At 45.2% G+C, this 119,395-nt stretch overlaps 6 protein-coding genes across 22 annotated transcripts; 2 read left to right on the top strand and 4 right to left on the bottom strand.

The window, feature by feature from the left end:
- Positions 1 to 1,867: 1,867 nt before the first annotated feature.
- On the top strand, positions 1,868 to 15,144 carry PARP2 (poly(ADP-ribose) polymerase 2). The gene is made up of 16 exons (XM_064374814.1): positions 1,868 to 1,974; positions 3,238 to 3,393; positions 3,700 to 3,770; positions 5,476 to 5,526; positions 8,047 to 8,143; positions 8,598 to 8,673; positions 9,819 to 9,921; positions 11,349 to 11,511; positions 12,069 to 12,207; positions 12,997 to 13,060; positions 13,142 to 13,276; positions 13,553 to 13,680; positions 13,833 to 13,932; positions 14,293 to 14,391; positions 14,636 to 14,760; positions 14,878 to 15,144. The coding sequence occupies exons 1-16, from the start codon at positions 1,929 to 1,931 to the stop codon at positions 15,035 to 15,037; spliced, it is 1,713 nt and encodes a 570-aa protein (XP_064230884.1). The 5' UTR covers positions 1,868 to 1,928; the 3' UTR covers positions 15,038 to 15,144.
- A 3,811-nt stretch (positions 15,145 to 18,955) lies between these two features.
- TEP1 (telomerase associated protein 1) lies at positions 18,956 to 79,684 on the bottom strand. 7 transcript variants are annotated; one of them, XM_012465679.3, is made up of 55 exons: positions 79,602 to 79,684; positions 58,648 to 59,232; positions 56,931 to 57,110; positions 56,206 to 56,340; positions 55,372 to 55,533; positions 54,499 to 54,660; positions 54,172 to 54,243; positions 51,806 to 51,930; positions 51,348 to 51,505; positions 47,042 to 47,151; positions 46,248 to 46,338; positions 45,839 to 46,016; positions 41,702 to 41,870; positions 41,048 to 41,206; positions 40,807 to 40,884; positions 39,752 to 39,882; positions 39,380 to 39,439; positions 38,351 to 38,509; positions 37,514 to 37,690; positions 37,146 to 37,266; positions 36,103 to 36,227; positions 35,720 to 35,833; positions 35,511 to 35,628; positions 35,158 to 35,352; positions 34,871 to 35,046; positions 34,616 to 34,772; positions 34,303 to 34,482; positions 33,755 to 33,847; positions 33,357 to 33,489; positions 33,048 to 33,198; positions 32,687 to 32,820; positions 32,451 to 32,539; positions 32,071 to 32,185; positions 31,321 to 31,561; positions 31,012 to 31,135; positions 30,067 to 30,191; positions 29,840 to 29,939; positions 29,466 to 29,621; positions 29,110 to 29,322; positions 28,690 to 28,843; positions 28,368 to 28,580; positions 27,196 to 27,356; positions 26,864 to 26,977; positions 25,209 to 25,316; positions 24,165 to 24,297; positions 23,995 to 24,071; positions 23,759 to 23,891; positions 23,500 to 23,636; positions 23,226 to 23,350; positions 22,019 to 22,162; positions 21,780 to 21,876; positions 20,020 to 20,125; positions 19,700 to 19,914; positions 19,466 to 19,570; positions 18,956 to 19,212 (listed from the first exon to the last, which is right to left on the bottom strand). In XM_012465679.3, exons 2-55 carry the CDS (start codon positions 59,206 to 59,208, stop codon positions 19,090 to 19,092), a joined length of 7,872 nt encoding a protein of 2,623 aa, XP_012321102.2. In that variant the 5' UTR covers positions 59,209 to 59,232; positions 79,602 to 79,684; the 3' UTR covers positions 18,956 to 19,089. The 7 variants fall into 7 exon arrangements, 6 of the variants coding, with proteins under 6 accessions (XP_012321102.2, XP_012321092.2, XP_012321091.2 ...); XM_012465669.3 differs by lacking the exon at positions 79,602 to 79,684 and adding an exon at positions 76,623 to 76,710; XM_012465668.3 differs by lacking the exon at positions 79,602 to 79,684 and adding an exon at positions 64,014 to 64,097.
- KLHL33 (kelch like family member 33) lies at positions 74,231 to 95,932 on the bottom strand. 9 transcript variants are annotated; one of them, XR_010342034.1, is made up of 6 exons: positions 90,011 to 95,833; positions 85,408 to 86,150; positions 79,878 to 80,802; positions 79,602 to 79,769; positions 78,740 to 79,513; positions 74,231 to 76,792 (listed from the first exon to the last, which is right to left on the bottom strand). XR_010342034.1 is itself a non-coding variant. In XM_012465688.2 (6 exons), exons 2-6 carry the CDS (start codon positions 90,097 to 90,099, stop codon positions 78,961 to 78,963), a joined length of 2,478 nt encoding a protein of 825 aa, XP_012321111.1. In that variant the 5' UTR covers positions 90,100 to 90,273; positions 95,846 to 95,932; the 3' UTR covers positions 76,967 to 78,960. The 9 variants fall into 9 exon arrangements, 8 of the variants coding, with proteins under 8 accessions (XP_012321111.1, XP_012321114.1, XP_064230882.1 ...); XM_012465688.2 differs by lacking the exon at positions 74,231 to 76,792 and adding an exon at positions 95,846 to 95,932 and having other exon boundaries at positions 76,967 to 79,513; positions 90,011 to 90,273; XM_012465691.2 differs by lacking the exon at positions 74,231 to 76,792 and having other exon boundaries at positions 76,967 to 79,513; positions 90,011 to 90,273; positions 90,952 to 95,833.
- An 8-nt stretch (positions 95,933 to 95,940) lies between these two features.
- OSGEP (O-sialoglycoprotein endopeptidase) lies at positions 95,941 to 103,803 on the bottom strand. The gene is made up of 11 exons (XM_012465729.2): positions 103,337 to 103,803; positions 100,904 to 101,023; positions 100,548 to 100,723; positions 98,108 to 98,203; positions 97,901 to 97,950; positions 97,670 to 97,748; positions 96,997 to 97,062; positions 96,792 to 96,882; positions 96,502 to 96,577; positions 96,307 to 96,405; positions 95,941 to 96,161 (listed from the first exon to the last, which is right to left on the bottom strand). The coding sequence occupies exons 1-11, from the start codon at positions 103,449 to 103,451 to the stop codon at positions 96,122 to 96,124; spliced, it is 1,008 nt and encodes a 335-aa protein (XP_012321152.1). The 5' UTR covers positions 103,452 to 103,803; the 3' UTR covers positions 95,941 to 96,121.
- A 169-nt stretch (positions 103,804 to 103,972) lies between these two features.
- APEX1 (apurinic/apyrimidinic endodeoxyribonuclease 1) lies at positions 103,973 to 106,850 on the top strand. 2 transcript variants are annotated; one of them, XM_012465742.3, is made up of 5 exons: positions 103,973 to 104,058; positions 104,660 to 104,788; positions 104,988 to 105,175; positions 105,749 to 105,941; positions 106,075 to 106,850. In XM_012465742.3, exons 2-5 carry the CDS (start codon positions 104,731 to 104,733, stop codon positions 106,590 to 106,592), a joined length of 957 nt encoding a protein of 318 aa, XP_012321165.1. In that variant the 5' UTR covers positions 103,973 to 104,058; positions 104,660 to 104,730; the 3' UTR covers positions 106,593 to 106,850. The 2 variants fall into 2 exon arrangements, with proteins under 2 accessions (XP_012321165.1, XP_012321174.1); XM_012465751.2 differs by having other exon boundaries at positions 103,986 to 104,154.
- Positions 106,851 to 106,940: 90 nt separating this feature from the next.
- On the bottom strand, positions 106,941 to 110,540 carry PIP4P1 (phosphatidylinositol-4,5-bisphosphate 4-phosphatase 1). Of its 2 annotated transcripts, none has more exons than XM_012465763.3 (7): positions 110,263 to 110,540; positions 109,746 to 109,936; positions 109,302 to 109,408; positions 108,711 to 108,816; positions 108,472 to 108,524; positions 108,286 to 108,376; positions 106,941 to 107,789 (listed from the first exon to the last, which is right to left on the bottom strand). In XM_012465763.3, exons 1-7 carry the CDS (start codon positions 110,423 to 110,425, stop codon positions 107,646 to 107,648), a joined length of 855 nt encoding a protein of 284 aa, XP_012321186.1. In that variant the 5' UTR covers positions 110,426 to 110,540; the 3' UTR covers positions 106,941 to 107,645. The 2 variants fall into 2 exon arrangements, with proteins under 2 accessions (XP_012321186.1, XP_012321194.1); XM_012465771.3 differs by having other exon boundaries at positions 110,284 to 110,540.
- Positions 110,541 to 119,395: the final 8,855 nt, after the last annotated feature.

Genomic DNA, 119,395 nt, shown 5'->3' with positions numbered 1-119,395 from the left:
TGATGTATGTAAAGCTCACAGCACAGTAAGAACTAAATAAATTCTGGCTATTTTATCCTTACGAAGATTAAATGAGGTTATGCATGTAAAGCATTTAGCTCAGCCTCTAGTACACAAGAAAGCTCTAAGTATTACCTTTTTTTTTTTTTTTTTTTTTTAGAGATGGGCTTTCACCATGTTGGCCAGGCTGATCTCAAACTCCTGACCTCAAGTGATTCACCCACCTCGGCCTCCCAAAGTGCTGGTATTACAGGTGTGAGCCACCACGCCCAGCCTTAAGTATTACTTACTCTTAACAAATTTTCATTTCATAAAGCCTTACATTATATTTTTCCTATCTCCCAAGTATTGCCTTTTAGACCTTGTCTAATTTATTTGTGCCATAATTAAGTCAGATGTAACACGCTTTGTACCACTGAAATAGGTTAAGCACTCCTATCCAACAAACATTTATGGAGCACCTATATTTTGTTAGATTTATTTCCAACTACTTGGTATGCTTTGGTGTTATTGTAAAGGCTACCTTATCCAAAAATTTCCTTTATAGTTGTTTGAAGCTCTTTTATAAATATGCAATTTATTTTCATATACTATTTTCTATCAGTCTTGCTAGGCTTTGTATTAAGGTAAAAATTTTATCCTGTAGTTTCTTCTGGCTTTTAAAATATTCATAATCAAATTACATACAAATAATGAGATTTGGGGTTTTTTCTTAATAAATTTTACATCTTTTGATGAACAAAAATTAAAATTTATCTTTTTTTCCTCTTTTTTTTTTTTGAGACGCAGTCTCACTCTGTTGCCCAGGCTGGAGTTTAGTAGTGCGATGTCAGCTCACTGCAATCTCCGTCTCCCGAGTTCAAGCGACTCTCCTGCCTCAGCCTCCTGAGTAGCTGGGACTACAGTACAGGCCCGCGCCACCACGCCCGGCTAATTTTTAAATTTTTTTTATAGAGACGGAGCTATTTTGCTCTGGTTGGTCTATAACGGGGACTATTTTATCCTAACAATATGTTTCTAAACGATATTGGTGTCAAAATCAGGATTACTCAATGATATAATTAATACAGGCTTATTGAATCAGAGGATCTGGGGTGGGGAATCTGCCTAAATTTACAGTCCCCATACTCGGTGATTCTCATGCAGCCAAATATTTGGGCGCCCCTGACCTCGCGTCACCAAGAACCAGACCATTAGCAATCTCGTGGACTTCCTGCCCGCGGGTTCCCTCTGTTCCCAGAGGGGTTTTTGCAGTTTCATGGAACTTTTCCACATTCCACTCCCCACCCCGCATTCTGCCCGGCGTTGATACGCTCCGAAACTCTCGATTTACCGCCGCCACTCGGTTTTTCTTCAAAAAAAGGCGGGGGAGAGTAGTCTGAATTGGGTTATGAGGCCCCCGTTCGGAGTACCTCACCTCAGCCATTGAACTCGCTTCGCTGGCCGTGAGTCTGTTCCAAGCTCCGGCAAAGGAGGCATCCGCCGGGTCCCTCCCCGAAGGGCGGGGCCCACGGCATCTCCTGCCCAGTCTGACCCTCGCGCGGAGACCCGTTCTCTGGGAACTCACCTCCCCGAAGCTCAGGGAGAGCCCTGTTAGGGCCGCCTCTGGCCCTAGTCTCAGACCTTCCCAAGGGACATAGGAATTGAGTGACAGGACGCACTCAGCTCGTGGCCCCACTGATGAGCTTCCCTCCGCCCTACGGGGAAAGGTGATCCTATACAGAACTTATAAGATTCCCATACCCAAAGACATTTCACGGTTATGGTGACTTCCCAGAAGACACAGCGACATGCAAATATTGTAGGTCGTGCCTCGCTTGTCCCTCAGTAGTCTTCCTTTCAGAGCGCACGCGCGCTGGGTGTCCCGCCAACTGACACTGGGCTCGCGATTCCTTGGAGCGGGTTGATGACGTCAGCGTTCGAATTCCATGGCTGCGCGGCGGCAACGGAGAGCAGGCGGCAGCAGGGCGAGAGGTTTGGAGCGTATTCACGCCGGGCGGAATGCGGGGCGGGGAGTCAGAAAAGGAATGATGCCACCTACGGCGTCACCCTTTCCCTTACAGCTCCCCATAACGTGGCTACTAAACCAGTTTGGGTGCTAAATTTTGTAGATTTCGGTTTTTGTACCTTTGGGGATTACATAATTGTGCATAAAGCTTTGCGGACCTGGAACAACTAATGTGCTAATAGTGTTGTTAATACCTAATGTTATCCAATTTACAAAAAGTAATTGTAAGGTACACCATTATTTTATACTCCACAAGAAAGGATAAGCACTGAAAATGGTGTACTATGATTCACTACTTATGTCGTCCATTGTAAGATGCATCCCAGTTCAAGGGAGTAAAATGCAAGTCTTAGACCTATTGAGATAGAGTATTATGTGTATAATGTTCTTAAATGCATAGATCCACCCTATAAATTAGGTACTACTGTGCTTCTCTAGAAATATAATATTGTTGTACAGTATTCTAATATTGAAGCAAGTGAAGTAGGAAGAGATCAAATACTTTTCCAAGTCTCTACAGATAGAAGCAGCAGAGCTAGGCTCTAAGTTAGGCACAAACCCTTGAGCACTTTACTAACCTTTATCCCATACCGCCTCATGTTTGAGGTGGATATTTGGGGGACACTGGAACACAAGTAAACAAAACAGATAGGCAGGCCTCAGTCTATGAATTTACAAGACTCCTGGGGCTCCCTTTTATTTTGTTTTATTTCATTTGGCTAAAATAGCAATTTAGGAAGAATTCCACAGACTGTTATACAAGACTAGTGTTGCGATAGTTATTGCCTCTTTGTAAGCTTAGAAAATCATCTTAACCCGGCGGGGTGTGGTGGCTCATGTCTGTAATCCCAGCACTTGGGGAGGCCAAGGCGGGCAGATCACTTGAGGTCATGAGTTTGAGACCACCAGCCTGGCCAACATGGTGAAACCCTGTCTCTACTAAAAATACAAAAATTAGCCGGGCATGGTGGTGCACACCTGTAATCCCAGCTACATGGGAGGCTGAGGCACAAGAATCACTTGAACCCAGGAGGTGGAGGTTGCAGTGAGCCAAAATCGCAGCACTGCACTCCAGCCTGGATGACAGAGTGAGATTCTGCCTAAAAAAGAAAAAGAAAAAGAAAAGAAAATTATCTTAAACCATTTCTTTAAAATATTTTTTTCAGTCTATTAAATCTACACATATTCAGGTGTACTCGTTCTTCTTTGCCCATTTCCAAATTCTGTAGCATTAAATGGAAGCAAAAGAGTTAATGATGGCAACACAGCTCCAGAAGACTCTTCCCCTGCCAAGAAAACTCACAGATGCCAGAGACAGGGGTCGAAAAAGATGCCTGTGGCTGGAGGAAAAGCTAATAAGGACAGGACAGAAGACAAGCAAGATGGTAGGCCAGGGAGGTCATGGGCCAGCAAGAGGGTCTCTGATAGGGGTGGATGAGGGGATGATACCTTGTTATGTCAGCTCTTATTTCTTCCTTCTTTCAGGATATAATTAATTTATCTATCCCTTGGGCATACCACAAAACTAATCTACTGCCTTGAATCTTCGTTTTCATGTATTTGAGATGGATTGAGGCCTAAGGAAAGACCAGGATTGCTTGGGAGGGCAAAGTTAATCCTGACAAGTTTCTGTTTAACCACAACAGCTGTTTTTGATTCCCATAAAGTAGTACCTATATGTTTTTCCTCAGAATCTGTGAAGGCCTTGCTGTTAAAGGGCAAAGCTCCTGTGGACCCAGAGTGTACAGCCAAAGTGGGTAAGGTAAGAGACTCTAGAACCGATCTTCAGTCCATGGGTGTCTCAGAGAGCATCCTTTGTTACAAGGACTCTTGTCTGGGATATTGTTAGTATTCATTTTAGGAATCCTCTCCAGAATATGATGAGTGATTAGTTTTCTCCAATGGCAAGGGATAGGAGTGGTAGGACTTGGGGTTAATAATCAGGGTGTTTTTTAACATGGTGTGTTAGACCATTTTTGCATTGCTATAAAGAATTACCTGAACAAAAAAAAAAAAGAATTACCTGAGACTGGGTACTTTATAAGAAAACAGATTTAATTGGCTAATGGTTCTGGAGGCTGTACAGGAAGCACAGCAGTATCTGCTCCTCAGGAGGCCTTAGGAAGCTTTTACTCATGGCAGAAGGTGAAGCAGGAATAGGCACTTCACATGGCAAAAGCAGAGGAGAGGGAGACTGGAGGAGGGTCACAGAGAAAGAGAGAGAGTGGAGGAAGTGTCACATGCTTTTAAACTACCAGATCTGGGGTGAACGCACTCATTATCGGGAGGACAGCAGTAAGAGAGTGGTGCTAAACCATTCATGAAAAATCCACTTCCAGATCCAATCACCTCCCACCAGGCCCCACCTCCAATACTGAGGATTACAAGTCATCGTGAGATTTGGAAGGAGACAAATACACAAATTATATCACATGCTTACCTTTTGTGGTTGCCATCAGCCTTCTACACCTATTCTCTTTTTCAACCAGAAAATATCATTGTTAAGGGAAAACTGTTTTCCTGTTCTAATGAGAAACTGTACCCAATGGCATAAGTTACTGATGAATGGGGAAAGAATTCGAAATACAGAAAGGCTACCTCTACAGTAAGTTTTCTTTTTTTTTTTTTTTTTGAGACAGAATCTTACTCTGTTGCCCAGGCTGGAGTGCAGTGGCTCAATTTCAGCTCAGTGCAACCTCCATCTCCTGGGATCAAGTGATTCTCCTGCCTCAGCCTCCCAAGTAGCTCTGACTACAGGCACGTGCCACCATGCCCAGCTAATTTTTTATTTTTAGTAGAGATGGGGTTTTACCATGTTGGCCAGGCTGATCTCAAACTCCTGATCTCAGCTGATCCACCTGCCTCGGCCTCCCAAAGTGCTGTGATTACAGGGGTAAGCCACTGCACCCAGCCAAGTTTTCTTTAACTCAGAATTTTTTTTTTTTTTTTTTTTTTTTTGAGATGGAGTGTCACCCACACTAGAGTGCAGTGGTGTGATCTCAGCTCACTGCAACCTCCACTTCCTGGGTTCAAGCGATTTTCCTGCCTCAGCCTCCTGAGTAGCTGGGATAACAGGCACCCACTACCATGCCCGGCCTGGGCTAATTTTTATATTTTTAGTAGAAACAGGTTTCACTGTGTTGGCCAACCTGGTCTCAAACTCCTGACCTCAAGTGATCCACCCACCTCAGCCTCCCAAAATGCTGGAATTACAGGCATGAGCCACCATGCCCAGCCTAACTCAGTTAGATTCTTTTGTATAGTTAAAAAAAAAGGAAGCATGTTTTCATAATGGTAAGGTTATACCCAGGTTATGGGTAGAACATAGGTTTGCAATTCTTTCCCTGGGAGATGGATGTTAATGTTGCTGTAGAATGACAACTTAAGCCGTAAGAAAATTTAGAGCCTCATTTAGGATCTCAGGGCTGAAACTAATGTTGATTTTTTTTTTCTTTCTCTCTTTCTAGGCTCATGTGTATTGTGAAGGAAATGATGTCTATGATGTCATGCTAAATCAGGTAAGAGGCAGAAGAGGCGGAACCATTGTATTTATGAGACCTTCTTCTTGATAATTATTGATGATAGCATCCCAGCATTCAGATCTTTAAAGTTGTTTGTTTTCTAATTTTTATTTATTTATTTTCTTTTTGAGACCGAGTCCCACTCCATCTCCCAGGCTGGAGTACAGTGGAATAATCTTGGCTCACTGCAACCTCTGCCTCCCAGGTTCAAGCAATTCTCCTGCCTCAGCCTCCCAAGTAGCTGGGATTACAGACGTGCACCACCATGCCTGGCTAAGTTTTTGTATTTTTAGTAGAGACAGGGTTTTGCCATTTTGGCCAGGCTGGTCTCGAATTCATGACCTCAAGTGATCCACCTGCCTCAGCCTCCCAAAGTGCTGGGATTACAGGCGTGAGCCACCACGCCTTGCCTAAAGTCCTATATTAATATTAGCCACTAGTGGTTACATACCTGGGTACTCAGCCCTGGCACACTCTTACCTGATAGCAAAGTCCTCTGTGAGAAATTTTTTTTCTTTTTTTTTTTGCAGATTTCATATCATTTACTGAAACTGTTAACTCTCTGTTCATATTCTTTTGTACTTTTTTTTTTTTTAAGAGGCAGGATCTTGTTCTGTTACCCAGGTTGGAGTGCAGCTGGTGCAGTCAGCCCGCTGTAACCTTGGGCTTCTGGGCTCCAGCAGTCTTCCCACCTCAACCTCCCGAGTAGCTAGGACTATACGTGCATGCCACCAAGCCTGACTAATTTTTAAATTTTTTGATTTTTTGTGGAGATGGGAATCTCACTATATTAGATAGGTGGTCTTGAATCTTTGGCCTCAAATGATCCTCCTGCCTTGGACTTGTGAGGCACTGGGATTACAGGGATGAGCCTCTGGGTCAAAGCTGTTTAGCTGTTTTGCACATTTTCTTTTTTTTTTTTGAGACGGAGTTTCGCTCTTGTTACCCAGGCTGGAGTGCAATGGCACGATCTCGGCTCACCGCAACCTCTGCCTCCTGGGTTCAGGCAATTCTCCTGCCTCAGCCTCCTGAGTAGCTGGGATTACAGGCACGCGCCACCATGCCCAGCTAATTTTTTGTATTTTTAGTAGAGACGGGGCTTCACCATGTTGACCAGGATGGTCTCAATCTCTTGACCTCGTGATCCACCTCCCTCGGCCTCCCAAAGTGCTGGGATTACAGGCGTGAGCCACCGCGCCCGGCCCCTGTTTTGCACATTTTCTAACAGGTTGTTGGTCATTTTCTTACTGGTTTCAAGGAACTTTATGTAATATGGAGAGTAGCCTTTTGTCTGTAACATAAATTGCTTATATTTTCCAGATTTGTCATTTACCTTTTGATTTTCCTTATGGTACACTTTTTGCCAAGGCCCCTTTTTGTTCTAACATTTAATAACCTTTTTTTTTTTCACCAGGGGACTAAGGTCATACAGTGGCTTTAAAATGTGACCAAGTACAGGAGATAGAGGTAGGAAGGGGCAGCATGCTTAACAAAGAAGAATGCCTCCATATCCAGGGCTTGGCCATATAATACCAGCTGCTATGCCTTATCATGGACTTCTCTCTCTCTTCACTCTGAGTGATTTACTTACAAATACCTCTTTTTAGATACTGGCCATATTCTCAGTCAGGTTAGTCAGAGGACAGATGTGGCCATGGTTTTGCGTATCCCTTGTCCCCTCCCAGTATTGCCCTGCTCTCAGCTCATTGTCAAATTTCTGCAGCTGACAAACCGAAGTTGTGAGTAGAATTGTCAAAAAATAAGTCATGTAACAGTTGAACATAACAGTTTTAGACCTTTGGAGCATCAAAATTGTTTTCATTTGGGAAATAACTGTTGGGAGTGAATTGGGAACTGGAAAACACAGATAGCTTAGAAAATATCTCAATAGTGGCCAGGCAGGGGGCTCATGCCTGTAATCCCAGGACTTTGGGAAGCCGAGGTGGGTGGATCATGAGGTCAAGAGATCGAGACCATCCTGGCCAACATGGTGAAACCCTGTCTCTAAAACAAAAATAGAAAAATTAGCTGGGTGTGGTGGCACATGCCTGTAGTACCAGCTACTCGGGAGGCTGAGGCTGAGGCAGGAGAATTGCTTGAACCTAGGAGGCGGAGGTTGCAGTGAGCCGAGATCGTGCCACTGCACTCCAGCCTGGCAACAGAGCAAGACTCCATCTCAAAAAAAAGAAGAAAAGAAAATATCTAAATAGGGAGCTGAGGCAGGAAAAAACAGGAGGAGCCATTCAATGTAGGATATTTGAGGTTGGACAGAGAGTTTTAGGAAGCTTCTAGGCTCCCACTTTAATTCCTAAGAATCCAAAGTTTAATGTATAAGCCCTATTTCTTCTTTATATTTTTAATTTTACAGGAATATAATTTTCTTGCCTGATACAGGAATATAATTTTCTTTCCTTTTCCTTATGGAAATTACTGGCACCTGTCATGAAAGATAAATCATTGGTTTACGTGATTTCCATTTCCAAAACTCTTTTTTTTTTTTTTTTTCACTGCACATAGACCAATCTCCAGTTCAACAACAACAAGTACTATCTGATTCAGCTATTAGAAGATGATGCCAAGAGGAACTTCAGTGTTTGGATGAGATGGGGCCGAGGTAATGATTTTTATTGTGATTTTATGAGTTGGCATTCAGAAAGCCAGAAGCAGCTTAGTGAGTGGCCAAAGGATTCTCTGGGTTTAAATTGGGTCAGTAGAGGCTCTGAAGTCTACAAGAGGCTTAGAATCAAGTTGGGCATCTTGAAATTGGGGAATGGCAGGCATCCTCCATAGGAAGTTCCCACTGGGAAAACTAAGGGCAGCCCATTGAGGCTGAAAATTCTTCCGTAGTAGTGCTCATAGACTATGGCAGTTAGCAAGTAACTTGTATTAACATGATTAGTTCGTCCTTTCCTTTCCCTTCTCCCTTTCCTGCCTGTTAGTCAGATGTTAAGCAGAGAGATCTTGGAGAGCTGGCTTGTTGCTATTAGGGAATATCTTTTTTTTCCCTAGTATAGAAATACTTTTGTTCTTTGTAAAGAAATATCTTATGTGTGGCATTTACTTTGCAGTTGGAAAAATGGGACAGCACAGCCTGGTGGCTTGTTCAGGCAATCTCAACAAGGCCAAGGAAATCTTTCAGAAGAAGTAAGTGTTAAAAAGTGACTACAGAAAAAAATAACCTCCTCTTCTTAAATGTATCTTCTTCAAGAATTTTTTTTTTTTTTTTAGATGGAGTTTTGCTCTTGTTGCCCAGGCTGGAGTGCAATGGCGTGATCTCAGCTCACTGCAATCTCTGCCTTCTGGGTTCAAGCAATTCTCCTGCCTCAGCCTCCCAAGTAGCTGGGATTACAGGCACCAGCCACCATGCCCAGCTAATTTTTGTGTTTTTAGTAGCGATGGGGTTTGGCCATTTTGGCCAGGCTGGTCTCAAACTCCTGACTTCAGGTGATCCACCTGCCCTGGCCTCCCAAAATGCTGGGATTACAGGTGTGAGCCACTGCACCCTGCCTTCTCTAAGAATTTTATAAATGTTTGGCTTATAAAAAAATTTTCATTTTATAGGTGTGATTTGGCCTCAATATTAATGTCTTTTCACCCTGACACTCTGTGGTTGAAACACCAAACTGCATCCTTAGTGATTAAATCAAACTAGAACCTTGAAAGTCACTGAAAACAGAAGAATCTAATATATTTAACACATGACCAACAAACTGAGGAAATTTGGGATAAGTGAAGACTGTCATGGGGTAGAGAATATTCAGCTAGATGCTGGGTGCAGTGGCTCACACCTATAATCCCAGCACTTTGGGAGGCTGAGGTGGGATGATTGCTTGAAGCTAGGAGTTTGAGACCAGTCTGGGCAACAAAGTGACACCCCTGACTCTACAAAAAAAAAAAAAGAGAGAGAGAGAGAGAATGAATATTCAGCTAGAGTTCTTAAAACCTTATGATATAGATGAAGAACTTTTTGGCGAATTTGGGAACATGTTTCTTTCAGGGAAAGGGATTAGATGAATACGTAAAATCTCAACGGCTTTTGTGGTGTTTGGGAAGGACAAGCATTGTTTTTCCCTAATTTTAAAATTCCATTTGTCTCCAGAGCTTTTTTGTCCATTTAATGTCCTCATTTAGAATTAGACTGATTTTGATTTATGGAAAGTTGATGGGTAGAGGAGATTGGTGGTGGAAAATAAATTGTTGGGAGATTTTCTGTCTAAGGAAACAGTTGTAAATGCATTTTCATAGTAGACCTTTATTTGTAAAGTTTTCTTACACATTGGACTCTACAGATTCCTTGACAAAACGAAAAACAATTGGGAAGATCGAGAAAAGTTTGAGAAGGTGCCTGGAAAATATGATATGCTACAGATGGACTATGCCACCAATACTCAGGTAACTCTCACTATACTTTTGGGGGGAAACCTGTTTCTTCTTTATTTTATTTATTCTTTAGAGACAAGATTGTGCTCTCTTGCCCAGGCTGGAGTGCAGTGGCACAATCATGGCCCATTGCAGCCTCAAGATCTCTAGGCTGAAGTGATCCTCCCACCTCAGCCTCCCCAGTATCAGGGACTACAGGCACCTGCCCCTCTGCCCAGATGATTTTTCTTTCTTTTTTTTGGAAAGATGAGGTTTCACTATGTTGCCCAGGCTGGTCTGAAATTCCTGGGCTAAGGCAGTCCTCCTGTCTTGGCCTCCCAAAGTCCTGAGATTACAGGCATGAGCCACCACACCTACTCCTGTTTCTTCTTAATCAGGGCAAAGCAGAATAGCTTAGATCATTCCTAGACTGGAACAGGCCACAGTATCTTAAGTCCTTTCTACTTCATACCTAGGGGTAGGGTGCTCTCAGTGATCTTTGTAGTCCCTAAGGGACAATAAGAATGAGGATAGAATGTGCCTTTCTAGTCTCTGCTATTTACCACAGTGGTGGGTTTTTTTGTTGTTGTTATTGTTTTTTGAGACAGTTTTGTTCTTTTGCCCAGGTTGGAGTGCAATGGTGCAGTCTCGGCTCACTGCAACATCCAGGTTCAAGTGATTCTCCTGTCTCAGCGTCCCAAGTAGCTGGGACTATAGGTGCCCGCCACTATGTCCAGCTAAATTTTTTTTTTTTTTTAAGTAGGGACGGGATTTCACCATGTTGGCCAGGATGGTCTTGAACTCCTGAGCTTGGGTGTTCGCCTGCCTCAGCCTCCCAAAGTGCTGGGATTACAGGCATGAGCCACCTCGCCCAGCCTTCTAAGGTTGTTATAAAATATTAGGCCCTATTTACAGAAGTTTATTGTTATGGACCAAGAGAGGAGCAATAAAAAAACCAAAGTGATTAAACAATTACATTTAAATTTGTTTTCAATTCTGGATATATACCAGCATTAAAAAAAATTTAATTTAGATAAACTGAGGTATACCAGGATGCTGAAACTGTTCTGAAGCAGTCACATATCCAAAAAAAATGGAGAAGTTTTAGTCTTTTTAAGATGGGAAGATCTGAGACATAATAACTATTTTTACACACTGACATAATGAGGAAGGCCTTTTTTTTTTTAGATTTATTCTGAGTTGTACAGTGTAGGAGGCAGAACTAGCATGGTCAACCCTCCATATCCATGGATTCAGTTAACTGAGGATCAAAAATATTCTAAAAAAGAAATTGCTTCTGTACTGAACCTGGACAGCCTTTTTTCCTTGCTTGTCGTTATTCCCTAGACAGTGCAGTATAAAAATTTTACAAAGCAATTACATTGTATGATATTGGGTGTTATAAGTAATCTAGAGATGATTTCCTAGATTTTCTTTTGTTTGTTTGTTTTTTGCTATAGGATGAAGAGGAAACAAAAAAAGAGGAATCTCTTAAATCTCCCTTGAAGCCAGAGTCACAGCTAGATCTTCGGGTACAGGAGTTAATAAAGTTGATCTGTAATGTTCAAGCCATGGAAGAGATGATGATAGAAATGAAGTATAATACCAAGAAAGCCCCACTTGGTAGGACTTCACATTTTGTTCTGCATTCTCTCCTCATAATTCCTAGTTCCTTTAATGGATATTTTATTACCATTATGATTTAAAGCTTGCTGATAGTACTGAATGAAGAAAATGGGATTTGGTGCGACAGGTTGTATGGAGGGAGAAGGAACTATTTTGAAAGTTGAGGCTGGGTGTGGTGGCTCATGCCTATAATCCCAACACTTTGGGAGGCCAAGGCAGGTGGATTGCTTGAACCCAGAAGTTTGAAACCAGCCTGGGCAACGTGGCAAGATCCCATCTCTACTAAAAATTGAAAAATTAGCCAGGCGTGGTGGTGTGTGCCTGTGGTCCAGCTATTTGGGAGGCTGAGGTGGGAGGATCACCTGAGCCCAGGAAGTTGAGGCTACATTTAGCTGTGTTTGTGCCACTGCACTCAGACTGGGCAACAGGAGTGAGACCCCATCTCAAAAAAAAAACAAAATTTAAAAGGTGAAAGTCCTTTTTAGGCAAGGACGTAAGTACAGTTTACAAGATGGGACCCTGGTTTGGAGTCTGATCTCTGGCTGGGCCTGCAGGGAAGCTGACAGTGGCGCAAATCAAGGCAGGTTACCAGTCTCTTAAGAAGATTGAGGATTGTATTTGGGCTGGCCAGCATGGACGAGCTCTCGTGGAAGCATGCAATGAATTCTACACCAGGATTCCACATGACTTTGGGTAAGGCCTGTGCTGTTACTTCACTTTGATCTTCTACGTATACATATCCCCTATATCAATCAGCAGCAACTATAATCTTTTAAATATTTTATTCCTAAGGAAATGATCGTCTTGAATAGGTACAGAAACAAAATGATACGTGGGCAGCCTATTTAATCAGCTTACAAATATGGGATGCAGTCTCCTGACTTGACCACAGCTATATTCTCTGACAAAGTAGAAGTTACCAACTCAAGAGGGAATGGTTCTAGCTATCCAACCACCAAGTAAAACACCTTCAGGCATATCACCCCCTTTTCCTATTTGAGGTGACAAACCACACAAACACCATTTCTGTGAACTCAAGTGATATTAGATAGACAAAGTAACATTTTACATTGGTTGATTCTGGTTTCTGGTTTTCATCCTATTTCTATTCCTTTTACTGCTTTCTAGAGCCCTGTGACCTAGAAATAACCCTGAGTGGTCAACAGGTCTGCCTATGCTTCTAGATAGAACTATATCCAAACTATTTCTTATTGATATCCATGTAACTTATTTTTAAAATGATTTTATAAAAAAGAATTTCAACTCTAGTCTCAAAAGTCAAAATCCACATAGTTCATCTTTACTGAGTATGTATTTAATATTATTTTATATATTTGGAAGTTAAGATCTTTTTACAGATCTCTTTCTCTCTCAAATGGAAAACCTGTTGAGAGAGGACCTATCTGTCATCTTCTATGTTTAGTCATGAGCCTTTTAGCCATACATCAGAGAGCTCATTATGGGTTATATCTCTGTTCTTAGACTCCGTACTCCTCCACTAATCCGGACACAAAAGGAGCTGTCAGAAAAAATACAATTACTAGAGGTGAGATATGTATGAATTGAGAAGTATTATATCCCTTATCCCAGGTTCCTCCCATGTTGATTCTGTATCTCATCTTCTCAGGCTTTGGGAGACATTGAAATTGCTATTAAGCTGGTAAAAACAGAGCTACAAAGCCCAGAACACCCATTGGACCAACACTATAGAAACCTACATTGTGCCTTGCACCCTCTGGACCATGAAAGTTATGAGTTCAAAGTAAGAAAAATGATCATTTATTTTCAGACTTCTTTTGCCTTAAGACCACCTCCCCTATCCCACTGTTCTCTAACTACTTCTGGTTAAGAGGAAATTGTCAGTTAGGGGAGACTTTTTTATGTACTAGGAATTTGAGAAGGCCAGGTTCTTCCTAGCTGCCTTGTAAGACTTTGGGAGCAGAAAGTTCTGCAAAGTTATATCAGAATCCCCAAATTTTTCAGTTCAGCTCAGTCTCTTGTAGCGTACACATCGGCCTTTTTGTCTTATTTTTCACAGGTGATTTCCCAGTACTTACAATCTACCCATGCTCCCACACACAGTGACTATACCATGACCTTGCTGGATTTGTTTGAAGTGGAGAAGAAGGGTGAGAAAGAAGCCTTCAGAGAGGACCTTCATAACAGGTCTGAGTCTAGCTTTGGCTTTGGAAAGACACTCCTTGCCCAAAAAGTGCCGCTATAAAACTTAAAAGGAGGCAGAGGAAGGTGTTGGCTTTTTATGCTTATGGCCTCTCTGTGCAAAACAACAGAGTACAGTAATATTGACTTTTCCATAGGATGCTTCTATGGCATGGTTCCAGGCTGAGTAACTGGGTGGGAATCTTGAGCCATGGGCTTCGAATTGCCCCACCTGAAGCTCCCATCACAGGTTACATGGTGAGTGAAATTGAACTCTGGGAGGAGCACAGGGGAAAGGGATACAGTAATGTTCTCAGTGGTTTTTTTTCGAGATTAGGATTAGGTGGTTCTCCTCCCCAACAGTTAAGCCAACTCACTGATAACCTTGTCATGTTTTACTGTGTCCTTCTTTCTTTAAATTCCTAAAGATACCTCGCCTTTCCCTCAGAAGGCAGAAATTCACAGGTGCTTCTACCCTCTCTAGGACAGAATTGTGAGGGAAATGGAGAAGGGTCTATATTGTGTTTAAGGGAATGGAAAAACAGGGTTGGTGCTATACACCTTCTCTCTAACACAGTGGCTTAGAAGTTGACCTTGGTATTCATTTATATATTTCAGTTTGGAAAAGGAATCTATTTTGCTGACATGTCTTCCAAGAGTGCCAATTACTGCTTTGCGTCTCGCCTAAATAATACAGGACTGCTGCTCTTATCAGAGGTGAGGCGGGAGTATGTCTGAGCTCTAGTTTATTAATTCCCACTTTTTTCCAGTGAGAAAAGTTTGAACCCAGAACCAAGAGATTTACCTGGGATAACTTGAGAGAGAACCAAGTGCAATTTTTAGTACATTGGATTCCTCTGCTGGAGTAGGGGAAAAAAGTACTGATGGGATTTTCTGTTTGGCTCTGGAGCCATCTAATTCTTAGTAGGATATGGGCATGCAAAGATTTTTTGCTTTGCAGGTAGCTCTAGGTCAGTGTAATGAACTACTAGAGGCCAATCCTAAGGCCGAAGGATTGCTTCAAGGTAAACACAGCACCAAGGGGCTGGGCAAGATGGCTCCCAGTCCTGCCCACTTCGTCACCCTGTAAGTACTCAGAACCAGGAGGGCTAGAAGACTCCTTTTGGCCACATAAGACTACTTTCTCTATTCCAGCTTCTGAACCAGAGACTGATGTTGACATACTTTTCTTCCATTTGGCAGGAATGGAAGTACAGTACCCTTAGGACCAGCAAGTGACACAGGAATTTTGAATCCAGATGGTTATACCCTCAACTACAATGAATATATTGTCTATAACCCCAACCAGGTCCGTATGCGGTACCTTTTAAAGGTTCAGTTTAATTTCCTGCAGCTATGCTGAATGTTGATATTAAATAAACCAGAAATCTGATCTTCAAGCAAGAAAATAAGCAGTGTTGTACTTTTGAATTTTGTGATACTTTATATAATAAAAACTGTACAACTCTACCACTGGCTTCTTTGGGCTTTATTTCTCCAAGTACATATTTCTTCTGATATTAGTAGATCTTCATTTCCAGGACAGAAAGTACTCACTGCTCTGCAAGTTATTCAGTATCTTGTTGTTAGTGGCATCTGTGCATTGAAGGATACTAATGGGTGGAGCTAATGCTTTTACCTGTTTTCAATTCAATTTTTCTGCAAACTGGAATTTGTTGAGTATTATTGCAGGAAGGGTAGAGGCAACAAAGGCTAAGCTGTCTGTCTTTTTCTTTCCCATCCATACACAGTCACTTGCCTTTTTCAGATGTATCAACTGCAGCCTGGGTCTCCAACTACTTAACATCTTAGGATTTACCACATGTCCAAAAATTTGGGAAGCCTTTGGAAGAGTGTCACAAAGCCTCAATACATGTAACTTTTTAGAAACCAGATTTTGATTGTCTATCGAAATTTGAAATGTACATGCCCTTTGACCTAAAACTTCTATGTGTTTGTATAGATATCACTGAGGCACTGGTGTACACAAAATGATCCACAGATAAGGAACTAGTCAAATATATCTACTCATTGAAGTAACATGCTATTAACACTGAAGCAGACGACATAATTTTCCAAAGAATAGGAGGAAATACTTTGCAACGAATTGCATAAGGCAGTATGAAATCAAAACCAGATAAAGATATCACAAAAAAGTAAAACTATAGACCAATATCTTTCTATCTTCTTCCTCAGCCTCCTGAGTAGTTGGGATTACAGGTGTGCACCACCACACCCAGCTAATTTTTTGTATCTTTAGTAGAGATGGGGTTTCACCATGTTGGCCAGTTTGGTCTGGAACTCCTGACCTTGTGATCCAACCACCTTGGCCTCCCAAAGTGTTGGGATTACAGGCGTGAGCCACCATGTCTGGCTATAAAAAGGTATTGAAATATAAGTACAATGAAGTTTCGGTATTAAAATTCAAGAGGCTCCTAAAGAAAAAAATACTCATGCATTTATGCTGATACAAGTAAATAACTGAATACATAAATTGGTAGGAAGGGATAAAATTCCCTTCAGAATTTCAGACTAGGTGTGGTGGCTCACACCTGTCATCCCAACACTGAAAGGCCAAGGTGGGAGGATCGCTTGAGGCCAGAAGTTCAAGATCAGCCTGGACAACATAGTGAGACCTCATCTCTACAAATAAAAAAGCCAGGCATGTGGTGAGGCATGCCTGTAGTCCCAGCTACTTGGAAGCCTGGGGCAGGAGGATCACTTGAACCCAGGAGTATGAGTGCAATAAGCTATGATCAATGTCACTGCACTTCGGCCTGGGTCACAGAACAAGACCCAGTCTCAAAAAAATAAAAAGAATTTCAATAAATGTCAGTCAAAGGGAAATAGAAAATATTAGGGAAAATGGAGGGGAATAGACACTCATGATTAGAAAACAATAATACTATTGCAGCCAAGATCCATGGATGAATGCTAAGATTAGTCAGGAAAATGATACTTGCATAGCCTCAAAAAACCTACCTTAAGATATATAAATTTCTTTCATACCTCTCTTCTAGAGGTTTTCTTTCCTTTCCCTTGAGTATGGGCTGGACTTAGTGACTTGCTTCTAACAGAATATGAAAAAGGTACAGCAAAAATACCTGACAAATATCACTTTAAAAGTGATCAGGGTTAACACCAGTTATAAGTTTTGTCAATACCATATGTACCCAATAAAGACGCAATAAAGTACATCATCTCTTGAATTCTTCCATTAAATCCATAATCTCAGCCTATTCATGAAAAAAAAAAACTGAAGAACACTCTACAATATTCTTCACTCTTGTTGCCCAGGCTAGAGTGCAGTGGTGCGATACTCGGGAGTCTGAGGCAGGAGGATTACTGAGCCCTAGAGGCAGAGGTTTCGGTGAGCTGTTATTGTACCACCACATACCAGCTTGGGCAACAGACTGAGACCCTGCCTCAAAAATAAATAAATAAATAAATTTTTCAGTGTCAAGACTGGCTGGGTGCAGTGGCTCATGCCTGTAATCTCAGCACTTTGGGAGGCCAAGGAGGGCAGATCACGAGGTCAGGAGATCGAGACCATCCTGGCCAACATTGTGAAACTCCATCTCTACTAAGAATACAAAAATTAGCCAGGCATGGTGGTGTGCACCTGTAGTCCCAGCTACTCAGGAGGCTGAGGCAGGAGAATTGCTTGAGATAACGCCACTGCACTCCAGTCTGAGAGACAGAGTGAGACTCCGTCTCAAGAAATATTTTGCCTTTTGCTCTCCTAAAAGCATGGGCCAAGGGCAGGAGGAAGCTCTAGTTGTCTGTCTTCCATGCTCTGAAAATTCTACAAAACCACCCCAGCTAAGGCTGGAATAATAGGGAGGAAGAAAGTTAAGCAAAGACTAAGTTGCTCAATAGATTCTTCCATGTGATCGAATTTTAGGAATATAAGGAGGTTCTTTCATGGCCCAGGCATGGTGGCTCACACCTATAATCCCAGCACTTTGAGAGGCTGAGGTGAGCGGATCACTTGAGGTCAGGAGTTCGAGACCCACCTAGCCAACGTGGTGAAACCCATCTCTACTAAAATACAAAGATTAGGTGGGCATGGTAACAGGTGCCTGTAATCCCAGCTACTCCGGAGGCTGAGGCAGGAGAACTACCTAAACCCAGGAGGCAGAGGTTGCACTGAGCCAAGATCACAACACTGGACTCCAGCCTGGGAGACAGAGCCAGACTTCATCTCAAAAAACAAATAATAAGTTTTTTAATTAAGAAAATCAGACCGGGCGCGGTGGCTCACGCCTGTAATCCCAGCACTTTGGGAGGCCGAGGAGGGTGGATCACGAGGTCAAGAGATCGAGACCATCCTGGTCAACATGGTGAAACCCCATCTCTACTAAAAATACAAAAAATTAGCTGGGCATAGTGGCGCATGCCTGTAATCCCAGCTACTCAGGAGGCTGAGGCAGGAGAATTGCCTGAATCTAGGAGGCGGAGGTTGCGGTGAGCCGAGATTGTGCCATTGCACTCCAGCCTGGGTAACGAGCGAAACTCCGTCTCAAAAAAAAAGAAAATCAGGCCAGGCACAGTGGCTCACACCTGTAATCCCAGCACTTTGGGAGGCTGAGGCAGGCGGATCACCTGAGGTTAGGAGTTTGAGTTTGAGACTAGCCTGACCAACATGGAGAAACCCCATCTCTAAAGAAAAAAAAAAGAAAATCAGAGTTCATGGCTATGACTGTGCCACCTCTCAATTAGTTTTAGTTTTAATCTTTGTGTATTTCAATTTGAGAGAGAAAGACACTTTTGTGATCTCTTCTGAGAATGCCAATTACCATACTGACTAAAGTTTGAAAGTCAAGTCTCAAAAGTTGGGAAAACCAGAAGGTTTGTTCCACTTTCAGTGGCTTGACTCCTCACCTCTCATCTGGGTAGTTCTGAGAAAAGGGCTGTCTCTGAGAGGAATGTAGTGTAATGTTATCCTAACTCTATTACAGTTCTTTCTAAATGCCCTGATGCATGACTGACTTATTCTCCCTCCCTCATTCTTTCCTGATGAACCACTCTGTTCAAACTGAAAGTTGGCCGACATTGCTCTCATTCTTCCTCCTGGCAAGAATGGCATCCTAGGGTCCTAGGGCCCACAAGTAACACAAGAATTCTAAAACCTAGTTTCAAAGAGTACCTACTAAAGATTTCATTCACTTTCTTGTGGTTCTAGTAAGAATTAAAGTTAAATTAGAAGAGACACACATTAGAATATCCATATACTTCCCTCCTGTTCTGAATCCACATGAGAATACAGGCAGGCCTACACTTGAGATGTTTTGACACTTTATTTTTATAATTATTAAGAAATTATTAATTTTATAATAATTAAAAGCTATCGGTGTCTTCGGGCTTTGCATCTCTAGCACAAGGGGTATCATCTTTCCCCTGAGTAGCACATCTTCATTCCCAGGACAGAAAGTACACATTGCCCTGCACGTCTCCCACGGCAAGCTGCAGGGTGGAGTTAGCGCCCAGCCAAGGTTCCAGGCAGCTCACTGATCCTTCGCATTGGAACAGGCCCAGCTACAATGGGAACAAAAATGGGGGAGATGAGGGCTAAAGCCTAGGGCCTCCTTACTAACTTATTTTTTTCTCACATTAATTCTGTTTATTTAGAAATAGGTTGGTCACACATTGCAAGTGACTGAAGAAAACAGAATTTTGATCTTTGACCCTTTCTTACCCTAAGGTTGCTGTCTTGTGACATCCCTTTGGGATAGGTGTGCACACACACAGACACAGACACAGACACACAGACACACATACACACACTTACCAGCTGCATACTGGGTCTCTCCCATATCTTAACATCTCTGTCCTTTGAAGCTGTCACCAGCAACTCAGGTAGCACATGGAGGGCTGTGACAGAGCCCGAGTGAATCTCAAAGAGGAAGGAGGAGAGCAGGATAGTGAGTTTTCAGGGGACCCTCCTCAGGGAACCATCAAAGTGTGCTGTGTCAGACCTACAGCCCTCCTCCCCTAATATTTCTGACTCTTCCTTCAAACTCACCTTTCTACGCTGCCGTGTATTTAAATGTGGTATTGGCTCGCTGTCCATGTTGGCATCAAATTCCCTTCGTGTAGATTGGTCTGTCTCTGGAGTTTGGGTTTCAGGAGTGTTTACTTCTTTCTGCCAGATGTTACCTGTGGTCCATTCTCCTTCTGGGTTGCATTTGGCCAGGTTCCATAGCATCCCATCAGAGCTGGCACACAAAAATGAGGACTCTGCCATTTTAAGGACAGAATTAGAGCCAAGTCTCAGGCCTTGAGGGATCTGCCATCCACCCTGGGCCATCCCCAGGTTCCTCAGGTCCTTCTGTTACCACTCACCAGATTCAGGTTTGGCTTGAGTTATCGATATTAGCATCCTACTAGGATTCTCTAAGTTTATATTAAAATTCAGGCTCTCTTCAAACTCTCCTGATTCTTTTTGCCTCTGTGAAAGGATAGGTAATTTTGTTTAGCCTACCCATACCAGTCAACTTGTACCAGACAAAGCACAGTTTTCTGCTCTGAGCTGGTCAGGATTTTTTTTATTATTTTTTATTTTTATGTAACTATAACTTAGATACAATCAAGTGCACAAATATATATATATACTTGGGCCGGGCATGGTGGCTCACACCTGTAATCCAAGCACTCTGGAGGCCAAGGCGGGTGGATCACCTGAGGTCATGAGTTCAAGAACAGCCTGACCAACACGGTGAAACCCCGTCTTAAAATATATATATATATATAGATAGATAGATAGAGAGAGAGAGAGAGAGAGAGAGAGAGAGAGAGACAGACAGACAGACAGACAGACAGACAGACGGAGTCACACTCTGTTGCCCAGGCTGGAATGCAGTGGCACCATCTCGGCTCACTGCAACCTCCACTTCCTGGGTTCAAGAGATTCTCCTACCTCAGTCTCCCATGTAGCTGGGATTATAGGCTCGTGCCACCACACCCAGCTGATTTTTGTATTTTTGGTAGAGAGGGGATTTCACCATGTTAGACAGTCTGGTCTTGAACTCCTGGCCTCAGGTGATCCACCCACCTCAGCCTCCCAAAGTACTGGGATTACAGGCGTGAGCCACTGCGCCTGGCCGAGTGCACAGATCTTAAACATACAACGTGATGAATTTTTACATTTGCATCTACCCATGCAGTCACCCCCCAGATCAAGATGTAGAGCATTTCCATCACCCCAGAAAACTGCCCTTATGTCCCTGCCCCATCAATGCCAGACCATCACCCCAAAAGCTAACAATATTCTGATGTCTGTCAACCGAAATTAGTCTTACTTGTTCTTGAACTTCATTTGGGTGAAATTATATAGCATGTCCTCCTTTGTAACAGGCTTCCTTTGCCCAGAATAATGTCTATCAGGTATTTCTGTATTATTCCATTAATCAGCATGCAGTATCACATTAATTTTTTTGCCATGTAGCATTCCATTGTATAAATATACCACAAATTATTTATCCCCTTTCTATTTATTAATATTTAGCTATGATGAATAAAGTTGCTATGAAGATTCTTGTACCTGGCTTCGGCGAATATATGTACTCCTTTCTCTTGGGTATATATTTAGGAGTGGAATCATGGGTCATGAATAAGCTTTAGTAGGTAACTTTAGTAGGCAGCAGGTCAGGATTTAATAACCTTCCCAGAAAGAAAAGGCTCCCAGGAACCTGCATGTGAAGTGAACAGCTAGCTTTGGCTCACTCAATTCAAAAAGTGATGAACATCTATTAGGTAACTGCTAATTCTGATGACAAAAACAAGGTGTAGTCCTTGCCCTCAAGATGCTAATATTCACAGGGGCAAGACAAGAGAGACATGGGGGAAAATGCAATCGAGAAAACTTCTAGGTTTATGGTTTTCCATGGCTTTTTAAAACAGTAGAGTCCTTTCTTGTACCAATGACATCTTACATGGGCATCCAATATATAATGTCCTAAATTAGAACTGCTCCAGTTGAAGGAGGATAGGAGGATTTGCAGCCAACTGCCTTTCCCTTCCCCTATCCTCCATGATGGGCCCCAAGGTGTAAAAACACTGGTCCTAGACAAATGTTTGCTTTAGCACACTCAAATAGGACTTACTAAGAAAGAAAGAACTCCAGGGTCCTTGGGCTGCAGGACAAATATGCCATACTCCTTGTGGGTGGACAGTATCATAGGATTTTCTGTATAGCTGCTCCTGGTTTACAAGAGAGGAATAGGCTAAGCTCAGGATTTAAAGAGAGGTAAAGAGAGAAACGCCTCTCTTTAAGACTCCAGTGTTTTCTTTTAAGTTGGACTCAACCTGAGGATAATCACTAACTCAGCATTTTGGATCTTACCAGATTTCAGACGGAGCATCCCCTGGCTTCATGCAAAGTAACTTCAAATCCGCTTTGGCCAAGATTAGAAAGTGACCATCAGGAGCCCAGCCCAGACTTGTCAGCACCCCTAAGTCCTCCTGTAGAATTCGGTTCAGGTGAAGACTAGCTCAAAAAAGTACACGGACAGAGAAAGATCCTACTTTAGTTAACCTCTATCAGGCTCCTCAATCCTACATGAATTCCTCAAGACTGAAGTATAAAGCAAAATGTATCACCTTCCCTGAAAATCCTGTTCCATTTTCTGTTTTTTTCAAAGTTAGTATTCATCAGCGCCAACCTGTTACTTGCTCAAACTAGGAATCGCTAACATTCTTGGCTTTGCCTTCCCTCTCTACCTCCAACTCATCAATAAGGCCTGTGGATGCAACACATGCCTAAATCTGTATGTTCCTTTCTCATCTCCACAGCCCCAGTCAGGCCCACATTATGTCTTTTCTAGGCTATAGCTACAGGTGTAAATATGGTCTCCTTAACTTTAGTATCTCTCTACTACCATCCATCTTCCATACTGCCACCAGAGTTTTCTTTATAAAATCCAGATAATTATTCCACTCAAAATTCTTAGCACTGTGTCCTCTACAGCCTGAGCCCAGTTTATCTTTTCAATCCAATTTCCCTTACTCCCACCAGGATTCCAAGGACCTGGCTATACCCAGAATATACTACACACTATCAATAGCTCCATATCTTCTGTACATGTTCGTTCCTTTTCCTGAAACACTGTTCCCTTTTCTTGCTGGTCCAGAAAACTCCTACTCATTCTGTAAGTGTCCAACGTTAAATACCAACTCCTTTCCACAATTCTCAAATTTTGAAGCCCCAGGAGTGTGTGTGTGTGTGTGTGTGTGCATGCGTGCACTTATCTTCATTATAGCACTAGTCAGTTTGAATAGTGCTGGTGGTTTAATTATATGCCCATTCTTCTACAGTGAGCTTCCTTAGTTAAATAATGAATTTAATCTGTAACTGGTTCATATTGCCTGGCCCAGTGCTTGACATCAAGTAGGCACTGAGAATTATTCATTTACATTGCCAGAAGCAGAAAATAATGTCCTGCTCAGTAACTAACATCCGATTGACCTAGTTCAGAAGTAGTAATTTGGGTAAAATGTCAGGAGTGAGGAGACTACTGTTTCTATCATATTAACCCATCAGCTTGTTTCACCTGAAATTTCCGGATGCCGAACCCTGCTGCAGTTTCACTTGCCACTCGCTGATTTTCTCATCAGCGCTGAGGACAAAAAAGGTGCGTGTCGAGGACCAGATCAGAGCACCAATGTGGCCTGGAGCCTGGTACACATAACGAGTTCAATTTAGTGCTCCTGACGAGCCAGGATGAACCATCTTTTCCCTCCCAGCCAGATATGCAACCTCTAACCCCCAGTAAATACACAGCCAGGGAAGAATTTACACAAAGAACTGAGGGTACACCGACTCACCTGTGCTGTGGCCACAGCCTTAGCTTCCTGCCACAAGATTAGTTTCCCAGCTTGATTTCCAGATACTGCCATGGAACCGTCTGGTGCCCAAGCCACAGCAGTGATGGCTGCAGAACTCCTTGGTATACATGTGTCATCTGGAGAAGAAAGGAAGTGTTTCATTAGAAGCTCAGATATTGCTGGGATAAGAGATATCAGGCTACCCTCGACCTTTTTTTGTACCAGTAACATACCCTGTCTCTTTCCATGTCTCACTCACCTGCTTCCTTAGGAACCTGCCAGAGTCGTACAGAACCATCCTCAGAGGCAGTCAGCAGGAGGCCTGAGGTTTCTGAAACAGCAGCTGCACGGACTGGGCCACTGTGTCCCAGGAGGGTGTGGGTTTGGCACACCTAGGAGGAAGGGATGAGATGGGTTCATGGGAGTGGGCACAACAGAAAGTTATCCCACATATCTTCCCCACCTCCACTGACCCTGGTCCTTGCAGGAACTCACCAAGAGTGGATGCCATAACCGTGCAGCCCCATCCAGCCCAATGGTCACCACCAGAAGCTCTGATCCAGGCTGTCCAGCTGATAATACACAGAGACTCAGTAACAAGAAGGGATGGAGCGGGGAGAAAAGAAGAGGCAGCAGGGAACGGGAGGTGGCTGATGTTTTGTTACCTGCGCGGGGCTCCAGAGCAGCTGCACAGTGGCTAATGGGTCCTGAGTGGGCAGGGATGCTGGTCAGCTCCACGCCTTGATGGTCCCACACTTTCAAGGTGCCATCCCGGCCCACAGACACCACGTGCTCCTCCTGCCCCCAGAACACAAGATCAGAGCAGAGTCATATTGAGCAGGACATGGGAAACAGAACTTCCTCCACAGAGGTGGGTTGAGCATCGGGGCATGGAAAATGTCAATGAGGGAGGAGAACTCAGGAACAGTGAGGTTGGGTGGCTCAGGACTGCCTCAAGGTCATGATACTAAGATGCTGTGTTTTCATGCTCCCCTCTCTCCCTTTACACCAACCCTTAGCTTCAACACCATAATCCAGTCCCGAGTATCTCCTTTTCTTTTTCTACTTTTTTTTTAGCAATAGGGTCTCACTCTTTCACCCTGGAGGCTGAAGTGCAGTAGTTGGATCATAGCTCACTGTAGCCTTGAACTACTAAACTCAAGTGATCTCTCACCTCTGCCTCCTGAATAGCTAGAACTACAGGCATGCACCATGGTGTCCAGCTAATTTTTATCTTATTTTTTATATAAATGGGGTCTCACTGTGCTGCCTAATTTCCAGGCATCTCATTCCTTTTTCCTTTCTTGTTTTTTTTTTTCCTTTTTTTTTTTTTTTTGAAATGAAGTCTTGCTCTGTTGCCTAGGCTGGAGTGTAGTGGCACAATCTTGGCTCACTGCAACCTCTGCCTCCCGGATTCAAGTGATTCTCCTGCCTCAGCCTCCTGAGTAGCTGGGATTACAGGCATGTGCCACCACACCTGGCTTTTTTTTTTTTCTTTTTTTTGTATTTTTAGTAGAGATGGCGTTTCACCGTGTTGGTCAGGCTGGTCTCGAATTCATGACTTCGTGATCTGCCAGCCTTGGCCTCCCAAAGTACTTCATTCTTTATGCTCATTTTGCCTCTGGGATTAGATACTCAATGCACCCAGTCTCCCAAAGCCCCCTTAGACCTCCCAGAGACCCCCAGTGAGCTCTCCACTGCCTTCTTACCACAGCTGCCACGGCGCTCACAGCACTCTGATGACCCAGGAACTGACCAAGCTGCTGTCCCGACTCTGGGTCCCAGAGCCCCACAGAGCCATCACTGGAGCAGGATATCTGCAGAGTCAGAAGTCAGAGCAATGGGATTATCAGCATCCCTCCAGCATTTCTGTATGTTTATCATACAGGGTGGAAGGCAGTAAGCCATGTAATTAAGAGCCTGGGTTCAAATCCTAGATCCACCCTCATTACTTTGTGCTTTGTAATCTGTTTCTCTTTCTGAGCCTTAGGTTTCTCAACTATTTAGTGAGTATAATAATAATGTACCTATCGGATATGGTGGTTGTGGCGCTAAATGCATCTACATAAAGGACTTACACTGACCAGGGTGGCTCATGCCTGTAATCTCATCACTTTGGGAGGCCGTGTCGGGTGGATCACCTGAGGTCAGAATTTTGAGACCAGCCCAGCCAACATGGTGAAACCCCGTCTCTACTAAAAATACAACAAAATTAGCTGGGCAGGGTGGTGGGCGCCTATAATCCCAGCTACTTAGGAGGCTGAGCAGGAGAATTGCTCAAACCTGGGAGGTGGAAGGTGCAGTGAGCCAAGACTGTGCCACTGCACTCCAGCGTGGGCGACAAGAGCAAAACTCTGTCTCAAAAAGAAAAATAAAAAGGACTTAGCATGCTGCCTGGCACACAGTGAGCATATAATAAATAGTAGCTATTGTCCACATTATTAACATAATGTTAGTCAACAAATCCAGATAAAGGTGGACAATCTACAGTGCCAAGGAAAGATCTGGCTACCTCGTAGGATAGACTATGACAAGTCTATTGAATTGATATTTATTTCTTTCTCCTTTCTTTTTGATAACAAAGTGGGGACCCTGCATTGCGAAAGTAGGCTTCACCAACACTGAGGGTGTAATTTGAGACTCATTTTGTGCCAGGGGACAAAAAAATCCCAGCAGTACCATTTACCTACAGGGCCAGGGCATCTCAAAGCCTAGAGAGATAGCACTATGTTCTTGTAACAAGTATGGGCTTTCTTTTTTTTTGTTTGTTTTTTGAGACAGGGTCTCACTCTGTTGCCCAGGCTGGAGTGCAGTGGTGCCATCTTGGCTCACTGCAACCTCCACCTCCCAGGTTCAAGCGATTCTCATGCTTCAGTCTCCTGAGTAGCTGGGATTACAGGTGTGTGCCACCACACTCAGCCAAGTTTTTTTTTTTTGTATTTTTAGTAGAGACGGGGTTTCACCATGTTGGTCAGGCTGGTGTCGAACTCCCAACCTCAGGTGATCCACCTGCCTTGACCTCCCAAAGTGCTGGGATTACAGGCGTGAGCTACCGCGCCCAACCCTGGGCTTTCTTTTAGAAAGTTTGTTGGCTCAGCTTCATCACTGACCTTGGAAATGTTCTGAGTTCAATTTCCTTGTCTGTGACATAGAGATAAAAGGAGTATCTACTTTACAGGGTGTTGTAAAGATTAAATGAAGCAATATATGAAAAGAGCTTAGTTTAATGCCTGGCACATATCAAGTTTGACAAATATTAGCTATTACTGTTATGAATGGGTGCCAGAAAAAGGATGAGATGAGGAGTGTTGTCTTGCTCCAGGAACCCAGCTGGGCTCTGGGCCACCCCTGCCCCTTTACTCACCAGTAGGTTATCTTTGGTCCAGGCACAGCCAGTGACCCAGTCACGGTGACAGGCAGGGAAGGAGCAGATCAAAACAGGGGCTTTGGGTGTCCTCACATCCCAGCAGAGGAGACCCTGGATAGGTCCCAAGGAGAGGGAGAAATCAGGAACAAAGGAAGGATGGGAACCCTGGGGCCATTTCAGGCAAGAAATTTCAAGGAAAGAGCAGGTAGACAGATCTATACTAGATTTGGCAAAACAAAAAGCAGGAGGAAGCAATGGGAAATGTGTTATTAAGAACTAGGAACCGGAAGGGCTATGAGACCCTAAGGTTGTATCCTTCTGTAGCTCACCCGATCCCGGCCCCCGGTGGCCAGGCTGCCTCCATCAGTGCTGAAACTACAGCAGCTCACAGGGCCCTCATGTCCCCGCAGCTCAGTGCCACAAGGAAAGTCTTCTGCCTTGTGTGGCAGCGTTAGCAGCTGCCTTGGCCACAGCCATACTGTGAAATCCTCTGCATTGGAAAAAGAGAGAGAGAACAGCTTCCTGAAGAGGAAGCCGGACAGGCCCTGGCAGGCCAAAGACAGGAACGGCCATGTGGGCTGAGGGTGACACCCGAAGCACAGCTCCAGGGGAGGGATGCAGTGAGTCACAAGACTTCAGAGAGGCCCTAGACAAGGGTCATCAGCAAGTGTGTACACAGGACAGGAACACCCAGCACTCCCAGCTCCTGCTCCACAGCTCAGGCCAGGAACATGGTTCCTTGTCTCTACTCCACTAACTGCACTCCCCACAGCAGCTGCTCCAGACCCCTCCTCTTCTCAAGTGTCCAATGTCACTTCCACCTTACGACCTGTGAGGACCAGGTCTCCCACCTAGAGAGGGCCTAGGCTATTCTACATTTTCACCTCAACATCTCTCTGTCTCTCCTACTAAGAGAAACCTATCCCTTTACACAGCAAGGTCTCCCACCAGGCAGAAACTCAAAGGATTACTAGGAGTTTAGAGGTCCCAGAATGAGGGTGAAGGAACAAGAAGAAACAGTCTAAGTGGATTATGCAAGATAAAGGAATTGAGAGCACTTTGAAAGTTGTAAAACAAAATCACATATGTGTATTTTCATACTAATATGCATACAACTTGGAGAAAGGTATCAGTGTCTTTAAAAGGAACAGTGATTTATTGGCCAGGCGCGATGGCTCATGCCTCTAATCCTAGCACTTTGGGAAACTGAGGTGGGTAGATCACTTGAGGTCAGGAGTTCAAGACCAGCCTGACCAATATGGTGAAACCCTGTCTCTACTAAAAATACAAAATTAGCTGGGCATGGTGGCAGGCACCTGTAATCCCAGCTACTCAGGAGGCTGAGGCAGGAGAATCGCTTGAACCCAGGAGGTGGAGGTTGCAGTGAGCTGAGATCGAGCCACTACACTGCAGCCTGGGCAACAAGAGTAAAGCTCTATCTAAAACTAAACTAAACTAAAGGAAAAGTGATTTGTTAACCCTGCCCACTGTCCAGAAGTACCTGAGGCAGAAGCCAAGAGCTGCTGGGAAGTGGCCAGTCCTAGCACAGGCTTCTGGTGTGTGGACAGGAGCCACAGGGACTGAAGGTAGCATTCCTTGAGTGCCCAGCCTTGCAAGGACCCATCTTCTGCACCACTCACCAATACCTTGGGGCTTAGCCAGGCCAGGGCAGACACTGCCACATCCAGTGCCTGACCCTGAGCGCCCTGCGAACCTAGAGAATGAGAGACAACAAGGGAGTAAGACACTTGGAAAGGGGGTTGGGGGGCAGGCTCTGTACTCTTTCTAAAGTCTCAAAAGCCCACGCATTCCTCCTTCAGTACCTGAAGAGATTTTGTAGATCTTAATGCCATCTGCTCGATACCCAACAGCCACCTGATCACCATCTGGGCTGAGTGCCACGGAGAGGGCAGGAGAGAGAGAAAGGGAACCCAGGTACCCACGGGGCCGACCCAGAGACCCTGACCACACCTGAACCTGGAGACCAAGAAAAGGGATTAAGGATACCATCTCCACCACCTGGTCCTCCTCCCTGCTTTGAGTTACAGCCACTCCCATTAAAGTCCTCCTTTCAGAGACTCTTCTGATGAGCTGTCCCTACACACTGCAGCACCCCTCCCTGTGGCTCCCACCATCCAAGCTCCTCCACAGTCTCCTCGACAAAGGACTCCATCCCCCATCCAGATATTCTTTGTGTTTGCTACTCCTCCTCATAACCCACCACCAGCCCTCTACAACCTGACCTTGCCATCCTCTCCAGCCGTCAGTAACTGACACCCCGCATGCAGGAAAAGCGCAGCAGCAACAAAGCCATGGTGGGCAGGAAAGGCAGCCAGCTGTGCCCCCTCTCGCCAGGCCCACAGCTCCACCATACTGTCCAGCCGGCCCACAGCCACAACTCGCCCAGGCACATTGAAGGCCAAGGTACGGACAGAGGCTCCGGGTGCCCCCAGGTCCTACACAGGGAGGTAGAAATGGAAACGTCAAGACCTGCTCTCAGCACAATCCCAAAGTGACCCAGAATGCTGCTGTCTGTCGTCTGCCACCCTCCAACCTGTCCTCCTGTGCTTCCCCTCAGGGCTATACTGGTCCTTCTTACCTTGGTGACTTTGAGCCCATCCACCTGGAAGAAGCTGATGCTGCCAGCCCAGCTGCCCGTGGCTACTACCTGCCCCTCTGGGTGGAAGGCAACACAGTTCAGGGACTTGGGGTAGGTGTGCTGGAAGGCCAGCTGCCCACGGGCTGTGTCCCACAGCTGAGGGAGAGTGAGGAGGAATCAGGATGCTGAACAGAGATACTTGAACTTCTCAGTCCCAGACTTCCAGGAGCCACCTTGTCCAGTTACCCTGCCCTCAGCAGGGAAGACCTTCTCTGGCCAGGCAGCCAACAGCCTCTGCCACACTGAGAGAACAACCTCACTAGGCTGAGTCATGGCTCAGGGCCACTCTGACCACTGCAGGCCCCAAGTCTTACCTTTAGGCATCCTCCCAGGCACACAGTGGCCAGAAGCCGGCAGTCTGGGCTCAGGCAGCAGCCAGTGATTTGGTACTGGTGAGCCTTGGTCTGCAGCACCCTATCCCAGGAAGATGATGTCAGTCCTCTGGGCTCCTGGCCATCAGTTCCCTCCTCATTTCCTTCTCCTGGGGCTTCCAACAAATGGGGAAGGCCCTCACTCCAAGACAAGCAGGAGGACCCCTTACCGACAACCATGCTGCAGGTCCCAGAGCTCCAGGAGCCCGTCAAAGGCAGTAAGAAAAAGTGTATCATCGGAGAGGAACAAACAAGCAGAGATTCCATCACAGCCACTCACCACAGACTTCTCCTCCTGTGACAGTGAATGAGGAAGTGCAGCTCAGGCCATCCCCTTGACCCTCCAAGTCCTACCACTCCAGGCCCCACCAAAAAAGAAGGCCAAGACACGAAGGGCATGAGTCCTTGGCTCTCTGTGTTCCAAGCGGGCACACGTTCAAGTGGGGGCTTCGTGATCCAAGTGGGGCCACATTTTCTTCCCCATTCCAAACCCCATACCTATTCCCCAAGTTACAGAAGATTTCGATGGGTCTGAGAGAATGGGGTTACATGGGGTAAGGGTGGATATGGCTGGAAAGAGGATAGAGAGAGGCTGTGGCTCTAGGACTCACCTCTCTAGCCTAATCTACAATTAGCTTCCCATAAGCACTCTCTGCTGCCATAATTCCCAGCAATTTACAGGGAATTTGTAAATTCTCCCCCTGTGTCCTTGCTCAGTTCCTTGTTCAAACAAGAATGCCTGCCCTTCTCCATCCTATGTCCTCCTATAACTACACAACTCACTCAGGTCTTAATTATATCACGTGGTTATGTTTTGGTTCCTTTTTTACCTTGTATGTCTTATCTCCCAACAAAACTGACCACTTGGTGGGCAATGACAACGTCCCAAGCCCTGTGTTTCTTGCAATGCTTAGCACAGTGCCTTAAATAGTTGGTGTGCAGCAAATATTTGCTGTGTGATTGATTTTTTGACCAAGCCCTTTGAGCTGATATGCAAGGAGTAAAGTTGCTGAATCAATCAGAGTGATAACAGGTGTGTTTGGCTCGTCTAGGGCTTCAGGGCAGTCTGCATGGATTTTCAGAGAGTAAATTCTGCCCCTCCTTAATTGTCATACCTGCCAAGTTCTCAGGTTCAACAGGTAAACGGTCCCATTGGCAGTGCCCACAGCTGCTCTTTGCCCATTGGTGGAGAAGGCCACGGCAGTGGGGGATGAGGAAACTGCCAGAGACAGGCTGGAGCTAGAGAAAGAGTAGGAAGAAAGGGAGGAAATAAAAGAGAGAAAGCAAACAGGAGCTGATTTCTGTGTTTCTGTGCCTGGATCCCCCTCTCCACAGTGTTTCTGGTCATCCTTATTCTCCAGTTTCAGAAAGAGCTGTAGCTTGCTCTCTGGTGGACTTACTAGGGCCTGGGGTCAAGGTGTTACCTTTGCTGATTTTTCATGGTCTGGGGTTTATTAAGCCATTGTAGAGCGTGTTGGAGGTGCCATCGCTGGGAGAGCAGTGGGGCTTGGCGGTAAAGAGGTGAGTCCGGGGGCTGGTTGGCTGCCTGCTGGGGCAGGAGCTGGGGGTACTGGCTGAGGATTGAAGCCTGCTGCCTCAGGAAGGTGCGAAACACCGCAACGTCAGCCTCGGGGAGATTTTGTTCCTCTTTGGGGACTGAAGAAGCTATAAAAGACAGGCAGAATGTTACTGGGGAGCCAGCTGGACCCCATTAATCCCAGCACCAAATAAAACCATATGGTATGTCTACAATAGCAAGTCTCAAAGTGTGGCCCTCTGGCCCTGTATCAGGAATATCTGTTAAAACTACAAAGCTTTGGGCCCCACACCAAACCTAGGGAACCAGAATGTGGAGACCCAAGGATCTACAATTTGAACAAGTTTCCTAGATAGTTTTATTCTAACTAGATAAAGTTTGAGACTCTCTGGTCCAAGAATTCTAGGTGAAAGGTCTCCTGAGAGTCAGGAGACCAGACCCAGTTCCAAGTGTGCAGCTACCACATGGAGGCTGGCAAGAAACTTCGAAATGTTTCTTGGCATTTTCAGCTCGAAATGGAAATTTGACTCTTTTTTCCATTACACCCACACCCCGCCCCAACCCCAAGCAGGGCCTCCATAAGCATACCCAGGAGTCCCATATCTCAGAGAAGAATCCACCCAGTGACTCATCTTACCATAGAGGGCATGGGCCTCCAAGAGCCGAGAGACCAGACCCAGTTCCAAGTGTGCAGCCACCACATGGAGGTTGGTAAGAAACTTCGAAAGAAGGCCACGGTTCCCGCTCTGGAGCTGGGAAGGTCAGATTGGATTCGTTAGGGATGTGAAGAGGCTGGTGAGAAGGGATAGTTTAGTCTCACAACCTGGATACACAGACAGGATCTGAGCTGAGACAAAGGACTTGAAGAAGGGCAGGCAAACTGAAAGGAAAGAGGTAGAGGGAGTTTGGGAGGGGGTAATGGCAGTGGTGACGGTGGAGATAGTAAGAGGGAGAGGGGTCCCAGAACAGCCAAAGCACTCGCTTTGGAAAAGGTGTCTATGAGATCTAGGAACTAACCAGGTGGTAAGGCAGGTCTCCAAGAGCCTCAGGAGGGCAACTTCGGAAGGTGCCTGAGGCATCAGCATCACACGTCTTCCAGAGCTGAGCTGCATGAACAGATATTGAGAGAGGCCCTGCAGCATTCCCAAAGGCTGCAGGGAAGGTGGCCAGCAGATGGGAGCACCAGTGGGTGGTCCTGGCCTCCAGGCCCAAGCTCCACACTCAGTGCCCAGGCTGACTGGGGCTATAATCACCTGCAATGAGGATGTGTGCCGTGTCCTCTAGCCCTGGCCTCTTCCCATAGCGACGTTTAGCTGCTGTTCTCAGGGGCCCATCAGGGAGATACAACCGGGCACCAGGGCGCTCCAGAGGGCCCTCCCCTAGCAAACTGTCCTCATGTGAGGAAGGGAGAGAGGAGAAGGAAGAGGCCTGTCAGTGAGCATCCTGGCATAGCAGTGGACTCCTAATCCCCCCTCAAAGAGCAGAAACGGGAGCAGCTGGAGTAGTAGCCCATTCACTGTCTAGGAGCTAGGTATTGAAGCTATACAGAGAGCCCTGGCTCAAAGAAGGGAAGGCACAGAGAGGTCAGCAGGAGCTCAACTGGGGCACCTGTACCTGCGCAGACTCTGGACGAGGTAGGCAAATGGGCCCATGGGGTAGGGGTCTCCACTGTTACCAGCAGCCACTGCTTCTTCCCAGCTGTTAGTCCCCTTGGGTAGTGTATGCCATACACTCAGCACTCCATGCAGCTGGTCCACAGTCAAACCTGAAAACTCAAGCTCTCTGAGGCCCTCCCCTAACCACAGAATATCCTCACCCGCCACCACACCCAAGGTCTCCTTGCACTGCCTGCTGAGACCCCAATGGAACCAATGTCATCTGAGCCCTGGGCCCTCAGTATCCCAACCCACCCCAAGCACTGACCACTCCGTGTGACCTCTAGGGTGGTCAAGGCCTGGGGAAGAACATCAGGCCCATGCTCCTGCTCCAGTGTACTCAGGATGTGCTGCAGCAGCAGGGGGACAGTGGCAGGCAGGGACCGGAGTCTCTCAGACACCTAGGATGGCGGGAGGACAGCCTCAGTCAGTGTGGCAGGAGGAGAAGCAGCTTGGGTTGTGGGATAGGGGAGGGACAGCAGGAAGACGGTGGGGAGGAATGAAAAAGTCAAGAACAGAGAGGGAGAGAAATGAGGCGAGGTGTGAGACGAGGATGGGGGGTGGGCGATCACAAGACAGCAAAGGACGTGGGATGGGGATGAGACGCAGCAGCTGAAGAGAGAATGGGAAGTGGTGATTAGGACTTGGAAGGTGAGGAGAACCAACCTGCTCATACAGCGTGAAGAGCCTCAGGTGATCGGTGACCAAGCGCAGGTAGAGTGGCTGGCCTGATTCCCGCTTCACCAGCAGCAGTCGCATCTGACAAGACTCAGGACTCAGCGTGTGAACCAGGAGGCCTGCCTGCAGCCAGCCCTCTACCCCAGCACCAGGCCCTCTGCCAGGCAGCTCCTCCTCTGAGAGTCCCCAGCAGGCAGCAGGTCCACGGCATCACCCCAGGACACAACCATCCCTCTCCCACACTGCTCTGACCAGCCAGCCCTGCCAGAAAACCCCTGTGGCTCAGCCTATCCCACCACAAACCACTTTACTCATCCTCTCACCCCGAGAGGCCCCAGAAAGGCCATTCATTGGGGGAAGAGGGCTGGGTGACATTATCAGGAATCACAATTTTCTTATTAACAACTTCCCATGGACACAGTTTCTGAGAAAACAAAGGAGCATGTCTGTGCGAGGCACTAGCAGCCTCAGCACCCAGGTCCTCATAGACCCCAGATTCACCCCACACAACTATCGGCCCTGGCCTAGAATCCAACCTGGTTGTTAAATGGTGACTCCTCCAGCCGCTTCCCATACAGGGCCAGCTCCTCTCTCACCAGCCGGGCTCGAGCAGAGGACTCCAGAGGCCCCAAGGCCACCACGTGGGCACCCTGGCTCTGCTCAAGGGTCTCCCCTAGGCCCACATCACTAGACACGCTCAACACCAGGTGTACACACTGTGATATTTGGGCAAAGGGGCAGGAGGGGAGAAAGAAAAGGAGAACCACATTGGAGAGGCCCCTCTCCTCCCTGCTGTATCCCTCCTTCTCCCAGCCTGCCTCCCCACACCCATCTCCTTCTTACACTCACCCGGGGAAGCTTCTTTGGGATCCAGTCTGAAATCAGCTGCCCATTCTGGTCCACCAACCTATCAGCCCCATCGACGATCAGGACCAGGGTCTGGCCAGGCTGCAGGGACTCAGCAGACTTGGGCAGCAGCCTCTGCTGCAGCTCCCATACCAGGCTTCTGTATATGGAGAGGAAGTCAGGGTCAGAGGGAGAGAGAGAAACACAGGGGTGGTACCACGGGCATCAACAAGGCCAGGCTCATTGGGGGATACCCACCGGTAGGTGTTGGGGAGGGCACTTGGCTCTTTCAGTTGGCCATGCAGATAGGTACAGAGGCGTCTGAGCAGAGTGAGGGCAAGGCCCTGGTCAGGACGAGCCCCAGAAAAGTGGAAGAAGACTAATGGTGCCACCCTGGCCCCACCAGCAGCCTGCAGGGCTGACACAAGAGATGCCTGCATGGGGCAGGAACAGAAAACATGGTCACATTTTACATGCTTGAGCTCCCTGTGCCTGACCTCAGCCCACACAGCCTTCCCTCCCTCCTGCCCAGGCCCCTTCTGTACCAGGAAGGCCGTCTTGCCCTGTCCTGACTGCCCTGTCACCAGGCTCAGCCTCCCGTGTTGCAGCATCAGCTGCTGCACTGTGTCCTGAAGAAGGCGTGGCCGGGCAGGACTCGGTGGCTTCTGCAGCTGCTGGAAGGTGTCCTGGACCAAGTCATCATCTGGGATGGACACTGGCTGCTCCAGCAGGGCCCCAGGCTGAGGGTATATGGGGCAGTGACTATCCATGGTGCCACGCTCCTCAGGAACCCCAGGCTAAAACTCACAGACTCCCCACCAAGTTACTTCCTACCCAGGACAACCCAGACCACCCCATGTCCCTCTCCATGCCTCTGATCATCAGTGCTTCTGCTGACCTGCAGGTAGAGCTTCTGGATCATATTCCACACATCCTGCAGAACCAACTGCCCAAACTCCTCCAGCCCGCCAACATAGGGCCGGCCAGCTGCCACACCCCCCCACTCACAGGGGTATCTGTGGGCAAATCAAGCACAACCAGGTCAGAGCAGGCCTGGCTCCTCTCACCTCATCTCTGTACAGGTGGTCCCTACCTCCCTCAGCTCACCTGCGGCAGGTAATCCCTTTCTGTCTGTTTAGGTAGCTCTTCAGTTCTGAAATCCGACATGCGGCCTCTTCAGACTCAGCAACAAAGTCAGATTTCCAGGCATCTGGCACAGAGCTGACCACCAAAGACCCCAAAAGTTGGAATAGATTCAGACCCCAGACAGCCTCCTTCCACCAACCACCAGACATAGCTGTGATTTCCCATAGCTCCTCAAGTAGAGATCTTCTGACTCCAACACCAAGGCTGACGTGGGGCTGCAAAGGCATGCTGAGTCCTATTTCTGTCTCATAGCACTCCACTTCTATACTCTGAATACTGGGGAGAGACTAGCCTGTCCGGTCTTCTAGGGAAGGAGCCCCAACCCTGCAGGCAACAGAAAGTACCTGAGAAAGCTGGAATCCCGGAAGTAGATGAGAGCTTGGGCAGAGGGCTGCAGACGCTGGTTCCGGTTCAGGAACTGCATCACCTCCATCTCTGTCACAGAGCGCCCTGAAGGGTACTGCTGGGCCTGCGGGGAGGGCAGAGACAGTGGGTTTAGTCCTAGGCCACCATGACCCTCCCTCCAGACCTGCCAAGGCCCCAGGCCTCTTGTATCTGTGATGTTCCTCTCTCCCTCCCTCTAGATGCAAGCAATAAAATATAGCTAATAGCTAATGTTTTTAAGTTATTTTTATTTTTTTCCTGGAAGAAGGCACTAACAGCTAACATTTATTGAATGCCTGTAATGTATTGAGTATTCTGTTACAGACTTTTGTTTTTGTTGTTTTTTGGAGACAGAGTTTCGCTCTTGTTGCCCAGGTTGGAGTGCAATGGCAAAATCTCAGCTCTCTACAACCTCCACCTCCCGAGTTCAAAGGATTCTCCTGCCTCAGCCTCCCAAGTAGCTACCACGCTCAGTTAATTTTTGTATTTTTAGTAGAGACAGGGTTTCACCATGTTGGCCAGGTTTGTCTTGAACTCCTGACCCCAGGTGATCTACCACCTCAGCCTCCCAAAGTGCTAGGATTACAGGCATGAGCCACCACACCTGGCCCTGTTACAGACTTTCAATTTGCATTTAACCCTCCAATGTAAATGTCATTGCTTCTCTTTAACGTGTAGGGAAATTGAGGCTAGGTCAGATTAAGCTGCATTCCACAAAGGCACACAACTTGTAGATGACAGAAGGGAGATCAGGACCCAGATCTACTTTATGGCAACACCTAAACAGACCTACCCTCTTACATTTACTCTTGGCCAACCCCAGAGGTACTTCTCAAAGGAATTTCCTCATCTAGAGCATGGTCACTTGCAGTATCTTCAGCCTGTATTTCACATCATCTCAAGGACCTGCCTGCCCAGGGTTCCTGACAGAGTGTGGCTTCTCCTGGCCTCTGCCCCAACCTTTGTTTCCTCCCCAGCTCTCCTCCAAACCTGTCTGCCTTACCCAGTGGAAGTGTGGATGATCAGGAAGGTTGTAGCTGGGGGGAACGTATCCATAACGGGAGCCCAGAATCCCCACAAACAGCTGTGCATTCTCCACCTCCCCAAGGCACACTTCCAGTTGTCTGTAGGCATGGTTACAGAGACACGTGGGAGTCACTGGGGTCATGGTATCAGGGAACATAAGCACAAATAGGGAGACAGGGCCCTGGCTCGCAACTGAGAAAAGAGAAGGTAGGCTGCTCTTGTTAGTATCCAAGGGGCAACTCCCACCTTCATCCTCATCCATTGCAGCCCCAACCCTGCCCACCTCAGGTCCACCACTCAAGCCCCTCATCCCTGACCCAGCCCCTCTTCTCTGAATCCCCACACCTGTTCCTACGGGTTTCCTCCTCAGTGATGCCCCAACGGAGGTCAATGCCGTGAAGGCTGATGTGGTGAGGGGCTGCTCGGGCCTGCAGTGCTGGCAGCACAGACCTCAGCAGCAGGTCCCGCTCCCCATGCATGTCTCGGAAAGTGGATGAAATGAAAAGCCGGATGCTGCGCCATCTGGGGATAAGCAGAAGGCTGGGCTCAACCCAGGGATGAGCCCCACCACCCAATCCACAGACATTGCTGTGATCACCCTTTAGTACTGAGCACAAGGCAGGTAAGACAGACAGCAGACAGGTGCCCAGCAGGCCTTCAGAGAATCACCTGCTTGTGGTCTCAACTGTAGGGCCCTGGAATTTAAACCCCACTTGCTATTTCTTGTACACCTCTCCTTCTTCTAGTAATCATAATTATGTTCTTACTGTTTGTTCATGACAACCCTGTGGGGTAAGCACTATCATTATCTCCATTTTACCAATCAGAAACTATACCTTTAAGAAATTAAGCAACTAGGCCAGGTTCAAACTACTATTTGGCAAAGCCACAATGAAAAAGCCAGAACCTGTGCTCCTAACTCCTCTGCCTACGCCCTGGCCATACGGCCATGATGTCTGCCATCCTCTTTGCATTCTGACCTTCTTTGCTCAGTAGAGAAAGGAAGGGCTTGCTCACAATCTAACAACTCCCCGTGGTAGAGAAACCCTTGCCTGAGAAAGAGGAAGTGTACTTTCATGAAGAGAACAAGCAGCACCTCACCAGATAGAATTTCAGTCCCAGTTTCTCCAGGTTTGACTGCAGCCCCTCCCAATTCACAAAGGCCTAGAAACACAGACTGACCCTTGCTGGGAAATAGGAGCCAAGGGGCTCGGAGTGTCCTCTTCCAGTGGCCGGATAGACTGGATCCCTGTCTTTCCTGGGGGTGGTGGAATCTTGAATATTTTGTCCATTTGGCCCACATGTTCCAGAAGATGAGAGGCCCCATGCTCTGCAATGAACCTGACATAAATAATAAGATAAATGTGAGTAGAATAACAGAGATCAAAATCAGGGAGGTCTTCCAAAAAGGTCAGGGGGGAAAAGATATGTCTAGGTTTGGTCACCAGTTAACTGAAGCTTCTTAAGAAGATGACCATAAGCAGTTTATGCAGACTTAAAATAAATGAGGATGCAGAACCATCAGAATGAAGGAAAAGAAAAGAAGCCCAGCTCGCCTCTCCTGCTGTGCACAGTAATCATAAACTTGCTATTGGGCCAGGGGCAATGGGCTAGGATAAGGTGTAAAAATTAAAGTCATCCAGTCTGGGTTTGAGCAGCTCTGTGCCAGCCATAAATGTTCCCTGGAGAAGGAGGAATGTGCCTGAGGCTTCCTAACAGGAGTTAAGGGAAATGGATGGTATCCAAAAGTAAAGGCAGGGGAGAAAACAAGTAAATAAGAAGGCAAAGAATGGAGACAGAAAAAAGCATGAAAAGATTTCTATAATTTAGCTTATATAAATGTAATTTTCTCTGCATCAAGAACTGAACAGAAGCCACTGTGACATGGCCAACTCTTTACAGTGAAATCTGCCATGTCCCTTTTCTTCTTTCCTACTGGATATAATATAATACAAACTTGGCTGAATACCAAGATGGCTGGAGCTGAAGCAGACATATTGGATCATGAGGTAGAAGCTGAGTATTTGAGGATGATGGAGCAATAAGAGAGAAAGTGCCTGGGTCCCTGTGACACTGTTGCTGCTATGCCTGGATGGCTGTAAAAGAGGAATAAACTATCTTACTTTAAAAAAGAAGTGATTGGAATAGAGATAGTCTCCTAAAGACTTTCTAACAAAGTCTCCAAGCCTTCAGTGTCTATTTTGTACTCACTTCAGTATCCCATCAGTACAGCCTGAGAGTGTCACATCATTGGGATTCGAATCTGTTGACCTGGCAAAGGAAGAAGTAGTCACTAACCATCACAAACAGTACCTGGAACACAGTGACTGCCCACTAACATCCCATGATGGAAACTCCACTTCTGCACCTTTAATCAGGTTATGTGCTAGGCTAGGGCTAGGGTGGACTCTCACAGAGGGGTACAAAGTTAGGCTAAAGTATCTTCCTGAAGTGCAACAGAAGTAAGAAGGCAGAGTTGGGGAGGTACCTGGCAAGTGGGGGTGTCCTAGGCTTTGGGAGAGGTAGAGAGGAAATGTAGACCACTAATTTCTGACACTGGGCAGGAAGGATAAGCACTCTTACAGGTATTGTACCCTTCTTAGGAGGATACCAACAAAGAGGCACTTGGAATTCACACGCTGCCAGTAAAGCTGTTTGGCCACATTTATCATTCCATAATCCATGCTTTGGCCAAAGAGGATGACCCTGTCCACCTGTAAGATGAAAGGGAGAAGATGCTCCTAAGGGATGCTGGAGACCCAGGACATTAAGATATGAGCTTTCTGAGGACAGGAGGATTAGGAGAACTCTGACGGGAGTGCCTCTCCTGAGCACACAGAATGAGGGAAGCTCGGGGGACATCAAAGTGGAGGTTGGAGTGGGGCAGTGGTATGCTGTAGCTGGCTCATTCAGGTTCGAGAGAGCTGATTGTTACATTTTCAGGAATTTTATGAGCGGTTGCTAAAAATGGACATTATTAAACATTAAATTGTATACATTTAAAAAATTAAATAAGTTATATTTAAACAAATATGGCCAGACATGTTGGCACACACCAGTAGTCCCAGCTACTTGGGAGGCTGAGGCAGGAGAATCACTTGAGCCCAGGTGTTTTAGTTGCAGTGAGCTATAATCAGGCCATTTCACTCTAGCCTGGGCAACAGAGTGAAACCCTGTCTCAAAATATAAAAAATCAGAAAATAAAACAAATGTAATAAATATTCAAAATGCATAACTTCCTAATAATTTTGCTACATTTTACTATGATCTACTCATCCTTATTTACATCTACTGTACCAGGATTGTGGGAATACCACACAGTGGTGTGCTCCTGAACATCTTTTCCCAACTCTGTGTTCAGTAGCATCATATTGGGAGTTTGAAATCAGCCTCAGTAGGACTGTTTATACCATGGAAATTAGCAGATGGTATTAACCAAGGCTTATTTTTCCAGACAGCTGCTTGTCAGACATTTACCAGCACACCACTGAGTAGGGGGTTGTAGCCAGTAGAGAGCTGATCTGAATATTGTACGTGGTTGGAGAAGTCAGCTTCAAAGGTCCAAAAATGATATATATCAATTATATAATAAAATGACGGAGAGAGAGAGGGTTTCTCAGAGATTGAGCAATACTCACAGGAACTCTTTGGCCAGCCAGAGACAGCAGGTATTTCCCAAAAGTATTCAGGGACCATTCATTCTTTTCCTCAAACTCCTGAAGGAAAGAGACTTCATGTTATGTGGTTGCACAGTAAGTGACAGACACTGCTTGGCAAATCTTCAGAACTATGTATATCTGTGCCTTTACCAAATACCTGGGCTATTCCCAGACCTATGTCCTTTGTGTATTTTTGGATGGTTGGGAGTGAGTGTCTGACCTGGACTTGAGCCTGGAGCTTGATGGCAGTCTTCAGGATGCCTTCTTCTGGCTTAAGCACTGCAGTCTTCAGAGTGTCTCCTCCACACAGCACCACCTCCACCTGCTCCGCCGTTGTGATCATCATCCCAATCAACAGCAGCACATAGTTCAGTGGGGGCTGGTTTGACAAGTATCAGGGGAAATAAAGCTCCCTTGCTTTGGAATTCACCCTTACCCAACCATCCCTGGAGGCCAAACCCTCCCATTGGTTTCGGGGAATGAGAAAAGGCATAAAATCCCAAGTTGGGAGGGGTCAGCTTCGGCAGCCCTCAGGAACAGCTGACTGTGGAAGGAGGAAGAGAGGAGCCAGGATCCCTGCCCAAGTTCAACACTGGGTATAGTAAGGCAAAAGTGAGATCTATTTTGGCAATGGAAACTTAGAGAGTACCAAGTACCAGCCAAGGGTGAAACGTCAGTATTATACATAAACCTGGTTGAAACAATATCCTAGGAATTGTTCCTAGGAACCAAGGACTGATACTTGGAAGCAAATTCATATCATTTACTTCAGTCTGAGTGCTTGCCTGGAAGAACCAGCTCTGGGAACAGGATACCTAACTCAGGATCCCCAGCAGCCTATCAACCCCTTGGAGGATGCTTTTTATTTTCTTACCCCTTTTGGGTTGCTCTTGGGACAGAGCTTGTCTGCATTAGCATCTGTCAGATAGACCAAGATGGTGCGGCCTGGCAGCGGGGGCAGGCTGTGCTTCACAGAGAGGTTCACAGCTGTCTCCAGGGCCTGTCGATACCGGTTCAGCATCTCACCATCATATTTCCACTGTCTATAGGCAAGAAAGACACAGACACATGGGCTCAGGGACTTATCTGCCTGCCCCTTAGAGGTAGATGGGAAGATGAGAACTTGCCACTTAAGTATTGAGTCTTCTCCCTCCCGCCTCAAGCATTACACCCCTTTCCCCAGCCTACTCCATTGCTGGTGTAGAGGACTGGGACAGAGCTTCCCTCTGCCCCCATTTTATAGGACTCTTCTAATCCACACTCATAGTAGGAGACAGGAAGTCACCTGTGGACTCACTAGCTACACTTACCACATGAATCCATTCTTACTTCATGAAGCAAGATTTAACGGCTACATAGTTTTAAATCGTATTTTAAAGAACAAATGCTAACTCCTTACTCTGAAAACTGGCAATTAAAAGAGAATAAGTTGAATACTTATTACACCTTTACCATACAATCTATTTCAGGGTAACTAAATAGATTTGGTTGATAAGGGAGGCTCTTTTAAAAATTCCAATTAATAAATATGGAGGAATGATAAAACCCTTACTCTGCAACCAACAATGAAGCAATTGGTTCACGCAAAGATTACCAATAGATGAGCCATTAACTATTGTGGAGAGATTAGGCTATTATCATCTAAAAATACTGATCAATATTAGCATTACTAAGGAGTGGTCCCACTTAAATAGTATATATATAGGATCACCTACGAAATACTTGCAAAAAAAAAAAAGGCAAATCTAAAGGCTGTTCAAGCCTTTAGAGCTAATGAACATGAAATAGAAAAACAAGATAGATGACACCATGAGGAGGGAGGCAAATCCAGAATATGCGATATTCTGTGGGGCCCCTGAACCTGGTTTTCACAGTAACTCAATAGCATAAGAACAATTAAAAGGTTAAAAGCAACATATGTGACTTAACAACCAAATGCAATGTGTAGACCTTGTTTAGATCTGGATTTGAATAAAACTATAAAATTATATTTTTAAACAATTGGAAAATCTGAATATGGAGTAGATAACAGATGATAATACCAAGAAATTATTTTTAATTTTGTCAGGTATATTAATGACATTATGTAAAAAAAAAAAAAGGCCCTTTTTAAAGAAACACACGTGAAATAAGGAAAGGTGAAATAAAATGTGTCTTATTCTTTGACATTTGTTTTAAAAACATCTTTGGACTGGGGAGGGGAGGGCGGGTGTGGTGGCTCATGCCTGTAATCCCCAGCACTTTGGGAGGCCAAGGTGGGTGGATCATGAGGTTAGCAGTTCAAGACCAGATGGTGAAATCCTGATTCTACTAAAAATACAAAAATTAGCTGGGTGCAGTGGCAGGCGCCTATAATCTCAACTACTTGGGAGGATTACAATGGATTGAAACCAGGAGGTGGAGGTTCAGTGAGCCAAGATAGCACCACTCTGCACTCTAGCTTGTTGCTATAGAGCAAGACTCTGTCTCAAATAAAAAAAAAAAAAAAGAAAAAAGAAAAAGAGATCAGTAAAGAAAATGCGATAAAATCTAGATAATCACTGAATCTGGCAAACAGTTTTATGAAAGTCTACTATATTTTCATTACTTGGGTGCATAAAGCTTTATTTATTTATTTTTTTTTGAGATGGAGTTTTGCTCTTTGGCCTAGGCTGGAGTGGTGTCACGATATCAGCTCACTGCAACCTCTGCCCCTGGGGTTCAAGCAATTCTTCTGCCTCAGCCTTCCAAGTAGCTGGAATTACAGGCGCCCGCCACCACACCTGGCTAATTTTTTGTATTTTTAGTAGAACAGGGTTTCGCCATGTTAGCCAGGCTGGTCTGAAGCTCCTGACCTCAGGTGATCCACCTGCCTCGGCCTCCCAAAGTGCTAGGATTACAAGCATGAGCCATTGCGCCCAGCCTATTTAAAGTTTTTTATACTAACTTTTTAGTCTAGCAAAATCAGTAGTCTTCCCAGCGCTATCCAATAGAATTAAATCAAACTTAAATTATATACATACAATTTTCTAATAGTCACATTTTAAAGAGTAAAAATAAATTAATTTTATTAATGGTGAAATTAATTTTTCTCTTCTTTAAGAGACAGGCTCATGCCTGTAATCCCAGCACTTTGGGAGGCCGAGACAGGTGCATCACTTGAGGTCAGGAGTTTAAGACCAGTCTGGCCAACATGGTGAAACCCTGTCTCTAATAAAAATACAAAAATTAGCTGGGTGTGGTGGCATGTACCTGTAATCCCAGCTACTTGGGAGTCTGAGGCATGAGAATCACTTGAACGGGGAAAGCAGAGGTCCAGTGAGCCAAGATCACAACAGCCTAGGTGACGAAATGAGACTCTGTCTCAAACAAAAAAAGGAGAGAGACAGGGTCCTTGGCTCATGCCTATAATCTCAGCACTCAGGCCGAGGTAGGTGGATCACCTGAGCTTAGGAGTTTGAGACCAGCCTAGGCAACATAGTAAACCCTATCTCTACAAAAAATACAAAAATTAGCTGTGTGCAGTGGTATGTGCCTATAGTCACAGCTACTTGGGAGGCTGAGGCAGGAGAATTCCTTAAGCTGGAGAGGTGGAGGTTGCAGTGAGCTGAGATCGTGCCATTGAATTCCAGCCTGGGTGATGGGAATAAAACCCTGTCTCAAAAAAAAAAAAAAAAGGGACAGGGTCTTGCTCTGTTGCCCAGTCTGTGCAGTAACACGATCATAGCTCACTACAGCCTCAAATTCCTGAGCTCAAGCAATTCTCCCACCTCAGCCTCCCAAGTAGGTGGGATTACAGGTGCAAGCCACTGCACCTGGCTAAAATTAATTTAATATTGCATTTTATTTAACCTAATATATAAAAATATTTTCATGTCAGCCTGTAATTAATACAAAAATTATGAATATTTCACATTTATTTTTTCTGACTGCCTTCAAAATCTAGCATGTCTCAACTCAGACTTCACTAGTATATATCAACTGCTAAATACCCACATGTGGCTAGTGGCTACCACATTAATCAGTACAAGAATACCATTTGGACTGCCGCCTTGGGCTTGATTCTGGGTTTTTTTTTTTGGTTTTTTTTTTGAGATGGAGTCTCACTCTTGTTGCCCAGGCTAGAGTGCAGTGGTGTGATCTCAGCTCACTGCAACATTTGCCTCCCAGGTTTAAGCAATTCTCCTGTCTCAGCCTCCTGAGTAGCTGGGATTACAGGCATCCGCCACTATGCCCAGCGAATTTTTGTATTTTTAGTAGAGAGGAGGTTTCACCATGTTGGCCAAGCTGGTCTCAAACACCTGACCTCGTGATCCACCTGCCTCAACCTCCCAAAGTGTTGGGATTACAGGCATGAGCCACTGAGCCTGGCCAGGCTTGATTTCTTTAATGGCCCTCTGTTCAGCCACTGATTCAGGAGATTCCTGGTCACTGAGCACTCTAAAAGGTTAGGTGAGTCCTGTGGTTGTTCTGAGTAAAAGTAAGTGTAAGGTACTGATAAAATACTTGAAAAGACAGCGGAGACTTCACCAAGCCTACAAAACATTGTACATCTGTCTTTGAGCCTGCTTGATGGTAACTATCTTTGTGTGTATGTCAAAACATACACACATACAACAAAAGCAAAAAAAGATGAATGGGCCAAAAAATACAGAACAAGATAGAAACAGAAAAGCAAACAAGTCACAGAAAAGAAAAAGAAAGAAAACCATGAATCAGAGCGGAAGCAGAGAGGACACCAGGATACACCACCATACATCAGCACAACTAAAAGAAAGGAATCCATGTAAACCAATAAAACAATCACAGATAATAGAGTAGAGGTCCAGGAGTAGACTTTGTTTCATGATCTCTCTTTAGGACAATGTTAAAGACAAGGTGTGCTGTGCAAGGAACCAGGCAATTCTGAGCCATTGCGACGAATGACAAGCAAGTCTTTACAGAAAAACATTTGGGCTTCCCAGATGACTTTCAACCTGTGCCAGGGTAGCCCCTATTGCCCACCCTTGGATCCCAGACAGCACATACACACCTGGCCTTGTGTACTCTCAGCTTCTCCCGCTTGAGCTGCTCATACATCACAGGTATCCTCATTACTGCCCGAAGCTGCTGACGGCTTAGGGAGCAAAGAAACCTCCGCCTGGGACGGTTCTTCTCATTTCTAGTTATTATCTGCTTCATCAGTGTTATATTAGAAGGAAAGGGCAATGCTGTATGATGATAAATAAATTTCTGAGTTAGGCACCTTCTATTCCCTCATCTTTTCCTACCAGTAATGTGGCCTGAGCCCCAACCTTTGGGGCTGGAAAGTGCCTGACCTCTGCCTCCAACCCCCACACATCCTGAGATTGCAAGGCAAGAGGCTGAAAATATTGGTGTTGCTGCTTCATTTATTGTCAGAAACGAGAGGCAAACAGGAGTTGGAAGAAGGGAGAGAATACCTTGATTTCTGAGTTGAGCCTCAAGGGCATCAATGGAATCATGGGCGTTAAGAAATCTGAATGGAAACTGCCGACTGTGGATGACCGACTTCTGCAAAGCAAGGGAGAGGTCATGAGCACAGGAGCCGGGAGTATGGGGGGCTTCAGGGGTCTATTCTATTAGCTTTACGGGAAGGTACAGAAGGACAAAATGGACTTAGACAAGAGATACAGAAAAGGGGTAATAAGGAGAAAGAAAAAATGCATCATTTTAGGGTGTGAGAAGAGGTAAAGCAGATAAAGTAACAGAAGGAGCCCTGTTTCTTTTAAGACTCCCTCCGGGCGGGGTGTGGTAGCTCATGCCTATAATCACAGCACTTTGGGAGACTGAGGCGGGTGGACTGCCTGAGCTCAGGAGTTCAAGACCAGCCTTGCCAACATGGCAAAACCCCATCTCATACTAAAAAAAAAAAAATACTAAAAAAAAAAAAAACACAAAAAAACCCCATCTCTATAAATAAAAAATAAAGACTCCCTCTGAAATCAGTTACGTCACAGAAATGTCTCTTCCTGGTAAGTCACTGAGCTCAGAAAATTAAAATGAAAGCTCTTATACTCTATTGTAACTTCTCAAAGGATTTACTGAACCCCCAAACATATCTGTATTTCCAGACCTACTTACAGCCCACATGGAAAGAGCTTGGTGGCCGTGACCTTCCTCGGCCACCTGAAAAATCCTGGCCTCCAAAACAGCAGTGGCCTCCACATGCACGTCTAGTTGCTGGGCCCCACGGCTACCTGCCCCTCACACATACCGCATGCTGGAGTCTCTGGAGAACAAGCTCATGGTGGCGGGCACTGATTCCAACACGAAGCAGGTTGCACAGGTTCCGAAGCATGGCCATGAAGGGAAGCTTCTCATTTTCTGTGGAATGTGGGGCGTAGAGTGAGAAAAACAAATGAGGAGGCCAGGCACAGTGCCATGCAGCTGTAATCCCAGCTACCAAGGAGGCTGAGACAGGAGGATCACTTGAACCCAGGACCCTGGAGTTGGAGTCTAGCCTGGGCAACATAGCAAGTCTCTGTCTCTTAAAAAAAAAGCAAATTAGGGATGATGAGAGATCAGAAACCAGAGCAAGAAGTTCAGAGACCAAGCATGTAGAAAGTCCAAGACAGAGGAAGTGAGGAACTGACATACAATCTACTCTACTCAAAATGTTTTAAAGGCTTGGAAAGATTAAAAACAGAGTTGGCCTGAAATTTGGAGCAAAATTTACGCAACACTGTTTATGGGATGGCTGTTTCAATAAACAACTTATGTTACCACTTTATCTGTTGGCTCTAGCCCTAAGATTGGGTTCAACTGACAAAATGTAATCTCTAGTCTAGGGCAAAGGTTTCCAAACTTTTTAGATGGCCAAAAGAGAAATTGATTTATGAAGTATATACTAACGTAATGTAGTACATTCATTAGTTAATATTTTAAGGCACAATATACAATTAAAAGAAGGTTCTCCACTTACAATAATGAATGTAAATCCATATTTCAAATAGTCTTCAAAATTTTTAAGTTTTTTAACCAATTTCTTATAAGATTTGATTAGTCATTAATTTTTTTTTTTGCTTAAATACAGTTGAAAAAGATTTACACTGGAGATAGAATTTCACCTCTGTCACTTTCTTACTGTTCACTTGTCCTTGAGTTAATATGATCTTCAAGCCATAGTCCCTTTTCTTTTTTTGAGACGGAGTTATGCTCTGTCACCCAGGCTGGAGTGCAGTGGTACAATCTTGGCTCACTGCAACCTCCGTTTCCTGGATTCAAGCAATTCTCCCACCTCAGTTCCTGAGTAGCTGGGATTACAGGTGCCCACCACAATGTCCAGCTAATTTTTGTATTTTAGTAGAGATGAGATTTCACCATTTGGCCAGGTTAGTCTTGAACTCCTGACCTCCAGTGATCCACCCGCCTCGGCCCCCCAACATGCTGGGATTACAGATGTGAGCCACCACACCCAGCCCATAGTTTCTTAATAATAATATTTTTAAAGTTTATATCAATTTTAGAGGATTAATTCAGGTAATACTGAATAATTCCAATTCCATCTACAATTTAAAGATAAATTGCAGCTGGGCGTGGTGGCTCACACCTGTAATCCAAGCACTTTGGAGGCCAAGGCGGGCGGATCACCTGAGGTCGGGAGTTCAAGACTAGCCTGACCAACATGGTGAAATCCATTTTAAAAAAAAAAAAAGATAAATTGCTATGAGTCAAACTATGTAGAAACCAAAAAAAAAAAAAAAGAGTGAAAGAGTGAAGGGGCACCATCAATGCCCTCAGATTGTGGATGCTCAGAAAACCTCAACTGTTATACATAACACTGTATCATATGGACTGAGCGAGCGACCATGTGGGTTCAATCTGCATGGTAAATATTGGGAAAATTCTTTTCTTTTAGATAAAAATAAACATAAATGGGAGATGTGATTTTCTTTTCCTGGACAGAGGTCCATTCAAACCACTTTAGAGACCAACCATGTCAGTCCCTCACTGTGCCTTGTGCAGCAGCCCACACCATCAGCAGCTTCCATCAGGTAAGTGGTGCTCCCTTTGTAAAGGGGATCTAAGTCTCATTTGAATTACAGCTGGAAGCTTTCAGCCCTCTGGAAGTCTTGGGATTCTCCAGTCATAATTCTTTCTTTTATTTTTGAGATGGAGTCTCACTCTGTCACCGAGGGTAGAGTGCAGTGGCACAATCTTGGCTCACTGCAACCTCCACCTCCCAAGCTCAAGCAATCCTCCTGCCTCAGCTTCACAAACATCTAGGACCATAGACATCTACCAACATGCCCAGCTAATTTTTCTATTTTTGGTAGAGACAAGGTTTCACCATGTTGCCCTGGTTGGTCTCAAACTCCTGAGCTCAAGCGATTCGCCCACCCCAGCCTCCCAAAGTGCTGGGATTACAGGGGTGAGTCACAGTGCCCAGCCTCCAGTCATAATTCTGATTCACAAACTGTTTGGTACCTTTAGCTTGTATATGCACTATAAATGAACTATTGCATCCATTGTCAACTCAAGTTTTTTTCAACTGTTACTATGTATAAAGGTTTTCTAGATCATTTTTGATAAGAAATTAAGTCCAATATCATACTTGTGATATTAGAAAATAAACTGGACATTCATCCTTCAGATTGCAAAATTCACTTATTTCATCCCAAAAAATTGTTAATGAGTTATTAATGAGATCTGTGGTTTCCAAAAAGGGGTCTGTATACCCAATTACATTTTATCTTATCTTTTATAATTATATCCATATATTTTTATATTTTCTTTTATTTATTTATATTTATTTTTGGCTGTGCACAGTGGCTTACATCTGTAATCCCAGCAACTGGAGACCAGTCTTGGCAACAAAGTGAGACTCTGTTTCTAAAAAAAAAAAAAAAAAAAAAAAGGACATATACATATATTCTGGTATATCCATAAATTTTTTTTGTAGTATATGATTAAAAAAGGAAACTCTAGCCACTATGGGATTAGATTGTGGGCATTTGCCTCACCTAGGATAAAAGACATTAAAAGAATAAAGTTACATGTCCTTACATTTTCAGGGACAATGGTTCTCAACCAGAGGGAGGAAGTGGAGATGGTGCATATAGAATTATCTACACATGGCCCGGCGAGGTGGCTCACACCTATAATCCCAGCACTTTGGGAGGCCGAAGCGGGTGGATTACTAACTGGAGGTTAGGAGTTCAAGACTAGTTGGGCCACCATGGTGAAACCCCATCTCTACTAAAAATACAAAATTAGCTAGGCATGGTGGCATGAGGCTGTAATCCCAGCTGCTTGGGAGGCTGAGACAGGAGAATTGCTTGAACCCAGGAGGCAGAGGTTGAGTGAGCTGAGATTGTGCCATTGCACTGTAGCCTGGGCAAAAAGAGTGAAACTCTATCTCAAAAAAAAAAAAAATTATCTACATATTCTGGCTATTGGCTTGCATCCAGGCCCCTTTATTCTACTCCACCCCAAGTGGTTTCAACTGTCGGGGAAGAGCCTGTCAACTGGGGGCAGATGTGTGTGTGTGTGTGTGTGTGTGTGTGTGTGTGTGTGTGTTTAAATTCCCAGGTGATTCTGATACATGCACCACCAGTGACAACCAGAATGTGAGAGGGGTGATAAGCAGCTGAACAATTCAGGCTGCCCTGAGTACAATCTGCTAACAAGCAGTGTACAGAGAAATGAGGTAAAAAAGACAATATGGGTGACTGAAGTTCCCAAATATGTAGTCTACAAACCCAGTCAAAACATCTGAAGTTAGATGTTTTTCAACAGAAAAAAATTGACTTCAAATTTTCAAAGAAAAAAGAAGAAGTAAAAGAAAACAAAATAGTAACAAGGTATATAAATGTGAAAATAGAGCTTTCTATGGCTGGGTGCAGTGGCTCACACCTGTAATCCCAGCACTTTGGGAGGCCAAGGTCGGAGGATTGCTTGAGGCCATGAGTTTGAGACCAGCCTGGGCAACATTAGAAAGACTCTGACTCTAAAATTTAAAAAAAAAAAAAAAAAATAGAAAACAAAAGAAAGAGCCTGCTATGGTTAAAAATAGACCACTCCCAAAAAAAAAAAAAAAAAAAAAAAAAAAAAACAGAGAAAGAGAAAATTGAACATAACTTAGTCTTCCTCAATTTGAATTTTTTTTCTGTATCAGTGTGGGCAAATTACCTAAAACTTCCATGTCCTAAATGAGAGTTTCTGTACAGATTCCAATATGCCATGTGCCAGTCCTACCTTTTTTGGAATGAGTTACACAGATATTGATACAAGTACAATCAGAAAGAAGGCACTTTTGTCATATATTGATAAAAACTTGTGCATCACCTAACCACATCTGGTATAATGACCTATGATGTCAATGTGACTCAAAGCAGGTACCACTGTTTACTTTGGTATGGTCAATGGCAGACCTTATAAATCAAATCATTTTCAGTAATACTACTACCAGGCAAAAGAATAACTTCATCATTCCACAGAAATCTTCTAGTGAGGATCTAAGATGTGGGGGCATAAATAGGGAAGAGAAGGAGGGAATGTGATGGCCAAGGTCACTTTACCAATAAGTTCCTCCCAGACTGAAGCTTTGTTTCCCCACAGGCTCAGCTCCCGATCCCAGGTCTCTGGCCTAGACAGCTTCATTCTCTTCCCAGCTCTGCTAGAATCCCAAGGCCCGGGAAGGCGACTTCGAGAAAAGAGCTGTAGGTTGGAGGGGTATCTGAGATAGGGAAGGAAGAGGTTTATCATTTCAAAGTTGGCAAGAAAGTAACTCAGAAAAGAAAGGTGAGTCATGTTTATAGGGCATGTCTACCCAAATATGCCTAAAAATAACTCAGAAAAGGAAAGATGAGTCATGTTTACAGGTGAATCAGAAAAGGAAAGCCGCAGTTAGGTCTACAGGGCATGTCTCTCTAAAGTCATGTTGCCAGGGTTGAGAACTACTGGGATTGGGGCCACGGATGTTGAAAAGTCAAGGAATTACCTAGATGGAATGTATGCTCAGGGTGGAGCTCCTCACCTGTAACCCAGCAGGGCTTGAACGTGCTGGGCAGGCTCATGGATATGCAGTCGCTGAACGAGCTTCTTCAGGGTGAACCTTGGAGGATTCTTTTTCTCTGGTTCTGCATCACAGGCCTTCTCAAACTGTGGAAAAATCCTCAAGTCTCACAGGGGTCCTTTCATCCATGACCATAGGAACTTTCTTCAATAAAGCAGATTGTAAGACCATCCTATCCCTATGTGGTAATTTCTTTCCTCAAAATAGATTTTGGCCAAGGAGTAGGAATAGAGGGTACAAATCTCTGGCAACAAGGCTCCCATGGTGAGAATAGGATGGCAGCTCTTTGGGGTCACTGTTTCATTCACACAAGTGGTTAACATGGGATGACTGGCTTGTGAGAAACAAGGTGGGGATAGAGCAAACACATAATAGCTTTGTTTTTAGAGGAGGGGAAGGGAAAATCAGCTCCTATTTATTTTATTTATTTATTTTTTTTTGAGTCGGAGTCTCGCTCATTCGCCCAGGCTGGAGTGCAGTGGCACAATCTCAGCTCACCACAACCTCTGCCTCCCAGGTTCAAGTGATTTTCCTGCCTCAGCCTCCCGAGTAGCTGGGATTACAGGCACCGGCCACCATGCCCAGCTAATTTTTGTATTCTTAGTAGAGATGGGGTTTCACTGTGTTGGCCAGAGTGGTCTCGAACTCCTGATCTCATGATCTGCCTACTTTGACCTCCCAAAGTGTTGGGATAACAGGCGTGAGCCACCGGGCCTAGGCAATCAGCTCCTATTTAAATCACTGAGACTCTAATAGATAAATGGAAAAACGAACACAATGCAGGCTAGGAGGAGTTTAAAAACTAGAAGTAGGCTGGGTGTGGTGGTTGACACCTGTAATCCCAGCACTTTGGGAGGCCAAGGCAGGCAGATCATTTGAGGCCAGGAGTTTGAGACCAGACTGACCAACATGGTCAAACCTCGTCTCTACTAAAAATACAAAAAAATTAGCAGGGCAGGGTGGCACATGCCTGTACTCCCAGCAACTCAGGAGGCTGAGGCAGGAGAATCTCTTGAACCCAGGAAGTGGAGGTTGCAGTGAGCCAAGATCGTGCCATTGCACTCCAGCCTGGGTGACAGAGCGAGACTCCATCTCAAAAATAAGTAAGTAAATAAATAAATAAATAAATAAATGTAGGTAGCTTTCAGAATCTTCTATGGTAGAAGAACTAAATTTAGGATACGTTAATAGGATGAAGAGAAAAGACAAGTTGACCAACTGAGAATGTGTTTTTTCTTGTAACACTAATATATTTTCCTAATAATCTGTTTCAATAATGATGATGGTAGTGATAGCTAACACTTATTTACTTGTTAGAAATACTTTAAATATAGTAACTGATTTAATCTTCATAACAATCCAGCAATGTAGGTTCTGCTATTATTCCCATTTAACATATGAGAAAACTGAGGCAAGAGAGATTAAATCATTGGCCCAATGTCTCATAGCCAATAAGGGGTGGTGGGAAGATTCAAATCCAGGTGATCTGAATCCAGATGCTATGCTCTTAACTGCTAAGTAAAATACTGGTATGAAAGTAAAAAGATTTTGTTTGGTTTGTTTTTAAAACTTCCTGTAGGCCGGGCATGGTGGCTCACGCCTGTAATCCAAGCACTTTGGAGGCCAAGACGGGCGGATCACCTCAGGTCGGGAGTTCAAGACCAGCCTGACCAACATGGTGAAACCCCAAGACCAGCCTGACCAACATGGTGAAAACCCGTCTTAAAAAAAAAAAAACAAAAAAAAACTTCCTGTGGAAGGTAAATATTTCATAGTATTTTTAACTCACTTATCCAACTTTACTGACATGTCACCTGGAAGTAAAGTACAATACCGGCTGGGCGTGGTGCCTCATGACTGTAATCCCAGCACTCTGGGAAGCCGAGGCAGGTGGATCATGAGGTCAGGAGTTCTAGACCAGCCTGGCCAACATAGTGATATCCCGTCTCTACTAAAAATACAAAAATTAGCTGGGTGTGGTGGCATGCACCTGTAGTCCCAGATTCTCAGAAGGCTGAGGCAGGAGAATTGCTTGAGCCCGGGTGGCAGAGGTTACAGTGAGCCGAGACCATGCCACTGCAGCACTCCAGCCTGGGCGACAGTGTGTGACTCTGTCTCAAAGAAAAAAAAAAGTACAATACCAAGGAGAGTGAAGTGAAAAAAATAAAACCATATGCCTTTCTGAGGTGCTCTCAGAACCTCACCCACCATCACAGCCAAGAACCCCCAGGCAGAAAGTCTTTTAACACTAATAGAATTTTGTTCCTAAATATTAGTCCAGAAAAGACTGTACATACACATATACAACCCCAGAAGAAGGGACTCACCTTTCTCTGCTCATCTCTAAGAAATATTATGTACCTTGGAAAAGGCCTGCTAGAAAATGGAGGTTCCATCCTCTGTAGGGACAGGAGAAGCAGTTTCAAAAAGGGAAATGGAGGCTGTCCCTGAAGAGATCCAGGCAATAGCCTGAAGGTGTATCTCTACCCAAAGGAAGCCAGCTGGGAAAGAGGCCTGCCCTGCTCCATTCACTCCCGAGCTCTACCCAGCTCCCCTGGATTTCTCTGACTCCCTTTGCTTTTGGTATAGGACTCCCCAGCAACAGCATGCTCCCTGATGGGGAGCATGGGTCGAGGGCTGAGACAGTGACTGACTGGAGAGCGGGCTGGCCGGCGGGGATGTCTCTTGGCCCGGTGCTTCCGAGGGTTGTACTTAGCCAGCTGGTACTCATCAAATTGGGCAAATTTGTCCATCATGGCAGTACGGAGACAGGCGGGCAGGGGCACCAGCTTGTTCTTATCTCCCCCAGCTAGGCTCTGTCAAAAGAGAAAGAAGACCATCAGAAGCGAGACCCAAACCAACCCTCCAAAACAAAACGAGACCACTTCATGGAGATGTATGAAAGCACAGAATAGTGAGCAGGTTCCCAGCCCCAGCTCCAAAATCACAATTTCTGTAGTATTGATTTTCATTTCTTCATTAGAAACATGAGGTCGAGGCAGGGCAGGGTGGCTCACCTTTACACCTGCAATCCCAGCACTTTGGGAGGCCAAGATGAGTGGATCACCTGAGGTCAGGAGTTCGAGACCAGCCTGGCCATCATGGTGAAACCCCATCTCTACTAACAATACAAAAATTAGCCAGGTATGGCGGCACACCTGTAATCCCAGCTACTTGGAAGACTGAGGCAGGAGAATTGCTTGAACCTGGGAGGCGGAGGTTGCAGTGAGGTGAGATCACACCATTGCACTCCAGCTTGGGTAACGAAACTCCGTCTCCAAAAAAAAAAGAAACATGAGGTCCAAAATAAGACCAATTTTTTCTCAAGCTTTGGTCCAGTCCTTCTCAATCATGTTCTCCATGTTGGGCAACCCCGCCTGGTAGAGGGAGAAGCTATCCTGCCTAGGCCCCAACGTTGAGGAAAGCTGAGAAGAGGCCAAACTGCCTGAGAATTTTCTCCAGGGATGCAGTGAGCATAAGAGAAGGAACCAAGTGAAGACTCAAGCTCAGGAAAATGAGCACCATACCTGGTAAAGCTCAGCCACCTGGATCCAGTCAGAAGGCAGCTGGACAATGGCACAGAAATAGCGTCGCAGGTGGGGCCGGCATGCCGGCAAGAAGGCAGCAATGGCCAAGACTTTATTGGCCACATTCCGGACGTTCAGCTGCTGCCTGGCGTACAAAGATGCCTAGGGCACAGGGTGAGAGGACTAGAATCTCAGCCACTCCTCCCATAGCTTTCTGCCCTGAACTTACTTGCTGACTGAGTGTGCCTATATAAAATCTTTCCTGAGACCTCCACATCGTCCACAAAATATGAAGCCCAGGCCTCCTGACTTGGCATTCTAAGTCCTCATACTCTATCCCTTACCCACCTTTCCAGCATGTTTTCTTCTGAGTCTACTAACTACCCTGCAAGCCAACCAGGCCTTTTCCTTCTTTGGAAGACCTTCTGCATCAGTATCTATCAAAAATTTTTCCAGGGTTCAAATCATTGATTAAACCTGCCATTTTCCAAGGCATTACAGAAAACATTTCCCACCCACCCCCTTCTCTGCTTCAGAAATGTTTACTATCTGCTATTCTGGCTATATTTGTATGATATTTAGAAAAGTATTTTGCTTCCCTAACAATGCTATAACCTCCTTGGAAGAATGGGTACTTACTAAACAAACAAAGCCTAGTATACTCTTTCCCCACTCTTCACTGAACCACAGGGACTAGGTCTCGGACTCACCCAAAAATTCTAAGAGAGGCTCCTCCCACCCCCAACAGGAGGCTAGTCACCACTCCCCACACACCATAACCACACTCCTATCTACCAGCTTCATACCCCCATCCCCTCCTTAACACCGTAATACCTTGAGGATAAACTCAGGCTCCAGGGGGGCAAGTTCACTACAGACTTCAAAAATTTCAGCCAAGATGGGGTCAGATGAATTTTTCATGTTTACTTCTGAGACCAGAGTAGAGCAAAGCAAGCTCATTAGAGCCATCTGGGAATTGAGAAAGAGAGGGGAAAAAAGGAGAAGAGAGGTAATAAGGACCAACTTAAGCATCCATGCAGACTTACATAATCAAGGACAGAGACGTAGAGTCCAACTTAGAACTGAGAAAAGGGGATTAGGGCCACAGGCATGGTGGCTCATGCCTGTAATCTCAGCACTCTTGGAGACCAAGGCAGGTGGATCACCTAAGGTCAGGAATTTGAGAGCAGTCCGGCCAACATGGTGAAACCCATCTCTACTGAAAATACAAAAATTAGCCGGGCATGGTGGTGCATGCCTGTAATTCCAGCTACTCGGGAGGCTAAGGCAGGAGAATCGCTTGAATCCAAGAGGCAGAGGTTGCAGTGAGCCAAGATCATGCCATTGCATTCCAACCTGGGCGACAGAGCGAGACTCCTTCTCAAAAAAAAAAAAAAAAAAAAAAAAAAAAAAAAGGTGGGGGGATTAGTAAGTGAGAAATAAGAGCTGGGTTGTATCCCTACCTTCCCCTTCCAACTGGGGAGGGGACCTGGTTCAAGTACTCTAACCCCAGCCTCCCCTTCACACCATTAACTTTTCCCCAACTCTTGAGCTTTCACCTTCTTTTCCTGAAGGACATGGTCAGTAGGCTCCAGATGAGATTCACAGTCTCCAGAGGTAAGCTTCACAGCCAGATCCTCCACCTCCTCTTCTCCCAAGCTCAGACTATAAGATGGCATTTGGGTCTCTGCCACTTTCTTCTCCTCTGGCTTCTTCTCTTCTGAATAAAACCAGTGACCCTGGGGACAGTAGTGGCAGTTACGAATCACAGCATGTATCCACAGCCCCTCAAACCTAGATGGATCTGGAGGCAGCACCAGGACATAGGAAGAGTCTACATCTCCATTCATAGCACCTCTAATCTCCTCTCCCTTCACACACCAGCACTGATGTGTCCTGTCTGACTTAGTGCTCTCACACACCACCTTGCTGTACTCAACCTTTGGAGACTTCACCCACATGCTTCATGATCTGCCCCTTCTTTCATCTCTTCATTGATGTCATATCCTGGGAGCATGGGGCTCTGCACACACCTCTTAGGATATTAGTAAGATGTTTTGAAGGTCAGAAGAAAAAGGGCAAAAAAAAAGAGGAAGAAGAAAAAGGGCAAAGCCCCATATTAATTCCCCAGCAGCAGCCTTGGGCTGCTTAACCTCTCTGAACCTCAGCTTTCTCTCATTCACTACCACCTATCTGATAGGGTCACTGGGCAATTAAATGTAGTGATATATGTAGGTCTGACTCTTTGCAAATTGCAAAGCCCCAAATTAATATAAGATGGCAGTAGTTGTAATCCTGATAACAATCCTATGAAGTATATTTTCATTAAATTCATTTTAAAGGTAAGGAAATTAAAGCTCTAAAGGGTTAAGACGTTGCCCAAGGTTGCATATTTTGTAATCGGCAGAGACAGAAGAGGGTTCAGATTAGTCTTGCCCCTCAACCGGAAACACAAGTATATAGAGAAGCAATGTATGTCTATCTAGTGATTCTGAACTGTACACTAAATGTACGTATGTAGATGTGTAAAAGTGGACATGTGTTTGCACATGCACACACAATTAAGTGGTCTCTGGTATAGACCCTGATAGGGCTGTTGGAAAATTAATTAGCAGAGGTATCTCATGCCTGAGCAACATGGTGAAACCCCATCTCAAAAATACAAAATTGCTAATCGACTAATTGACTCCGCTATAGCAACATTATGCTGGCTCTCATGAGCAGAGGCTTCCTAAGGACAGGGACTGTTTTTCATTGTGGTCTCTTGGGCTTCCATTTTTTTGAGACACAGTCTCGCTCTGTCACCCAGGCTGGAGTGCAGTAGTATGATCCTGCCTCCCAGGTTTAAGCAATTCTCATGCCTCAGCCTCCCAAGTAGCTGGGATTACAAGTGTACACTACCACACCCGGCTAATTCTTGTATTTTTGAGATGGGGTTTCACCATGTTGCCCAGGCTGGTCTCGAACTCTTGGACTCAAGCAATCTGTCTGCCTTGGCCTCCCAAAGTGCTGGGATTATAGGTGTGAGCCACCATGCCTAGCCAGAACAGGAATTGTTTTTGATCTATTGCACAAAATCTCCAAAGTAGATATGCAATAAAAGTAACGATGCTGGTGAAGACGGTCCTGCAGCAAAGGGCACCTTAGGAGAGGCTCTGAGGAGAGAAGATAGCCAGACACAGAGCAGCACAGAGGGAAACCGAGACACTTGAAAGCTAGAGACAAGAAAATTCAACAGACATAGCTGGAGTCAAGATGAGTGCCTGGAGCTATTACCAAAGTTGCTTCCTGGACTGTCTCTGTGGCAGAGACGGGGGCTGTGGGGCAGGCTGAAAGGCCTAGTCCCTTAGAGAAATGCTGAGCCCTACAACTTGGAGGCTCAGAGAGCAGGCAATTGCTGCTGTTCACCCAGTACAGATCAGCTTGCATCATGTAGGATATCTGCAGATTCTGGAGCAAAGTGTTGGCAGGCACAGTGCTCTTTAGACTAGGGAGGGTGGCTAGGCACCGGTTCTCCAAGGAGAGGATGTCTGGGTGGGCAGACACATGTCCATGTGGTTTCTCCATGGTCTTCAGGTCAGGAAGCGTGGCCAGGCACCGGTTCTCCAAGGAGAGGATGTCTGGGTGGGCAGAAACATGTCCATGTGGTTTCTCCATGGTCTTCAAGTCAGGAAGCGTGGCCAGGCACCGGTTCTCCAAGGAGAGGATGTCTAGGTGGGCAGACACATGTCCATGTGGTTTTTCCATGGGATGCAAGTCAGGGAGCATGGCCAGGCAACGGTTCTCCAAGGAGAGGATGTCTGGATGGGGAGACACATGCCCGTGGAGTTTTTCCATGGCTGAAACTCAGCTAGCATATGCCTACAAGGAGAGAAAGACAGGTGATGAGCACCTGGCTGCACTGAGGGTGTATCTGCATGAGAGCGTATCTTCCCCATAGCCCTCCTGTGAATGCCAGTGATTTGCGAGCAGAAAACAATCAATGTTGTTTTTCTCAGAACTGGGTTCATCCAGAGAATATCCTAAGGGAGAGGGGTAGGAAAAAGGTAAGGCAAAGGCTTAAGAGCAGAGAAATTAAGAAAAGACTGGGCACAGTGGCTCATGCCTATAATCCCAACACTTTGTAAGGCTGAGGCACAAGGATTGCTTGAGCCCAGGAGTTCAAGACCAGCCTGGGCAACATGGTGAAACCCCATCTCTACAAAGTTTTAAAAAATAAAAAATGTCGGGCAGAGCGCAGTGGCTCACACCTGTACTCCTAGCACTTTGGAAGGCCAAAGTAGGGGGATCATGAGGTCAAAAGATCAAGACCATACTGGCCAACATGGTGAAACCCCGTCTCTACTAAAAATACAAAAATTAGCTGGGTGTGGTGGCACATGCTTGTAATCCCAGCTACTTGGGAGGCTGATGCAGGAGAATTGCTTGAACCCAGGAGGTGGAGGTTGCAGTGAGCCAAGATCATGCCACTGCATTCCAGCCTGGCAACAAAGCGAGACTCCATCTAAAAAAATACTACTAATAATAAAATAAATAATATTTTTTAAAAAAGAAAAAAAAAGGAATGGCTGGAGAGGAAGGGACATGCCTTCACATAAGAAAGTAAAGGAGACCCCCTCCCCAGGACTATCAGTTTGATCCTTACTTAGTGGAGAGGGTCTCGCAATACAATCTGGACTCTGGATTCTTAGCTCCAGAGAAAAAGATACTTTAATCAAGTTGTCAATATTCACCAAGCTTCCTTGCCTCCTATTCACTCTTCAACCAACTAAATGGGATTCTGCCCCACCAGTTCACAAGTCCTCTTAGGTAACAAAGGAACTTCTTGTTTCTCCTGTAAATAAACACATCTTGGCCCTTATCTATTCCATCCCTCAAGTAGAATATAACATCGTTGATTACTCTCTCATTAAAACTCTCTCTTCCAGGCCAGACACAGTGGCTCACGCCTGCAATCCCAGCACTTTGGGAGGCCGAGGCAGGCAAATCACCTAAGGTCAGGAGTTCGAGACCAGCCTGACTAACATGGAGAAACCCTTTCTCTACTAAAAATACAAAATTAGCCGGGCACTGTGGTACATGCCTGTAATCCCAGCTACTCAGAAGGCTGAGACAGGAGAATCACTTGAACTCAGGAGGCGGAGGTTGCAGTGAGCCAAGATCGCACCATTGCACTCAAGCCTGGGCAACAAGAGCTAAACTCCATCTCAAAAATAAATAAATATCTTTCTTTGTTTCTTATGATATTACTGTCCTGATTTTCTTCTTAAAACCATTCTGGCTATATCTTCCTAGGGATTCTTTGCCATTCCTTAACATCGATGCTCCTTGCAGTTCTATTCTAATCCTTTCACATACTTTCCTGGGGTGGTCTCACCCACTATGTGACTCCAAATAAGATTTCTATGCTGAGGACTCACAGATCTATTCCTGGACCTAGATCTCCCTTCTGAGCTTCATATTTCACTTACTCATTTGCCTATTGGACATCCCCACTGGATGACTCAAAGGTACTCCAAATTCCACAGATCCTAAATGTATCATCCTTCTCCTTCTCCCATCTATGCCCCAAATCCATATCCCTTCCTTTGCCCCCTCTGCCTACTGAAGTTTGAAGTTAGACAGACTTGAGTTTGAATCCTCCTTCACCTTGGGATCTTGGTTGGGAAAGATATTTAAATTCTCCATGTTTCTAGGGTTTTCTCATTTATAAAGTTAAGAAAAATGTTTACCTCACACAGTTGTTATAGAAATAAATGAGAAAAAATATTAAGCACTTTGAGGATTGCTTGGTGCTAAGTGTTCAATTTAGAAGCTACCGTTATTTGTTACTATTATCCAGTAAATACCAAATCCTATTAATTCTACTTCCTCAGTGTCTCTTAAATCTATCCAGTTCTGTGCCGGGCGCAGTGGCTCACGCCTGTAATCCCAACACTTTGGGAGGCCGAGGCGGGTGGATCACGAGGTCAAGAGATCGAGACCATCCTGGTCAACATGGTGAAACCCCGTCTCTATTAAAAATACAAAAATTAGCTGGGCATGGTGGCACGTGCCTGTAATCCCAGCTACTCAGGAGGCTGAGGCAGGAGAATTGCCTAAAACCAGGAGGCGGTGGTTGCGGTGAGCCGAGATCGTGCCATTGCACTCCAGCCTGGGTAACAAGAGCAAAACTCCGTCTCAAAAAAAAAAAAAAAAAAAAAAATCTATCCAGTTCTCTCCATTCCTCCTACAGCCACCTTTGCTGAATTTAGATTTGTCTAAAGGATCTCCCTGCTAGAGCCACACATGGTAGCCTGTAATCCCAGAGACTTGCAGAGGCTAAGGCAGGAGAATCACTTGAGCCCAGTTTTAAACCAGCCGGAGCAACACAGTGAGACTTTTTTTTTCAAAGCATGTTTTTTTATTAGCCCACTTGCTAATTGTTTCTCCTCACTGAAATAAAACTCCTGAAGGTAAGGACTCCTTTGTCTTGCTCCTCTCTGCATCCTCAGCATGACACACAAAACCCGGCTTCTGATTACCTCCCAGTATCATCTCTTACTAACACCCCAATCTAACTCTCAGCACTCTAAGCTTCAATCATACAAATTCTATTTAGCTTATTAACTGCCAAGGTATCTCTTGACTCTGGGCCTTTGCACAGGCAGATCCCTGGAACAGTCTTTTTTTCTTCCACCAACAACACCTCTCCTTTACCAGACCAAATGCTACTTCCCTCTCACTCTATAGGCTTCAGTTTCATCATCAATTCCTCCAAGAAGCCTGTGCTGACACCAAGCCCCTGTCTGGCTTAGGTGGCCTTCTCCTTGTTTTCACAATACTCATACTTCCCCTATCATAGAGCATATCACCTGTTTGTCTTTCTTCCCAATAGACCATTAAGTTCCTGAAGACAGAGACCCTTTTAGCCTTGTTAACCATTGTTCCCACAATTGCTGGTCAGTGGGATTCAGAGGTTTTTGAGAATCTAGTAAAAGCTATGGAGCTTTTTCACAGGAAAAAAAAAAAGAGTATATACTGTTTTGTGCTCAATTTTCAAAGGGTCTATGAAGCCCATTTATGGATCTCCCAGGATCTCCACAAACTGCAAATTAGAAACCTCTGCCTAACAGAATGCTTGAATTATACCACCAGGAACCTATTTTCTGCCAAGTGTGGTGGCTCACACCTGTAATCCTAGCACTTTGGGCGGTTGAGGCAGGAGTATCACTTGAGCTCAGGAGTTCAAGACCAGCCTGGGCAACTTAGTAGACCTCTATTTAAAAAAAAAAAAGAACGAAAGAAAGTATATTCTTATTTATTGGACAAAGGCTAATTTCTCATTCATATGTAAATATTTTAGGAATATATTGCTAAGTCAACCACTTAAACCTAGTGTGAATAAGCTTAGGGACAGGGAAATAGAACACTTACAAGAAGACCTGAATGACTAACAATCCAGGACTAAAAAGGATAACAATACCCCACTGGACGTCAGTGTGACAAACACATCAAAAATGATGGCTTCTGTGTCCTGTACACTTTGCTCATGTCTTTGCTCTATATAAACCCCCAAAGAAAGGAGTGGGGAATCTCAGAATTGACTCAGATTCTTTTAAAGAGATCTCAAACCAAAAATAAGCAGAAAAATAAGGACAGTTTATTTTTTTGCATCCTGGAATTATTAAAAGGAGATTCAACGGAACCACAAATGAAGAGATAAAGTTCTCTTCCCACTTCCCTTCTCTAGAAGTAAACATTGCTAACAGTTTTATACTAACAGTTTCACACTTCCTATGCATATACAAATATGTGCCTTCACCATCACTATTGCTTTTGCTTTACACAAACAGGATCATAGGTTAGACATTATTCTGCACTTAGTATATCTCAGAGACCTTGCCGTGGTAACACATTAAACCTTTTTTTTTTTTTTGAGACGGAGTCTGGCTCTGTTACCCAGGCTGCAGTGCAGTGGCAGATCTCAGCTCACTGCAATCTCCGCCTCCCGAGTTCAAGGGATTCTCCTGCCTTAGCCTCCCGAGTAGCTGGGATTACAGGAGCCCACCACCACGCCCGGCTAATTTTTTTGTATTTTTAGTAGAGAGGAGGGGGTTCACCACGTTGGCCAGGGTGGTCTCAAACTCCTGACCTCAGGTAACCCACCCGCCTCGGCCCCCCACAGTGCTGGAATTACAGGCGTAAGCCACCACGCCCGGCCTCCATCTCACTCTTTCAAGTGGCTGTATGGTAGTCCAGCACATTTAAGCACAGCCTAGGTTCCTATTATTACAAACAGTTCTCATATTAGCGTTTGTTGGTGACAGCCACTGTCCCCTTCCAATAGGCACATAGGGCAGGGAAGTAAGAGGAGCTGATTCTCACGTGATCTCTATTCCTGCCCCTCCCTCTCCCTCAGCCTTCTCCTCTGTCACATTCCCTTTCACGCAGTGTGCACTCCTTCCCCTTCCCGGAGCCGCCGGGAAGAGCCGCGTGGATGCACTCCCAGGTGAATCTCGGGTGGTTCCTAACCGTGCCCGCCAGGCCCTTCCCACCCGCTCTCAGCCTCCGAACCCAGCGCCCTAGACCCAGGACCAGGGCAAGTTCTACCTGCGCTCGGACCCTCCCTTAGACTGGGGCGGGAGACACTGGTGCCTGACCTGGGGCGTCCGATTCCCGCAGCAGGAAGCAGAAACCCCGTTCCCGGTCCTGCGGGAGCGAAGGGTGGCAACCAGGGGAGAAGCCGGATGCGGATCTGGGAAGAGACAGCGCGGGCGGAGACGCACGGGCCGGGGCGGGGCGCAGAAGCAGCTGGGCGGGCTTTGGGCCCAGGGCCGCGAGACGACCTGCCAGGCCGGAGACGCGAATGTTCAGGACCCCTGCAGCCTTTTCTGGGGCCCGAGTTTAATTGTTGTTTCCCTTCCTGATCCTATTTTCTCCTGTCCCTAGGACTTCCCCCTCTACCAAATTCGTCTCCTCTTTGGCTAATTTTCGTCTCCTTTCTCCTATTATCTCTTCAAAACACCTTTTCTTGGAAAAGATTTCAGCATGTTCGCTGCCTATCTGTACACTTCTCTTTTCTAGTATCAAAGACGGTCAGACTCGATTCATCCTAAAGTTCCTTCGAGAATACAGAATTAAAAGGAGACGTAATGTCCAAAGCAACTGCTTGTAGCCAAGTGTAGACATCAGTCAAAGTTCGCTGAACTGAGAGCAAGTCCCTCCCCTCCTGCTGATCAGAAGAGAGATACGCAGATCACACAGAATCTGTCTGGAACCATCCTGAATGACTAATGCTGAACTCTTTCCAGGAAGATGGAACCAGGCTCAGAAAAGAGACAAGTGACCCTTAGGTTAATAATGCTAGCTTCATAAAGAGAGGACCGAACATAGTAGCAGGAGAAATACGCTTTCTGCGTATAAAGCAGATTAGCTGGCTGGGCGCGGTGGTTCACGCCTGTAATCCCAGCACTTTGGGAGGGCGAGGTAGGCACATCACAAGGTCAGTATATCGAGACCATCCTGGCTAACATGGTGAAACCCCGTCTCTACTAAAAATACAAAAAATTAGCTGGGCATGGTGACGCGTGCCTGTAATCGCAGCTACTCAGGAGGCTGAGGCAGGAGAATTGCCTGAACCCAGGAGGCGGAGGTTGCGGTGAGCCGAGATCGCGCCATTGCACTCCAGCCTGGGTAACAAGACTGAAACTCCGTCTCAAATAAAAAAAGAAAAAGAAAGAAAGAAATGTAAAGGAGTCTACAGCCATACCACCCTCAACGTGTCTGATCTTGTCTGATCTCGGAAGCTAAGCAGGGTCAGGCCTGGTTAGTACTTGGATAGGAGATAAGAGCAGTAGTAGAAGGAATATGACTTATAATTAAATACCATGTGTTTAGATATGTAATTGCTTGTGCATAACATTTAAGAAGATACAATGTGATACTCAGATATTTGCATCTCTATATTAAATCACCTTGAATATAACAGCTACAAATGCAGAATGATACAGACATAATGGTGATTCAAATACCATGAACAGAATTATTGATGTGGTATGATTTTCCAAAATAATAAAAAACTTTTGGCAGATTTTCAAACAAAACAAGATATGATCATTTCATGATTTTCATGGCAGTTGCATTCCTCGAAAGTTCAGTGTATATTAAAACTATGCATAAAATGCCTTGTGTTTATATTTAAAATTAAATTATGGCGCGGTGGCTCACGCCTGTAATCCCAACACTTTTCGGGGCCGAGGTGAGTTGATTACCTGAGGTCAGGAGTTTGAGACCAGCCTGACCAACATGGTGAAAATTTGTCTCCTCTAAAAATACAAAAATAAGACGAGCTTGGTGGCGGGCTCCTGTAATCCCAGTTACTCGAGAGGCTGAGGCAGGAGAATCACTTGAACTCACTGAATGTGTCCCCAAAAATTCATGTTGAAACTCGATCTGCAGTGTGATAGTATCAGGAGGTGGAGGTTGCAGTGAGCCAAGATCATACCACTGCACTCCAGCCTGGGAGACAAGAGCAAAACTCCAACTCAAACAAAAAAGTTATATCCTAATTACAATAAGTTTTCAGCAAGTTATTCAAAGTGAAAGATGCAGAAATGTCACTCTTGTGTGGTAGTGTCCTAAACAATTCCTGAATGTTGAGCTATCCTGGGCCCTACCCATTTAAATGTGTAAAATCATCCTAATTATTGTGAAAGCCAAAAAACACCCCCTAGAGGGCAGTACCACCCACATCAAAAACCATCATTAGCGCTCTATTTATAGAAGAAAGAGAGGAGTTTGGTGAGGGAACACACGAGCTAGGAAACCTGAAAGAAAAGGTTATGTGAAGTGACTACAGTGGGAGCACTGAGGAGAAGGAGGTGAGAGGAGAGATTGGAGGAGTCCACATAGGGCCTTTCTTCTGAAGGCCAAGTTTGTAAGGCCTCTTTCCCATAGAATATACCTTAGATAATTATCCCAACCACAAGGCCCAGTAGTCTGTGACTCTCTATGGGAACACCTGCCCCACCAGTGAAAGAATAGCATATGCAAGCCCTTCCATCATATTCCCATAAATATCAGATCTGAGAAGACTGGTGATACAGGAAGGAAGGTAATTGGTGATGGCTTCCTGATTGGCTTTGAGGATCTACGTTTACTTTCTGGTTACCTGAAGCAGCAAAAAGATTCAGGGCCATCAAGGCCTGTACATTGGAACTACCTGGAGATCTTTTAAAAATTCCAAAGTCCAGGCCACACCCCAGAGCAATTAAACTGCAGTCACCCAGAGTAGGACCCAGGCATCCGTAGTTTTTGAAGTTTTCTAGGTTCTATGGTCTGAATGTGTCCCCCAAAATTCATGTTGAAACTCAATCTGCAATGTAATAGTATTAAGAGTCAGGGTGTTTAGGAGTGATTAAGTCATGAGAGGAGATCCCTTACGAATGGAGTTTGCAGGCTTATAAAAGGGCTAGAAGAAACCAGCAATCACTCCTATGTTTGCCCTTCCACCTTCTGCCATGAGAAGATGCTGCAAGAAAGTAGGTTCTCACCAGACACCAAATGCTCGTGTCTTGATCTTAGACTTCCCAGCCTCCAGAATTATGAGAAATAAATTTTTATTATCTGTAAAATTACCCAGTCTCAGGTATTTTGTTATAGCAACACAAATGAATGGAGACATCAGGCAATACTAATGTTCAGAAAAGTTTAGGAACCTCTGCTCGAGGTTCTCACTAATCAAAGTATGGGATTGTGGCTCATGACATCAACATCACTTTGTTAGAAATGTAGACTCTCAGGCTCTACCCCAGACCTACTGAATAAGAATCTTTTAACAATATTTCCCGATTATTCCCACTCACATTAAAGTTGGAGAAACACTGATCCCGACAAGTGGGTTGGAACCTGAGAATCTATGTTTCCGTACACTGGAGTCAGGGCCCAGTGATTTGTGTTTTAACAGCTCTCCAGCTGGGTTTGGTACATGCTTAAATTTAAGAACCCCTGATTAGGCAGGGTGCAGTGGCTCATGCCTATAATCCCAATACTTTGGGAGGCCAAGCAGGCAGATCACTTCAGTTCAAGAATTTGAGACCAGCCTGGGCAACATGGTGAAACCCTGTCCCCACAAAATATACAAAAAAAAAAAAAAAAAAAAAAATAGCTAGGCATGCTAGTGCACACCTGTAGTCCTTGCTACTTATGGAGCTGAGGTGAGAGGATTGCTTGAGCCCAGGAAGTCGACGTGGCAGTGAGCTGTGTTTGTGCCACTGCACTCCAACCTGGATGACAAAGCAAGACCCTGTCTCAAAAAAAAAAAAAAAAGCTCTGATTAAAACTAAGATTGTTGCTCATTCCCCTGGAAAATTTCTGATTTAGTAAGTCTAGGAAGGAAACTGAGAATTTGCATTTCCAGTAATTTCTCAGGTAATCGTGACTTTTATCTCTGATCTGAGGTATACATTTTTAAAACTATTCATCTAGGATGATTACCTAAACAGGAGAGACAGTTACTACCTACCACATGGCTGTTTAATAAATAATGCACCTGTCACACTTGAATTGCATATATAAATTAAATATTTGGCCCAACTCCCAAATAGTCTGTTCTAATCATATGACCACTGAATGATCCCTGAAGGACATTTTCTTTCTTTCTTTTTTTTTTTTTTTAAAGATGGGGTTTCACCATGATGGCCAGGCTGGTCTTGAACTCCTGACCTCAGGTGATCCACCCACCTCAGCCTCCCAAAGTGCTAGGATTACAGGCACGAGCCACTGTGCCTGGCCAGACATTTTCAGCTGTGTTTTGGGGAGCCAGATAAACTATCTCTGACTTGCAACACAGAAAATCTTTCAACTGGCAAGATGTTCACAATGTTCAAATTCAGCTCTTCATGCCCATAGGAAGTGCTAGTCATATGGCCAATATTTGCTTCTTTGAGTCATGCTTTCCTAAGTTAGCCATTCCCTTGAGTTGCAGGAATCTTTCTTCAGACTACTATCATCAGAATAAATCAGGAGTTTTGCCAATCAAATAACTATACCAGGGCTGGGAACTTGTGCCATTTCCCACTGGAATGAATTCACTTAACTCTCACAGAACTGTCTTACTTTCCTTATTTACGAGTTCTTAAAGGACCATTCACTTTCTTCTGCATATACAGTCTATACCACCTGTTGTTGATCAGTAGCATTGAGCTGCAATGGCCAACTGATGAGTGTAGTTTCCAGACTCATTTGTCTCTGGGACAAAGGAGTGCCACCCCCTCAGTCTTCCCTTTTAGGAAGGGTCCTACCACCTGTTAAAACTGTTCATTTCTGGTCAGTTTTCTTACACATTCATTGTCCTCCTCCTCCACTTTGACTCAACAATATCTGCTGATCCCCTGTCAAAGAATAGTGCTAGCACCTGGGTAAAATGTATACAACATGCCTTCTTCTCAAGACTTCATCATCTTCTAGAGACAGACATATGTAGAAGTCACAAAAATCCAAGGCAGATAATGAGAATGGATATTGGACTAAGGAACAAGGTTATATTGGTGAGGGTGAGGATCTTGAGCAAATTCCTGGACTTTGAACTGGTAAGGTCAGGCCTCTGATAAAAAGCTGAGAGGGGAGGGACCAGTGAGAAGTGTAAAGGCCATTGTTTTTACCTGACTTTTTTCTTCTTTGTGAATACTTACCTTTAGATTCACAGTATGTGTTTGTTTGACCTAACCACCACAACTTAAAGCATCACACAAGCTGTGATATGGGACAAGCACACACTTATTAGATAACCACTTGTCACCTCAGACAAGCCCTTCTGGGCCATCTCAAAGCAGATTACAAAAACCTCAGTGTCTTCTGACTCTTCTAAATCAAAACAACCCTGCATTTGGCCTCTGGTCTGTTGACATTTGCCAATATCTTTCTTCATCTTTCTTCAAGGACATTCCTCACTGACTAGTTTCCCTAATCAGGTATGGTAGATTAAAATAGGCCACAAATTCTTTGCTTCCCCTGCCATTGAGAGGCAGATTCTAATTCCTTAGTTCTTGAAACTAGGCTGGCCGGGTGGCTTGCTTGACCAATATAATGGCAGAAGTTGCATTCTGGGACTTCTGAGGCTATATCAAAGGAAACTTGCACTTCCTCCAGGATTCTGGAACACTCCCTTGGGAAGCCCTGAGCTGCCGAGTGAGTTCAACTACCCTAATACTGCCACTTTAAAGAGGCCACATGTAGGTGTCTCAATTAACAGTCTCAACTAAGCTCAGCCTTCTAGCCATCTCCACCAGGGCACCACAGATGTGAAAAAAGTTGTCTTGAGCCCTTCAGATCAGCTCATCTACCAATTGTCTATCATCAAGTAACTTCCGCTAATGACATATGAAACAGAAGAATCATCTAGTGGAATCCTCCCTAAATTCAGTGAAATCAATGACACATAAAATTGTAAGATATGAGTAAATGGTTGTTGTTTTAAGTCACAACGTTTTGGGCAGCAATAGATAACTGGTACATTAAGCCTGCAAAATTTAAGATAGTTTACATTAGGGTACTCTTCTGTAATCATCCCACTTTTTTTTTTTTTTGAGATGGGGTCTAGCTCTGTCACCCAGGCTGGAGTGTAGTGGCAGGATCTCCACTCATTGCAACCTCCGCCTCCTTGGTTCAAGTTATTCTCCTGCCTCAGCCTTCTGAGTAGCTGGGACTACAGGCACATGCCACCAAACCTGGCTAATTTTTATATTTTTAGTAGAGACGGGGTTTTGCCATGTTGGCCAGGCTGGTCTGGAACTCCTGATCTCAGGTGATTTGCCTACCTCTGCCTCCCAAAGCGCTGGGATTACAGGCGTGAGCCACTGCACCTGGCCCTCGCTGCTCTTTAAACTTTTTAATTGCCTAATTCTTAAAACAACATTGATACAAGACTTTTTTTTTTTTTGGAGACAGAGTCTCACTCTGTTGGTCAGGCTGGAGTGCAGTGGTACAATCTCGGCTTACTGTAACCTGTGCCTCCCGGGTTCAAGCGATTCTCATGCCTCAGCCTCCCAAGTAGCTGGGACACCAGAATCTAGGCTTGGCTTACCATTACCCTTGGAAGATTATCAATTTGTACTTTAACTGTCCAACTGTACAATGAGTCACATGAATCTAGGCCATCAGTATACCTAAGGAAATTATATAAAATTACCCTTTTCAGCTGGGCGCAGTGGCTCATGCCTGTAATTCCAGCTCCTTGGGAGGCACAGGCAGGCAGATCACTTGAGGCCAGGAGTTTGCAAGCAGCCTGGGTAACGTGGCAAAACTCCATCTCTACCAAAAGATATAAAAATTAGCTGGGCATGGTGGGGCACACCTGTAGTCTCAGCTACTCAAGAGGCTGAGGTGGGAGGATCACTTGAGCCCAGAAGGCAGAGGTTGCAGTGAGCTGAGGTCATGCCACTGCACTCTAGCTTGGGTGAGCCCAGCTGCATAAAAATTTAATATCGGCTGGATGTGGTGGCTCACACCTGTAATCCAAGCACTTTGGAGGCCAAGGCAGGTGGATCACCTGAGGTTGGGAGTTCAAGAACAGCCTGACCAACATGGTGAAACCCCGTCTTAAAGAAAAAAAGAAAAAAGGAAAAAAAAATTGTATCAACTTCCATGCCCTCTTGGGCCTCTTGTTAGAGCATTTGCACTAAATAACTTCTGCTGTCTAAAATTCAGTCAATAGGTAACTTCAGCACTTGCTTTTTGCATATTAGCAGACACATGTTTGAATAGACTAAGAAGGCCGGGCTCATGCCTGTAATCCCAGCACTTCGGGGAGCCAAGGTAGGTCAATCAGTTGACCTCAGGAGTTTGAGACCAACCTAGGCAATATGGCAAAAACCCATCTCTACAAAAAAAAGAAATACAAAAATTAGTAGGGCATGTTGGCTAAAATAGTGTGTCAGCAGTCTACAAGTTTTGGAAGATAGGGACTGCCTGAGGAGGACAGAGAATAATCACATTAAAACAATTCATGCCAAAAGAATAATCACATTAAACAAAAACAGGACACTTGATCTCAAAAAGGATTTTAGTTCTGCTTTTGGATGGGGTGAAGCAGGGGTGATTGGAAATAAAATTTGGATTTCAAAATATTGAACCTGGAGCCAGGTGTGGTGGCTCACGCCTGTAATCCCAGCTCTTTGGGAGGCTGAGGCAGGTGGATCACCTGAGGTCAGGAGTTTGAGACCAGCCTGGCCAACATGGTGAAACCCTGTCTGTACTAAAAATACAAAATTAGCCAGGTGTGGGGGCACATGTCTGTAATGCCAGCTACTTGGGAGGCTGAGATAGGAGAATCGCTTGAACATGGGAGGCAGAGGTTGCAATGAGCCAAGATTGTGCCACTGCACGCCAGCCTGGGCAACAAGAGTGAAACTCCATGTCAAAAAAAAAAAAAAAATGAACTCAGAACACTTTAATGCCTTGTAGGAAGAATGAAAATAATATAGGCATTGAGATAATCAGGGAAAAACTGGAATACTTGGCCACAATCCAAGATATGGGTGAAGATAGTATATTACATATATATACGCACACACACAAATATATATAAAATTTTTTTGAGATATATTTTGAGATATATAATATATATATTTGATATCACATATATATTTTATATAAGATCGTATTATATTATATATAAAATTATATAAATATATATTATATTTTTATAATATATATTTGAGAAATTTGAGAAATTTGAGAAATTCCATCTCAAGATATGCATATATATTATATATATGTATATACATATGTGTACATATGTATATATATGTGTGTATATATATGCATATCTTGAGATGGAATTTCACTTTTGTTGCCCAGGCTAGAGAGCAGTGGCGTGATCTCAGCTCACTGCAACCTCCGCCTCCCAGGTTCAAGCAATTCTCCTGCCTCAGCCTCCCGAATAGCTGGGATTACAGGATGCTACCATGCCTGGCTAATTTTTTGTCTTTTTAATAGAGACGAGGTTTCACCATATTGTCGAGGCTGGTCTCGAACTCCTGACCTCAGGTGATCTGCCCGCCTCTGACTCCCAAAGTGCTGGGACTACAGGCGTGAGCCACCACGCCTGGCTAGATAGTATATTATGTATTAAAACATGATTGTTTAAACATGCACTCTGCAGTGCAACAGATTTGTGATTATTTTTTATTTTTTTTTTTTATTTTTTGAGACAAGGGTCTCAAAACATGTGCCACCACACCTGGTCCAATGGATCTGTATTTATATTCTCCTCTGCTACTGACCAGCAGGGTGACCTATGCTGTAGAAGAAAATAAGGTTTGTAATCTCATCAGTGCTGAATGGGGCCAGAGAGTTGTCCTTGAGTCTGCAGTAAGATCAGATGATGATAATGTAGCAAAGGGGCCAGGCTAGGTTCTCCATTTGAAAAGTCTCACCTCAGTCTCATTCTTGTAACAATCCCCGGCTCAACACATCCTAATAAGTGAGAAAAACTGTCAGAAGGAAGAACCCACTACCCCTTGCTCTGGTTGAGCTTCTTTGAAATTCAAAGCTATTTGCATCACAGAAATTGGATGTTAGATGTCTCAAGACCATGTCTCTAAATCTCCAGTGGCACTTATACCTGCTCATTGCTCCCACTTGTAGAGTCCATGTATGAGTTTCATGGATAAAGCTTGCCAGTCAAGTGGAGATGGAGTTATATTAGAGAGGGGGCATAATAAAGTCCTTCTACTAGTTTAAATACATGCTCAACATTTACAAATTATTGTGTGAGTTTGGGCAAATTAACTCCTCTAATCTTCCAGTTTTCTCATCTATAAAGTGGGAATAATAATAGCATCCACTTTTTAATGGCTGTATTATCATTCAAATTAGATAATATACATAAAGCGCTTAGCATATCATCTGGCATATAGCTAGCACAAACAATGATAGCTATAATCTAAAACAATCTAGGTTGGGCGAAGTGGCTCACGCCTGTAATCCTAGCACTTTGGGAGGCTGAGACAGGTGGATACCTGAGGTCAGGAGTTCAAGACCAGCTTGAACAACATGTTGAAATCACGTCTCTACTAAAAATATAAAAATTAGCCAGGTGTAGTGGTGGACTCCTGTAATCCCAGCTACTCTGGAGGCTGAGGCAGGAGAATCACTAGAACCCAGGAGGCAGAGATTGCAGTGAGCCAAGATCACACCATTGTGCTCCAGCCTGGGCAACAGAGTAAGACTCTGTCTCAAAAACAAATAAATAAATAAAACAAGCAGTTCTTACTGTCTGTAATGAAACAGTTGGCTTTCATTAGTGACAGTTTGCTTGAAAAGTGTGTATTGGGGCTCAGATTGTCTACCTGGTAATGAGTCAAACTGATACACAGTTGTCTAACTCAGTTGGAATCCAGATGAATCTGCTTCCCTGTCTCAGGAGTACATCAGGCTGGAGTAGCTTGCAACCTTCTGTACAGTACTCATGGTCTCAGGAGCTTGTCACTACAGTACACTGGACTCCTTGTTTGGCACCATTTAGCTCTCTGATCTAACACGATATGTCCCAGGAACTTGATTTATAGATTACCAAGCCACACTTTTCCAAATGTGCCTAGAGGTCCTTAGGACTACCCCAAGCTCTGGGCCTCATGAGCTATAATAACACTGTGGTGTTTACAATACCATTATGGTGCTTATACGGGTTAAGACATTGGAATGCAAACTGGTTGAAGGACTTACTCACGATTACCAAAGCAACAATTGAATTGAAACTTGAATCCAAGTTACTGATTCTAGCTCAGTACACTTCCAAGGCTATATTTTTTTGTCATTTTTCTAATATTATATTTGTCTGTTCTTACATTGCTATAAAGAAATACCTGAGACTGGGTAATTTATAAAGAAAAGAGGTTTAATTGGCTCATGGTTCTGCAGCCTGTACAGGAAGCATGGCAGAATCTGCTTCAAGAGAGGCCCAGGAAGTTTCCAATTATGGAAGAAGGGAAAGAAGGAGTGAGGTGTCTTATATGGCAGGAGCAGGAGCAAGAAAGAGAGTGAGGGAAGGGGTACTACACACTTCTAACCAACAAGATCTCACGAAAACTCACTATCAGAAGATATGAAATGGTGCTAAATCCTTTATGAGAAACCACTCCCATGAGCCATCACCTCCCACCAGGTCCCACCTCCGACACTGGGGATTAAAATTTGACATGAGATATGTGCAGGGACACAGATCTAAAACATATCAAATAGGAAATACAGATTATTATATTCTGAACCAGTTATAGTAATAATACCATAATCATTTCTCTCTCAGAGAATAAGACTATAATCTTACCACTAACGATATATATGTATGTTTATACCTACACATAAGTATCTATCTATCTATAATTTTTTTGGTAGGTGTTTTACCAAGAGCTGTGACAAATTCACATTTTTTCACTTAGGGCCCCTTGATCTCAAGGGCTAGACAGGATTTAGAATGTAGTGTGTGATCCTGAAAGAGTAATTATGACTGTTCTGTCTATAGACCTAACCTGTGATGTTTGGCTTAGCCTGCCTGTTGGTCCTTGTGTACGTGAGACTACTTTAATGAAAAAAAAAAGAAGAAGAAGAAAGAGAGAGAGACTACTTTCATGAAAAGCCTTCCTCTTCATTATTTAGACTGTGTACCACATACCTTTATTTCCTAAAGCCGTGTAACAAAATGTTTGAATCACATGATCTCTGGAACCTCTCCATTCTATAATTCTATTAATCTTTCTATGCAATTTTTTCTTTTATTCATAGGATTCTCACTATGTTGTCCAGGCTGGGCTCAAACTCCTGGGCTCAAGTGATCCTCCCACCTCAGCCTTCCAAGTAGCTGGAATTATGGGCATGTAGCACAGTGCCTGGCAGTGTTTCATTCTTTTGATTGGACATTGTTGCTGCTACAACCCAGAGTATCTGTCTGGGTAAATAATGATTCTTGGTTTCGCAGCTAGTGAAACCAAGAATTTCATATAACTTTTGCCCTTCTATTTTTTTTTTTTTTTTAAGACAGGGTTTCACCATGTTGGTCAGGCTGGTCTTGAACTCCCAACCTCAGGTGATCCGCCCGCCTTGGCCTCCAAAGTGCTTGGATTACAGGCGTGAGCCACCATGCCCGGTCTTTGCCCTTCTATTTTTTTTTAGAAACCTTCCTTGCTATCAGTTTTTCATATATTATTATTATTATTATTATTAATTTGAGACAGTCTCACTCTGTCACCCAGGCTGGAGTGCAGTGGTGCAATCTCAGCTCATTGCAACCTCCATCTCCTGGGTTCAAGCAATTCTCATGCCTCAGCCTCCCAAGTAGCTGGGATTACAGGTATGTGTCACTACCCACAGCTAAAAATTTTCCATATATATTATATTCAACATAGAAAAGATTGGGAGAAGAGACTAAGTCAGTTTTTACTTCAGTAGTCCAGTATTACATGATGAGTCGAGTGAAGAAAAAAAGATAAAGGAGAATAAGCTCAAGATAATTCCAAAGCTTCAGGTCCAGGAAACAGGGAAATGATAGTGCCAATAAAGCACGATGAATCTGAACTTAGGATGGTGGTACATCTAAATGGAGGGACTGAAAAAAATCAGACTGGAACCCAAGTGAATCATCAAGGTTGGAGACAGAGGAGAGGTGAGCTTCCTGACAGGGAGCATAAAGCAAAGGAACAGAAGAACATAAGCAACCCAGCACTAGGCACAGGAGACAAGAGATACAGAGTCCCACACACTTACTTGTACTAAATAAACAACCTGCATGTCCAGTCCTACTTAGTGCCTGAGTCAATCTTGGAAAGATAAGAGAGGTAACAGAAATTTCACCCTCACCAAAAAAGGGGGTTAAGGGAAGAGTGTAGGGGAGCTGTTAGAGAGCATCTAGAACACCTTGGCTTATTATCTGATTCATCAAAGGTAAGAATCCCGGGCCTCTACACAGTCATCAAACTAGCCTTGCCACGTGCCCAGTCTGCATGCATGGTTTCTGTCCCGATTCCTACTTCTCACTTCACTTCCCTTCTGGGGTTGAAATGCTACCCTGATATTACCCTATTCTTAGTCCACCTGGCTGAAGCCCAAGCCTGTTACCTTGCCTACATTCAGTCCCTTCTCACTGATGAATGGACTACTGACTAGGGTCCTCCTTCAAGTCAGAGATCTCCTCTCTCCTTACTCAGGATACTCAGTTTTAAAGACAAATAATGAAAGTCAGAGGTTTCTGCAATGAACCACCCTCATCCACATACCTGTGGATCCTTGGCTCTCAGCTCCGCTTGGGACGAAGCCACACCCCCTTGGACACTTTGATCTGGCTTACGAGAAATAAGAGATGGTCCATCCAGGAGAGTGCGCTATGTCTAAAGCCAGGAGAAGAGAAACTTTAAGGGTAAGAGCCAGTTTTCAAGCCAGTCAGTTCCTGCAGAAAGATGAAAGAGAATGAAGATGGCCACAGATTGTTAGATTTGGTAAGAAATAGGTCACAGTGACAGTGGAGGGAGATGATTTCAATCATGTGGTAGAGATAGAAGGCAGATTACAGGGAATTTTATTTTGAATGCTTCTTATAGTAGAGAAACTCAGATAAGAAAGATTCAATCACTGTGAAACCTTTATTTAAGCCTGTCTTTAGGTACAAATCACAAAAAATGTTCATAGACGTTCATCCAATTATTATAGCTTCTCATCTCCTTCAATTTCCTTCTTCCCTTTCTTCCTTCTTCCTTTTCTTTACTCTTATACGTCCTACTTACCCCTTCTCATTTGCAACTACATTCCTAGTCTAGCTTAAATAGAGACACAGAAAAATCCTTAATAAAATAACAAAATCTAATAATAAATAAATAAAATGCATGTCAAGTACTTCTGGGGCCAGAATGAAGAAGGGTGCAAGGGAGGCTCCATCATCACTCTTAGAAACATGAAAATCTTAATAAACAATGGTAATAGAAAATCAACCTACACAAAAAAACCTGACGCTTTTTTGCTCTCAGCTGTCCAGACTGCAGAAATGAAAATAGCAGACAAGAAGGATACAGGTGAGTGGCAGAGGGCGGGAATACAAAATCATTAAGTGAAAGCCATTATCCTCAGGAAGGCTCCAGAGAAGAGGCTAGGTGGCAAGAGCAGCAGAATTATCTGAAGAGCCTCTGGAATACCAACTTCCCCTTTGCTATGGAGAAACAGGGTACGGCATGCCTTACTTCTTTGTGTTTCGAATGCATTCCCCCTTCTCGAATGGGCAAGACTCCAGGCAGCCTTTAAGATCCAGTTCAAAATATGCCCATCGGATGACACTTTCCCTAACAGAAGCCTTTCTGGGCAGAGTTCCCTGCTCCATCCTCTGGGCTCTCACAAGACTTGTCCATACGTCTAAATCCACTCAAAACTTGTATTTGTTTACATCTATCTGCTGGTCAGGGGCTCTGTGACCTCTGTATCCTTGGTGCCTCCTACAGTGCCTGCCACAAAGTAGGTGATTAATAACTGTGTGAGGGAGAAAGAAGAGAAAGAAAGAAAAAAAAAAAAAGAGGGGCAGTGGGGAGAGCAAGATGGAGGAAGAGAGAAAGAGGATGCATCTGACCACCTTCCCTGGCCAAGAAAAAGGGAAATGAATTTAAAAATAACTCTGGGGGAAAGGGACTGAAAGGGGGAAATGACTTTCCTGAGTCTTGTCTGCTTCTCACTCTTCTCTCTGCCACATTCTCTCACCACTTGAGACCTCACACAACAACGGTCTCGTTTTCACTCCTGATTCCTCAAATTGCCCAAAGGGAAAGAAAGAAGCCAGACCGCGTTCTGACTTCTTCCATCCCATCTCCTCAAATCTCAGATCATCTGTTTTCTGCTGTAGGCCTCTCCCTCCTTGTCCTCTGCCCCCCTCATCTTCTCCACACACCACTCCTGTCCCACGGTCCTGGAGGACCCATCAGGCCTCTCAGCCTGCTGTGCGTTCCATGTCCAAGTGGGAGCTTCTGCCTCAGAAGGAAACCAAGAGGCTCTCAGGGGCGGCCTGTGGTGTCTCAGCTAGGAAACACTAGACCAGGCCTACAAAATTACCTGAGAAAGAATACTGTTAAGAAGGGTTAGGCATCCCAGGGATGGGAGAGGAGAAAGAAGCAAGTTCTGGGGAAAAAAGTGCTGAATGATTTACAGTCCTTCCTCCCACACTCCTCAAACTCTTTCATGGATGGCCATTCCACATTTTTCCCTTGATCCATGGGTCAGAACCATTTACCCAACTGTCCTCTCATGATCTCTACACTTTGGCTACTGAAGCTTCCTAACTCTCTTTCCAACCAGATGCACTTTCCCTCCCAAGAATCCCTCAGCCTTGTGGAGTTGCTCCTGGCTCTCCTTTCCTTACCTGGATATTCAGCTGCCTTCCCTTCCCCATTACGCTTTCCCCAGGAGTTCTGGAACCACCATTTCCTCAATGGAGATCAAACGTACAAAAGCAGTTTACAATGCACAGCATGAGAATAAACTACCGCCAAGAATAAAACGTTCTCTTTCTCTCCCATAATCTCTGTCCTTCTCCCAGACGATTTCTTATGCCTTCCTCCCCCATACATTGTTGCTCCCTCTTCATCCGGCAGGCTTGGTTTGGTGCGGGGTGGGAACCAAAGCTGTGTGCTGCACAGTGGGCAGTGTCAGGATGCAGGCAGGCATCTCAGCCCGGGGCCTTGGCAGAGTTCCCAGGCAAAGCCATCGGCCCAGGCCAGGACAGTAGGCATGGATAAGGTGGGAGAGGGCATAAGTACGGTGACTGTAGCCCCCCAGCACCAGCAGCTCCCCCTGCAGCACAGCACCTGCAGCCCCCACATGGGGGGAAGGTAGAGGTGCCAGGTGAGTCCAGCTATCAGTCCTTAGTTCATAGGCCTCAAAACTCAGCAGGTCCCCAGTCTCACCCAGCCCACCTGCCACATACAACCGTCCACCCAGTGCAGCCATGACATGGCCAGCCCGAGGTACCCCCATGGGGCTCAGAAATGTCCCTGGCTTCTCAAGTTTGGGGTCATAGTGCAGCAGTGAGGCCAGGTATTGGCCAGTCCCACCACAGCCACCGCTCACATACAATCGGCCCTCCAAAATGGCAGCTGCGTGGGCAAAACATGGTGCTGGAAGTGCAGGTGCTGGCCTAAGGGAAAACAGGACAAGATAAAGCAACTAGCATCTTCAACTCTCCTTCTATTCCGAGTCTCCTAATCTCTCCCTTGCCTGCTCACCTCCAGACATCGAGCTCAGGGTTGTAGGTCTCCACAGAGTCCAGGGCAACACCATTTTGTCTTCCACCTAGGGCGTAAAGTTGTCCATCCAGTGCCACCAAGGGGAAAAAGCTTCGAGCCTGGGACAAAGGAGCCATCTCCTCCCAGTCCTCTTGATTGGGCTCCCACCTGGACATAGGCAAGAAGAGTGACTCTGTGTGGTTGGCTAGGCCAGTAATTTCTCTCCCTGCCCACCTTGGGGCCTACTACATCCTGCCCATACTTAGAAGCTCGTACCTGAGAGTTGAAGCCAGGGTGTTGGAGTGACTATAGAAATCTTGTCCCCCACACACATAGAGTTCACTTCCTGCCAGGCTCGCAGCCCCATGCCGGAAGCGTCCTGGGGCAGGCAGGGCAGGCAGCTGCCCCCACTCCACAGTTCGTACAAGTCCGATGCCACAGCGGAAGGCTCGGGCCCACCACACTGCTTGGGATGGTTGTCTTAGGGCCATGTCTGGTCTGAGCCCATCCCCGCCAATCACTACGAGTGCCCGGTCAGGCTCCCTCCGTCTCTCTTGGCCTGGAACATCAGCCTCTACCATCAGCTGGTGCAACAGATCTGGGGTCAGGGGTGGAGGTAGCCCGGCTGCCCGCACCCTCCGTAGCTCCCTGGTGGACATGCGGCCAAAGCGGACGCATTGCAGCAGGGCCTTGGCCTCTGACTCCTGGGTCTCGGGGTTGGCAGCTAGCCAACACCGTGCAGCCACAAAGGCCTCGAACTCCTCCTGCACGTGGAGCTCATCACTATCCAGGAGCTCAGCCAAGCAGGTAGCTGGTAAAGAAGGGAAAGCACGGCACAAGGCTACAGCAGGCAGGTGGGTGAGGAGGTAGTGACGGGCTTTGCTCCAGAGCCTCTCCAACCCAGGGGCTTCCGCCATGGGGAACAGGGCCAGGCAACGGGCGGGGCTGAGGCCCTGTGCCAAGCCTTTCTGACACAAATCCAGGCAGGAAGAGCTCTGGTACTGCAGAGCAGCCTGAGCAGCTCTCAGTAGTCCTGGCCACCTTGCCCGCACAACTCCAGAGTAAGCAAAAGAGACGAGGAGTCGCAGGTCCCGGGTGGAGATGGTCCGCAGAGACACCTCTGTGCCCTTGGATTCCCTCATCCCGCTCAGGAGCATGGCCCCAAAGAACTCACTGCCGCAGGCCAGGGCTGCTCGGTGCACTGTAGGAGGGCAGAAGAGATAGAGGAGGACTCAAAGTGTTGCAAGACCTATAGGCACTACCCCAACTTGGCACCTCCAGCTATGGCCCTTCAAATCACCCACTGCTACAGGCCAAACTGTGGTGTGCATCAGAATACCATGGATAGTTGTTAAAATGTGGGTTTCAGCGCCCCACTCCCAGAGATTCTGATTCTACAGTTCTGGATGGAGACTCCAGAAATTTGTATTTTAACACTTCTCATGTTAGTGGCCTGAAGACACTTTGATAAATATTGCTTTAGTCCTTTTGGTCAGGTCAGTTAGAAAAAAAAATCTGAATGGATCAAGTTGAGAAGCATTTGCTAAGAGGGGCAAAAAATAAATGGAAAAGACCAACATGCAACTTATATAGGTCTCTCTATGTTGTGCACAAAATAAAATTCTTTACAATTTCAAGAACCAAAACTGACAACTATTCTGTTACATTGTGCTGGGAAAGTGGCACCACTTGGGAATGGCTGTAATCCAACTTCATCTGATTACTGTCTCTTCTTGCCTAAGATTTAGTCTTTAATGTTTTCCATTTGTCTCAGCTTTTCTCTGCATAACCCTCTCCTGATCTTGGTATAATTTATAGAATCATGAGATCTGAAACTTGAGACCTTCAAAATAACCTAATTCAATTATTCCCTTTAAAATAAGGGAACTGGCTTGGCGACGTGGCTTATGCCTATAATCCCAGCACTTTGGGAGGCTGAGGTAGGTGGATCACTTGAGGTCAGGAGTTCAAGGCCAGCCTGGCCAACATGGTGAAACTCTGTCTCTACTAAAAACATACAAAAATTAGCTGGACATAGTGGCAGTCACCTGTAATCCCAGCTACTTGGAGGCAGAGGCAGAAGAATCACTTAAACCTGGGAGGCGAAGGTTGCAGTGAGCTAAGAATGCGCCACTGCACTCCAGCCTGGATGACAGAACAAGACTCCACCTCTAAATAAATCAATCAAATAAGGAAACTGAGTTGAGTCCTAGAGAAAGAATGTGATTTATTTTCCATTTCCATCTGGGCAGATCATCTCCATCCACTGTCACTGATGTCAGGCTTCAGTAAGCATGCTTGTGTACCAATGCCTTGGTTATGACAATGAAACTGTCCTATTAACATGTACTGTTACACAATTAAACCTCATACTCCACATCACCTATGGATTATTCTGGCCAAAATATTTAACTTGAATCTATTCAACTCTTTAGATCTAAAGTCAAGTTTATAGGAAGTTGAAAGGCTAAAGGAACAAGTTAGACAAAACCACAAGGGGAAGAAAAATATACAAATCTAGAAAATGGAGCATTTTATAGGATAACCTTCTTTTTTATATAGATAGGGTCTCACTCTGTTGCCCAGCCTGGAGTGCTGTGGTGCAGTTTTGGCTTACAGCAACCTCCGCCCCCCGGGTTCAAGCGATTCTCGTGCCTCAGCCTCCAGAGTAGCTGGACTACAGGCGCACACTACCATGCCTGGCTAATTTTTGTATTTTTAGTAGAGACAGGGTTTCACCATGTTGGCCAGGCTGACCTTGAACTGATCTGCCTGCCTCGGCCTCCCAAAGTGTTGGGATTACAGGCGTGAGCCACCACACCAGGCCCAGGATAACCAATCTTATACGTTATTGTTTTTACCAATCAATATATCACGTAATAAAAAAGGGGAAGGAGGACTGTACTAGATTAAAGGAAGCTTAAGAGACATACAACTGAGAATAGCATAGTCCTTGATTAATTCCTGGGTTGAACAAACTCATTCTAAAAAATGTTTTTTGGACAATTGGGAAAATATAAATGTGGACTAGGTGATATTAAGAAATTACTGTCCAGGCGTGGTGGCTCATGCCGGTAAACCCAGCACTTTGGGAGGCTAAGGCAGGTGGATCACCTGGGGTCAGAAGTTTGAGAGCAGCCAAGCCAACATGATAAGATCCCATCTCTACTAAAAATATGAAAATCAGCTGGATGTGGTGGTTCGTGCCTGTAATCCCAGCTACTCAGGAGGCTGAGGCAGGAGAGTCGCTTGAACCTAGGAGGTGGAGGTTGCAGTGAGTTGAGATCATGCCATTGTACTCCAGCCTGGGCAACAGAGCAAGATTCTGTCTCAAAAAAAAAAATAATAAAATAAATAAATAAATAAATTACTACTAATCTTGTGCATGATAAAGGTATTATGGTTATGATAAAATGTCCTCTTTGCTTTTTTTCCTTTCATACCTAGTCCCGCAGAATTGTCCTCTTTTAAAGAGATGCATACTCAAATACTTATGTGTAAAATTTCATAAATTTCCTTTAAACTTCAGCAAAAAATAAAATAAACAGATGAAATAAATAAACAGTTGTTACGTCTGGGCAATGGGTGTTTTGAGTGTTTATCTTATTCTTTGCTTTGGAAATTGCTTTATAATAAAAAGGTGGGTAGGAATGCTGCTAGAAGTCCTTTTAGGTAGGTCACAGAGGCCCAAGCTGTTTAAGAACTCCATGCTGCCTTGACCAACTGTGGCATGTGTGCCTTTCCCGAAGGGCAGGTGTTGTTCATATGACTTTCCATTGTCTTTTAAGCAGTAGGTAGTGGACTGGTACTTCCCAAGTAGTAAGCATCAATGACAGATTTCAAATATATATTGTCTGAGAACATCTACATTCCTCAAAACAAGCTAAGCCATCTCAGCTTCCATATCACCAATCAACCTGTAGTTCAGAGCCAACCCTGAAAGTGCTCACAATCACTTGTATTCACCTCTTACTCACTACTATTCCCTAGGATTTTAAGTGACAGGTTCCCAACCATTAAGTCGGAATGTTTCCTAGGGAAATAAAAGCAGTGATACAAGTATGCTTAAGTTCAAAAGCCTAGTGAGAATTTTATAATCACGAACATTTAAATCACCCCTCCATCTAGTGCTATCAGAAATGAAAATAAAGACTTTTGGAGTAGTTTTCCTTCTAGGAGTCCCAGAAGCACTTTAGATCCCAGTCACTCCTCTAAAGTAGCTATGTTACTCTGGACAAGTCTTGGATTCTGATTTCTTTTTTTTTTTTTTTTTTTGAGATGGAGTCTCGCACTGTCACCCAGGCTGTAGTGCAGTGGCATGATCTCAGCTACAATCTCCGCCTCCTGGGTTCAAACAATTCTCCTGCCTCAGCCTCCCGAGTAGCTGGGACTATAGGCGTGCGTCACCACACCCGGCTAATTTTTATATATTTTTAGTAGAGACAGGGTTTCACCATGTTGGCCAGGATGGTCTCGATCTCCTGACCTCATGATCTGCCCGCCTTGGCCTCCCAAAGTGCTGGGACTACAGGAATGAGCCACTGTGCCGGCCCGGATTCTGATTTCTTCATCAGTGAAGTGTAAGAGCTGAACTAGATAATCTCTAAACTAATCCTTTGTAACTTTAAACTTTCATGTGTCCACATTCCAACTTCATTTTCCAGGTCCTATGGTGTCTCGGAATAATGGCATAGGAGCATTGCATGGCCTAGTGGAAGCAGACTGGACTAGTAATGTGGACTTGTATCCTGGTTGTCGCAAGTCAACATCTCTGAATTTAATGTTCCTTATTTGCACCTATAGATCATGATATTGACCTCACTAGCTTTCAGTGAAAATTAAAAGAGATGTCATGTGTAAAAGTTTCAGGCACCCATTGCCTCATTAAATGTTAGTAGACTCTGAATAACACTCAACTTATGCAACCCTACTTAGCTTTCCTGGTGATGAGCAGGGTTAACTTCAAAGTGCCATGGCCAGACCAGGCATGGTGGCTTATGCCTGTAATCCCAGCACTTTGGGAGGCCGAGACAGGTGGATCACTTGAGGTCAGGAGTTCTAGATCAGTCTGGTCAACCTGGTAAAACCCCATCTCTACTAAAATATACCAAAAAAATTAGCCAGGTGTGGTGGCAGGCGCCTGTAATCCCAGCTACTCATGAGGCTGAAGCAGGAGAATCACTTGAACCCAGGAGGTGAAGGTTGCAGTGAGCTAAGATCATGCCACTGCACTCCAGCCTGGGTGACATAGTGAGACCCTGTCTCAGAGGGGGAAAGAAAAAAAAATATATATATATTAAGTGCCCTGACCTGGTAACCTCAAACAGTACCAGAACTTGCTCATTAGTTGCAGGGCCCGTGAGTCAGCCATGGTGTCAAGCACACCAAGGTGAAAGGGCACATTGAGTTTTCCACCATGTTCCCCTGGCTTTCCTGTGTCCCGAATGGAAGATGCCAAGAAGGGCCTTTGGTTAATTTCTGTTTGAGTCAATCCACTTTCTGCTTGTTCTACTGCCATGGATTGTACCCTTAGCTCTAGCCAGCTGGCTGGAAATTCCTTGCTACTGGACACAGGAAAAGCCAGACAGAGGGTCAGTTTAAATCTGTCAGCTGGCCTAGAAAACAACTCAACTGCGCATGCTCAGCTCTCAGTGAGGCAGGAGAGTCACCAAAGGCCATCCCAGGGAAATTCTGATAGCAGCAGGGATCGAAACCATCATGGTGGGGATCAAACCACCTGTGGCCTGCACACACCATTCCGGCAGCATATGCACCTGCAGTAATTTAATGCCCCACAGGCCCTTACCCCACAGCTGGCAGCCGCCTGCCTCCAGCTTCAAGTCACATCCGACGCCCTCTCGGTAGAGGAGCTCGATTCCGCGCAGGTTCTCCCTCAGCTCCTCTGCCTGGCTGGGCTTCTTTACATCTTCCTGGGCATTTCCAGCCCTCTCGCATCTCCGCTGGGCAGCAGCCTTCACCCGGGGCGCTCCCAGCGCCTCGGCTGCCGCCAGCACATCCCCCTGCGGGGCGGGGCCCAGCACCCCCTCATAGGCAAAGGTCAGCACGGCCTCCCATCCCCCTGGGGATACCTCGAGGCTGAAGGGGGGCCGCGGACCTCCGCCGCCCAGCAGCCTGTCTCGGAAGAGGCTGCTGACTGCGGCCAGGATCACCCGATGCACCCCGTATACCCGCCCCGCGACTGACACCTCTTCGTCCAGCAACAATCTCTGCTCCCGCAGCCGCTGAGCCTCGGCGAAAAACTGGCTCGGATGCTCCTCGCTGCGCAGCCACTTGGGCTCCGTCTCGTCTTCATCTTCATCCTCTTCCTCTTCTCCCTCTAGGGCCAAGGCTGAAAAGGGAAGGTTCCCCGGGACCAGAGGAAAGGAAGGCAAACTGGGATCCTCGTCGGGGGAGGAAGGCCAGGAAGTGGCTCTCTGGGCGTGCACGGGGAGTCCAAGGCAGTCCTTCTGGACGGGAAGAGAGATACTCTCCAGCTGAGAAGGATAACGTGGGGTGTCCGAGAGGCTCATGACGGGGTTTGCTGGATAGCTGCAGATGAGCAGAGGCAAGACAGTCTAGCGTCAGAGCTGGACCCAGAGAGGCCAAAGGAACCATGTCTCCAGCCGGTCAAAATGTCAGTCTCTCCCCTGCTCCAACACCCTCCTCCTACCCCCAGCCACATCCCAACACTGGAGTATCAGGGATATACAGGGCAACTATGGGATACAAACGGTGCAGCAAAACATGCAAGAAGCCATGTAAAGATCCAGTACCACACTCCTCCTCTATTGCCCCCAACCTTTTAGTCACCCTCAGGAGACACCAGTGTTCCACTTGCCCTCTTACTTGAGCCCCTGCTGTGCTTGGGGCTGTGTGGCAGAGGGAACTTGCCCACATGGCATCCCAGTCAGCCAGTGGCCCCACAGGGCTAATTATAGCTGGTGGTGGCTGGCTAGGCACTTGGCACCTGGTGTCCTAACTCCGACACCCAATCCCCTGGGCTCCCTCCCAGATTGACACCCCCACCCTCCCACCTATAGGTCATACAAGGGTGCTGAGCTAGGCAAATTAGAAAACCAAGGAGAATGAGGGGATCTGATGGAATGAGCCCAAGGCCAGAGGGCTGTGCTCACCAGAGTGGGCTGGAAGGGTCAGGCAAAGAGTCTGGACTGGGCGTTGGCTGTTGACCTTTCTGTGCATGATAAAGCTGTGACCTGGCCGGGCATGGTGGCTCTTCCCGGTAATCCTAGCACTTTGGGAGGCATGGTGTGGGTGGGTCACTTGAGTCCAGGAGTTTGAGACCAGCGTGGACAACATGATGAAACCCCAGATTTTTTATTTCTACCAAAAAATACAAAAATTAGCTGAGCGTGGTGGCTCATGCCTGTAGTCGCAGCACTTTGGGAGGTCAAGGCAGATGGATCGCTTGAGGCCAGGAGTTTGAGACCAGCCTGAGCAACGTGGTGAAACCCCATCTCTACCAAAAAAATACAAAAATTAGCTGGGCATGGTGGGCCACACCTTTAGTCCCAGCTTCTTAGGAGGCTGAGGTGGGACAATCGCTTGAGCCCAGGAAGCAGAGGTTGCAGTGAGCCGAGGTTGCACCACTGCACTCCAGCTTGGGTGACAGAGCAAAACCCTGTCTCAAAAAACAAAAAATCTAGGACTCAAGAGGGAACAGCTGAGACCCAGGAGCGAACATAGCCCAGCCTTATCCATAGAGGACGAAGGAGTGGGGAAAGTGGAGGGGCAGGGATCAGGGCTATGGACCTAGATGTCTCACCCCCATCACAGGGCTTCCTCTCTGTCCAGAGGTGGGATCCAGGGTGAGAGTCTGAAATTCAACCCTGTGTCTTTGGAAAAGTCTCTAACTCTCATCTTGGCACTGGGATAAGAACCAGACAGTGGAAGGTGTGGTTGAGCTGCATGCTGTGGGGACCAGAGTCCTGGACTAGATGGGCTACTGGCAGGCAGGTATTCCGTTTGAGCCAGTCAGTACAGCCACTCCCTCTCCCTCCAGGACAACACCTCTTTTCTCATCCTGAGACCAGGTGCTTGACTAAAGCCCCTAAAAGCCAGGCAATCACTTTGTGCCACAGTTTTGAGTATCATATTGGGGAAAGGATTTGGGGGAAGATGCAGTGATGTACTTCCTCTCCCTTCTCTTGGGGAGGTAGGGTAGGCCCAGGGTGGCTACTTCCTGGCCTATAAAATGTCTGGCCGAGGCTAGATAGGTTGACTCCACAGGCAGACTTAATAAGGGAAGGAGGTATGATTGTCCCTTGTGATTCAGATGAAAGGGCTCATGTGAAGGGTGGGGTAGGGTGGGAAAGTGGGCTGACCCTCACAGCACCCCCTCCTACCTTCAGAGCTGTCTCCATTTCCCCATTTGTTGTCTGGGTACCTCTGGCAACTCTTAGTAGCTAGCATTCCCTGGGTGAGCCTAGCCAGAAGGGGCACTTTCCAAAATGACCGAAAGGCAGTTTGTGGTTGTCCTGGCCAGCAAAAGGGGAGATAGTGTCCAGGCTCTGCACCCTCTTTCCCAGTTCATACATTTCGGATGCCTCTCATAGCCTCCCCGCAGCAAGACAATGTGGCCAGCATCTTGACCCCACACCAGGAGGTGAAGGAACTGCAATCTGGTGAAGTCATACCCCAAGCCAGCCTCTGCTCACCACCTGCCTACAAGGATGAGGACCCTGAACCCTGCTACAAGTTCTGTGTCAACTCCATAGTCCTGGGATGGGCTCCATGCAGCTTGGTAAGACCCAGGTCCCACAGTAAACTCCTAAAGGTAGGATAAAATCTGCATGTGGGCTACCACCACCTTCTATTACAGCTCTGGGACTGCCCTCCAGGTCCATTAGCTATCCTCCTGGCTGCAGATGCACTGCCTAGCGAGGGGCCTTGGTATCTCAGTTATGTATGTGCTGTATCAGCCAGGATATAGCACCACGTTCACCTCGACAGAGGAACCCCACACCAAGCCACACTCCCAAGATGATCTGGAGAATTCTGGGGCCAGGACCAGCAAGGCCCCAATGCACTTCAGCTGGGTCACAGAAGTCATGGTAATGGATTGGAGCTCATGGTTCCCTAAGTCTGGGGATCTAGGCAGGTGAGAACTCTTTGCTCCAGGGAGTTTTTTGGGAGTGCTTCTGAAGAAGGGGGCATCCTCAACCCAGGGCGCCCATGGCTCATTATCCTATTCTTGGCTTCAGTCGTACTGTCTGTCACTGGGTTGTCTATCTCAGCCCTCTCCAGCAAAGGCAACATCAAGGCTGGTGAGTCTGTAGTGACTCCCACTCCTCCCTTCATGTTTCCCCCATCCCTCATATCTGTTAATGAATTGTATGGTTTCTGTGACTATCAAACTTGGTCATTTCCTTACTCCCCCAACCCCTGCCATGCAAACGCTTCCATTTCCCCTTTTGGTACTGGTGGTACCTAGACAGCCCTACTGCTTTGGGATGGGGTTTTATTCCCATGAAGAAATGTGTATCCTCAATCTCATTTCCAGGTTCCATATGATTCAAGATGCTTCAGAAAATAGGACTGACAAGGGTGTGCAGAATGGGAGCTGCCTGGCCTCAAAGTGCCAATATGGTTGGGATTTCAGCGGTTGTCGAGAGCAAGGGTCCTGCCTCTATGGGCTCTTTAGTCACTACAAGGTGAGGGAACCAGAGGAGAAGTATAGAGAGTGAAGCCTTGCCCATTGCCTGGCATAGCATAGATGCTTGATTCATGTGAATGGGGTAAAACCTTCAAAGATGCAGATAAATTCTAAGTCTGGGAAAACTAAGTGAAAACATGGGTAGAACGCATTGTTTTAGGAATGCATTGATTTTTGCTTCCATCTGCTCTTTTCCTCAGGCCATGAGCATGGTGTCTGCAGCAGCTGTGCCAGGATAAACCATACCCAGTCATTGGCTTTTTTGCGGGGAGGGGGAAGGCCATGGCAAGAACCACAAGCCTCTGTGGAGCTATCTGCTCACCTTCCTCATTGCTGTAGGTTTCATCCTTATTCCCCACCCCACCCTCCACACCAGGCTCTATTAATCACCATTCCTTTCATGCCCTTCCCAGCCCTACCTCTGGCTTCTAGGACCTGATCCTAAAGCCTCTTTTCTATCGCTGTTTTCCTAAAAGTGGACGAAAATGTCTCCGAACCTTGCAGTGGTAGGGGTGGTATGTAAGGAGTAAGGAGAAGGGAATAGAGAGAATGGGGAAAGCCATAAAATGATGTCCCTGACTTCTAGACCTGGATCTTATGACACTAGTGTGGAGACTCACTCCTGACCTTTCATCTCCCCTAAAGCCCAGCTGAACATCATTGCCCCCATCATCGCCAACTTCCTGCTCTGCGCCTGTGCCCTCATCAACTTTGGCTGTTTCTACACCTACCTTACCTGGCTGCCTGGTTAATGTGGGCAGGTGTTGAGGTAAGGTCCAGGGCTGGAAAGACCTGAGGAGTTGGGAGGGCATCCTTGGGGTACATGAGTAGGTGGTGCTGAGGTCAGGACAAGGGCCTGCATTTGTTCTCCCCTGCAGGTTGGTGCCCTTCCTTCCACAGGTAAAGTCCCTTGCTCTCCCTCCTGGGCTCTCTGCTCTGCCTGCTCATCATGTTCCTCCTCACGTGGCGGGTTCCTCTTGCTGTTGCTCTATAAGAAATCTGGTGAGTGAGTAGGTGGGTGAGTAAGGAGTCAGGAAGTGAGTTACAACAGGATGCTGACCCCCACAAAAAGCCCAGAACTACTAATAGTAAAATCTGTTTCCTCATCCACCCGACGATTGTTGCGCCACCCCTATCATTCTGCACCACCCCTTCCTCTTCGCAGTTGTGAACTGGGGCTCTTCAGTCCAGGCAGACACCTATCACGTGGCACTGTCTTACTCAGTGAGCCTCACCAATGTGCAAAATCACATTAAGAACTTCCAATAAGGAAGTCTCTAGACCAGAGGTTGAAAATGGTGGCCAAGGAATGGAATCTTCGTCTGGATTTTGATTACACAACATTTACAATTTTTAAAATAAACTGCCAACGCTTCAGATCCAGGCATCTGCTAATCCTGGGCCTCCATCCCACAAGACACAGTTAGCTGGAGCTGAGTAGCTCCTCTCCTGTGGGACAAGGCAGGCGCTCTCCGGTTTTATCACAGTTCCCAGTTGGTCCACTTGATTCTTTAATACTACACAACTGGTTCTTGCAGACTTTTGGCTTTTTGGGAAAGCCCATGGCAAGAACCATGAACCTCTGCAGGGCTATCTGCTCAGACACAGAAGGAAACTAGCTTCCTGAATTCTGGGAGGGGTAGCGGAGAAAAAGGGAGTCTTCTGGTCACCCCTCACCCAACATATCATATCCCCTTCTTTCCTCGTTGCTTCTCCTTTCAGGTCTCATGTTTGAACCAACTGAAGTCCAATGTGCTGGTCCTGGGATATCAGCAAAAATGGCAGAAAGGGCCTATATCTGCTGTGGAGTATTACATAGGTATTCTACTGCAAATGTGAGATAGAGAAGAGTAAGATGGGCATACAAATGGTCAGGAACTAGAAATAAGAGGAAATATAATCATGGTGAAGACCTTGTTTCCCACAGCTGCCCAGCAGTGCCTGTGTCCCCAGGAAAAAGACCCCCACTCCTTCATCTCTTCCTCCTAGATCTCCTTTTCTCTCCTCTCCATAAAGTGATGCCTTTGACTACAACTATGGCTTAGCCTCATAAGGATGCCAGGAGGGTTAAGCCTGGCTGCTCAACACCAAGCTCAAGGTGAGTGAAAAGGGGCCTAAGAGAACGACATGGTGAGAGGTATAGAAATTGGCTCTCAAAGACAATCTGGGAGGCACATGAACTCATCTAGAGTTACCAAGACCTAAGACTGAATAGAATTGGGTACCAGATGTGAGACAAATGAATTTGCTTGAGGTTTAGTTCTCCTGAAATGTTTGGGGTGGGGGAAAGCTTTAAATGTCAGGTGGGAGAAATTTTGGTCAAAAGATAAAACAGAGGGTGAGCTGGAGTGTGGTCAGGAAGGGCTATGGTCTAATTCTAGAGTAGGGTTTCTGGCACTACCCTAATTCTAATAACATTACACATCTTGCCAGTTTACATTTGGGGCATCCTTAGTAGAAAGATAACATTATTTTGTGTTATAACACAAAATATAGCCCCACTTTTTCCAGTAAACCCAGAATATTTGGATGTCATAGGGATGGATACTTAGCAGAAAGGAGACCAATCCTAAAACATGTCCTGTTTTAGGAAAAACAGAGTTGGAGAGTGGGTTAGAGAAGCAGGCACCCAGGAAAATGAAAAGGGAATGTGGTTAGTCAATGTGGAGAGAAGCCACATGACATTTCTCTGGAATAGCAGTAATTCTCTTAGGGGAAGAGAGGTACGATACAAGGAGCAATTGCTCAGCTGCGTAAGGAGTTTGTCTCATTCTTTCCTTCTCTCTTCTCAGGCAGCATCCTTACTCCATCAGCTTCAAACAATGTTCCAATCTAAGCAAGTCCAGAGGACTGTGGACATATACTGGCTCAGTAATGAAGGTAGGGACTCCATGGCTCCCCAGGAAGTCCCAAGTTCTCCAGGTTCCAGGGAGAACAGGAAAGGGAAGATCGGGACATAAAAACCAGAGCAGGACTAGAAAATGAACTTTGCATTTATCAAGTGCCCAATGCTCTGCTCCCACCTCAGAGGACAACTGCAGTATTTAAAGGCCAACGGAAAAGCTAGTGTTGCTGGAGCTGAGCAAACAAGGAATTAAGTAGTGGATGAAAGTGGTAGGTGGGGAAGGGCAGAGTGGATTACAGAGGGCCTCACAGGCCTTTAAAAAAGACTCGGGCTGGGCGCGGTGGCTCACGCCTATAATCCCCCCAGCACTTTGGGAGGCTGAGGCGGGTGGATCACGAGGTCAAGAGATTGAGACCATCCTGGCCAACAAGGTGAAACCCCGTCTCTACTAAAAAATACAAAAATTAGCTGGACATGGTGGTGCACACCTGTAGTCCCAGCTACTCAGAAGGCTGAGGCAGGAGAATTGCTTGAACCCAGGAGGCGGAGGTTGCGGTGAGCCGAGATCACGCCATTGCATTCCAGCCTGGGTAACAAGAGCAAAACTCCATCTCAAAAAAACAATAAAAATTAAAAAAAAAAAAAAAAAAGACTCTGGTTTTTCCTTTGATGTAATAAAACACTGAGGGTCTTGAGCAGAAGAGTTACATGATCTGGTTTCCATGCTAACACTATTCACTCTGGCTGCTATGTGGAGAATTGACTCTAAGTAGCAATGGTGAAAGGAGAAAGACCAGCCACAACAATAATCCTGAAGACAAAGAATTCTCACATTTCTCCTCACTTCCACTACTGATAGAATAGATATCTACAGTGGCAGCAGTGGAAGTGAGGAGAAATGGAATTCTGGATATACTTTGAAGGTGGAGCCAAGAGGCTTTGATGAACTGGAGAAGAAGAAAGAAAACTGCCAAAGATACTTTGGCATGAACTAGAAGGATTGAATTGTCATTAACAGAAATAAGAAAGACAACAGCACTAAATTGGAGAAGTAAGTGCAATTTTGAGTATGTTAAATTTGAGATGCCTATTAAACATCCAAGTAGAGGTGCCAATGGGCAGCTAGGTATTTGGGATGGAAGTCCAGGTTGGAGCTGTAACTGGGAGTCACCCCCATCAAAATGATTTTAATGTATACAACTAGATGAAGTCACTGCAGGTATATGTGTAAAGAGAGCAGTCTGAGGACTAAACTCTGTGGAGATGAGGAGAAACTGGCAAAGGAGACTAAGAAAGGGCAGTCAGGAAACTAGGAGGCAGACGAGAAAATGCATCCTAAAGCCAAGTAAGGAAACTGTTTCAAAGAGGAAGTGCCAAATGCTGCTGATAGCTTCTGAAGATGAAGAATACGCCATTAGACTTAGCTATGTGCAAGTCATTAGTGAATGTGGTAAGAATAGTTTTGGTGGAGATTTTAAAGAGAAATTGAAGACAAGGCTTTTTAAGTTTTGCTGTAAAGTGGAAGAGAAAAATGGGAATCAGTTGGAAGGGCAAATGGGGTCAAGAAGGCATTATTTGTAAAATGAGGAAAACAGTGGCATCTTTGTGTGCTGATGGCAAGATTCAGGAGAGAAGGAAATACTGACTCTCCAGGAAAAGAGGGAGAACTATCCCTTGAGAGAGTCTTGCTGTCACCCAGGCTGCAATGCAGTGGCATGATCTCAGCTCACTACAACCTCCACCTTCTGGGTTCAAGCGATTCTTGTGCCTGAGTAGTTGGGATTACAGACGTGTGACACCACGCACAGCTGATTTTTTGTATTTTTAGTAGAGATGGGGTTTCGCCATGCTGCTCAGACTGGTCTGGAACTCCTGGCCTCAAGTGATCCACCCACCTCGGCCTCCTAAAGTGCTGGGATTACAGGTGTGAAGCACTGCACCCAGCCCTGACTTCTAATCAGTAAAGTATCCTCTAATCCGCGGTGACAATCCAATGTCCTCTGAGAAGCAAAATCAGCTCTGGTTGAAAACCACTGGTTCATGGTAACAGGAAGGAAGGCAGAGGACATGGGTACAGATGCTTGAAGGTGGATAGTTTCAAGGGTAGAAGGCTGTAAATGTATATTGATTGCTTCTATTTTCTTACTGAAATAGGAACCAAGGTCAGAGAATAGGGGGAGATGTTAGAGATTGAGAGGACAGAAGGTCTGAAAGAGTTACTAGAGAAGAGGGCAAGTGAAAGGACTAGAGAAATGAACTATTTATGGGTGGCATAAAGGACCCAGTTTAGTGTCATGGTCATAAATAATTTAAAGATCAGTCAGCATAGCTATTTTTTACTAGCCCTTTTGGCTCCATGGGTCTAAAGTAGGTGATCAGTTGAATATGCCAAAAGCAAAAGAGGGGAAGGGAAATGAGGCGGATTATGGGAATTTAGCTGAAGAAGGAGGGAAATAAAAACACGTGGGGGATAAAATCTGTGAAAGGAAGTATGATCAGTGGACCACAGGTCCTGGTGAAGGGATGAACTGCTGGATTTAGCATACTAACGAAAATGAACTGGAAAGATAGGAGGTGGTGGTAGCAGAGAGTGGGCTATTTGAAACTGAGATGTGGAGGACCTGCAGCTTTAGAACATGACCAAAGAAATAAGTGGTTGAAGTGGTGTTAGAATGACCTACCTGAATACTGAAATCCTCAAGATTTATGACAACAGTGGTGTTTGTGTGGTAGTTTGTTTCAAAGCAGAAGGGTACTAGGGATGAGGGACAATGGTCTGGAAACAGTATGAGAAAAAATGAGGACACATGCATCACCTCCAGGCCCAGTGGTACAATGGGTGCAAGAGGGAAAATACCACCACTACCGAGTAGAGTCCTTGTAAGAAACCAAGCATGAATGTGAAGGGAACATTCAGAGAAGAGGCTGAGATACAGAGAATTTGACATATGACTGGCTCTCAGTTTCAGAGGGCACAGTGGAAGAGCTGCTAGAGTTAGAAAAGGTAGGTAGATGCAAACAAAACAGTGGAATCACTGTTTTGTTTATGTAGGGGAAAGTGCATGTAGGGGAAAGTATATGGAGTAGAGGCAGTTTTACTCTAGAGTTACGAATTAGACCAATCTCTAGGCTGTTTGTTTGTTTTTAAGAGACAAGGTTTTGTTCTGTCAGCCAGGCTGGAGTGCAGTGGCAGAATTGCAGCTCACTGTGATCTCAAACTCCTGGGGTCAAGCTATCTTCCCAACTCAGCCTCCCTCAGAGCTGGGACTACAGTGAGCTGTGACTGAGCCATTGCTCCCAGGGAGCTATAGTGCGCCACCATGCCCAGGTAATTTTAAAATTTTTCGAATAGATGGTGTCTTGCTATGTTGCCTGAGCTGGGCTTAAACTCCTGGGCTCAAGGGATCCTCCTGCCTTGGCCTCTTAAAGCACTGGGATAACAGGTGTGAGCCACTGCACCCAGCCTCCAGGCTATTTGAAGAGAAGTCTTAAGTATCTACTTCAAAGAATTTAAATGAGAAAATGAATGTACAGCTGTTAGCATAGGACCTGATACTGAAATAATAATAGTTATAATACTATTGTTGCCAGGCACAATGGCATGCCTACTCAGGAGGCTGAGGTGATAAGACTGCTTGAGCCCAGTTCAAGACCAGTCTGGGCAACACAGCAAGATTCCGTTTATTAACCAAAAAAAAAAAAGAAAAGAAAAAAAAAAAAGGATACCTCATTCTTGGCTCCACAGCAGCAGCCTCCAACAAGAATTTATCAAGCACCAAATCTATATATTGGTCCTGAACAACACCATCCAACCACCAACATACAAAACCAAAAAAAAAAAAATTTTATTGCTGAGTCATCTTGGGATTCCATAAAGGATCCCAAGCCTTGCTTGGAGTCTATAGCTTTGCTAGGACTCCCACGACATCAGGATAGAGATTGACACACAGGGTTCTTTGGGTTCCAATTAGGGAACTATCTACTCTGATTCTGTTAATCTTATCAGTCCCTCCAGGTCACTTCTACTTCATCTGTCCGATACCTGTGGAAAAACAGAAAAAACAAGGTGGAGAACTAGCCCTTAACATCTTCCATTCTTCTCTGCTCTCATGTTCCTGGACTCTCTTCCCTGCTGATTTTTGTCTACATCCCAATAATCTATCCTCACCAAGAGGTGAATCACTCACCTCTGTGTAACCCCAGAATCACTGAGGGGGGTCCTGTGTCCAGCCTGAAACATCTCCCAGCCAGCCTGGGCTATCATGGCTCCATTGTCAATACAGAATCTGGGATGCAAAAGAGATATGAAAATTGGCATCTAAGGGTGGGAAATCACAAGAACAGGAGAAGTAAAAAAGAAACCAAAGGGAAAGTGTCTTTACCTCTCATCTGTAGCAAAAAGCCGGGCTCCACGTTCCTGGCACATCGTCGCCATCATCTCCTGCAGCCTCACGTTACCTACAAAGAGGCAGGGAACAGGGTTAGCTTAGTTTTAGCTACCTCTTCATGGTCCAGCAGAATACATCATGTGCACCTACTTTTAGAACAACGATGTAGGGGATCAGGGCAAGGATTGGGAAGCATATTCCAAACCTTTCATGATTTAGAGTATCAGGAGGAAGAGGTACAGTGCTAAGAACAGGAAACAGAAACATTGTTCAATAGTACGTACACCCCACTCCTCCTACAATGAGGGCCTCCTGGGAGCCACAATGTGCCATGGCTCGCTCTGTGATCTCTACCAGCATTGCAAACACGGTTTCCTGTCGGACACAGACAAGGAGAAAAGATCAGAGGGGCATCACAGCTGGGTTCTGCTCTACTATATAAAAGCTCCTCCAGCCCCAACTTTCTGTCCCAGCTTTTTAATTCATTACCTGCAGGGAAAAACACAGATCCTCAGGAGTACACTCGCCTGTGGCCAGCATCCGATGGGCTACATCCTACAATTAAAGAGAAAAACAAATGAATCAACAAATCATTTTGTTCTCACTTCAGACATAAAAAATAAATAAATAAATAAATCACAGTTTTGCAATTACATGAGAGCAAAAATTAATATATTTGGAGGATCACCATGTTTTACCACAAATCAAGTTACCAGCACATCCTGTACCACATTCCCTTCATTGGCATCACAGTATAGAATGAGCAGTATCATTTAAGATGCAGTAATTACTTTTTGAATGCTTGTCCTGGCATCTCTCACCCCTTGCCCTGCTTAATTTTTTACCTGTACTCACCACCATCTGACACTTCATTATTTTCCTCTTTCTTTTTATCTCCCCTGCTCCCTAACTTAGAATCAAAACTCCATGTAGGCAGGGATTTTTGTTTTGCTCCATGCTGAATCTCTACTATCTAAAACAGTACTGGCACACAAAGATATTCAATAGGTACCTTCTAAATGAATCTACCCAGCACATGATACGGACCAGCACTGTGCTATATGAATACACTGTGCTACATGAAATACAACAGTAAGCAAAGCAGATATGCTTTATTTAAAAAGCACAAAAGTGCCTGTCTCATCACCTCTCTCATACTCACCTCAATGAAAGACAGGATCCCTGAAAATGAGACGTCCATCCCCTTTACGGTGTATGGCAGCTCAACTAGCTTCTTGCCTCTATGTGGGAATGAGTATACCAGGCACTAAGCCTACAGTCAGCTGGCTTCTCACCCTCCAAAGCCCCTCCCAAATTTTGTTAATGTATACGGGAAAATTCCTGAAGCCCCAGCAGCCGGCCTGCTTTCACCATATACCATATGGCCCCTTACCGCTTTGCCATCTGTTCAATGTTGTATCCTGGACTTGGGTCATTAGAAATCTAGCAGAAGAAAAAAATAAGGAAGAAGTGAATGGAAGAGGATGAAATCAGATATGCAGGAAGCATAAGAAACACATTTACTATTTCCCCCCTCCACCTCCATGGTTTCCCTAAAATTCACCCACATTTAATGTTCTCTGCAGCCCCACTGGCTTACCTTCAGCACTCGAGCAAAACGATCCAGACAGTTACCCACTGCAATATCGATGGTTTCCCCAAAGATACGGTACCGATGTTCTGAGTATGCAATCACCTAAGGGTGATGAGGATGTTCATGAAACCCCAAATCTGTAAACCCCATGACCACCAGAGCTTCCAATAACAAGCGGGAAAAAAGTGTTTCCCAAATGGTGAATGGGTAATGTTTTTACAGCTCTGATTTGAGAAGGAATCTGTATAATCTAAGGATTCCAGGAGCAGATTCCTAAATTACAACACAGTCTAGGTCCAGGCAGAAACAGTCATTTCAAATACATTTTTTTTTTCTGGCTTAAAAGTTCCTAATATATCCCTTAAATGCAATCTTGACAGTAAGGAACAAGCTTTTCTGCTTGGAGGCAGAGAACAAGACCCCTAAATTATCACACATGGGCAGTGATATTTTTGTTTTTTAAGACAGGGTCTCACTTTGTCTCCCAGGCTGGAGTGATGTGATCATAGCTCACTGCAGCCTCGAGCTCCTAGGCTCAAAGGATCCTCCCACCTCAGCCTCCTGGGTACCTGAGCAACCGTGTGTGGCTAATTTTTATATTTTTGTAGAGATGGGGTCTTACTATGTTGCCCAGCCTGGTCTCAAACTCCTGGTCTCAAGTAAACTACCTGCCTTGGCCTCCCAAAGTGCTGGGATTACAGGTGTCAGGCACCATATCAAGCAAGGCACTGGTATTTAGAAACAAGAAGCAAAATTGAAGAACTCAAAAATCTCATATGGAGTCAGACTCCTTTAGTCTGACTAAAGGCCCAGCCAAGTCAGCAATGGCAATCCACTTAAGGTCATTTTTCTTTTATTTTTAGTTTTATTTTTTTTGAATACAGTCTTGCTCCGTCACCCAGGCTGGAGTGCAATGGTGTGATCTCAGCTCACTGCAACCTCCGCCACCCGGGTTCAAGCAATTCTCCTGCCTCAGCCTCCCAAGTAGCTGGGATTATAGGCGCCCGCCACCACACCCACCTAATTTTTTGTATTAAGGCCATTCTTCATATGTGACCAACTTTTAACACAGAGTATCTGTCACCTACCGACACATATGCTGCATACTTATAACACCGAGGGCTTTCTTCCTAGGAACCATGAAGTCCCTTAGCCTTCCCAGTGCTGTTAGGGATTTCCTCCCTTTCTGATACAGATCTTTCTCTGCTGTCAAAAAGATAGTAACAAAAGGGGAAGGAAAAATCCTGCCTTTCTGCTTCTGCTATCCACTCCTCTCCACCTAATCACCCTCCTTGTTTCTTACATCTAAGCAAGCAGCAAAAGAGAAGAGGAAGACAAAACCACTCCTTTTCATCAACTCCCTTTGACTCTATTATACTTTCCACAACCCAAGTCCCTAACCTTGTATGTCATCCTGCAGGCATCAACCAACTACTTGCCCTCTACCTGCTAAAGTTTCCACATCATTTTCATGGGAAACATGCATCTCGTCTTCTAGACACAACCCTTTCATGAGGTGGGGAAAAGGCTGAACTATTTCTAACGATAATCAAGTGTTCGGTTGGAAAGGAATCCAATCCCAACCTTAAAAAGGTCATATAAGGTATCCCAAACAACTTTAGCTTCACCTATAAATTTAAAATACCTTCTGGCCGGGCACAGTGGCTCACACCTGTAATCCCAGCACTTTGGGAGGCTGAGGCAGGTGGACCACCTGAGGTCAGGAGTTGGAGATCAGCCTGGCCAACATGGTGAAACCCTGTCTCGACTAAAAATACAAAAAATTAGCCAGGGGTGGTGGCACATGCCTGTAATCTCAGCTACTTGGGAGGCTGAGGCAGAAGAATTGCTTTAATCTGGAAGGCAGAGGTTGCAGTGAGCCAAGGTCGCGCCAATGCACTCCAGCCTGGACGATAAGGGCAAAACTCCATCTCAAATAAAATAAAATACCTTCTATAATTTCTGAAGTATTTTTAAAGTTATTTATACTTCTTACTTCTTAGAATAACAAGTCTATATAATCATCCCCAGTAACATAAAAACATGTAGTTGCCCTAAAATAATAAATCAGATAGTGGCCCTTAGTTTTAATTGCTAAGATTTATAGACAAAATAAGCTTCAAAATAATACAAGATCATTCTTTCAGATATTCATTATTTTGAAGGCTTAATCCTTACCATTCATTTCTTTCCTGAAGTAGAAATTCCTAATCTTTATAATCAGATATAAAGTCTCATGATAATCAGATAAGTCATCTAATGTTCTGATCAGGCTGCCAAAATCTGCAATGTCACAAATTCTGTTGGGGGTTTTCTGGTTTACAGTATTTTAGGTTCAGATGAGCCCAGCTTTGTTCCTGACGTTCCCATGACTCAGGTAGAACAAGGAAGACACTGGTTTGGTGCCCCAGAAGTTGACAGGGAATGGGTAGAGTACTCTAAATACCTGCGTATTCCCTCCACTAACATACAACACGGTTGGGCTGGTGGCTCCAGTGATGAGGCGGCCCATCTCAATGTGGCCTATACAGTGGTTCACACCCAACAATGGCTTATTCCACAGCTGGGCCACAGTACGAGCCACAACGGCCACAGAAACCAATGGGGCACCCATGCCAGGGCCTAGGAGGATAGAAATGGAAGTTATAATCCTAGAGACTGGAAAAAAAAAACAGGTGGGGCAAGTAAGGGATGTGAGGTGGGGTAGGGGTACTGGTGATGGCAGAGGTAAGGTGTTGGCTATTTTGACCTAGCCAGGTTGCAGGTATATTCCTCCATAGTTGACCACTCTCCCAGCCATACCCTTGGTGTATGCAATGCAATCAATATCCTGGGAGGTTAATCCAGACTCTGTTAGTGCCTCCTGTAGTAGGTCTAGGATAACAGCTCGGTGATGCCTGGCTGTGTCACCTGGAAGGAATCCTAGAAAATGAACATAGGTCAGAGATCACATGGATTTTCTGTAGCAAAGGTAGGTAGGAAGTTAAAGAAAGCAACAGGAGTTTTAGTGATGTAGGAAGAGAACTTTCACTTTCCTTAAGCATCCTATCTTCTAGGTTTTCAGATATATACTCTTTCTGGCTTCTACATAGGCCATTCAACTTTCAGAAATGCTCTCCTTCAGGACTCAATGCAAGTGGTATCTACTTCATACCCTTTGGTGATCTTCTTTCTCTGTGACCCTACAGAACTCTATGGATGATGATGTCATTTATTTAACATAACAATTATAGCATTGCAATTTTCCACGGTTCACTCATCTTTTTTTTTTTTTTTATATATATATATATTTTTTTTCTTTTAAAGACAGGGTTTCACCATGTTGGCCAGGCTGGTCTTGAACTCCTGACCTCAGGTGATCTGCCCGCCTCGCCTCCCAAAGTGTTGAGATTACAGGCATGAGCCACCATGCCCAGCCTGGTTTGTTCATCTTAATCATGAATATCTCAAAGCATTGAGTATTTTATTTATCTTTGTATTCCCAGTGCCCAAGTGTCTAGAGGAGTGAATGCTAAATATACATACATATTTCTAATGAGTAATCTGTCATAATATCACCTGTTCAGGGAGGCTTTTCAGATACATGCAAGTCAGTTGCTCTCTCCTATGCATACAAGTGTTTGAGGGGTGAGTAGGCAAGATATAATAGCTTATTAAAAATATCAATTAAAAGTTGTAATGTGTGGGCCAGGCGTGGTGGCTCACGCCTGTAATCCCAGCACTTTGGGAGGCCGAGGCGGGTGGATCACGAGGTCAAGAGATCGAGACCATCCTGGCCAACACGGTGAAACCCCGTCTCTACTAAAAACACAAAAAATTAGCTGGGCATGGTGACGCGTGCCTGTAATCCCAGCTACCCAGGAGGCTGAGGCAGGAGAATTGCCTGAACCCAGGAGGCGGAGGTTGTGGTGAGCCGAGATCGCGCCATTGCACTTCAGCCTGGGTAACAAGAGCGAAACTCTGTCTCAAAAAAAAAAAAAAAAAAAAAGTTGTAATGTGTTTGGTACTTTCATCTAATCTTCAAGATTTAATGATACAGGTATTATTCCCATTTTAAAAACAAAGATGAGGCCCGGGCAGTGGCTCAGCCTGTAATCCCAACACTTTGGGAGGCTGAGTTGGGAGGATCACCTGAGATCAGGAGTCCCAAACCAGCTTGGCCAACATGGTGAAACCTCATCTCCACTAAAAAAATAACAATTAGCTGGGCGTGGTGGCACACACCTGTAGTCCTAGTTACTCGGGAGGCTGGGGTAGAAGAGTCACCTGAACCCGGAAGGCAGAGATTGCAGTGAGCCCAGATTGTGCCATTGCACTCCAGCCTGGGCGACAGAGCAAGGCTCTGTCTCAAAAAAAAATTAAAATAAAATAAAAAATAAGCCGGGTGCAGTGGCTCACGCCTGTAATCCCAGCACTTTGGGAGGTGAGGCGGGCAGATCACGAGGTCAGGGGTTCAAGACCAGCCTGACCAACATGGTGAAACCCAGTCTCTACTTAAAAATACAAAAATTAGCCGGGCATGGTGATGCACACCTGTAATCCCAGCTACTTCGGAGGCTTAGGCAGGAGAATTGCTTGAACCCGGGAGGCGGAGGTTGTGGTGAGCCGAGAGCGCGCCATTGCACTCTAGCCTGGGCGATACAGTGAGACTCCCTCTCAAAATTAAATTAAATTAAATTAAAATTAAAAATAAAAATAAAGACCAAATGTCCAGAACATAAATATTTAATATGAATATTGCAAAGTCTGGCATGTACGCTGGGAGTCTTTTCCACTCTCTTCTCTCTCCTCATCCTATTTTTTTAAAAGGATTTTTTTTTTTAAAGGAGTGTATATTCAGGGCAACTGGAATCTATACTCCTACTAAGCATTTTTTAAACAGAATATTTCGAATCCATCTCTATTACACTGTTTATCATGCTGTAGAATAAACATCTATTTATATATCTGATTCCACAACAGAATCATAACATCTATTTCTAAACGCTTAGCACATAAAATGCGCTCAATAAAAAGTAAACTAACTTATCAGATCCACGTCCAAGTGCCTGTATCTCTTCTAGTTATCAGCCTTGTGATGTTAATAAAGTCACATAATTTCCCTGAGACTCGGATCAAAAGCTGTAAGAACGGACAATGCACCCAAGGCCCCACTTAACTAGTATTTAGGAAGATGGAAGACTAATTCCGTGCGGGGAAGTGCGCGGAAAACTCTCAAGTCCCCTACTCACCCACCTGTGCCCGGAGGCGTGACATAAGTCCGCCGCGGGTTCGCCAGCACCTTGCCATCCTGCACCACTCCCACGCCAATCTTATTGGCGCTGCCTTCAAAACCGAGCACCGCCGGCATGGCGAAGCCTGGGAGAAAACGCTGACAGGACTCCTAGCAACCTAAGGAGTGGAGGTCCTCCCTAGTCTGCGCTGGGCCGCAGCTTTCCGGAGCGCAGAGGAAGAGGACGAGACTGCAGATAGCACTGGGAGAGACACCGCAGACCTCCCGCGAGCGGAGACCCGCCAAAGCCCCTCCAGGGACCTGTCTTCCTAACTGCCAGGGACGCCGAGCCGCCTCTGTGCTTTACATTCCTATCTGGTTTTCTATTCCTTTCCTATGGTCCAGCCCAGCCTTCTCCATTGTTTTTCACCCTTCTTGCACAGCGTTAGGATCTTAAGCCACATTCACAGAATGTGCCGTGCATCTGGCACAACGATAAACACCCCGAAGGAGGGTTGGGGCCTTAAGTCTCCTGGGGAGAAGGGAGGCTAGGCCAAGCTTCTCCATCACGTGGTGTCAGACAGACCAATCACGCGCATTCTTCGGCCACGTGACGCGTGTCTCGGATCACGTGACCAGGTCCGCTACCCACGTGGGGACTCAGCGTGCACCGTTCTTTGTGCTCGGGTTAGGAGTAGCTGTGCTGCGTTCGGACCAGTGCAGATACGGGGTTGCTCTTTTGCTCGTAAGAGGGGCTTCGCTGGCAGTCTGAACGGCGAGCTTGAATCAGGATCCTTAATTAAGATCCTTAGTTAGCTGGAGGGCAGATCTCGCGAGTAGGGTACAAGCACTATGAAAAGATCTTGTTACGTGGGTGAGGGGCTGAAGGGCCTATGATGCACCGAGGCTGGGAAAAGATTTAGAAATAACATTGTTTGGCCGGGCGCGGTGGCTCACGCCTGTAATCCCAGCACTTTGGGAGGCCGAGGCGGGTGGATCACGAGGTCAAGAGATCGAGACCATCCTGGTCAACATGGTGAAACCCCGTCTCTACTAAAAAAAAATACAAAAAATTAGCTGGGCATGGTGGTGCGTGCCTGTAATCCCAGCTACTCAGGAGGCTGAGGAAGGAGAATTGCTTGAACCCAGGAGGCGGAGGTTGCGGTGAGCCGAGATCGTGCCATTGCACTCCAGCCTGGGTAACAAGAGCGAAACTCCGTCTCTAAATAAATACATAAATAAATAAATAAAATAACATGGTTTGAAAAGTGGGACCTGGTGCGGGGACGCTCTAGGGAAGCGTCTTCTCCCCAGTTTTAGCTGGTTTCATTTCTTTGCGTCTGTAGGCAACGCGGTAAAAATACTTCTTCGGTGGGCGACGCGGTACAGGTGCCTCCGAAGGGCGTTCGTTACGGGAATGCCGAAGCGTGGGAAAAAGGGAGCGGTGGCAGAAGACGGGGAAGAGCTCAAGACGGGTAAGAGAATGAAATGAGCCCCTCTTCCTAGAAGCTGCGGCGGGAATTCCCTTAATAATGGTGACTACGGGCCGCTCATTTTTGCAGGAGTTTGTGAAGAAGTCGCGGTAACATCACACTTTTGTTGGGTCTGTAGTTAACGTCGGATCGAGGTTGGAAACCACCAACTTTTTGTCACTATATATTACTAATTTTATAGAGCCAGAGACCAAGAAGAGTAAGACGGCCGCAAAGAAAAACGACAAAGAGGCAGCAGGAGAGGGCCCAGCCCTGTATGAGGACCCCCCAGATCAGAAAACCTCACCCAGTGGCAAACCTGCCACACTCAAGATCTGCTCTTGGAATGTGGATGGGCTTCGAGCCTGGATTAAGAAGAAAGGATTAGATGTGAGTGGAATTTAAGGAGGGGAAGAGATATATTTTTTTCTTTTTTTAATATCATTTTCTTCTTTGGTAGAGGTATTCTTTAGTATTGAATGATCTTAGGGTTTAGTCACCCCTTTTTTCCGTTTAGCCTTCAGGCTGTTTTGTTTTTCTCCTGCCCGCGAGAGCTTTATGTGGGGCTTCCCCACGTTTTGCCAGTTGTGTTTCCTAAATGTCCGTTTCTTCACTTCCATTGCCATTTTCGTTTAATCATCTCCTCTTCCCAGACTGTTGCAAAAACCTCTTTACTATACTTCCTCTATTTTGTCTTCAGCATGTCCTCCATTCCATTAACTACAGCTTAAAAATCTTAGCTCGCTATCCACTGCCTATGGAAAAAACACAATCTCCTTAGTATAGCGTGTAATACTTTATCTCCCTCTATTAGTTTTTATTTATATAGCTTACAATTGTTTAAATATTGTACTACTTGAACTCCTTAGGCCAAGGGACTGTTTAACCTGTGCATATCTATGACTTAGCACATATTCAATAAATGTTCTGCTGAATTGATGTTTTCCACCTTTTCACTTACAGTGGGTAAAGGAAGAAGCCCCAGATATACTGTGCCTTCAAGAGACCAAATGTTCAGAGAACAAACTACCAGCTGAACTTCAAGAGCTGCCTGGACTCCCTCATCAATACTGGTCAGCTCCCTCGGATAAGGAAGGGTACAGTGGCGTGGGCCTACTTTCCCGCCAGTGCCCACTCAAAGTTTCTTATGGCATAGGTGAGACCCTGTTAATCCCTAATGCCTGAGCTCTTCAAAACCAATTGCTAATTGTCCATCTCTGCCCCATCTCTTGATTGCTTTCTCTTTTCTTATGGTTTTTTATGCTAATTCTGTTTCATCGTTTCTGTAGGTGAGGAGGAGCATGATCAGGAAGGCCGGGTGATTGTGGCTGAATTTGACTCGTTTGTGCTGGTAACAGCATATGTACCTAACGCAGGCCGGGGTCTGGTACGACTGGAGTACCGGCAGCGCTGGGATGAAGCCTTTCGCAAGTTCCTGAAGGGCTTGGCTTCCCGAAAGCCCCTTGTGCTGTGTGGAGACCTCAATGTAGCGCATGAAGAAATTGACCTTCGCAACCCCAAGGGAAACAAAAAGAATGCTGGCTTCACGCCACAAGAGCGCCAAGGCTTTGGGGAATTACTGCAGGCTGTGCCACTGGCTGACAGCTTTAGGCACCTCTACCCCAACACAGCCTATGCCTACACCTTTTGGACTTACATGATGAATGCTCGATCCAAGAATGTTGGTTGGCGCCTTGATTATTTTTTGTTGTCCCACTCTCTGTTACCTTCATTGTGTGACAGCAAGATCCGTTCCAAGGCTCTTGGCAGTGATCACTGTCCTATCACCCTATACCTAGCACTGTGACACCACCCCTAAATCACTTAGAGCCTGGGAAATAAGCCCCCTAAACTACCATTCCTTCTTTAAACACTCTGAAATCTGCATTGTATTTCTCATCTATAAAAATAAGAATCCTCCAGCCAAGCTCCTGTAGCAGACTTAGATTTCTTTTAAGCTTAAGATTTTTTTGAGGGTTTCTTTAAAAAAAAAAAAAAAATTGAACAAAGGCTACTAGTGACTTTGTTTGAATTATCCACATGAAAATAAAAAGCCATAGTTTCATCCTTGCTGTCTTTGTGTCTTACCCCTTTGTGGGGCTCCACATTCCCTTCCTCATATTTTCATACATACAAGTTAACAACTGAAAAAGGGTAGAGTCATGACCTTATTTATTTACAAGCACAGGATAAGTCCCTAACCTCTCCAAAGACAGAGCAACCCTACCCAGCCCAGATAAATACTGCAACTGGGCGGGGGAGGTAAAAAAGGTTGGAAGGAGGAATTAGGGGAAATACAGGAATAGGGGAACGTATCCCACATTAAATAGTTATATATACATCAGTTCCTGTGGTTCTGTACAGAGCAGCGGCTGACCCCACCCCCACAGGACACAATGTGGGGAGAGGAGACTGAGGGTACTGAGGCCGGAGCCAACTCCTGGTGAAGTGCAATAGCAGCAGCAAAGTCCCAATGGTGCACAAGAAGGAGGGGAACCCCCAGGGCTACCCACCCGCACCCTGCCCTGGAATGTGTAAGGGACAGGAATGGCTCTCAGGGAGCACACAGGAAGGACAAGGCTGGAACCGTCTTTATGACCCAGTTTTAAGGGCAACATTTGCCTACTTCACCCTAGACACAGCAACCCTTGGAGGAAAGCAGATGGTCAGCAGTGGTCTTACCTGCCCCTCCAAACCTAAGTGAGGGCCTGGTTCCTTCCTACCTCTCCCCAGGGAAAAGGAAGGCAGCTGCTTAGCTTCCTTATAGAAGCCCAGGGAGCCTTTTACTACTCCAGCTCCCTTTGTAGTGTCACTGTCCCCACCAGGGAGGGGCCAGGCACAGTCTTGTGGGTAATCAGGCTCAGGAGAAGTTCTGGACAGGGTGGCTGACCTTCATACAGGCCCAATAAAGGGCCCGGCCCAAACACAGCAGAGCCAACAGGATGACAAATGCCCAGGCGGCATAGATGCCTCCATATCGCCGTGCATGCTTCCATGTGCCAAACTGATGAAGATACGGAGGGAGAAGAAAAGAAAGATGGGGTTAATGTTGGTCTCCACTACCTCGTATTAGTCCTAAGAATGTAATAACTCAGGCTTCAGTCCTTGTTTCCTATCCACATGTAGCCACCCTCAGGAACCTTCTTAAAGGCAGTTGTTCAGCTCCCTTCCCTTAGGCAATAACATACTCATCCCATTCCACACTTATCTGTCAGTTTTTCTTAATATCTCACAAGAGAGCCAGGTTTGCAAATAGCAACTCTTACATTAAGCACTTCTCCACTGTCCTATCCTAATCCTACAGAGAGAGGTTGGCTGTTTTTCACTTTTAGTAATAATAAAGACTGTTTTATCTGCTACCTTCCATTTTAGCTCATACGTATATCAAAACAAAACTACTCCCCCAAGTTTTTTCCATTTTCTTTAGGGTAGCAATTTCCCAAATCTTAGCCTATGGAGATGAGGCTGAAGAATTAAAGAGGTGGGGCAAGGGTACTCACAGCAAGGCCAGTGGCAGTGACTGCCAAAAGCAAGCCAAGCAAGAAGCAGCAGATACATCTCTTACGTGGATATCTGCGCCCAATAGATGACCTGCGGGGAGGCAAATAGAAATGGATGCTTTCTATGGCCCTGAAGTTTTTACTCCATACATCACTCAATCACCAGCTCAATCCCTAATCACTTACACTTTCCTGCAGTGAGGACAACGTGCCAAGGTGCGGTCTGTGAACTCTGTCCACTATAAAGAAAGGAAATAAAAATAATAGCAGAAGCAAGGTCCCCTTCAATGAGGACCTTGGGGTTGGGATGCAGAACATGTTCCCATAGGACAGACCTTTCCAGGTCATCATCATTACTTGGAGAAATATTCTCGAAAAGTCTCCTAGTCTCCTTTTTCCTCCCCTTTCCAATACCCCTTCCTCACCAGAAAAGTATTCTTGCAATGTCCACAGATAACCCTGACACCCATAGGTTGTGGTTCTGGACTCAGAGGTCCGGGATGCACAGGCCCCAGGTTGATGATTCTCTTGCTGTACAAAAGAAAAAGACTGTGTTTGAAAAGTTTTTAATCCTAAAAATCCCCACACAGTCCCTGTTGCACATCCCCTACTCCCTCCCTCTCTATCAAGTCATTCGATTTCTCTGTACACTTAGATACTCAGTCCCCCAACTGTATACCCTCAAGAATCCTTAAGAAAGAGCACTGCTTAAACTTCAGGTCCCTAATACCCCTCTTGACCTTAGGATAACACACCCAGTCCCCAAGGCTTTCTATTTTCCTAAAGGACATCATTTCATCTCAACATCTTTACTAAGTAAAGGAGATCAATGCATCCCAATATCTTTACTGAGAAATGAGAAAGACAGCTATAACATTCCTGAGGCACATGCTCCATAGCCTTTTCTCCTCCTAATAAACCCTAGGCTCTCTAACCTTTACGTTCTCTATATACGTTTATTCTTTTTTGACTTTCTAGTTCCCCACTTATGCCCTTCTCCACCTTATGCCTCTTACCAGTAGGGCCGGGGGCATGCAATCCGTTGGGATGTCACTTTGCAGATAAGGAGACAGTTACAGGGGCATCGAACATATTTTTTCCCTGGGGGTGCATTCTTGATTGGCTAGAGAATAACAGGGTTATCAGCAAGCAAACCTCTAATCCCAATCCCTTCCACTTCCCTCCAAAAAGACTTTATGAGATCAGAAAGATAAGGTGCTAGCCAGGAAGGAGAAATAAAAGACTATATCATGACATTTGCTATGCGTGACGATGAATAACAGTAAGCATTAGCTTTGGTGAGCGGCTTCTGGGGAAACAGCTGTGTGAGACACCTGGAACTGAAACCTGGGTAACATCAAGAACACTTGGCAAAGAGCCGGAGGGTCATGGTTTAGAACCAAGAGATCAGAAAGAGGATCCAAGAAACAGGGCCCATTTCATAGATTTGTATAACTCACGGTGGCTTCATTGCAGACACCACATTTGACTACATGCTGATGCATCTTGCCTTCCACGTTGATGAGAGATTGGCAGACTCGGCAGGTGATCATAGGGGCACTCCCACTGTCCGGGCTGGTCAAGGGTGAGTAGGGGGGTGGGTCCTCCCCAGGCAACACGGCTGGATGCCCCTCGGGGAACGGGGGAAATGCTGGAGAGGAAGCAAATCAAAAGAAGGGCTGGGGTCACTTGCAGACACTCCGCACTGATGCTCCACAGTGGTAGGGAAGTCTTTCTGATCTTCAACTCTCTGACTAAGCTCGGAGGGCTTCTCATAATCGGCGCTTCTATCAGGTTGCTCAGAAACCCCTTCCGTCCCCATGCTGTAGTCGCGATTTTGGAGGGAAGGAAGCCTCGCCCAGTCACAGGTGCAGCAGTCCCGCACCTGGCGACTGGGTCCCGCCTCCGCCCTCGGTCCCGCCCCCTCCCCGGCTTTCAGAGTTCCCTGGGGAGCACCTCGGACCCGCCCCGGCTTACCCTGGGGCGGGGCATGTTTACCGGCTCCGTACGGTGGTGCGGAGGGGGTCAGGCCTCCCCCGGGCCCAGCCCCACTCCCGCCTGGCCCCACTAAACCGTTGCCGCCCGCGCCACCGTCGATAGGCTCGGACAGCAGCGGGGAACGCTCTCCATCTGCCGCCATGGCTGTCACCGCCGCCTCCCGCTAGAGTCGGCGATCCGGCTCCCTTCGCTTCTGCCGCCGCCGCAGCCACTGCTGCCGCCGCCGCCGCCGCCGCCGCCGCCGCTACCGGGTCCCCAGGGCGCCTGCGCGCCGCGCGCCCAGCTCACTCCGCAACCAGTGGCCTGCCCCGCCCCGTTCCGTCCCGCAGCACGTGATAGGCTATCCCCGCCCCGGTCGTGTTATTATTCGCGTAGACAAACCAATTCCTGGTCCTGTGAAGGCAGCTCTCCTTTTCTATTGGGGAGCGTCGCACAAACGTCAGCTGTCACATGACCTGCCAGATGCTGCTGGGCTTGCAAAACCTGCACGTGACTAGAGGTTCTGCAAGCTATTGGGAGCGACGCCCATCGCGCTACCTCCAGACCAGGAGGTGGGGCTAGGCTGCTGCTGCTCCACTGGTCACGTGTTTTTGGAAGCTACACGGCCTCTGTTGCTCTGCTTCTCATTGGTTCAAAGACACCATTAAAACACTTTTCTCCGGCTTTCGGTTATAGCTGGCTCTATTGGTTGGTGACTTTCCTTCCCTCATCCTGTGATCCTAGCGGCGCAACTGCATTGGTCCGAACTTAGCGCCAGAACTTCAGGGGAGTGGCTTATGCATTTTAAAGGAGGCGAGGCGGGGGCAGTAAGGGAGTGTGGAAGCTTGGGATGTTCTAAGCAGAGAGACGAGGGACGGTAGGGAACAGTAGACAAAGCCATTCTACTCAAAGAAGTACCTTTAAAAAGTCAGAGCCATGATGCACCAGGAGAAATGGATTAAAAAGTTAAGATTATCACTCCAGTCTTTATTGCTGGAGTCACTTTCTGGACCGGACACAACACTGGGTTCTTCTGGAAGCTGTCCTTACAGATCCCGCTCTTACCCCATTGCTGATCAAATTGTTAAACTATCTTTTCATGAGTGTCTCCACTACTAGAAGATTTCATCGTTTTACTTAAAAAAAAAAAAAAAAAAAAATGTCAGTAGAGATGGGGCCTTACTTAGGCTGGACTCAAACTCCTGGGTCTCCCACCTTACTTCCCCAGTAGCTGGGACTACAGGCACAAGCTACCATGCCTTTACTCAATTTTATGACCACCAGCCCTTAGCATATGCACAAGTGTCTGTTGATTGAATTAATCAAATCCAAGGTTATTTCCATCACCTTATTTGACAGATGGGACAGTCTTTAGACCTGTCTCAACTTTGACCCCAGGAAAGGGGCAGTGCCTCCTCCCCTACCTGCAGTCTCATGTGGTCTTTATGGGCACCTGAACCACGCCTGGCCCAAATTGGGACTGCTTTAAATACGGGAAGCAACAAAGAACTGATAAAAACAATAAACTCTGAGGAGGTCCATTATCAGTTTTTGCTAGCAAATTCTACACTGAGAAAGTTCCCCAAATATTTAATAATGAAGGAACTACTGACATCCCAGCACTTGGCTGCTACAGGGGCTCGAGACTTCACCTAGGTCCTGATTTTTCAGACAGGGTTTTCTCAGGCCAACTTCTACTTAGAAGCCAGTGTCCTTCCGCCAGTTAGATAAGAGCCCCTAACAGACACTTAACTAAGAAAACTCCAGATACAAAATAGGGAAGAGGTTGTAGCTCCATAGAGGGAGGCCAGTCTGCTGCTCTCCCTCCTGTTTGTGGCACACAGACGCTTAAGCATTGTCTGGGGTTGGAGTAGGTTTCATTATTTGCACCCTAGGTACACATATATTCCAAAATATTTTTTAAATATATACACTTTGTGAAAGACACTCCTTAAAAAAAACTTACACTCTGAGCAGGGAGATAATGTAAACATTATCTCCCTGCTCAGAGTGTAAGTATAAAATATCATGCCAGGAGTGGTGGATCATGCCTGTAATCCCAGTGTTTTGGGAGGGTGAGGTGGAGGATCGCCTGAGCCCAGGAGTTCAAGGTTACAATGAGCCATGATCTCAGCCTGGGCAACAGAGCAAGATCCTGTTTCAAAAAAAATCAGCACTAGTATTTTATTACATGGAAAATTATCAATACTAGAAATTCATGATACAGCACATGCTTCATAATGAAAGAATTAAACAACGTAACACAAGCTCAGGAAAAGAAGAGGTCAGAGAAAACTTTTAAAACATAAGGAAAAATTAATGTTGTGCATTGATAACTTTGACTAGCTCTGTGTTGAGTAGGTCAATAGGCAGAAAAACACACAAAGTAATCATAATATTTGTAACTTGCTCACAGTTAATAAAGCACTTTCATAGTTGTATTCATTTTATTTCAGAACCCACTGTGATATGGACAGGGAAGCCAAGACTATATCTTTATTTTACAGTGTAGAAACTGAGGCTGTGTAAACTGGAGTCATTTAAGTGACAGAGTGAAATGGAGCACTAAATCTCGGTCTTCTGACTTATGATCAATGTTTTACATTCAAATAATTTGATAGGTAGATTGAAAGGGGCAGAAGCATGGAGGTGGCAGAGAGAAGATGCTTGGGATGGGCCCCCTTTTATGCTAAACACCCGGAACATAGAAGCCGCTTGATAAATGGCTCTCAAGTTAATTAATGAAGTAACTTAAGCCCCATCTTGGGATAAATTTGCTGGGTACTGAACAATATTGTTAGCTGCAGTTGCAAGAAGGGCAGATACTCAGCTGGGGCACTACAGGGTGGCTGGTGTTGGTTGTTTATGGTGGCGTTGGTTCTGATTGTTTCGTACCTGTATTATACAGATAAATCATTTTAATATTATCTCTGGTAAATATTGGGTATCTCAGATATTGCCTGGATTTTACTTATGGGGTGGGGTCTTCCCACTTATATTGAGAAAAATTAGACTATTAAGGTGTATTAGTTTGCTAGGAGTGCCATAACAAAACACTACAGTTAGCATAAACAACAAATATTTATTTTCTCACAGCCCTGGAGTCTGGAAGCCCAAGATCAAGATATTGGCAAGTTTGCTTTCTCCTGAGGCTTCTCTCCTTAGCTTACAGATGGCTACCTCACTGTGGCACTCATGGCCTATTTTCTGCATGCCTTTTTGCTTTCTCTTCCTCTTTCTCTTCTTCTTTTTCTTACTTTTAGAGACAGGGTCTCACTCTGTCGCCCAGGCAGAAGTGCAGTGGTGCAGTCATAGTCTCTGGTAGCCTTGAACTCCTGGGTGCAAACAATCTTGCCACCTCAGCCTACCAAGTGGCTGGGATGACAGGTGTATGCCATCATACCTGGCTAATTTTTAAATTTTTTGTAGAGACAGGGTCTCACTATGTTGCCCAAGCTGGTCGCTGGTCTCTAACTCCTGGGCTCAAGTGATCATCTTGCCTTGGCATCCAAAATGCTGAGGTTACAGGTGAGCACCACCCTGCCTGGCCTCTCTTCTTCTTGTGAGAACAACAGTCTTACTGGATTGTGGCCCCACCACTATGACCTCATTTAACCTTAATTACCTCTTTAAGGTACTTATCTCCAAATATAGTCACAATGGGGGTTGGAGCGTCAACATAAGAATTTGGGGGAACACACTTCAGTCCATAATAAAATATAAAGAAATTGTGAAGATTTCAAAGCAGTTTTTTCTTTAGATTTCCAACCAAGTGATATCTAGTACATTGTATACATAGCAAGAGAATGGAGTGAAAAACATCTGCCTGGCTTCTATGACCCAAAGTGTCCTAATTTGATTTCTTTTTTTTCCCACATACTTCCTCTTTCCTGAAGTGGTAGTTTACCATCTGTGTGAAAACAACACAATCTCTTACTGAATTTCAAAGGCAAAGAAAGTTTCTGGTAATGTGCAGAGTGAGTTAACTAAGATCAGGGGTAGTTTGTTTCAGGGGTTGGATGGGATGGGGTAGGGTGCCTGGATTTAAAGGGTTAATTTATGTTAATTACATTGGTACTTTGCTCCCTTGTGCTTCTTGTACTTATAGGATATGTGTATCTGTATGTGCCAAACAGATTCACACATCCCATGAGTAACTATTTGTGCTTATTTAAGAATGAAGTAAATATATTTTTTTTCAATTTGTGTGCATTGTTATTTTCAAAGTAAGTTCTCAGGAACCAGCTACTTAAAAAATAAAACTGTTAGGTATTTCTTTTGATCTAGAGGTGCTGTGAAAAATAAAGGTGAGCTACTGAACTGAGAAATTTGGAACCGTGGACTGAGTTCAAAACGGTAAGAAAGGAATAGAGTATGGGGATTTGGTTTTAGATGGCCTAAAGAGAATAAACATTAAGTAGACATTTCATATATTTAACCACTATGTATCTGTGTTCACAGTGCAGCAGATAGTTCACACTCACAAAATACCTGAAGATTCACATCTGTACACTTTGGCAGTCAAAAACCTCTGAGAAAACCAGTAAAAGATGTGAAGAGATGTAAAGATGATTTGATTGTTCCCCATATCATGCCCTTCCTGGGCCTCAGTTCTTTGTTCTTTCCTTTAGGGAATTCTTGGCCTCCTTTTCTGGGAGCCAAAGTCTTTGGAATAGAGGGTGGTAGGCCAGTTCTTTACCTCTACTCTGTTCTTCCTGCTACTGAATAAGGCACAGATGGAAGTCTCACTCTTGGAAAAGAGAAATAAAAGTGATCCCTATAACAGAGAGAAAAGGGCCGGGTGTGGTGGGTCTGCCCATAATCCCAGTACTTTGGGAGGCTGAAGTGGGAAGATTACTTGAGCCCAGAAGTTTGAGACCAGCCTGGGCAACATGAAGAGACCCTATCTCTAAAAAAAAAAAATAAAAAAGAGGTGAATGTGGTGGTGCATGCCTGTAGTCCTAGCTACTTGGAAGGCTGAGGAAGGAGGATTGTTTGAGCCTAGGAGATTGAGGCTGCAGTGAGCCGAGGTTGAGCCCTATCTAAAAAAAAAAAAAAAAACCAGGAAAAAACCCTGAAATGTTTCTCCAATTTCAGTAATCAGAGAAAATGGAAGATCAAAGATTATGATGGTAAGGGGAGTCTTCTTTTTGTTTTTGTTTTTGTTTTTTTGAGACAGGGTCTCACTCTGTTGCTCAGGCTGAAGTGCAGTGGCACCATCACGGTTCACTGCAGCCTTGACTTCCTGGGCTCAGGTAATTCTCCTGCCTCAGCCTCCCTAGTAGCTAGGACCACAGATGCCACCACACCTGGCTAATTTTTGTATTTTTTGTAGAGATGGGATTTCACCATGTTGCTCAGACTTGTCTCAAACTCTTGGGCTCAAGTAATTCTCCAGTCTTGGCCTTCCAAAGTGCTGGGATTACAGGTCTGAGGCACTGTGCCTGGCCAGGGGTAAATATTTTTTAAAAGAGCATATTTAGCTTGTGAAATAGAGAGAATGAGAGATCTCAGCTGAGAGAGCAGGAATAAAATAGGTTCCCTACCTAAAGAATCCTGAAAGGCCTATAGAGTCAGCTTCTATAATTGTTGACATTGGGAGTCACTATCCCCACTCCACAAGGCAATACTGAGTGACTTGGAACCTATTCCTGCCACTTTTGTTTTTTAGTTTCCTTGATCTTGAGGGTGGAGGGTAAGTGTGTTACTAAGTATGTTCCTGGACAAGGAGTTCCTCTGAAGATAGAAGTAATGAGAAGATAGAAGAAAGGGTAATAAGGCATTAATGAACTATAATCACCCTAAGATTGATGATTGGTTCCTGTCTACAGGAATGCTACGGGAACTCTTTTACCCTAAAAGTAAATAATAAAGCACAGTTCCAGTTTCATTTATGTGGATACCAGGTGGCAGTGACTAGAAAAGACAAGAGCAGTGCTGTTTAATAAACCTGTCTGTGATACTGGAAATGTTTTTTTATGCTATGCAATATGGTAGCCACTAACCACATGTGGCTATTGAGAAGTTACATTGTAATTAGTATGGTTAGAGAACGGAATTGTCATTTTTATTATATATTTCATTTTTTTCTTTATTTTCCACCTAGATTTCAGAGGATATGTATTTCATCTTAATTAATTTTATTACTTTTAAATAGCCACAATAGCTAGTGCCTTCTGTTTGGAACAGTGTAGGATTCATTGGAATTGATAGGCTAGATATATTTTTATTTTGATCCAATATATGCTTAGGTGAGTCTAGAAACATCAAAAAGAGAAAGAGACAATGGAGATTAATAATAATAGCCAGCATTTAATGTGTACTTATTATAAATCCAGGCACTTACTTAAACGTATGAAAGATATTCTATATAATCCTTGCAAAAATAGTACTATTATTGCTATTTTACAGATGAAAAAACTGAGGCATAGTAGGAATTTTACTTGCCTAGGATCACATAATGAGTAAATTAGGGGTGAAGATGGCATTCATACACAGGTATTTTTATTAGAGCCCATTCATTTACATTACATAGATTCAGGAATGAGGTGGCATGGAGTGACTGGGGCTATGTTTCCCAAACTCTGTGCCGAAGTACAAGCTCACAGGGGTATTGTAGAAAATTTTTAGTTTTCAAAGGAAACACAGCAATTATTGATATTTTTAAAACACTGTGTGATCTATTAACGAGGTAATTCACAGCTGGAACATTAGATTGTGCTACATTCCTTTTGACGATAATATATCTGGCTGGATGTGGTGGCTCACACTTATACTCTCAGCACTGTGGGAGGCTGAGGAGGGCAGATCACTTGAGATCGGGAGTTCGAGGCTAGCTTGGCCAATATGGCAAAACCCAGTTTCTACTAAAAATACAAAACTTAGCCAGGCATTGTGGCAGGCACCTATAATCCCAGCTACTCAGGAGGCTGAGGAAGGAGAATGGCTCAAACCCAGTAGGCAGAGGTTGTAGTGAGCCAAGATTGTGCCATTGCACTGCAGCCTGAGTGACAGAGTGAGACCCTGTCTCAAAAAAAAAAAAAAGGACAACATATCTTTATAAAAGATGGTTTTAGAAGGTTCTGCTGATAAAAATTAAATACTATGTAAAAAAAAAAATACTGTGTAAAAAGCAGCATGGAATGGAAAATGAGGGTGGCAGCATTGGATTCCAACATGTGAGAAGGTGAGTAGTGCCAAACAGATGCACATATCCCATAAGTAACTATTTGTGCTTATTTAAGAATGAAATACATGTTTTTCTATTTGTGTGTATTGTTATTTTCAAAGCACTAGTAAGTTCTCAGGAACCAGCTACTTAAAAAATAAAACTGTTAGGTATTTCTTTTGACCTAGAGGTGCTGTGAAAAATAATTGGTGAGCTACTGAACTGAGAAATTTGGAACTCTGGACTGAGGTGTTGAAAACAGATCAAAACGGTAAAAAGGAATAGAGTATGAGGATTTGGTTTTAGATGGCCAAAAGAGAATAAACATTAAGCAGACATTTCATGTATTTAACCATGTACCTGTGTTCACAGTGCAGCAGATAGTTCACACTCACAAAACACCCGACTCTATACAGTTTGGCAGTCAAAAACCCCTGAGAAAACCAGTAAAAGAGGTGAAGAGATGTAAAGATGATTTGACTGTTCCCCATATGATGCTGGAGAAACACTACAGAAAGTTGATCCTTTGTCCCCCCATTTTTTTTTTTTTAAGATGGAGTTTCACTCTTATTGCCTAGACTGAAGTGCAGTGGCACAATCTCGGCTCACTGCAACCTTCACCTTCCCCCAGGTTCAAGTGATTCTCCTGCTTCAGCCTCCCAAGTAGCTGGCATTACAGGCATACGCCACCATACCGGCTAATTTTTTTATTTTCAGTAGAGACGGGGTATCTCCATGTTCATCAGGCTGGTCTCAAATCCCCGATCTCAGGTGATCTGACCGCCTGGGCCTCCCAAAATGCTGGGATTACAGCCACCACACCCGGCTCCCCCCGTTTGTGTGTGTGTGTGCGTGTGTTTGTGTGTGTGTGTGTGTGTTTGTGTGTGTGTATTGCAGATTATTGCTTTACACTTTAGTCCAAGCACATTAAAATTGATTGATTAGGTTTAAAGTTCCTTGGATACAACCATGTACTAATCTTGTCTTTTGTGTAAACTGGGTTAGATTTAGGGTATTAAAAAACCCTTCAACAATTAAATATCGATAGATATTTCCTTGGACTGGTTTTTATGTATGACTGGTCTTTTTTTTTTTTTTTTTTTTTTTTGAGACGGAGTTTCGCTCTTGTTACCCAGGCTGGAGTGCAATGGCGTGATCTCGGCTCACCGCAACCTCCGCCTCCTGGGTTCAGGCAATTCTCCTGCCTCAGCCTCCTGAGTAGCTGGGATTACAGGCACGCGCCACCATGCCCAGCTAATTTTTTGTATTTTTAGTAGAGACGGGGTTTCACCATGTTGACCAGGATGGTCTCGATCTCTTGACCTCGTGATCCACCCGCCTCGGCCTCCCAAAGTGCTGGGATTACAGGCGTGAGCCACCGCGCCCGGCTGTATGACTGGTCTTATCCATTATATTAAATAATGCTTTCAATGTTTCCAGTCCCGTCATAGTCTCATTGCTAAAGTGAAATTTTACTTTTAGATCATTTTGTTGTTACCTTTACTAACCTATTGCCACATTGTTACTATTACTACCATCTATATTCATCTAATATTCATCTAATATAGATGGCAATAATATAGATGAGTAGTACTAACCTATTGCCACATTGTTACTATTACTACCATCTATATTCATCTAATATTCATCTAATATAGATGGCAATAATAGTAACAATATATCAATAACACTAATGATGACAGAATAAGCCATTTGTTTGGCATTGGGCTCAGTTCTTTACATATATTTTTTTTATTTACATATATTGTTTTTATTCTTGTGTCCCTAGCACTAGAACAGCACTGGTGCATAGTTGATGCTCAGTAAATATTGGTTAAATGAATGAGAAAAACAGGGTTGGAAGATAATGGCTGGCCACGAAAGTGGGAAAAATGGCAAGCAGAAAAGATTAGAATTTAGGCCGGGCACGGTGGCTCAAGCCTGTAATCCTAGCACTTTGGGAGG

Source organism: Aotus nancymaae, unplaced genomic scaffold, assembly GCF_030222135.1.
Source record: "Aotus nancymaae isolate 86718 unplaced genomic scaffold, 86718_ANA_hifiasm-v0.15.2.pri h1tg000011l, whole genome shotgun sequence".
NCBI classification, from domain to species: Eukaryota; Metazoa; Chordata; class Mammalia; order Primates; family Aotidae; genus Aotus; species Aotus nancymaae.
This window is presented reverse-complemented; position numbering and strand designations above follow the sequence as displayed.

Coding starts and splice junctions, on each gene's coding strand:
- PARP2 (XM_064374814.1), top strand. CDS start 1,929: ATGGCTGCGCGGCGGCAACGGAGAGCAGGCGGCAGCAGGGCGAGAG. Junction 3,394..3,699: donor GACAGAAGACAAGCAAGATG/GTAGGCCAGGGA, acceptor GTTTTTCCTCAG/AATCTGTGAAGGCCTTGCTG. Junction 11,512..12,068: donor TACCAAGAAAGCCCCACTTG/GTAGGACTTCAC, acceptor CTGGGCCTGCAG/GGAAGCTGACAGTGGCGCAA.
- TEP1 (XM_012465679.3), bottom strand. CDS start 59,208: ATGGAAAAACTCCACGGGCATGTGTCTCCCCATCCAGACATCCTCTCC. Junction 34,773..34,870: donor GCCCTCCCCAACACCTACCG/GTGGGTATCCCC, acceptor CTCCATATACAG/AAGCCTGGTATGGGAGCTGC. Junction 33,199..33,356: donor CCTAGAGGTCACACGGAGTG/GTCAGTGCTTGG, acceptor TTGAGTTTTCAG/GTTTGACTGTGGACCAGCTG.
- KLHL33 (XM_012465688.2), bottom strand. CDS start 90,099: ATGTACCCCAAGGATGCCCTCCCAACTCCTCAGGTCTTTCCAGCCCTG. Junction 86,151..90,010: donor CACATTAACCAGGCAGCCAG/GTAAGGTAGGTG, acceptor GCTCATCTGCAG/CTATCCAGCAAACCCCGTCA. Junction 79,514..79,601: donor CCTGAGCTCGATGTCTGGAG/GTGAGCAGGCAA, acceptor GTTTTCCCTTAG/GCCAGCACCTGCACTTCCAG.
- OSGEP (XM_012465729.2), bottom strand. CDS start 103,451: ATGCCGGCGGTGCTCGGTTTTGAAGGCAGCGCCAATAAGATTGGCGTG. Junction 97,951..98,107: donor GTTTTGCTCGAGTGCTGAAG/GTAAGCCAGTGG, acceptor TTCTTCTGCTAG/ATTTCTAATGACCCAAGTCC. Junction 97,749..97,900: donor ATTGAACAGATGGCAAAGCG/GTAAGGGGCCAT, acceptor ATTCCCACATAG/AGGCAAGAAGCTAGTTGAGC.
- APEX1 (XM_012465742.3), top strand. CDS start 104,731: ATGCCGAAGCGTGGGAAAAAGGGAGCGGTGGCAGAAGACGGGGAAGAG. Junction 104,789..104,987: donor CGGGGAAGAGCTCAAGACGG/GTAAGAGAATGA, acceptor CTAATTTTATAG/AGCCAGAGACCAAGAAGAGT. Junction 105,942..106,074: donor CAAAGTTTCTTATGGCATAG/GTGAGACCCTGT, acceptor TCGTTTCTGTAG/GTGAGGAGGAGCATGATCAG.
- PIP4P1 (XM_012465763.3), bottom strand. CDS start 110,425: ATGGCGGCAGATGGAGAGCGTTCCCCGCTGCTGTCCGAGCCTATCGAC. Junction 108,817..109,301: donor GCATGCCCCCGGCCCTACTG/GTAAGAGGCATA, acceptor TCTTTTGTACAG/CAAGAGAATCATCAACCTGG. Junction 107,790..108,285: donor TCACTGCCACTGGCCTTGCT/GTGAGTACCCTT, acceptor TATCTTCATCAG/TTTGGCACATGGAAGCATGC.